At 46.6% G+C, this 144,179-nt stretch overlaps 4 protein-coding genes across 7 annotated transcripts in view; 2 read left to right on the plus strand and 2 right to left on the minus strand.

Annotated features, from left to right (window-relative positions):
* Positions 1-30,371: 30,371 nt before the first annotated feature.
* SLC52A3 (solute carrier family 52 member 3) lies at positions 30,372-88,596 on the minus strand. Of its 3 annotated transcripts, XM_040331700.1 has the most exons (5): positions 46,981-47,135; positions 46,870-46,899; positions 41,071-42,448; positions 37,826-37,949; positions 30,372-30,653 (listed from the first exon to the last, which is right to left on the minus strand). In XM_040331700.1, the coding sequence occupies exons 3-5, from the start codon at positions 42,096-42,098 to the stop codon at positions 30,441-30,443; spliced, it is 1,365 nt and encodes a 454-aa protein (XP_040187634.1). In that variant the 5' UTR covers positions 42,099-42,448; positions 46,870-46,899; positions 46,981-47,135; the 3' UTR covers positions 30,372-30,440. The 3 variants fall into 3 exon arrangements, with proteins under 3 accessions (XP_040187634.1, XP_040187632.1, XP_040187631.1); XM_040331698.1 differs by lacking the exons at positions 46,870-46,899; positions 46,981-47,135 and adding an exon at positions 88,393-88,596; XM_040331697.1 differs by lacking the exon at positions 46,870-46,899.
* On the minus strand, positions 58,814-64,788 carry LOC120919503 (actin-binding Rho-activating protein-like). Its single transcript, XM_040331701.1, has 2 exons — positions 64,204-64,788; positions 58,814-59,321 (listed from the first exon to the last, which is right to left on the minus strand). Exons 1-2 carry the CDS (start codon positions 64,312-64,314, stop codon positions 58,884-58,886), a joined length of 549 nt encoding a protein of 182 aa, XP_040187635.1. The 5' UTR covers positions 64,315-64,788; the 3' UTR covers positions 58,814-58,883.
* Positions 88,597-93,715: 5,119 nt separating the features above from the next.
* FAM110A (family with sequence similarity 110 member A) lies at positions 93,716-97,698 on the plus strand. 2 transcript variants are annotated; one of them, XM_040329720.1, is made up of 2 exons: positions 93,716-93,865; positions 95,677-97,698. In XM_040329720.1, the coding sequence occupies exon 2, from the start codon at positions 95,751-95,753 to the stop codon at positions 96,741-96,743; it is 993 nt and encodes a 330-aa protein (XP_040185654.1). In that variant the 5' UTR covers positions 93,716-93,865; positions 95,677-95,750; the 3' UTR covers positions 96,744-97,698. The 2 variants fall into 2 exon arrangements, with proteins under 2 accessions (XP_040185654.1, XP_040185653.1); XM_040329719.1 differs by having other exon boundaries at positions 93,716-93,844.
* A 38,689-nt stretch (positions 97,699-136,387) lies between these two features.
* The window catches only part of PSMF1 (proteasome inhibitor subunit 1), a 16,641-nt gene continuing 8,849 nt past the window's right edge, over positions 136,388-144,179 (plus strand). Inside the window, exons 1-3 of the mRNA XM_040331836.1 lie at positions 136,388-136,568; positions 142,875-143,021; positions 143,758-143,840. Of these exons, the coding sequence (XP_040187770.1) occupies positions 136,434-136,568; positions 142,875-143,021; positions 143,758-143,840 (365 nt within the window). The 5' untranslated portion in view covers positions 136,388-136,433. The remainder of the gene's footprint in view (positions 136,569-142,874; positions 143,022-143,757; positions 143,841-144,179) is intronic.

Below are 144,179 nucleotides of genomic sequence, written 5' to 3' on the forward strand. Positions count from 1 at the left end.
TGGACATTATTTACTCCCAATGGCCCTAGTCTGCCCCCCCTAAAGTCTGAAGCACCGTAAACTGGCCCTTTGTTTAGAAAGTTTGGAGACCCCTGGTATAGGCTCTTCCTGTAAAAAAAAAAGACCAGTCGCTGCTGCTCTCTTTCCATGGGCTGGGTGGCAGGTCTTGACTCCACCCCTCCTGTAGTTTTCAACAGGCAGCTAGTAGTGGGTGGGACCTGCTAAGTCCCTCCCACAAGTCTACTTTCTGCACAGGCTATGTAGAACCCAGTGATGACATCGCTGCTACATTTACAAGGCAATGCAAAGGCATTTGCTGAACACAGAGTGGATTTTCATCCTTAAATATAAATAGGATTTTCCAGAGCCCAGCATTAAATATGAATGACAACATTAGTATTGTTCTGGAATATATCTGCTGACATCTGGGCAGGCCGTGTCCCAGAAGCTGCACCTGCTTGCTGATCTTCTGTGTCCTGCATGCATTTGCTCGCTGGAGTCGAGAGGGTGAGCAGCGTGAAAGCAAGTGGCATACATGCACACGGCGCAGTGCAAAAATTCTCATTCCAGTTCAGTTTTTTCCTTTCGCCGTTGCCATTTTTTGTATCAAGAGACATGAAAGTTCTTCTCCCGGGTTGGTCTCTGTCTGTCTCATTGAGTTACATTTTATTCAGGTTATTTGATCATTAAAGCAACATGTTGGCTCGGCATCCCCTATCTCTAACCGGGATCAAAAGGATTGGTGAGGCTGGTGTCAAGGGAGCCCACAGTATTTATCTCTCGAGCGCAAGCAGCTGTACACCGTGTAATGATCTCACAGCTTTACTCAGAACTGTCTTTTCATTTTCACCTTTTACTTTCTAGCCTACTCCAAACATTTTAGATTATTTTTTGCCCTTGACAGCTATTTTAGTAGCTTACCGTTTTGGTAAAAATTAAAGCATTGGAAGACGGGCCAGGAAATAAAAACAACATTATTTTCCATATTCCTTTTTCCATTAACCTCCCTGGCGGTATGATTATTTCAGATTTTAGGTGCTGAAAGCGGTACCATTATTTTGCATGGAAATTTGGCGTTTTATATTGTAGGCCTGCAATTCTTGGGAATAACTCACTTAAATCTGTCCAAACAAGAAACACAAAATCATAAATTATAATACAATAAATACATATAAATAATTACAACAAATAATATAATAATAAAAATTATTACTTTTCTAGCTAGATTCACGTAGGGCGGCGTATGTTTGAGCCGGCGTAGCGTATCGTATTTACGCTACGCCGCCGTAAGTTCGAGAGGCAGGTGCTGTATTCACAAAGCACTTGCGTCCTAAGTTACGGCGGCGTAGCGTAAATGTGCCGGCCTAAACGCGCCTAATTCAAATTGTGAAGAGGTGGGCGTGTTTTATGCAAATGAATCGTGACCCGACGTGATTGACGTTTTTTACGCATGCGCCGTCCGTGGACATATCCCAGTGCGCATGCTCCAAATTACGCCGCAAAGACTTATTGGTTTCGACGTGAACGTAAATTACGCCCAGCCCCATTCACGGACGACTTACGCAAACAACGTAAATATTTAAAAATTCGACGCGGGACCGACGTCCATACTTAACATTGGCTAGGCCAGCTTTTTGTTGGACTAACTTTACGACTGAAAACGCCTTACGTAAACGGCGTATCTTTAATGCGACGGGCAAGCGTACGTTCGTGAATAGGCGTAAATCAGCGTTCACGCCCCTAGCGGCCGGCGTAAATAGTCAGCTAAGATATGACGGCGCAGGCCCGACGTGACCCGACGGGATTGACATTTTTATCGAACGGCGCATGCGCTGTCCGTGGACATCACCCAGTGTGCATTGCTCCAAAGTACGCCGCAAGGACTTATTGGTTTCGACGTGAACGTAAATTACATCCAGCCCCATTCACGGACGACTTATGCAAACAACGTAAAATTTTCAAAATTCGACGCGGGACCGACGTCCATACTTAACATTGGCTAGGCCAGCTTTTTGTTGGACTAACTTTACGCCTGAAAACGCCTTACGTAAACGGCGTATCTTTACTGCGACGGGCAAGCGTACGTTCGTGAATAGGCGTAAATCAGCGTTCACGCCCCTAGCGGCCGGCGTAAATAGTCAGCTAAGATACGACGGCGCAGGCCCGACGTGACCCGACGTGATTGACGTTTTTAACGAACGGCGCATGCGCCGTCCGTGGACATGTCCCAGTGTGCATTGCTCCAAAGTACGCCGCAAGGACTTATTGATTTCGACGTGAACGTAAATTACATCCAGCCCCATTCACGGACGACTTACGCAAACGGCGTAAAATTTTAAAAATTCGACGCGGGAACGACGTCCATACTTAACATTGGCTAGGCCAGCTTTTTGGTGGAATAACTTTACGCCTGAAAACGGCTTACATAAACGGCGTATCTTTACTGCGACGGGCAATCGTACGTTCGTGAATAGGCGCATCTCGTTGATTTGCGCATTCTAGGCGTAAATCAGCGTTCACGCCCCTAGCGGCCGGCGGAACTAGACAGCTAAGATACGACGGCGCAGGCCGTCGTATCTTAGCTACATTTAAGTGTATCTCAATTTGAGAATACACTTAAAGATACGACGGCTTAGATTCAGAGTTACGCCGGCTTAACTCTTTCTGAATCTAGCTAATTTACTAAGCTCTGAAGCAACTGCTCTTGCAAAGTGCACAATCTATTTGCCTTTAGTAAATCAGTACTTTAGTAAATCAAACCCTCTGCTTCTTCTTGTTGCAAAGGCCGAGCAAAGGCACCTTTATATGAGTATGTCAGTCAAGTATTCAGTTACTTCCTTTAGGCAAAGTATGTAAAAAGACTTATCTGCTGATTAGTAATGATTTAATTAGATGCTCATTTTACAACATCCATTTTATTAATTTTTTTTTTTTAGTCAGCCCGTAGTTCTTTATTAATAACCATCTACAATTGTCTATCCTAAGCTTGTATTTCCTACCAAGAACAATCCTTAGAGGGACTCGATGAAAGTCGTAGATTCTGGTTATAAAAAAATCTGAACACATTTAGCAATGTGCGAGAAATCATACAGAACAGGCAAATATTAATATCAAGACATCTAGTTTTGTTTTAGGAGGCGTCCAGGTTGGGTTTTAGATATTGCATGTTGTTTTCTTGCTCTTCGTTTAGCAGCTTTCGCCTTTTGTTGACAAGTTAGAATTTTACTTGTGTTGCTGAGCTGACAGATGTGCTGATCACAGAGATCAATGATCCTGCAGCATACAACCTGTGGTGTAAGCATCACTTCCAACATAAAACATGGGCTGAACACATTGCTTCCAAAGCACATTACAGAGTCACACTGAGAGCGTGTACCAGACACCAATCAAAGTGCAATACTGTATGTATAGTACGTTCACAATACAACACAAGCACAGGAACTGAGTGTAGTGCCTACTGACTGCAAACGTATGGGGGGGGGGGGGGAGAGATTTACTAAAACTGGAGCATACTGAATCTGGTGCAGCTCTGCATAGATACCAGTCAGCTTCCAGGTTTTATTATCAAAGCTTAACCTCCCTGGCGGTATGATTATTTCAGAAAAAAGGTGCTGAAAGCGGTACCATTATTTGCAAGGAAATTTGGCGTTTTATACTGTAGACCTGTAATTCTTAGGAATAACTCACTTAAATATGTCCAAACAAGAGTCTAGTAGGCATCCCGGGTATGAAATTTTTTTAAAAACAAAATTATAAATTATAATATAATAAATAATTATAACAAGTAATAATATAATTATAATAAAAATTATTCAATAATGTAATCAACTCAAAATCACTGAAATTTTCTCAGTTGCAGAATTGTCGCTGTCATTACTTTTATTTTTTTATGACAAATTTCCCCACAAATCGCTATCGCACAATTCTACAAGTGATTATAATTTATTATCGCTGTTTTCTAGCTGCTCTAAAACCATTTTTGACATAAAGGGACACTTTTGGTTGCTATGGACAATCTACAGTTTCCAGGCAGAAAGAACAGTTTTTATTATATAAAAGTGCATGTAGGACACTGGGCAGACCACTAGGGACAAGGGGGGTGTGTATTTTTTACATACAGTACTGTAATCTATAAGATTACAGTATACTGTATGTATAGTGTTTGTTTACGTTTTTGAATTTGGCGCCGTTCTCCGTCCCCGTGCGTCGTAACGTCGCAGGGAACGGAGATCGGCGGCACACAGAGGCCTTGTGTGAATCGAGTGAGGTCCCGCTCGCTCACACAGGGCGGTGGCATCGCTGGATCCAGGGACAAGGTAAGTAAACCAAGCCTGTGAATTCTGCGAGGCGAGCCCGAGTCTGACTCGGGGTTACCGATTGCAGCAGAAAAATTTAACCCCGAGTCAGACTCGGGAACACCGCCAGGAGGGTTAATTGAACAAGCTGGAGTTAGAAGTTGATTGGCTCCCATACAGAGCTGCGCCCGATTCTGAGTGCTTCGGTTTTAGTAAATCTCACCCCGTAGAATAGATAATTTGCTAATTTGGGTTCAAGTGAATTCTGATTGGCTGTTTGCACTTTCTATTATTTCTTGCAATATTTTTTTATTTTTATTATTTATAATTAAAGGGGTTGTAAAGGTTCTTTTTTTATTTTCTAAATAGGTTCCTTTAACCACTTAAGACCCGGACCAAAATGCAGGTAAAGGACCTGGCCAGTTTTTGCGATTCGGCGCTGTGTTGCTTTAACTGACAATTGCGCGGTCGTGCGACGTGGCTCCCAAACAATATTGGCGTCCTTTTTTCCCCACAAATAGAGCTTTCTTTTGGTGGTATTTGATCACCTCTTTTATTTTTTGCGCTATAAACAAAAATAGAGCGACAATTTTGAAAAAAAATGAGCTATACATATGTTCCACGTATATACTTTGTATATTATATATTGTTTTTCATATATTGCGCATAGCTAATCCTGTGTATTCTGTTTTGTTCAGCTAAAAACTTTTTCGCTTGGATTTTGCTTTCCCCTGAAGAAGCGAAAATCGCGAAACATGTTGGGAATATGCGATCTCCACACGCTGTAAACCAGAACTATGTATTTTAATGACCACCATTATCTATTAAATTAATTGAATTTTATTTCATCCATATTTAATAAAAATAATTTGTATTTTCATAAAAATATTGGCCCAGATCCACAAAGATCTGCCTATCTTTAGGCAGGCGTAGCGTATCTCAGATACACTACGCCGCCGTAACTTACAGCGTACTTTCCGTATCCAGAAAGAATTTGCGCCGTAAGTTACGGCGGCGTAGTGTAAATGTGTCGGCGCAAGGGCGCGCAATTCAAATGACTAACATGTGGGCGTATTTTATGTTAATTCAACTAGCTAGCGGCCAGCGTAAATATGCACCTAAGATCCGACGGCGTACTAAGACGGATGTCAATCGGATCGAGCCCACATTCAGTCGTATCTTGTTTTGTAGATACAAAACAAAGATACGACGAGGCATCGTAGAACTTACACGGCGTATCAATAGATGCGCCGGCGTAAGTTCTTTGTAGATCTGGGCCATTCTCTTTCTCATCACTACCGCCATATCCTGTGCACCGCAAAATATCCCCCTTTTCCCTTATCGTTTTTTCCTCTTTTATAAAAGTACTCACACAATGCATAAACATAGTGCATGTGTATGAATCTATCTATGGTGATAGAGGGGTGACAGGAGAGAGGGGGCGGCTCTCCTGCGCCCTTTATGGACGCACCGCCACTGCCTATTAGCGCCGGAAGTGACTGTGTTTTTTTGTAACTCAACCCTTATGTCTGGTGGAATTTGTCCTCGTTCAGCCAATAGAGCGTTTGTGAGGTCAGGAATGGATGTTGGACAACCTGGCTTGCAATAAAACATATAACATACATAATAAACCTTACTGCGCCGATGATAAATGACTGCCTACCGGTGGGTACTTAGTTCTGATTTGCGTCTATAAAGGGATTCATAATGTAATGAGATCGAGAAACACAGCCCTGGAATACAAACATCTCAACTAAACAGGTTCACATGGCCTTTAGATTAATGGAATTTGTCCAACAGCTTATCAATACTACATCCAGCAAGTGTTGGGGGGGGGGGGGGGTGTATAGACTATGCTTGGAGCATCCTATTGGCTATATTGATGTTGTGGCATGCCTCGTCCTCCTATACATACACCGTTCATAGCGGGCCTTGACCATTGCACATTTGTTTTTTGCCATTGCCGTGTTGCCATAAGATGTAATCGTGTTACAGGAGCTGGGCGCAGAGCGTAACCCTCTCAATTATACTGATGAGGAGAAAGCTCATTGTTTGCCCCTTCAACAAACAACGAGTCAAGGATCAAATTAACTTTTGCACACTTCATTATGGGATCCCCCCTCACCTCCCCCCCCCCCCCCCGTCCCCCGTCCTCGCCATCACCCTTAGGGCAAAGCTGTCTATGCAGGCTGAATCAAGATTTCTGGTTATTGGGCAATTAATCTCAACACTTTACAAGCCAACTGGCCTTTGTGCTCTTCTGAATGGGGAAATCATTTGGTGGAAGAGCAGGCAGCCTCGGCTCAGGGTCTGTTAAACCTGATAAGGAGGAAGACGTGAAAAGCCATTCAGTGGCCGAGCACAGACCTGCTTTTGTGATGATATCACAGAGACATGGGCCATTCGTTCTTCCTCTCAATTTTTTTTTTTTTGTCTCACACTCAGATTCCTCACCCCATGCGCTGCCTGCATCCATCTGTTTGCACCAGACAACCCCCCAGAGATGTCAGGGAAGAAGGGGGGTCGCAGGTCCTCCAGGGCTCTATTGTTTAAAAACGTTTTCTTTCATTTTGTTACCCCAAACCTATTTTTTTTTCTTTTTTCTTTGTAACTTTACATTTTTGTTTTATGGGGCTGGTTTTAGTGATTACAGTGTTGGCTTTGTGGCTAGTAGTTAGTATTTAGAGCCAGAATGATAATGTGACATTGAATGGGGGTCACCTTGCTCCAGGCAATTTAGGAATGGCTCAAGGTTAGACCATGGCCAGCAAGACATTGGGGGGTTGATTTATCACACACAAGACAAATAAAAAATAAATAAATACATAAAAACAGCATTTTTGCTTGCACATGATTGGATGATGGAAGTCAGCAAAGCTTCCCATTTGCTAAGCTCTGGAGCAACTGCACTTTGTAGAATGCAACTGCACTTGCAGAGTGCACAGTCTATTTGCCTGGCGTATCAGTAGATACGCCGTCGTAAGTCCGAATCTGCGCCTTTTGTAAATTTAAGCGTATTCTGGAAACCAGATACGCTTAAATTAGGCTAAGATACGAGCGGCGTAAGTCTCCTACGCCGTCGTATCTTAGGGTGCATATTTACGCTGGCCGCTAGGAGGTGCTTCCGTTGAGTTCGGCGTAGATTATGCAAATGACTAGATACGCCGATTCACGAACGTACGTGCGCCCGTCGCAATTAGTTACGCCGTTTACGTTAGAGATACGCCGGCGTAAAGATAAAGCTGGTCTCTTGGTGGCGCATCCAATGCAAAGTATGGACGTCGGAGCAAGCGTATCTTTTTACGTCGTTTGCGTAAGTCGTACACGAATAGGGCTGTGCGTAAATTATGTTCACGTCACAGGCATTGAGCCGACGTATCTTTGGGCGTAAATACGACGTGATACTGAGCATGCACCTTTCGTTCGGCCATGCATCTACATGGGGTCAAGCCTCATTTAAATACAACACGCCCCCTACAGCCTACTTTGAATTACGTCGTTTGCGTAAGTCGTACTCGAATAGGGCTGTGCGTAAATTACGTTCACGTCACAGGCATTGAGCCGACGTATCTTTGGGCGTAAATACGACGTGATACTGAGCATGCGTGCGCATGCGCCGTTCGTTCGGCCATGCATCTACATGGGGTCAAGCCTCATTTAAATACAACACGCCCCCTACAGCCTACTTTCAACTCTCTAAGTTGCAGTGGCATAGCGTAAATACGGTACGCTACGCCCGTGCAACGTAGATCGGCCGTACGTGAATCTAGGCCTTAGTCAGTAAGTTAAAGTGATATTAACCACTTTGCGCAAATAGCCGTACCCGTACATGGATACTTTGATGACAAATACCGTTGTTATGGCAGCAGTATTTTCAGGAACGGCGTGGATTGCTCTGTAAGATAAAAGTGGTCTCTGCAGCGGATTCACCGCAAAATCACTTTTATCGGTGGCGGGAGAGGGCCCCTACCCTCCCGCCACGCTTCGGTCGTCTCCGACGCTTACCGGATACGTCAATAGCGGAGGAGACTATCACGTCCACTCCCCTCACTGCCTGGATGTCGAGTGAGGGAAAGATGGCCCCCGCTTGGCTCCATAGCATTGGAGGGCAGAAGCATCAAGCGTCAATGCTCTTAAAGGGGATTATTATTTTTTTTTTTTTATTACATTTAATATATTTAATTTTCTATTGCATGTTTAGTGTAAATTTGATATCTGAGGTTTTTTTGACCCCAGATCTTACATTTAAGAGGACCTGTCATGCTTTTTTCTATTACATAATAGAACTGTATACAGTACTTGTCTCTCTGAGGCGGCGTAGCGTAAATACGATGCGCTACGCCGCCTTAAAGATGCGGCGCCCTACCTGAATCTAGCTAATAGTCTTTAGTCTGGTGTCCCACACATAATCCAATTGTGAGCCGAGTAGATCTAAAATGATTTTTTACTACAGTATAATCTACCAGTTATCGGGGAGTTTGGTTCTAAATCATGGGTATCTGTTGCCACAACAGTCTTCCATTTATTCACCCAAAGAAGTGATATTTCACGTACAGGAGGAAACTAGTGGGCTGGAGATTCAATCGACTTTTCAAATCTCTTTGGAACTTCTCCTGTTAATGTCTCCTTAGTATGATGGGGGACTGCAGGAGAGGAGGATCGGGGCTGCTCTGTGCCAAACCATTACACAGAGAAAATAAGTCTACCATGTTTGTTATTTAAAAAACATTAAATGTGATCCTTTTGCATTTACTTTAAAGCGGGGGTTCACCGGAAAAAAAAAAATTAACATTAGATTGAGGCTTATTACGGGAAGCAGAATCGGGTGTTTTTTTACAAATCAATGCCGTACTTACCGTTTTAGAGATAGAGGTTCTCCGCCGCTTCCGGGTATGGTCTTCGGGACTGGGCGTTCCTATTTGATTGACAGCCTTCCGACGGTCGCATACAGCGCATCACGAGTTGCCCAACGTCGGTGCGGCTCTATACGGCGCCAGCGCACCGACGTTCGGCTACTTTCGGAAACTCGTGACGCGCTGTATGCGACGGTCGGAAGCCTGTCAATCAAATAGGAACGCCCAGTCCTGCAGTCCATACCCGGAAAGGGCGGGAGAACATCTATCTCTAAAACGGTAAGTACGGCATTGATTTAAAAAAAAAACACCCGATTCTGCCTCCAGTAATTAGCCTCAATCTAATGTTAATAATAGATTTTTTGGGTGAACCTCCACTTTAACTGTGGCTAAGAAAAAGCTGTTTTTTTTTTTTTAATCCAAAAACTGCAGCAGAGGAAGTGAGACACAACAGCCTGGAAGGGAGGGGTTGCCGTGTTGGCTTCTAGAAACCTTAAAAAATCTATAAATATAGAGGAGAAGATACAGTACAGCTACAACACCTGAAATGTGCGTTTTGGATGAACGGACCCTATAGATTAATTTCTACCTATTAATCTGAAGTAGAAAAACAAGTGATAACTGACAACCTCTAGGTAGGAGGAGGGGATTGTGACAACTGGCAGAGTAAGATTTTTATTTTTCCCCTTTTTTCCCTTTTTCCAATACACATGTAAAGAGGCTCCTGGGATGCCGCACAGTCCCAGCATGGTGACAGAGAATAGAATAGTTTAAGAAGACATTGATTTTCTTGCTTACTTGGAACACTCAGCTTAGCATTACTCGCCAAAAGCCCAATAATCAATGGATTAACAAGTATCACTATCTGGCTCCAGGGACGGTAATCAGACCCTCTGCTGCAGAGGATGTATGGAGGGGAATATATATTGTTACAGTGTAAAAACCTGTTAAGGAAGCCCTGATTCATCAAATGCCGAGCTTGAGTGTCTGCAAATATATGCACGCTGAATGTGCAAGTTTTCTGAAAGGTTACATCGCACAAAGTTAGTTCCATAAGAAATACTCGGATTTAATTAAAATCACGCTGTTCTTAAAAAGAAGAGCTGGGGAAAAACTAAATACAACCAGCTGACGCTTCAAAGCTAAGCTGCAGGCTGATATATATATATATATATATATAAAAATACACTATTTAATGCGGCTGTGTTTTCTTTTAAATATAATTAAAGCTGAACTCCAGCTAAATAATTAAAGGGGTTGTAATGGATTTCCCCCCCCCCCCCTAAAAAGCTTCCTTTACCTTAGTGCAGTCCTCCTTCACTTACCTCATCCTTCCATTTTGCTTATAAATGTCCTTATTTCTTCTGAGAAATCCTCACTTCCTGTTCTTCTGTCTGTAACTCCACACAGTAATGCGAGGCTTTCTCCCTGGTGTGGAGAAAGCCTCTTGAGAGGGGAGGGGGCGAGCAGGAGTGTCAGGACGCTCTCTACTTTGCAGATAGAGAAAAGATCTGTGTGTTCCCCCCTCTGTCTCCCACTTCTTCTTTCTCCCTTCTCCCTCTCTCCCCTTCTCTCTTTCCCCCCCTCTCTCCCCCTCTTCCTCTTTCTCCGCTCTCTCTCCTCCCTCTTTTTCCCTCTCTCTCTCCCTCCCCCTCTTCCTCCGCTCTCTCTCCCCCTCTTCCTCCGCTCTCTCTCCCCCTCCCTCTCTCTCCCCCTCTTCCTCTTTCCCCCTCTCTCCCCCTCTTCCTCTTTCTCCGGTCTCTGTCTCCCTCCCTCTCTCTCTCTCTCTTTTCCCCCCTTCTCTCCCTCCCCCTCTTTCTCTTTCTCCGCTCTCTCCGATCCCCTCCCTCTCTCTCCCCCCTCTTTCTCTGCTCTCTTTCTCCCCCTCTCACTCTATCTCCCCTCTTCCTCCGCTCTCTCCCTCTCCCCCTCTTTCTCCGCTCCCTTCCCCTCCCTCTCTCTCCCCCTCCCTCTCTCTCTCCCCCCTCTTCCTCTTTCTCTGCTCTCTCTCTCCCCTCCCTCTCTCCCCCCTCTTCCTCTTTATCCGCTCTCTCTCTCCCCTCCCTCTCTCTCTCCCCCTCCCTCTCTCTCTCCCCCCTCTTCCTCTTTCTCTGCTCTCTCTCTCCCCTCCCTCTCTCCCCCCTCTTCCTCTTTATCCGCTCTCTCTCCCCCCTCCCTCTCTCTCTCCCCCTCCCTCTCTCTCTCCCTCCTCCTCTTCCTCTTACTCCGCTCTCTCTCTCCCCCCTCTCCCTCTTTCCCACCTTCTCTCCCTCCCTCTCTCTCTCCCTGTGCAGCTCGTTTTGCACAGAGTGGCCCTGAACTGCGTTTACTGGGATCCTCCTACGGCTCTCTTGGCTCCTCCCCGCCTCAGATAAACCCCTCTGGGAAGCTCTCTCCCAAGAGGGTTACCTTGCGGGCGCGCTCCCGTGTCCAGCATTCGGCGTCCATAGCTGCAAAGTGCAGGACTCGGCCCGGCGCCCTCATCATTGGATTTAATCGACAGCAGCGGAAGCCAACTGCTATCAATCTATCCAATGAAGAGCCGAGAACCCCGGGCAAAGATCCAGCGCATTTGTGACGAGGGACTTTGGGCTCAGGTAAGTGAAACGGGGGGGCTGGGGGGGCCAGTAACCGTCAGATGTTTTTTCATCTTAACCCCTTAAGGACTGGCGCACGACTATTTACGCCGGCAGAACGGCACGGCTGGGCATATGGACGTACAGGTACATCCCCGATAAGATGCCCAGCCGCGGGTCGCGAGCGCACCGCCGACGGCGCACTCGCGACCCGGTCCTGTCCTCCGTGACCGCGCCCGTGGGACCAGCGGACCCGATCGCCGCCGGTGTCCCGCGATCGGGTCACAGAGAGGAACAACGGGGAGAGGTAAGTGTAAACAAACCTCTCCACGTGCTTCCTTGTGTAGCTGTCACTGATCGTCTGTTCCCTGTGTTAGGGAACGACGATCAGTGACGTCACACGCACAGCCACCCCCCCCCCCCCCCACAGTATGGACTGTTGCAAAAACGACTTCATGTCAGAAAAAGGACATCCTGTCTGCAACAGTGAACTATTTAACCACTTAACGACCGCCGCATGTACATATACGTCCACAGAATGCCACGTACAGGGCGATGGGCGTACATCCCTGCCTTTCCGCGGGTCGGGGGTCCGATCGGGACCCCCCCGGTACATGCGGCGGTCGGTTCTTCCGTGGAAGCGATCCGGGATGAGGGGGCGGCTATTCGTTTCTAGCCGCCCCCTCGCAATCGCTCCCCGGAGCTGAAGAACGGGGAGAGCCGTATGTAAACACGGCTTCCCCGTGCTTCACTGTGGCGGCTGCATCGATCGAGTGATCCCTTTTATAGGGAGACTCGATCGATGACGTCAGTCCTACAGCCACACCCCCCTACAGTTGTAAACACACACTAGGTGAACCCTAACTCCTACAGCGCCCCCTGTGGTTAACTCCCAAACTGCAACTGTCATTTTCACAATAAACAATGCAATTTAAATGCATTTTTTGCTGTGAAAATGACAATGGTCCCAAAAATGTGTCAAAATTGTCCGAAGTGTCCGCCATAATGTCGCAGTCACGAAAAAAATCGCTGATCGCTGCCATTAGTAGTAAAAAATAATAAAAATGCAATTAAACTATCCCCTATTTTGTAAACGCTATACATTTTGCGCAAACCAATCAATAAACGCTTATTGCTAAACTGAGGGAAAAAAATAAAATGTTATATATGTTTTTGGGGGATATTTATTATAGCAAAAAGTAAAAAATATTGCATTTTTTTCAAAATTGGCGCTTTATTTTTGTTTATAGCGCAAATAATAAAAACCGCAGAGGTGATCAAATACCACCAAAAGAAAGCTCTATTTGTAGGAAAAAAAGGACACCAATTTTGTTTGGGAGCCACGTCGCACGAGCGCGCAATTGTCAGTTAAAGCGACGCAGTGCCGAATCACAAAAACTGGCCTGGGCATTTAGCTGCCTAAAGGTCCGGGGCTTAAGTGGTTAAATGGCTTTATATACACAGAAGGTATACCTCTGAGATAAATGCCATGCAGCCATCTCTGCAGTGCATGTAGATGTGAAGCGGCTGCAGGAGATCAGCAGCACTGAGATGCAGCAAAGAGAAAAAACATATTTTTGTTAAGTGCAATTGTAATGCGCAGCGATTAAACAAACGTCTCATTCATTGAGGGTTTACATCTGCTTGAATAAAAACACGGCTCAGCTGACACTTTTCTAAATGTATTTTAGTGTTTTGAAAACAGCGTCCCTTCCCCCCATTAGGATTGGTAGATCCCGGCAATACCTCAGCCCCAGGCACTCGTCTTTGACCTTGGACGCGGTTAATTGCTGCACATCTTGTCCTTTCCTCGTAACGCTGGGCACTCTGATATACTGACTGAATTGCATTATGTTTCCTCTTTTACAGAACTATTCAAGATAAAACCAAATCCAGTCATAGAAATGCTCCAGGGGTAGCTATTGATAGTGGGAAACATGGGGAGTGCACATTACAGCACACAGTATGTGATATTAGGTAAGGTTACAGCACGAGTTTTCCTGCACAGGGGACCTAGAATCCAATATACGTTCTCATGCCAAGTAATGTGAACGTGTAACACTTCCAGGTGTTTTCTAGATTCCAGTACTCCCCCTCACAATACTTTTATCGGATTTCTCTCCAGAAGAATGGCATCATCTTTGTTCAGGCATCATTCAGATTCACCATCTACATCATAGCTCAGAGATGACACAGCCATGAACATCCCGGTGCCTGTGCAGTTCTTGGCTGTGTTCACAAATGCATGACACAAGGTTACATCGTGATCACTGGGGAGAAAATGAGACCTAGGACATGCTTCCACTTGCCTGCAGCAGACTGGTTGAATCGTCTCTGCCTGGGATTGAAGCTGAAGGATTACTTTTTTTTTTTTATTAAAACTAGTACTGTTGCTGCACACTGTGACATGTCTACACATGTTGCATCTAGAATTGTAAACATAGGCATGATCACAGGGTGTGCCAGATATGCCTGGGCATACCCAAAGCTGGGGCTTGACCAACCTATCCATTAAGATCTACCCATTATTTCATGGGCAGGTGACGGGTAGACTGCAGATCTTCAGTGTCAACACCATAAATTAAAAATAATATTGTAAAAAATAAACAACAACTTCTGACACCATCCACCGCTCTACTGACAGCAATCTCTGCTCTACTGACATCCATCACAACTGACACCATCCTCTGCCTTACTGACACTGTCCTCTGTGCTACTGACTGACACCATCCAATGTCCTCCTGACACCGTCCTCTGCCCTACTGACTGACACCATCCAATGTCCTCCTGACACCGTCCTCTGCCCTACTGACTGACACCATCCTCTGCCCTACTGACTGACACCATCCAATGTCCTCCTGACACCGTCCTCTGCCCTACTGACTGACACCATCCAATGTCCTCCTGACACCGTCCTCTGCCCTACTGACTGACACCATCCAATGTCCTCCTGACACCGTCCTCTGCCCTACTGACTGACACCATCCAATGTCCTCCTGACACTGTCCTCTGTGCTACTGACTGACACCATCCAATGTCCCCCTGACACCGTCCTCTGCCCTACTGACTGACACCATCCAATGTCCTCCTGACACCGTCCTCTGCCCTACTGACTGACACCATCCAATGTCCTCCTGACACCGTCCTCTGCCCTACTGACTGACACCATCCAATGTCCTCCTGACACTGTCCTCTGCCCTACTGACTGACACCATCCAATGTCCTCCTGACACTGTCCTCTGCCCTACTGACTGACACCATCCAATGTCCTCCTGACACCGTCCTCTGCCCTACTGACTGACACCATCCAATGTCCTCCTGACACCGTCCTCTGCCCTACTGACTGACACCATCCAATGTCCTCCTGACACTGTCCTCTGTGCTACTGACTGACACCATCCAATGTCCTCCTGACACCGTCCTCTGCCCTACTGACTGACACCATCCAATGTCCTCCTGACACCGTCCTCTGCCCTACTGACTGACACCATCCAATGTCCTCCTGACACCGTCCTCTGCCCTACTGACTGACACCATCCAATGTCCTCCTGACACCATCCCTTGCCCTACTTACTAATACCATTCAATGTCCTCCTGACACCATCCTCTGCCCTACTGACATTGTTCTCTGCCCTACTGACGTGCTGCGTCCGGAAACATAGCACTTAAGCAGTGAAGGCTCAGGATGCATAGAAACAACAAGATGCTTGCGGGATGACGTAGCCAGTGCGACTCCTTCCCCCCTATATGTGTTACATCGAATGACTTCTTCAGTAAGGGGTCCAGGGGTACCTGTAGCTACCCAGGATATCTCAAAAACCTGCACGGTTTAGGTGATGTCCCCTGCATGTGCTGATGTCATGCGGCACATGCGCACTGGGGCAAACTGAAGCAATGGCACGTATGCTTCAGTCCGTGTGCCGTTAACGGCGGCTCCCGGGCGCATTGCGCTGGAGCTGCGATACCCAGAAGTAACCCCTGGGAGAGATGTCGCCGGCTGGAGGGGGAGACGAGGACTGCTGCGGGGGCTTCGATCTGACGTAAGTAATGCATAATGAGCTAGTATGCTATGCGTGCTAGCTCATTATGCCTTTGTCTAGCAGGGTTATTTTTGTTTTGTTTTTTAGGGTTTACAACCACTTTAAAGTTTATGCGTGTGTAAAGGCAGGCGTCCCAATACTTTTGGTAATATATGGCCAGATTCAGGTAGGGCAGCGTAACTTTGTGCGGGCGTAGCGTATGGTATTTACGCTACGCCGCCGCAAGTTAGAGAGGCAAGTGCTGTATTCACGTCCTAAGTTACGGCGGCGTATCGTAAATGTGCCGGCGTAAGCGCGCCTAATTCAAATGAGAAAGAGGTGGGCATGTTTTAGGGAAATTAAGCATGACCCCACGTAAATGACGTTTTGAACGAACGGCGCATGCGCCGTCCGTGGACATATCCCAGTGCGCATGCGACGGATAGAATGCTTAAGATACGTCCAACACTGCCTACGACGTGAACGTAACTTACGCACAGCCCTATTCGCGTACGACTTACGCAAACGACATAAAAAGAAACGCTTGTTCCGACGTCCATACCTTGCATGGGCTGCGCCACCTAGGGAGCAGCCTTTATCTTTACGCCGGCGTATGTCTTGCGTAAACGGCGTAACTAATTGCGACGGGCGCACGTACGTTCGTGAATCGGCGTATCTTGCTCATTTGCATATTCGACGCGGAAAACAACGGAAGCGCCACCTAGCGGCCAGCGTAAATATGCACCCTAAGATACGACGGCGTAGGAGAATTACGCCGCTCGTATCTTAGCCTAATTTAAGCGTATCTGGTTTCCAGAATACACTTAAATTTACGACGGCGTAGATTCCGAGTTACGACGGCGTATCTACTGATACGCCGGCGTAACTGTCTCTGAATCTAGCTAAGTATCACGGGGCAGCATGAAATAAGTCCCACTTTGTGCTGCCACATGTCTGCGTACGGCAAGGATAAGGGGTAACCCTACGTTCTTTCAGTTCTCTGGGTCAGAATAATACAATAATTTGTGATGAGAACTGTGAACATAATAGTTATAAAAAAGTAATCCATCCCTTATTTAATATTTTATTATTCATTTTGCAATTTCCGCCTCGTGCAGTAGTAGGGCATTGCACAGAACGATTGTAAAAGATATGAGAACAAATTGTACAGAAACCAGTCTGCCAGGTTGCGTCGATGTGTGTCAGGCATACAAAAGATCATTCAAGAGTTGAATCTTTACCTAATGGACAACGGGGATTTTTTTTGTCCGGGGATAGCTGGTACAAATTAACATTTAGGTTTGGGGGAACTGGTTTCCCACCAGTGTTTTCCACTGATATCACCCGCCGCATAATCTGTTCCGTACCGTGTAGCCGCTACCGTAGCGTCGCAGCCCCTTCTGTTCTGTCACTCTCAGATAAGAGATAAAGATCTTCTATTTCAAGACCGGCAGATATTTAAGAGGACATCTTCTGCTACAAATCAAGAAGCAGCCTGCTGGGACCGGTGAGGAAATAAATTCAAGCTCAGCTTTCAAGGTTCAGTCAAATCCTTTTTTCGACCCGTGCTAAACCCAGAGCTGCTCCTTCTTTTTTTTTTTTTATTATTATTATATTTGAAGCCTGTGAATATTTGCAGTTGTTAGTTAATTTCCACCTTCTAGGAGAGCCATCTTACTGGAGAGAGCGGTTATTAACACAGCCTGCTGCGTCAGCAGACTCCACGCTCTCTAGGAAGCTGACTCAATGCACAATATTGAGGTGTTGCATATGATGAGGAGCTGGGGGGATTGGCGGTCCGCTCAGTAATTTCGTATTAAATCCCGCAAATTCTCTAACAATGGCAGTTGCTTTATTATTTATGTGCTGATTTATACTTTTCAAAACGGCCAATTGGCTTCATCCTGTGTTGACGCATTGGTGCAATGGGAAGGAGCCATTAGCAAGCAGTTGTTGAAACAAGCAGTCGATGAAAAAAATAACTTCTTGCAAGATGGTCTGATAAAAACGGATTGCTACTTTTACAACAAATATACAAGTAAAACCTTGGATTGCAAGCATAATTTCTTTTCGGAAGCATGCTTGTAATCCAAAGCACTTGTATAACTTTATTATTCACAATTTATATAGCGCCAACAGTTTACGCAGCGTTTTACAATGTAGAGGGAGGACAGCACACAAACAGTACAATTCAATACAGGAGTATTGAATTCAATACATCAGTGTATACATCAGTGTATCAGTTAATTATGCATTTTCATTTTTTGACTAGCTGACCCAGTTTGATGTGGTCCGCCCTCAGTTTGGTGGTATTTTGGTTTGATAGGCATGTTTGGTTCCACTTTTGTTTTTCCAGTGCTCTTTTTTGCCAGACCAACTATAGGTAGGGGCGGGTTTAGGTTATCACCTGCCCCCGATCTATTGATTAGCACGCCTGTGCTCCTTTTTAGGAGACTTTAAAATTCAAAGTTAGTAGGGTTATCCCGATACCGATACTAGTATCGGTATCGGGACCGATACCAAGCATTTGCCCGAGTACTTGTACTCGGGCAAATGCTCCCGATGCTTCACCCGATACTTGTACTGTCAGCAGTGATCAGTGCATGGGGAAGTTACAAGTTCCTCTTCTCTCTCTCCCCCCGCGCGCGGCTTTCAGCTGCTTTAAAATCAGCGGTGATCGGTGCTTGTAACTCCCCCACACACGATCACCACTGACTGTCCTGTGTCCTCCTCCAGCCCCCCTCCGTTTTGCTGCAGTCTCCCTCCCTTCGTGTCCCCCGCCGTGTTTCTCTCTCCCTCCGTGTATTCCGCCGTGTATCCCACCGTGTATTCCGCCGTGTATCCCACCGTGTATTCCTCCATGTATTCCGCCGTGTATCCCGCCGTGTATTCCCGCCGTGTATTCCTCCGTGTCCCCCTCGTATTTCTCTCTCCTTCCGTGCTCCTCCTCCACCCCCTCGATCTGTCAGGATGGAGAGCGGAGGTAAGAGCCGGTAAAAAAGTGATATCGGGACAACCCTAATAGTTAGGACTGCAGCACACGGAGTGACGTTGGCCTGCAGCTTACTACAGGTATTTGCAAATACATGCAACTAAACCTCTGTTTTTAATGCATACAGATAGACAGATTAATTTGGTTTAGTGCTTTTTTGGTTGGTAACTTTGAGCCTGGCTATTATGGAAACATTTTTTATATTCTATATATATATATTTAATCGCATACTGCTAAAAACGCATCTCATTTAAAGTCCCAAAACCTCCCCCCCCCCCCTTTTATCCATTTACAGGGATGGAGGCCTGTGGTAGTTCCTATCATATGCCTCATCTAAAGTCCCAACCCTATCCCCCCTTTTTTGACAATACATCAGTGTTTACCTGCCGAGAAACCCGAGCGTGTGTATACTTACCTCTCCATAGAAACCCGCGCATGCTCGAAACGACTTTGACGCATGCGCTGTAGCTTCCAAGGCATAGGTAGGGTGAAGCAAGATGGCGGCCAAGGCATCGAATGTGACGAGCTCATGCTCGTCGTAGTTGATGACGTCACGCGTTCGGTCCATTCAAAAGAACGGCGTGTGTGTATACACTGGGCCGGCAAGAGAATCTTGACAGGAATCTCATCAGGAAAAACAACGTCTTTTTTCCTGACGAGAATCCGGGCCGTGTGTACAGGGCTTAACACTAAAAGCTGAAAGTTGGAGGCCCAGAGCAAAGACATATAGCTAGATTCAGGTAGGGCGGCGCATCTTTCAGGCGGGGTAGCGTATCGTATTTATGCTACGCCGCCGTAAGTCAGAGAGGCAAGTGCTGTATTCACAAAGCACTTGCCTCCTAAGTTACGGCAGCGTAGCGTAAATGGGGCCGTGTAAGCGCGCCTAATTCAAATGAGGATGAGCGGGGCGTGTTTTATGTAAATGATTGGTGACCCGACGTGATTGACGTTTTTTACGAACGGCGCATGCGCCGTCCGTGGACATATACCAGTGTGCATTGCTCCAAAGTACGCCGCAAGGACGTATTGGTTTCGACGTGAACGTAAATTACGTCCAGCCCCATTCACGGACGACTTACGCAAACAACGTAAAAAATTTCAAATTTCGACGCGGGAACGACGGCCATACTTAACATTGACTAGGCCAGCTATTTGTTCGACTAACTTCACGCCGGAAAAAGCCGTACGTAAACGACGTAAAAAAAAATGCGTCGGGCGCTTGTACGTTTCTGAATCGGCGTATCTAGTCATTTGCATATTCTACGCCAAACTCAACGGAAGCGCCACCTAGCGGCCAGCGTAAATATTGCACCCTAAGATACAACGGCGTAGGAGACTTACGCTTAAATTTAGGACGGCGTAGATTCAGAGTTACGTCGGCGTAGATTCAGAGTTACGTCGGCGTATCTACTGATACGCCGGCGTAAAGCTATCTGAATCCAGCTAATAGTAACAGGTGGAGTCAAAACAATTGATCATCACTGGTCTTCAGAACCTTTGCATAATTTTGTGCAGCAAGTTGTGACTGGGCACAGGTCAGGAGACAGTCCGAGGCACAGAGTTCATTTAGGTTCCCAGACATTGGTCGTCCTTAGTCCAGGTTAGGAGGCGGGGATGAATGACAGCAGCCCAGGAACAGATGGGAAAGCAATGGCCTGTCCACCCCTCCAGGCTGAAGCAGGAGCTCATGAGAACATTCGATGACCAGGTGGTGCCAGCCCAGCCCCCCCCCCCCCCCCTGACCAGCTGCAACTCAGGATCCATCTGACAGGCCAAGGCAAGGAAGAGGCATTGTCACACAGCACTTTGCATCTCAATGCAGCCTGCTGCACTGCTACAGAAGAGCAAAATGAGCATTTTATTGTCCTTGAGTTCATTATCCGGGGGCCATTACAATAGAAAGGAGGAAGGGCAGCTCTCTGGTGGCTGGTGGAGGGGACAGAGGGTGCTAAATGACTCTTTATTCTCCTGTTATTTTCACATTACCTCTGTATGTCCCTCACCTAACCTGGGAACTTCCCTTTTTTATTTGCAAAATTAAACAATGTGGCCAAGTTCATGGAGAAATATCGGAGGTCAGTGGTGTCAGTCAAACACAAGGCAACATCGTTCCATTAAAAAAGCCTGGCCGTATTGGTGAAATGAAATTGCATAGTTGCAGGTTCAAGACTGAATAAGTGAACAAACACACAACACCATAAATAAATTCAGTCGAAGGAGACATTTGTATTTATATGCACAGTTGCCAGCTGTCCCTGATTTCCAAGGGCAGTCCCAGATGTCCCTTTAAATTTTTTGTCCCTGGAAATTTGGTTATTAAAACCATCAGTACTATTAAATACAGGGCCGGATTCAGATACGAGATACGCCGTCGTATCTCTGAGTGCGGGCCGTCGTATCTATGCGCCTGATTCAGAGAATCAGTTACGCATAGATTTTCCTACGATCCGTCGGGCGTAAGTGTCTTACACCGTCGTATCTTAGGCTGCATATTTACGCTGGCCGCTAGGTGGCGCTTCTGTATAGTTACGCGAGGAATATGCTAATTAGGTATTTACGCCGATTCAGAAACGTACGTCCGGCCGGGGCATTTTTTTACGTTAGGCTTTTTCCGGCGTAAAGTTTCCCTGCTATATGAGTCGTAGCTAATGTTAAAGCGGTGTTTCACCCTAAAAAACAACTTTCTACCATGTCATTCAGCATAGTAGCACGAGCTACAGTATGCCTTTATATTTTTTTTTGGCGCCGTACTCACTGTTTAATCGCGTAGTAAAGTTTCAGACTGGGCATTCCTATGCAGAGGGCTCGTGATTGACGGCCGGCTATGGCGCGTCACGCCTTACGAAAATAGCCGGAGTAGGTCTCGGCGCTATACGGCGCCTGCGCAGAGACATCGGAGCTGACTGCGCAGGCGCCGTGAAGAGCAAACTCCTATTTCGGCTATTTCCGTCAAGCGTGATGCGCCATAGCCGGCCGTCAATCACGAGCCCTCTGAATAGGAACGCCCATTCCCCTGAAACTTTACTACGCGATTAAACAGTGAGTACGGCGCCAGAAAAAAATAGAAAGGCATACTGTAGCTCACGCTACTATGCTGAATGACATGCTAGAAAAAAAAAAAAATTAGGGAGAACCCCTGCTTTAAGTATGGACGTCGTTCATGCGCCGAGCTTTGAAAATTTTGCGTTGTTTGCGTAAGTCGTTTGCGAATAGGGCTTTGCGTAAGTTACGTTCACGGCGAAACCAATGAGGCTTTGCGGCGTAATTTCGAGCATGCGCACTGGGATTCTTTCACGAACAGCATGCGCCGTTCACAAAAAAAACGTAAAATACGCGGGGTCATCTTAAATTTAATTAAAACACGCCCACAACATCCCCATTTGAATTAGGCGGGCTTACGCCGCCACACATAGGTTACGCCGCCGTAACTAAGGGCGCAAGTTCTTTCTGCACACGGAACTTGCGCCCAAAGTTACGGCGGCGTACCGTATCGCAGATATGTTACGCCAGCAGATAGATAGAGAAATCTATCTGAATCCGGCCCACAGTTTTTAACTGTCCCTGTAAACCACTTTTTCATATAATCACCCGGTTTTTGTTTTTTTACATAAGAGTTTAAGAACTTTAAATAACTGTAAATATTAAGCATATTGCAGGGCGTTCTCTTATATCCCCCCAAAAAAATTCACTGTCCTGTTCAGCCAGCAAGGTGTTGTTTTTTATTATTTATGTTTTTTTTTTCAATAAAATATCACCTCAAATAATTAAATGTAAAAAGAAATACAGATATTTTTTCCTGTATAGAATCTTTTGTTGATTATTCAAGCCATTGATCTCCAGTTTACTGTCCTTCAGACTATAGGGGGGCCGGAGTGGCAGGTGGGAGTAGAAAATGTCTCAGGTTTTGTGGTCAGTGGGAGCACAAAATTATATGGCACCTGTGGTCAGCCGAAAGAGGAATTGTGCCCAATCATTGGTATTGATGGAAGGAATAATGCTCCACAGGTGGTACCAGTGGGAGGAACAGGGCCCCATCGTTGGTGTCAGTGGGAGGAACAGTGCCTCATCGGTAGTGTCAGTGGGAGTAGCAGTGCCCCATTGTTGGTGTTAGTGGGAGGAACAGTGCCCCGTTGGTGGTGTAATTGGGAGGAGCAATGTCCCATTGGTAGTGTCAGTGGGAGAGGCAGTGCCTTACCAGTAATATCAGTGGGAGGAGCAGTGCCTTACCGGTAATATCAGTGGGAGGAGCAGTGACTCATCATGGGTGTAAGTGGGGGAGAAGTGCCCCATCACTGTTGTTAGTGGGAGGAGCAGAGCCCCGTCAGTGGGGGGAATAGTGAATGAATGAATGACTTGTATAGCGCTACTCATGCGAACTGAATCGCCTCTGGGCGCTTTTTCCAGCCAGAGTCTGCTTGGCTGGTGCGGTCATTTTACCCCGTAGGATCGTGACAGTGCTCCATTGTTGGTGTCAGTGGGAGGAGCAATGTCTCATTGGTAGTGTCAGTGGGAGGAGCAGGACCCCATCTTTGGTGTCAGTGAAGGGGAATAGTGCTCCATTGTTGGTGTCAGTGGGAGGAGCAATGTTTTATCGGTAGTGTCAGTGGGAGGAGCAGGACCCCATTATTGGTGTCAGTGGGTGCAATAGTGCCCCATCATTGGTGTCAGTAGGGGAAATCGTGCCCCATCGTTGGTGTCAGTGGGAGGAGCAATGTCCCATCGGTAGTGTCAGTAAGTGGAGCAGGGCCCCATGTTTGGTGTTAGTGGGGGCAATATTGCTCCATCATTGGTGTCAAGGGAAGAAGCAGTGAGTGCACTATCATTGTGTCAGTGGGAGGAATAGCGCCCCATCATTGGTGTCAGTTGGGGGATTAGTGCCCCTATGTTTGTATCAGTGAAAGGAGCAGTGCCCCACCAGTGGTGTCAGTGGGAGGAGCAGTGCCCCACCGGTGGTGTCAGTGGGAAGAGCAGTGCCCCATCATTGGTGCCAGTGGGAGGAATAGTGCCCCATCGGTGGTATCAGTGTGAGGAAGAATGACTCGTATCAGTTGAAGGAATTGTCCCTCATATCAGTGGGTGGAGCAGTGCCCCATCATTGGTGTCAGTGGGAGGAGCAGTGCCCCATTGGTGGGAGGAAGAATGTCTTGTATCAGTTGGAGGAATTGTCCCTCATATCAGTGGGTGGAGCAGTGCCCCACCGGTGGTGTCAGTGGGAGGAGCAGTGCCCCATCATTGGTGTCAGTGGGAGGAGCAGTGCCCCATTGGTGGGAGGAAGAATGTCTTGTATCAGTTGGAGGAATTGTCCCTCATATCAGTGGGTGGAGCAGTGCCCCACCGGTGGTGTCAGTGGGAGGAGCAGTGCCCCATCATTGGTGTCAGTGGGAGGAGCAGTGCCCCATTGGTGGTATCAGTGGGAGGAAGAATGTCTCGTATCAGTTGGAGGAATTGTCCCTCATATCAGTGGGTGGAGCAGTGCCCCAAAGGGCAAAATAGGAGCACTCAAAGGGCCGCATTCGGCCCCCAGACCACAGTTTTGAGACATGACTGATTTATTGAGGAGTCCTATTTGGGCCGACTGACCTCATGGTCCTGGAAGCAGCTGCCCCCTCTGCACTCCCTGCAATTACACTTCATGGGACTGTAGCGCACCCTGCGTCTTCAACACCGAACTCTTGGTAACTAGCTTATGTTTAGCACTTGATGGGCACAGTACTGGCTGATGTTGCAGTGTGGTGCTCTTAGATAGCAAATCAGGGGAAAGATTCTTTCATTTAAAGCTATGAAGGGACAGAAGCGGAGTGCTCTTCTACTCCCCAGTGGTAATATTATCTGTGCAGTGTTTGCCTTCAGAAAGCCCTGCGAGCCTGGAACCAGCAACCCGGAGAGGCATTTAATTATTGAGCTGATAATTGTCATGGAACGCTGCATATCGCCTCTCCACAGCTTGTAATTGATAAACAGAGTCCTGCAGCTGGCGCTTCTATATATTCTGATTAAGAACAAGGTACAGACCCCCTCATCGTCTTCCCCCCCCCAGCTTTGATCCCATTTCTGAGACAGGGCACCTCATCTACGGGAGTCTCAGCTGTATCTTTGCATCATGACGGCTAGGATTCACTCTCTCCGGAGGATTACAAATGTTTTTTGCCAGCCCTGTGAGGGTTAACGTCTGTTCGCCAGCTACTTAATGAGAAAACGACACACAGAGCAGATGAGGCACAAAGACAGTTTATTTATGACTATTTGGCACAAGACGCAGAGGTGAAGGTTGATCTGTGGTGACAATGCCGCTGGCGATGTTGTATTGTGCTTGCCATAATATCCAATATAAAATGATTACCTCGACCGGGAATGCCAAGGGTATTGTGCGGTTAAACGCACTCACTTTGTTGCTTTATGCATAGTGTAAAGCCATCTGATTTTGAAGGGTTCTTGCTGCTGCAAAAAAAAACTGTACAAAGGCATCTCTTGCTGCCGTTTTGCAGTCTCTAATTTCTGTGTGCAGCTTTCCGCCAACACAGGGTCAAGGAAACTTCAGAAAACTGAAGTGCATAAACAAAGCGGGATGCACCATGTTATTTCTCTTTACAATGTTTTGCCATATTTTTATGGTGCTATTGTTGAGTGTTCAAGGGGTGCCATGTGAATACATCATTTTTTGGACCTCTTTATGCACTCTGAGGCCCCGTACACACGACCGAGAAACTCAACGAGTTCCTTGTGAAGCCGCCGAGGATCTCAGCGAGCCAAGTTTCCTCGTTGACTAACGAGGAAATAGAGAACATGTTCTCTATTTGGCCCGACGAGATCCTCGTCGGTTTCCTCTGCCGAAAGTGTACACACGGCCGGGTTTCTCGGCAGAATACGGCTCCCATCGAGTTTCTGGCTGAATTCTGCCGAGAAACTCGGTGGTGTGTACGGGGCCTGAGTCAAGCTGTTGGCATTGTGTGTATCAGTAGACTCCAGGGTTCCTTTAGACTTTTGAGGAGACCTGCATGGCCATTTGGATATAGCAACTCCTGTCATATGGCGTCAGCATTACCATAAACATGCTTGTAAAGTACACAGAGGGAATGGTAAATAGTAAATACATATGTAGCGGCCTGCTACTTTCTAGCCGGCGCTGCTTTCAATTTAGAGGGTAGTCTGAGGCTGAGTACTCACGAGCAGACATGTCCGATGAAACCGGTCCGCGGACCGTTTTCATCGGACATGTCTGCCCGGGGACTTCTGTTCGATGGCTGTACACACCATCGAACAGAGGTCCGCGCGTAAACAATACGCGGGGCGTGTCCGCGGTGTCGCCGCGTCGATGACGCGGTGTCACCGCGACAATGACGCGGCGACGTGGGCGGCCTGCCTTTAAAATGCTTCCACGCATGCGTCGAAGTCATTCGACGCATGCGAGGGATGGCGGGCAGCAGGACATGTATGGTTGGTCTGTACAGACGACCATACATGTCCGGGCGGACAGGTTTCCAGCGGACTGTTTTAAAGCAAGTCCAGGAAACAGTTGTCCGCTGGAAACCTGTCCGATCCGCCCGAAAATGGTCCGCTCGGGCCTACACACGGCCAAACATTTCTGCTGAAACTGGTCTGCGGACCAGTTTCAGCAGACATGTTTGGTCGTGAGTACGGGGCCTGAGAGTTAGTTGACTCTGACTGTATGATTTTTCACTAAATTTGGGCCTCTGTTCCAGCCATGGCTGTACTGTGAGTGACCACTATTGTTGTCTGGGGTGTTATCTTCCCAGGCCGAGGGTGGCAGCAGTCAGGTCAAGGCGTTTTGGGTGTTTCCCCTTCAGCAGCCAATCAGAGAAAGTTGATCGTCCCGCTGTGCATGCTGGGGAGGAGTACTTAAGAGACAGACGTCATTAGTTTGGGGTCGTTGACGATTCTGGTCTGTGAACTTAGAACTCACAGGCGACCATCATTCATCCTTTAAGTAATGATGTGTCCTTCGATGAAGTTCAAGGCCTCTCCTGATGGCCACCCCCCATGTGTGGCCCTCCTGGCCGGGGGTGCGTGTTCAAGTGTTCCTGGCTCCGGGACCACGTTGGTCCGGGGTTGTGATCTACTAAGTAGGCCCCGTAGTCAGGTAGGTGAGTGTAATGGTCAGGTAGGTGAGTGTAATGGTCAGATAGGTGAATGGAATGGTCAGGTAGGTGAGTGTAATGGTCAGGTAGGTGAGTGTAATGGTCTGGTAGGTGAGTGTAATGGTCTGGTAGGTGAGTGTAATGGTCAGGTAGGTGAGTGTAATGGTCAGGTAGGTGAGTGTAATGGTCTGGTTAGTGAGTATAATGGTCAGTGTATGTTGCACAGTGCATTCTGAACACAATGCATTCCTGATCCCTGCAGTCTGAGCGAATCTGGCAGAATCGTACATTTCTAGTCCCTTAGGGCGTTTATTTAGAGAGGGATGATCAGTCCCATCCTCTGTACACACCTGCTGGTAGGTATAATTCTGTGTTGGCACTTTGCAAGAAATAAATTGCTCTTGTGTCGCGGTTTGGGCACTCGGGCTCAAAAAGGTTCGCCATGACTGGCCTAGATTAAGGCCTCCATGGCTTAGGAGATATTTGCAATGTCCCCGAACGAAGGCCTCGTCTGCAAATGCGTTGACTTGAAAGGGCACGCTGTGCCGTTTCAAGCTGGGGTCATGCTGTGACAGGCGGCTCCCATGCGACTCCGGCCTGAAGAATGGTCGCTCGCTGCCAGCGAGGAAGACGGGGACATTGCGGGCTTTTCCTGCAGGTAAGTGTCACATAATGGGCTACTATGCGGTGCATATGCCGCAAAAAAGCAGCTTTAACTATACGCCGGAAAAAGCCGACTAGAGACGACGTAAGAGAATGCGACGGCTGCGCGTATGTTCGTGGATCGTCGGAAATAGCTCATTTCACGACGTGAACGCCACCCAACGGACGCCGAAGTATTGCATCTTAGATCCGAAAGGCATACGAGGACGTATACCTGTCGGATCGAACCCAGATGCCGTCGTATCTTGGTTTGAGGATTCAAACTAAAGATACAACGCGGGTAATTTGAAAGTACGCCGGCGTATCAGTAGATATGCCGGCGTACTCATTCTGTGGATCTGGCCCCATGTTCTCTTTTCCTCCGATGGAATTCCGATGTGAGTTTGGTCGGGCAAAAGCCAGATCGTGTGTACAGGGCATTAAATTCCCTTTTTAGGCTTTCCTTTTTGTATTTTTTATCTGGCGATCCAGAAAGCAAGTCTTGTTCTTCACAAGCTCCAACAGAATGTATCAGTTTACATGGATGAGACATACCACTTAACACTGGCAGGGGTGATTAAAATGAACAGCTTTTATTTATTCATACAAAACTTTTATCCCAAAAGGAAAACAATAACAAAGTTTGCTGTAACTGATTATAATGTGTGAGCTGGAGTTTGGCTTCAATCTGTTAATACATTTAACACTGCAGAGGTCGCCGGATCAAATCCAGATCCTGAACCTATCCAAATTAACCTTGGAAACAGTGGCAGCTCGTGGTTTTTTGTTTGGGGGGGGGCGAACAACCACCCCCACTCCACGGCACCTCAAAGCTCAAAGACACTCTGGCCCAGATTCTCAAAGGGCTTACGACGGCGCAAGGCAATGTACGCCGTCGTAAGTCCTAATCTGGGCCGTCGTATCTATGCGACTGATTCTTAGAATCAGTTACGCATAGATATCCATTAGATCCGACAGGCGTAAGGCTCTTACGCTGTCGGATCTTAAATGCAATTTTTTTTTTTTTGTCGCTAGGTGTCGCCTCCGTCGTTTTCCCCGTCGAGTATGCAAATTAGCAAAATACGCGAATTCCCGAACGTACGCGCGGTCGACGCAGTGAAGTTACAACGTTTACGTTAGATTTGCGACGCGTAAAGTTGCCCCTGCTATATGAGGGGCAACCAATGTTAAGTATGGCCGTCGTTCCCGCGTCAAAATTTTAAAATGTACGTTGTTTGCGTAAGTCGTCCGTGAATAGGGCTGGACGCCATTTACGTTCACGTCGAAACCAATGACGTCCTTGCGACGTCATTTAGTGCAATGCACGTCGGGAAATTTTAGGGACGGCGCATGCGCATTACGTTCGGCGCGGGAACGCGCTTAATTTAAATGCTATACGCCCCCTACCCGCCTAATTTGAATTAGGCGGGCTTGCGCCGGGTGATTTACGCTACGTCGCCGCAACTTTACAGGCAAGTGCTTTGTGAATAAAGCACTTGCCTGTAAAACTTGCGGCGGCGTAATGTAAATGACATACGTTACGCCGCCGCAGTTTTACGCCCATCTACGAGAATCTGGGCCTCTCTGTCTGCTGGTCTGTCCACTTACCCCATCTAGGGGGCAGGGATCGGGCAGTGGCGGACATACAGGGATCAGAGCATCGCCCCCCCCCCTACTCTCTGTCTGCTGGTCTGTCCACTTACCCCATCTAGGGGGCAGGGATCGGGCAGTGGCGGACATACAGGGATCAGAGCATCGCCCCCCCCCCCCCTACTCTCTGTCTGCTGGTCTGTCCACTTACCTCATCTAGGGGGCGGGGATAGGGCAGCGGCGGACATCAATGAGCGGCAGGGATCAGAGGATCGCTGGGCATTGGGTAGCGGCTCCTGTGTCTTCTCCTCCGTCCTCCTCGCTTCCACAGTGCGTCTACTCCCCTCCTCCTACGCATCCAAAAGGAATGCCTGTTCTTTCAGCCAATCGGGTGACGGGTATCAGACGTGCTTCCCGATTGGCCAGGAGGAGGATCAGTGCTGCAACAGCGAATATTCATTCGCTGTTGTAACACCTGGATGGGCCCATAGCGCAATGCTCTGCGCCAAGAGCTCACCCTATTTTGAAGCCTGCTTCAACAAAAAAAAACACCCCCGCCGCTGTAATTCATGCGCCCAGCTTCCTAAATATGTCCGGACGCATGAATAGGGGGTGGCGGTGGCGATGGATAGAGCATCGCATAGCTTGAAGGTGGAGGGAGTGGCGGCCGTGGATAGAGGGGGCGGTGCTCGAGTGTCCCTAAAGTACTTTCACTCTCATGGCCCCAAAAAAGTATTGTGAGTGGCAATAGATGAGTAAAGCAGCTTGCGTAGTCATGCAACACCTTTCATTTTAGTAAGCAGGGATTAATTGTTGAAAGAGGTGACCAGGATGTTGTTACTCTATACTTCTAAGATATAGTTCAAGTATTTTTTCTCCCTCAAATGTAGAATACTTAGGAGCATCTTGTTCAAAACTGAGGAATACGAAAAACTGTGCACGCCTAATTTAGTAAGAGACGTCACAGCATCGCAAGATTTCAAAACCGGAAGTGACGCAATGCTTATCTTCGTTGCCATCACAACGAGGCGGGCACTTCCGCCGCCGCCACCAGTTGTGATGGCAACGTCAGAAGTTTGCGTCATTGCGAGCACATGCGCGAGAACGGGCGGTGCATGCTGGTCGCTCAGCTGCACCGGATCCCGGAAGATAGTGCTTGTGGGCTTCACATGCCCACAAGCAATATGGCCAAGACAGAAGAATAAAAGTTATTTTTTGCTTACATATCGTAAATCGAGCGGCGATATATATAACTGTTATGATCGTAAGATATTCATTATAAAAATATATATACAGTTGGAACTCCGCTTTAACTGTGCTTTTCATGTAGAGGTATTTATGTCTGTATGTTTAGTGTCAAGTCATTTATCAAAATTCTTAGCTAGGACAGTTCGTATTGCAAAGATCCGCAGATTTGAAAAACCCGTACACATTGACCATTGGGAACATGACAAGCGCCCCAATCATGGATCCCAACTGCACCACCGCTCCGCACCAAAGGAGGGCACTGTGACCCTGGCTGCGTAGAATTATCCCAATCATTACTTTGACGTAACTCAGCGTACCGATAAAGAGAACCCAAGAGATGACCTGATGGGAAAAATATGTCAGTATAATTGTAATAATTACTTACTATGATATTAATTAACTGCCAGCATTAAAGAATGGCACAAAAATAAACATCACTAGCAAATAGATAAAAAAAAATAGATTTCTGCCCCTACATTGGCACCAGTTTGTAAAAGCATAACACATGTAGTATTTTCATTACTGTGCTTTTTTTTTCTACTATTAGCCCTGGTTCACACTCCAGGGACTTCTCATGCAACTTGCTGGGGCGTGCGACACAGAAAGTTGCATGACAAGTCAAAACACATTAATTTCAATGGGTGCCACTTTATTTGCTACGTCTTAAGTTGCAGTGCCAAAATAAAATTGTTTCTTCAATACTTTTCTGCGTCTTCCTTGTGACACGAGTCTATAGACTGCAACGTTCTAATCACGAAAGTTGTGAAGTAGTTGTTTCTTTGTCTCATCTTTGCGACTTTGGCTGCACTTCACCGGGTTTTGTAAGTTCAATAATATGTGTCACGCTCTGTATTGTTATGATTTGCCAAAGTCGCAAAACATCAAAGTCACATGAAAGTTGCATCAAGTCGCAATAAAAAGTGGCACTGGAAGTCCCATGACTTTGGGGGTCTTAAAATAATTCTAAAGGTAAAAAAAAAAAAACACTCTGTACAGCAGCCCCCCCCCCCCCAATACTTACCTGAGCCCCAACACCATCCAGCTTGGCTCTCCGGGGATTCTCTTGGAAATTCGAAAATCCCAAAATAAAAAATAAAATCCGAAAGTAACAAAGAAAATCCAAAAATGAGAAAAGACGAAAATCCAAAGTAATAACTAGCTAACTAAGAATAACTAACTATTAAATTATAGGTATTGGAATTTTCTTTCAAGTTTGGCTATTAGTGAACGTAACGAATACGAATTTATCCAAAGTTACGAATTATCCGAAATAACGAATGCTGCATCTAAACAAATGGAACAGAATGAATTATTAATAATAATAATAATATTTTTTTATTATTATTATTGTTATTTATTAATATTAATTAGTTACGTTCCATACGTTTAGATACGGCATTCGTTATTTTGCATAATTAGTAACTTCGGATAAATTACATTCACTAACAGCCAAATTGGAAAGTAAATTCCACTACCTATAATTTTATAGTTAGTTAGGTTATTATTCGTTAGTTATTATTTCAGATTTCGGGTTTTAGAATTTTTTAATTTTTGTTCTTATTTTTGGATCTTTGTTCTTTTGAATCTTAGTTCTCATTTTCGGATTTTCTCCGCTTTCAGTAGTTACTCAGGTTGCAGTACTGCTGTTCATGATTATGGCCCAGCCTGTTATCCTATGGCCTCTGTCACACGGAGCGGACCGTTTTTGTGTCATCCGTAATCCCCGCTGAGCTGTCGGCGGATAGGGCGGTCCCCGCACACAGTGCAGAGACCGCCCTGTCTCTCCTCCGCTCTCCCCTATGGGGAATCGGAATGTCCGTCTTCATCCGATCCGTTCCGCCGGACGGAAGAAAAATAGGGTTTTCTTCCGTCCGAAAAACCGGATCCTGACGGACGCGGATAGTTGCGGACATTAGCGGATGCATCATCTGCTAACAGAAGCGATCCCCTAGGGATGCATTACAAGTCCGTAAACTGACTTGTAATAAACGGACGAACGGTCTGTACGTCTGAAAGGGGCCTATATGTTAGGGTTGCACTGATATCACTTTTTTAAGACCGAGTACAAGTACCGATACTTTTTTTCAAGTACTCACCGATACTTTATTTTAATGTCGTGTGGCAGTGGCACTAATGTGCAGCACTGATGGGCACTGGTAGGTGGCACTGATGAGGCATGGAATGTGTTGTTTTCTTTTTTTGTTTGTTTTTTACTTTTTTTATATATATAATTTTATATTTTTGTGCTATTTTTTTTTACAATGCTTTCTACTTTTTTTGGGGGGGGGGGGGTGTTAGTGTTTTTTAATTTTTTTTTTTTTTACAATTTAACTGAACTTTTTATTACGGTTATTTATTTTATTTTTAGCCCTGTTTGGGGGGGGGGCTTTGATGAGATATCAGGGGACCCGGGGAGGAGAAGCACAGAGGGGGACCCGCAGGAGAAGGACACAGGGAGCACAGAAGGGGACCCAAAGGAGGTCACAGAGGGCGACCCACTGGAGAAGGACACGAGGAGCACAGAGGGGGACCTGAACGAGGACACAGAAGGGGACCCGGAGGAGAAGGACACAGGGAGCACAGAGGATGATCCGGAGGAGGACAAAGGGGGGGGCCCGAAAGAGGACAAAGAGGGGGACCCAGGGGAGGACGCAGAGGGGGACCCAGGGGAGGACGCAGAGGGGGACCCAGGGGAGGAAGCAGAGGGGGACCTGGAGGAGGACAAAGAGGGGGACACTGAGAAGGACACAGAGGGGGACCCGGAGGAGCACACAGGCATCACAAAGGGGGACAGCTGGGGGTTATTGGTGCGGTGGTGGGGGCAGTTACAAGCACCGATCTCCCTGACAGCCGCGGGAGGGAGAGGAGGAGAAGCTATATAGGATGATCGGTGCTTGTAACTGCACCCACTGCCACACGATCATCTCTGAGGCTGCCCAGGTATCGGGTCAAGCATCAGAGCATTTTTAGGAGTGCAAGTACAACCCTACTATGTGTCCATGCTCACATAGGCTTTTATCAGCAGTTTTTTGGTAGGGGCGTTCTCTGGCTGGGAAAAAACAAACAAAAAAACAGTGTTTGTAGAGGAGTTTTCAGCTGTAAAAAAAACAGAAAAACGTGTCTATTCAGCTTTTGTGGGAGTATAGTTTTGCTATAAAAAAAAAAAAGCAAACGCTACTGCAAAAATTTTTACATTCACATTCTACAGCTACAACTTTCTACAGCTAACGCTACTGGTGTTTTTATAACCTCCAGTGTGCATGAGGCCTTATAGCTAATGCCTCGTACACACCCTCGGGATTTCCGATGGGAAAATGTCAGTCGGGAATCCCGACGGGAAATAAGAGAGCTGGTGCTCTCTTTTTTTGCCCGGGGGATTTTGGCAGTTTTCCCGTCGGAAAAACTGCGAGGGAGCATACAAACGGCCGGGATTCCCAGCCAAAAGCTCTCCTCGCAGTTTTCCTGACATAAAAACCCGGACGTGTGTACGACGCATATAAGTGGAAGTATTATGTTAGTCCTTCCTAGTATTACTTTCACTAATGCTGCAATCAATTCCATACTGCAGGAAAGTGAAGTTACTTGCTTTAAATTGGGGACAAAAAAAAAGAGGAACACAGCGCCACCTTGTGACAGCCTAAGACATCTGCAACTCAGTAAATGTGGAAGGACATTTTCTTTAAAAAAAATCATTCTTCAACAAGTGCATAAGGAAAGTACACGGGCTGTAGACTCAGTAGCAAGTGAATAGCTGTTGGCTTTCTGGGGAAATGTTTTGCCATTGTGCTGCTTTGACTTGCTTCTGAGTTGTTTACATTTTAAGTATAACTAGCTGAATACCCGGCGTTGCCCGGTCTTCCTATCTTAGGCCCCGTACACACGACAGAGGAACTCGACGTGCTTGGCACGTCGAGTTCCTCGTCGAGTTTTGGGATGAAGCCGCCGAGGAGCTCGGCGGGCCGGCTTCTCCCATAGGAGAACGAGGACAACGAGAAAATAGAGAACATGTTCTCTATTTTCTCGTCGAGTTCCTCGGCGGCTCCATCGAGCCAAAACTGTACAGACGACAGAGATTCTCGGCAGAATCCGGGTTTTGACCGAGTTTCTCGGTGAATTCTGCCGAGAATCTCTGTCGTGTGTACGAGGCCTCAACCTTTTGGGGAGGAAAATCATAGTAATATAAATATCCCCATCTTTTTGTTCCATTGATTTGCATGGGACTTTAAACAAAAACCCCGTCCCTCACAAATGGGGGTAGCTAATGGATAAATTAACTATCCTATAGTTTAAGTGGACATGTAAGTAACATGTGACCAAGTGTTATCGAAATATGTACAGCTGTTTGGAAGTTATGAAGTAACATGTATTTCCCATAGAGTTCAATGGGACTTTAAAGGAAAACCCCGACCATGGCAAATGGGGGTGGGTAAGGGTTAAACCACCTATCCTATGTTTGTTGCTGACATATAAGTAACATGTGTGCCAAGTTTCATGTTAATATCTTTAGCCGTTTGGACGTGATGCTGGAACATACATACATACATACATACATACATACATACATACACACACAGACACGTTGAGTTTTATATATATAGATTATAATTCTGAGTTGTTTACATTTTAAGTATAATTATAATTCTGAGTTGTTTACATTTTAAGTATAATTCCAGTCAAATTCTAACTAAAGCCTGGTACACAGATTATCGGACGACTAATCATCCATTTGTTGTTGCATGCCAGTCTCATATCGAAAGTGAGGTTGCTCAATTTATGAAAATTCTCGTACAACAGAACACAACTTCGGAAGTGAAAATCTGACATTTTTATAGCCTGCACCCTCAGGTTTTGTTGCTCAAATAGTTGGAATCACCTGTTGAAAGCACTATACTAACACTAAGATGATCAGCCGATCGTTTGCCATACAAAATGTTACTTCCCATTTTCTTATCGTGTGTACGGACCATTAGCCTAAACCTACTCCCACCCCCATTCTAAGACTACACTAACTACCCTGTGAGAGGAAAGATGTCTATACTTACTCAGAGGCCGCTCTGGTCTAGTCACATGATCAGGTCCCAGCGCCAGCTTCAGTGTAGAGCAGGGGTCTCCAAACTTTTCAAACAAAGGGCCACTTTATTGCTCTTTAGACTTTAGGAGGGCCGGATTGGGGCCAGCAAGGGAAGAAAATGTCATGGGCCCAGCATCAGTGAGCACAAATATGGCCTCAGGGTTGGTGGTCAATAGGAAGAGAAGTATTCCTCCTATTAGTAGGAGGAATAGTATCCCATCATTGGTATCAGTGGATAATATAGTGCCCCATTGTTGGTGTCAGTGGGAGGAATAGTGCCTCATGTCAGTGGGAGGAATTGTGCCCCAAGGGCCGGATAAAGGCTATCAAAGGGCCACATCTGGCCCTCGGGCCGCAGTTTGGAGACCCCTGGTGTAGAGAATAGGCAACAATAACAGCTGCAGGTCCTGGGCGACAATGTCAATTATAGGCTTACTATGGGGCATTTGTTGTTGGCTGTCCCTCCTCTACACTGAAGCCAGTGCTGAAACGCGATCATGTGACCAGAGCAGAGCAGCTTCAGAATAGGTAAGTAAAGAAGACATCTTTTCTTTCACAGGGTAGTTAGAATAGTCTTAGAATAGGGTGGGAGTTAGGTTTGGGCTTAGTTGGAATTTGACTGGACTTCCACTTTAAATTGTAAGCTTCATCAAGTTGGTCTTGAGTTGCATTGAGCTGGCTTTTCAGTGCTTCTAGTTGGCTTTGCATTAAACTTGACTTGTATGAGAAGAAAAACTGTTCAGGTATAAGCATGTGCCTGTCTACTAAAGCCTTTACAGAGTATTCTGTGTTCAGGCAGATTGGTTTATGCCCTGTAATTTATCTCAGTTCTCCTGAGCTTTCTGGAGAAGGAGAAAAAAAAGGGGGGGAAAGACAAAAAGAAAGAAAGAGAAAGGGAGAGAGAGAAAAAGATAAAGAATGAATTAGCAAAAGAAAGTAAGAAATAATTAGTTTGAGAAAGCTCTAGAAAAAGAGTGAAAGAGAAAAAGCTTGAGTGAGAGAGACAGAAAAGGCTTGAGAGAAAAAAAAATAGAGGGGGGGGACACACAAAAAAGCAAGGAAAGAATTAAAGAAGAGAAAAAGCTCTAGAAAAAGAGTGAAAGAAATGCTAGAGCGAGAAAGAAGGAAACAGCTAGAGAGAGAAAGGACAACGGAAAAAAAAGAAAAAGAAACTTAGAGTTAACGAAAGAAAAACATAGCAAGAGAAATTAGAGCAAGAAATAAATAAATAAAGAGAAAAAGAAAGAGAGAGACAGAGAAGTAAGAAAGAATTATAGAGAACAAGCTCTAGAAAAAGAGTGAAAGAGAAAAAGCTAGAGAGAAATGAATGAAAAAGCTAGGGAGAGAGAGGGAGAAACAAGAAAGAGAGAGAAAAAGCGAGAGAGAAACGAAAGAATTAAAGAAGAGAAAGAAAGAGAAAAAGCTCTAGAAAAAGAGTGAAAGAAATGTTAGAGCGAGAAAGGAGGAAAAAGCTAGAGAGAGAGAGGGAAACGAAAAAGAAAGAGTTAGAGGGAACGAAAGAAAAAAAATAGAGAGAGAAATTAGAGCAAGAAATAAATAATTAAAGAGAAAAAGAAAGAGAGACACAGAGAAGTAAGAAATAATTAGAGAGAGAAAAAGAACAAGCTCTAGAAAAAGAGTGAAAGAAAAAGCTAGAGAGAAATTAAAGAAAAAGCTAGAGAGAGAGAGAGAGAAACAAGAAAGAGAGAAAAAAGCTTGAGAGAAATGAAAGGAAAAAAGAAGGAAAAGAAAGGCTTAACAAGACAAAGAAAGTAAGAAAGGATTAGAAAGAGAGAGAAAAAGCTATGGAAAAAGTTAGAGAAAGAGAGAGGTGGAAAAAGCTTGAGAGAAAGAAAGAAAGAAGCTAGGGAGAAAGAGAGAGAGAAAAAGTGAGAGAGGGAGGATGAAAGAGAGAGGGAGGAGAGAGAGGGAGGGGGAGGAGAGAGAGAGGGAGGGAGAGGGGAGGAGAGAGGGAGAGGAGAGAGGGAGGGGGAGGAGAGGGAGGGGGAGAGGGGAGGAGGAGGGAGGGAGAGAGGGGAGGGGGAGGAGAGAGGGAGGGGGAGGAGAGAGAGGGAGAGGAGGGGGAGATGAGAGGGAGAGAGAAAGGGAGAGGAGAGAGGGAGGGAGGAGGAGAGAGAAAGGGAGGGGGAGGAGAGAGAGATGAGGGGGAGGAGAGAGAGATGAGGGGGAGGAGAGAGAGAGAAGGGGGAGAGAGAGGGGGGAGGAGAGAGAGAGGGGAAGGGGAGGAGAGAGAGGGAAGGGGGAGAGAGAGAAAAAAGAAGGAAAGAAAGAATGGATTTGTGTTTTTTGCCAGGACACCTGAAATATATAAACAAAGCTATAAGATAAAAAAAAAATTAAAAACTGTTTACTGTTGGAGACGCTCAGGTTTTTCTTTTGGAAAGTCATACAATAAATAAGAAGTGTAACCTTTTGTACTTACAATAAGGGCAACACCCCAGTTAGTACTTTGTAGAATGGGGCACGGACTCATCACTGCCGTCATCATGTTGTAAGCCCCAAATCCTGTCCCGAGCACCGACCAGAACACCAGACTGACAAGAGACCTGAAGGAAAAACATACAACTAATTTCAGGGTAATGTTAGTGAGCAGTACATCAGGCCTATCTTCTAGTAAGGTTTCTAAATGTTTGCCATTTTTTCTTCCTCTGCAATGCCAAGTGAACTGCAGCTGGTACAGGGGACACAATATTCTAATGTTACAGTGCCTTGCGAAAGTATTCGGCCCCCTTGAACTTTGCGACCTTTTGCCACATTTCAGACTTCAAACATAAAGATATAAAACTGTAATTTTTTTTGAAGAATCAACAACAAGTGAGACACAATCATGAAGTGGAACGAAATTTATTGGATATTTCAAACTTTTTTAACAAATAAAAAAGTGAAAAATTGGGCGTGCAAAATGATTCAGCCCCTTTACTTTTAGTGCAGCAAACTCTCTCCAGAAGTTCAGTGAGGATCTCTGAATGATCCAATGTTGACCTAAATGACTAATGATGATAAATAGAATCCACCTGTGTGTAATCAAGTCTCCGTAGAAATGCACCTGCACTGTGATAGTCTCAGAGGTCCGTTTAAAGCGCAGAGAGCATCATGAAGAACAAGGAACACACCAGGCAGGTCCGAGATACTGTTGTGGAGAAGTTTAAAGCCGGATTTGGATACAAAAAGATTTCCCAAGCTTTAAACATCCCAATGAGCACTGTGCAAGCGATAATATTGAAATGGAAGGAGTATCAGACCACTGCAAATCTACGAAGACCTGGCCGTCCCTCTAAACTTTCAGCTCATACAAGGAGAAGACTGATCAGAGATGCAGCCAAGAGGCCCATGATCACTCTGGATGAACTGCAGAGATCTACAGCTGAGGTGGGAGACTCTGTCCATAGGACAACAATCAGTCCCTGTATACTGCACAAATCTGGCCTTTATGGAAGAGTGGCAAGAAGAAAGCCATTTCTTAAAGATATCCATAAAAAGTGTCGTTTAAAGTTTGCCACAAGCCACCTGGGAGACACACCAAACATGTGGAAGAGGGTGCTCTGGTCAGATGAAACCAAAATCTAACATTTTGGCAACAATGCAAAACGTTATGTTTGGCGTAAAAGCAACACAGCTCATCACCCTGAACACACCATCCCCACTGTGAAACATGGTGGTGGCAGCATCATGGTTTGGGCCTGCTTTTCTTCAGCAGGGACAGGGAAGATGGTTAAAATTGATGGGAAGATGGATGGAGCCAAATACAGGACCATTCTAGAAGAAAACCTGATGGAGTCTGCAAAAGACCTGAGACTGAGACAGAGATTTGTCTTCCAACAAGACAATGATCCAAAACATAAAGCAAAATCTACAATGGAATGGTTCGCAAATAAACATATCCAGGTGTTAGAATGGCCAAGTCAAAGTCCAGAACTGAATCCAATCGAGAATCTGTGGAAAGAACTGAAAACTGCTGTTCACAAATGCTCTCCATCCAACCTCACTGAGCTTGTGCGGTTTTGCAAGGAGGAAGGGGCAAAAATTTCAGTCTCTCGATGTGCAAAACTGAGACACACCCCAAGCGACTTACAGCTGTAATCGCAGCAAAAGGTGGCGCTACAAAATATTAACTTAAGGGGGCTGAATAATTTTGCACGCCCAATTTTATTTGTTAAAAAAGTTTGAAATATCCAATAAATTTGGTTCCACTTCATGATTGTGTCCCACTTGTTGATTCTTCAAAAAAAAATCCAGTTTTATATCTTTAGGTTTGAGCCCTGGTTCACACTGGGTACGATTTGGAACGATTTGAGATGCGATTTGAAGAGCTGAGAGAAGTATTATTTTTGTTCACGATGGCCATGTGTAATTTTTCTTGGGAAGGGAACTTCTGCTCTTTGGCTTTACATTCTAATTATAGTTCTTGTATGACAGATGCTCTTTAGCCTTAAAAGAAAAAAAGAATAACTCAGCCCCTGTAATGCAGTGGAAGCGTTCTATAATTTTTACCATGTCAGCTGTTCTGTCAGTCAAAATAATAGAATAGAATAATATAGTAGATGGGTTGGGCAGAGGATAGTGACAGGTTGTAGAAAGGGTCTCATTTGCATATTAGCTGCACGCCCATTATTGTATAAGTAGTTGTATTCAGTAAATCCAAAGCTGAACATATCTGTAATCTGATTGTATATATTCTCCTTTAGCTCCACCAATAGTTACGGTATATAGTTTTTTTTTTTTTTTCTTTTTTCTAATACAGTTGCAAGAAAATGAGAGAAGGGGTCACTGTAATGAGAGAAGGGGTGTCACTGTACTGAGAAGGGGGGGGGTCACTGTACTGAGAAGGGGGGGGGTCACTGTACTGAGAGAAGGGGGGGGTTCACTGTACTGAGAGGAGCAGGGGGGGTCACTGTACTGAGAGCAGGGGGGGTCACTGTACTGAGAACAGGGGGGGTCACTGTACTGAGAGGAGGGGGGGTCACTGTACTGAGAGGTGGGGGGGGTCACTGTACTGAGAGGAGGGGGGGTCACTGTACTGAGAGGAGGGGGGGTGTCTGCACCGAGGGGGTACTATAGTTGGTGGGGGGGGGGACATGTGGATATTACAGTGGGGGGAGATTTTTGTTTTTTTGCTGATCCAAAAAATGATCCGATCCGTGACTCCTGATCCGAGGAACGATCCGAACCGTGAGTTTTTTGATCCGTTGCACCCCTACTTAGGAGGTTCAACCAGTTATTAACCACTTGCCGCCCGCCCTATAACAAAAAGACGTCGGCAAAGTGGTTTCAATATCCTGACTGGACGTCATATGACGTCCTCAGTATATTGAGCCGCTGCGCGCCCCCGGGGGCGCCCATCACGGCGATCGTTGTTGCAGGGTGTCAGTCTGACACCCCGCAGCACCGATCTAGGTAAAGATTCTCCGTCGGAGACTCTTTACTGCGTGATCAGCCGTGTCCAATCACGGCTGATCACAATGTAAACAGGAAAAGCCGGTTTGAATTTGATTTGGATTTCCCTTCTGTTTACTTTCCATCTTGTTAATTAATAAAATAAAATAAATGATTAACACTTATATATCTGAAATCATTCTTCATTTACAGCATTTTTTCACACCTGCCTAAAATGTTTGCACAGTGCTATGTATTATATGTTTGCTTTAATATAAAAACATTAACACTCACCTGCTAGGTAAGAACATGGCAATCAAGCAAGCTAGAGGATTTGCCATGGATCCCAGGGCTGCTGCCAGATGGTATGCCAGATTACCATATGGCATGCATGAGTATGTCTGTATGGAAGGAAGGACTCCATTGGTGAGGGCATTCACCCATCCAGTGAGGAAGTATATAAGTGCATAATGGCCATATGAGTACACCACTTTGTTTGCTTCAGACTCTGGAGTGTTCTCATTGCTGGCGCCTCCACCTGTCCCGCTCACCTCTGAAGGCCTTGTGTCATTCGATATGTCCGTTGATGAGTAGGAATTCAGGGTGTTTGTACTTTTGAGCAAGTCATTATCGGGGTCTTCCTTTTCGGAACGCCTACTTAGAAAGAAAAAAGCTACGAGACAGAAGACCATCATGATGAACAAAAGAAAAATGAAGACCTGAACGGAGAAGTTTGCCGGGAGATATTGAGTCTGTATATAGTGATCCGTTTCTGTGGTGTTTAACCATCCTTGTGTTCCATTCTCAGTGTGTGTCACATTAATGCACTTTATCATTCCCACGCCTTGGATCAAGGATAAAAGACCTGGGATAAGCCCGCTAAGCCCCTCACCGATAAAGTATGTTGTTATATACTTAGGTTGCAGTTGCATCATGAACGGCAGAAAGGTTACAGATGAAGTGCAATCTACTAAAGATAGGAAAAAGGTCAAGACCAGGAATCCTGTGCTGTGCAAATGGCCTCCTATCCAGGTGGTTTCCTTCCAGAAAAAAGCCATAAGGAATAATGCCACGATTCCCAAAATGATTATGGTGTATATGACCCAAACTTCCTTTAGCCTCCCAGGCTTCCACTTGTGCATTATGGTAACAAACAAAGGCCCAATGTTGGCCATTTGGATTATTATGGTGAGGTAAGATGGTAAGTACCAACCTTCTGGCAGTTCATTGACGATGAGTGGAAGTTCAACCCATAAGCCGTTGATGGCCACCCATGCACCAGTCCCAAAGATACAAGCCAATAGGTGAAGAACCAAAGCCATCTTTTACCACTACACCTTGCCTTTGGCCCCCCCGTCAAATAATTGATGGCAGTCAACAAGCTGCTTTTAGATTGAGCAGCTCAGTGAAGGTTACTTGTTTATTGTGCCTCTTCTTCTCGAAAGACCACCATTCCTCACAGTTCAAATGAAAAACAGTTGTCCACCACTCGTTGGCACTCAGAACATTTCAATATCACACAGTATTGTTGAGCATGTGATCACTGTTGGCGTGTCTTTAGTTTTATGCTTTGTTAGCAGTTATCAAAAAGCAGAAAAATAATTTTCTTTCTTCACCAATATAATTTCCTTTGTTTGCTTGCAGTTCTTACATTTCATATTTTCATAGAGTACTGTAAAATGAACCGTATAAATATTAGCATTTCACTACCAGGACAAAGTATTTATATATAACATCAGTCTAGCAAGTCCAGTGTGGAAGGAGTCATGGATTAAGTAGGGACAATGGGCCAGATCCACAGAAACAGTACGCCGGAGTATCTGCTGATACTCCGGCGTACTTTCAAATTTGCCGCGTCGTATCTTAATTTGTAATTCACAAACAAGATACGATGGCATTTGGCTAAGATCCGACAGGCGTACGGCTTCGTACGCCTTCGGATCTTAGGCTACAATTCTAGGCCGGCCGCTAGGTGGCGATTCCATTGCGGTCGGCGTAGAATATGCAAATGACTCGTTTCGCCGATTCACGAACGTCCGATTTACCCGTCGCTGTAAATTTACGTTGTTTCCGTAGCGATACGCGTCGTAAAGTTAAGGCTGCCCTCTAGGTGGTCAAGCCAATGTTAAGTATGGCCGCCGTTCCCGCGTCGAAATTTTAAATTTCATGTCGTTTGCGTAAGTCGTCCGTGAATGGCGCTAGACGCCATTTACGTTAACGTCGAAACCAATGACATCCTTGCGACGTCATTTAGCGCAATGCACGTCGGGAAATTTTAGGGACGGCGCATGCGCAGTACGTTCGGCGCGGGAACGCGCCTAATTTAAATGGTCCCCGCCCCATTTGAATTAGGCGGGCTTGCGCCGGACGGCTTTACGCTACGCCGCCGCAAGTTTACAGGCAAGTGCTTTGTGAATCAAGCACTTACGCTGAAAACTTGCGGCGGTGTAACGTAAACGGGATACGTTACGCCGCGGCGCAGGTACCTGAATCTGGCCCAATGGGTCAAACACTTTACATGGCAAGTCAGCTTGTCGATCTTGCAAAGGAGAATCTTTAGTACAGCCAGGAATAATTACTGCATTCCTTGCGTTGTAGTGGTCTCCTAGGGAGGGCTATAGTTACTTTTCAGATCCTAAAGCCATGTACACACGATCGGTTTGTCCGATGAAAAAAGACACCGGTGTAAAAAAATAGAACATGTTTTAAATTTTTCCTGTGGATAAAAAAACGATAGGAAATTCTGATCGTCTGTGTGGAACTCCATCCGCGGAAAATCCACGCATGCTCATAATCAAGTCGACGCATGCTCGGAAGCATTGAACTTCATTTTTTTTTCGGCTCGTAGTAATGTTTTACGTTACCGTCGGAATTTAGTCTGATGGTGTGTAGGCAAGACTGATGAAAGTCAGCTTCATTGGATATCGGGACGAAAAAATCCATCGGATTAGATTCCATCAGATATCCGATCGTGCGTACAGGGCATAACTTTTCTACAGATTGTATTATAACTTATCTCTAACTTACCAAAGTCCACTCTGCCATTAGCTCTCTATATGTCTTCACTTTTTTATTTTCTTTAAGCTTTATGATCGTCATTAAAAACTCTAAGAATTTCATCATACTTCATAAAACACTTGAGTTTATTGTGAGCCTGTCATTTGCCTACTCAGCGTAAATGGAAAGGAGTACTAAGCGTGTCATGAATTTCTATATAAGAGATGGTAGCCCTACAATCTGAAATACCGTTACCTTGCGCATTTGACCTCCGGAACATTTACCCCCCTTCATGACCAGGCCATTTTTTTTTTTTTGCAATATGGCACTGTCTAGTTTACACTTGCTTCAAAAGGCTTCAGACACGCTTTGTTAAAGCTCTCTAAACGCCAGTCAAAGCTCCTGTCACTAAATTAAATGGTTAGCTTACAGTCCTGTTTACACCTGCTTTTGCTTGGTGCTTCGATGAGGCTTCGGTGGAGCTTCAGTGGGGCTTCGGTGAGGCTTCAGTGGGGCTTCAAGTAAGCTTTGCCACTTCTTTGGAGGCTTTGAAGAGGTTTTGAAGCACCACTGAAGCTAAGTATCTATTTTGAAGCAAAGCCAAAGCAAAAGCAAGGTGTAAACAGGACTGTAAGCTAACCATTTTTTTTAGTCACAGAATGAGCCCTAACTGACAATTGCGCAGTCATGCTACACTGTACCCAAATGGAATTTTTATCATTTTTGTTAACACAAATAGAGCTTTCTTTTTGTGGTATTTAATCACTACTGGGATTCATATTTTTGCTGAACAAACCAAAAAAAGACAGAAAGTAAAAAGAAAACTAAAAACATTTTCATAGTTTGATATAAAAATTTGCAAAAAGTGGTATTTTTTTGCCTTCATTGATGTACGCTGATGAAGCTGCACTGATGTGCACAGAAAACGCAGCACTGATGAAGTGGCACTGGCGGGCTCCGATGAGGCTGCACTAATGGGCACTGATAGGTGTCACTGAAGGGCACTGATAGGCAGCACTGAAGGGCACTGATAGGTGGCACTGGTAGGTGACACTGATTGGCAGCACTAAAAGGTGGCACTGATGATGAGGCACTGATAGGTGGCACTGATAGGTGTCACCGTTGGGCATTGGTAGGTGAACTGGTGGGCACTGATAGGTGTCACCGTTGGGCATTGGTAGGTGAACTGGTGGGCACTGCTTAGCAGTGCTGATATGCACTGGTAGGTGGTACTGGTGGACACTGCTGAGCAGCAGTGGGTCTGGAGTGTGCGGGAGCTATAAGCGTGAGGGAAAAACAGAGGCCGATTACCGGCTCTGTTTACATCACATGGTCAGCTGTCAATGACTGACAGCTGATCACGGCCCCTTACTCCGATCTGTGATCAGCTGAGTCTCATGGACTCGCTGATCACAGAGCGAGCCGCACACACCACAGGGGGCACGCAGGCATCACATGCGCAGGGGTTTAGGCCCGCAATGTCTCTCGGCTATAGTGTGGGTGGGAAGAGGTTAAATCAGTCTGTATTTGCAGTAAAGCATGATTGTTATACTCATTGTGGAACCTAAGGGGTTAATCCTCTGCATTGTGTAAGGCTGTTTGATCCTGTCATCTCTGATCCTCCCCTTTTTCCACTTTCCCCAATCTATTTGTTGATAGAAGCTTCTATCAGTGTCTGGTTAAAGCTTGTAGGAGGAGTTTTCATTCTCCCCTGATTGTCCTATGAGGCTGCAGGATCTCTGATCCTCTGTCTGGACAGTGCTGATTGGCCCTGTGCTGATCATATACAAGCTCCCAAAAACAACTCTAGCAATACACACCAAACTGAGCATGTGCAGAGTGCCCCCAAATCACAAGTATGCAATATGAAAAGAAGTAGCAAAACACAAGCATCGTATAGCACTTCAAAGCAGAATGTAAAGTTCAAATTCAAAGTATTTAATGAGCAACCATGGTTGGTAAAACATTATCATATATTGGTAAATTATTGGCGTCATGCTAACTTCTCTTAACTGAAAAAAAGTGAAAAGCTTATCCATTCACTTTAATAATAAGATAAACAGATAAGATTTATTGTCATTGTAGAAAACAAATTCACAATGAAATGACATTTCTACTCCACACATTACTCATACACAGGCCCGGACTGGCCATAGGGCATACGTCTCTGTAATGTAGGGGGGGGTCTGTATGGGCTGTATTGTAGAGGGGGTCTGTAATGTAGGGGGGGTCTGCATTGTAGAGGGGGTGTGTAATGTAGGGGGTCTGCATTGTAGAGGGGGGTCTGTAATGTAGGGGGGTCTGTACTGTAGGGAGAGGTTCTGTACTGTAGGGAGGGGGTCTGCACTGTAGGGAGGGGGTCTGCACTGTAGGGAGGTCTGTGTAACATGCAGGGGGTCCAGAACTGTTAGGGGGGTGTCTGTGTAACAAACTGTGGGGGGCTGTGTAAAGGGGTCCATAGGTGCGGTGCTATATAATGTAAAGGGGTCCAGAGGTGCAGGGTGCTGTGTAATGTAAAAGGGTCCAGAGGTGCGGTGCTATATAATGTAAAGGGGTCCAGAGGTGCAGGGTGCTGTGTAATGTAAAAGGGTCCAGAGGTGCGGTGCTGTGTAATGTAAAGGGGTCCAGAGGTGCAGGGTGATGTGTAATGTAAAGGGGCCCAGAGGTGCAGGGTGCTGTGTAATGTAAAAGGGTCCAGAGGTGTGGTGCTATGTAATGTAAAGGGGTCCAGAGGTGCGGTGCTATGTAATGTAAAGGGGTCCAGAGGTGCAGGGTGCTGTGTAATGTAAAGGGGTCCAGGGTGCTGTGTAATGTAAAGGGGTCCAGGGTGCTGTGTAATGTAAAGGGGTCTAGAGTGCTGTGTAATGTAAAGGGGTCTAGGGTGCTGTGTAATGTTAAGGGGTCCAGAGGTGCAGGGTGCTGTGTAATGTAAAGGGGTCCAGAGGTACAAGGTGCTGGAACCCCACATCCCATCATTAACCGCTGTCGCGCATATTAAGAACAAAACAAAGCAATAACATAACAGTTTTTTGCCGGGATATGGATGTTCAGTAGCGTCACTTTCATTAGTTCTTCTGTACATACAGTGAGCTGTACCTGACTTGTGATCTCGATCATGCTGCTACTCTAAAACAAAGAGTCAATTGTCAGTCTCTGTGGAATGTGAAAGAAAATGTGAATCAAATATCTTAGAGCTTGCGTACTCACGTTGGTGAACCTTGCGGGGAAAAAAACAAGCCATCACCTTTGCCTGCCATTTATCATAGAAGATACCCATAATCTGTACCAGTCCACGGTTCCTCGTGTGTGAACAGTTCGGGCTTCACGCTGAAAGTTTGCGCAATTACTGCTAAGGCAGTTTATAGCCCCGCCCACTGATACTCGAAATACCTGGTTAATCTTTACACAAACCAATGTTTAGTGTGTCCATGCCAGCCCATTGTTATGTAGTACCTCCTCTTAAAGAGATCAGATTCGTTACTTGCCCATTGACGCATGTTACTCGTTTATACCTCTCTCTGTCCACATCGCCCATCGCCAATTCAGATGCCAGTTCAATCCTGAGGTTATTGCCTACCTAGCTGTTTTGTTCTTTTATTTTTTTTTTTGCATTTTTACTGCCCCGAATGTTGCTTCTGCCCCCTTGAGCACTGGGATTTGGGATGCTACGTCCACCTGGTGCCTTATCACTGCCCTACATGTAATCATTGTGCTATTGGTTTACTATGTTGTTGTTTCTTTTTTATTTCTGTGTTTGCTTTTGTTTTGTTTTTCTGTGCTTTTATTTTCTATGATATTTTTCTATGTATACAGCTGTATATGTGTTGATTCTACAGTACTTTTTTTCATTATACTGTACAAACTCCAATAAAAAAAAAAGAAAATTGCTCAGATGCTTAGAATTTGACCTATTTTTGGGCAAATACCAAAAAGCCATGTATGTTTGTGCCCAAATTTTTTTGTTTTTTAAAGCTGCTGAAATCACAAAATACGATCAGTTATAATATTTACCGATTTTCTTTGCAGTGAAAGAGTAGCTACTATTCGTATAGGGACCTGAAGTGTATCGAAACCCAAAACCCCAAAATGTAATATGTTGCAGCTTACTAGTACTGGGCGTGGTTGTTGCATTCTTTTCCTTGTTTCAAGCTTCTTTTGCTTGATTTTGACTTATACTGCAAAAAAAAAAAAAACATTTTCTGTCCTTGAGAGACTACTTCAGTCCTCCACTGTATCTATAGAGGAAGCCATGGTTGTCTCCCTATGCTGCTGCTAGTTTACCCACTTAATGAACGCAATACAGTAAAACCTTGGTTTGAGAGTAACTTGGTTTAAGAGCGTTTTGCAAGACAAGCAAAATTGTTAAATACATTTTGACTTGATATACAAGCGATGTCTTGATATAAGAGTAGTGTCATGTCACAACCGAGTATAAAAGAGAAGAGAGGCGCCTTTAAGGCCGCGTACACACGGTCGTTCCAAACCGATGAGAATGGTCCGACGGGCCAGGCGCCAGGTCACAATTTCTTGTCGCAGTTGCGACCTGGCGCCCGGATTTTGTCGAGGCCTGGACTATAAACTGAAGGACTTATGAATAAATGGTTGTGGAACGAATCATTTGAGTTTCCATTATTTCTTATGGGAAATTTGATTTGATATAAGAGTGCTTTGGATTACAAGCATGCTTCCAAAACAAATTATGCTCACAATCCAAGGTTTTTACTGTGCATACATATACCTTGCGGTTTGCAAGTGGTTAACCAGGGTTATGAAGACGCTAAGCATGGCGAAACAGATGTCGGAGCGGAAGATCCATCATTTCTGGGTCCCATTTGATACCCCACACAGGCTTTACTATCCAGAGTGAGACGTGGATTGCACGCCACCACTAGAGGATTAGACGTATCTGCACACACTGTTTACACCTAGTGTCAGGCCAGGCAATCTGTTTTACTACTGCTTTTAAACTTCTATTAAAAATACTACACTATGAGACTTTTAACTTATGTCTCACATCCTAGCTTCACCCTGAGGGGTCATTGGAGTGGAAGGGTGCTCACAGTGGAATCAATTTGGTATTCCAAATGTGCATTTTGACCATCCAGTAAAAAGGGGTCAAACACCTTTGGTGAGTTGCCACCTTCACATTTTAATAAAAATGAAAGGCAAAACATTTGTGTATAGATATAAAAAACGAAAAAAAATAAAAATACCTTTTTTCCCTTTTTTATAAGTGATCACATTCATCCTTCTGTTCTCAACTGCATAAGAGCTGGGGAAGGAGAAGCAGCAGTATGTTGAGCTTCCCAGTGAATAGCTGTGCATAGCTGTGAATAGCTGTGCATACCGCGCTGGACCCTCAGAGCTCCATTGCGGAGCCGAGGGCTCCTGCTTGCATGCGCCGGAGTGACATCATCGCAGCTCCAGCCACTCATACAGCTTAAAGGGGTTGTAAAGGTACAATTTTTATTTCCTAAATAGGTTCCTTTACCTTAGTGCAGTCCTCCTTCACTTACCTCATCCTTCCATTTTGCTTTTAAATGTTCTTATTTCTTCTGAGAAATCCTCACTTCCTGTTCTTCTGTCTGTAACTCCACACAGTAATGCAAGGCTTTCTTCCTGGTGTGGAGTGTCGTGCTCGCCCCCTTGGACCTCAGGAGAGTCAGGATGCTCTCTACGTTGCAGATAGAGAAAGGAGCTGTGTGTTAGTGGGCGTCCTGACTCTCCTGTAGTCCAAGGGAGGGGGTGAGCATGACACTCCACACCAGGGAGAAAGCCTTGCATTAATGTGTGGAGTTACAGACAGAAGAACAGGAAGTGAGGATTTCTCAGAAGAAATAAGGACATTTAAAAGCAAAATGGAAGGATGAGGTAAGTGAAGGAGGACTGCACTAAGGTAAAGGAAGATATTTAGGAAAAAAAATTGTACCTTTACAACCCCTTTAAGAGCAAACCCAGAAGGAAGATCGGGGTCAGCTGTGATAGCACGCTGCTGGAGGGCTTTGTTCTAAGGTAAGTATTTCATAATGGATGTGATGCAATTGCCTTACAGCGTTTTTTTTTTTTTTTTTTTTACTGCCATGGTTTACAAACGCTTTAACCACTTGCTGCCTGCCCACCGTCAAATGACGGAGGGACGGTGCAGCTCTCCTTATGGCTGGACGTCATATAACGGCGCACCCGAACGGCTGCTCCCACCTGCCCACGGCGTGGCTACCGCGGCTCTTTAATCATTTGATCGGCTGTGTCCAATTACAGCCGGTCACATGTGACAGTGTGTGGCGAGGAGAGCCGATCAGCGGCATCTCCTCATAGGGGAGAACAGGGCATGTCATCAATGACACAAATCAGTGCCCATTACTGGTGCCAGTCAGGTGAGAAAGCCGCCGCTCCAGGTGAGCACCTCCAGGTAATCACTGTCTGTTCAGGAACCAAATAGGTGCTGGCAATGCACAGGACATGCGGATAGAGGAATAGATGGACAGCCGCACTCCAAAAAGTCTTAAAAAAGACGTGCTCTTTATTAATGGGAAAAATGCACAGCATACAATCAGCATACAGTGGGTAAAATAACTGACGCGTTTCGCATTGACTTTCAATGCTTAATCATAGCTGATGATAGCTATGATTAAGCTGATCATAGCTATGATTAAGCTTTGAAAGTCAATGCGAAACGCGTCAGTAATTTTCCCCACTGTATGCTGATTGTATGCTGTGCATTTTTCCCATTAATAAAGAGCACGTCTTTTTTAAGACTTTTTGGAGTGCGGCTGTCCATCTATTCCTCTATCCACTGGTGCCAGTCAGGGCTGCTTTTTAGTACCCATCAGTGCCTGCCCATCAATTCCCATCAGTGCCGCCCATCAGTGCCGCCCATCAGTGCTGCCTATCAGAGCCCACCAGCGCTGCCTATCAGTGCCGCCTATCAGTGCTCATCAGTGCTGCATATCAGCGCCACCTATCGGTGACCCATCAGTGCGGCATAATAGTGCCGCCTCATCAGTTCCACCTAATCAGTGCCCATAAGTGCCACCTCATCAGTGCCGCCTCCTCAGCACACATCAGTGAAGAAGAAAAATTACTTATTTACAAAATGTATTGACAAAAATCTTTTTATCAAATTTTTTGTTTCTTTTTCTTCTTTTTTTTTTGTCAAAAATAAAAAACCCAGCAGTGATTAAATACCACCAAAAGAAAGCTCTATTTATGTGAAGAAAATTATAAAGAATTCATATGTGTACAGTGTTGCATAAAGGCGCAACTGTCATTCAAAGTGCAACAGCGCTGAAAGCTGAAAAATGGCCTGGGCAGGAAGGGGGTGAAAGTATTTGGTATTGAGGTGGTTAAGCTACACCAGTGACCTACATTAGGCAATCTGACTTTTATTACAAGTGGACAAAACTTTTTGGAAAAGCAAAGTAACTTGTCAAGGACTTTTTAAGCGAGAGATTAAACCGAGTCAGTGATTGGCCTAGTTCTTTGTATCTTTGATAAGGGTGTAACAATTGTGCTGTGTTGTGTCATTCGGTTCAGTAAGAGGAAGATAAAATCTCCCTTATGACCTAGATAGAGATATTCTGTCACTGCGCACCACAGGGAGGTTCACGCCGCTGTACATCAAACAGTATCACAATGTTCCAGGCTTTGAAAGAGAACTTCACGGACTGACAGCACTCATCATGTGCAGAGGCGGATGGACAAATTTAGCTAACCAATAACCTACAAAAATTGGACGTACATTGGCTTTCAATCTGAGCACTTAGGATGATAAGGGGGCTCAACTCCAGTTTTACCTTCAGTCTTCCACCGTTGTACAGGCTTCTCTCCTCTACTGAAATTTATTGAAACCACTTCAATTCTTGCTGCCAAGGCATCCAGCCTCATCTAGCTCTTTCTTCCAGAGGCTGACTGTCCCTGGCCCGTCCCTTTAATTTTTGGGGTTAAAAGAGAAGTGTGTGTAAGGGGGAGTAAGCGGATGTTTGTTTCCGTCCTCGTTGGGCGCCAAGCAAGGGTCACATGAGAGGCTCTTCTGGGCTACATTGGAGACCTTAAAAAATGTCACTTTACTACACATGGGGTACCTTTACTTCATGCCATCTTCATCAATGCCCTGGGAAAAGGCTGAGGCTGCTGAGGGGGAATACCCAACCTTAAAGCGGACCTCTATTCTTGGAGATGAACGTAGATGTACACTGATACTGCAACTGTTCTCCAGCTAACTTTCTGTCTCCCGTGACAATGTACATCTAGGCCCGGATTCACAACGGAGTTACGACGGCGTATCTCCGGATACACCGTCGTAACTCTGAGTTGCGGGGTCGTATCTATGCGACTGATTCATAGAATCAGTTACGCATAGATTTCCCTAAGATCCAACCGGCGTAAGTCTCTTACGCCGTCGTATCTTAGGCTGCATATTTACGCTGGCCGCTAGGTGGTGCTTCCGTATATTTCCGCGAGGAATATGCAAATTAGGTAGTTCCGCCGATTCAGAAACGTACGTCCGCCCCGGCGCATTTTTTTACGTTGTTTACATTAGGCTTTTTCCGGCGAAAAGTTACCCCTGCTATATGAGGCGTATCCTATGTTAAGTATGGACGTCGTTCCCGCCTCGAATTTTGAAAATTTTACGTCGTTTGCATAAGTCGTTCGCGAATAGGGCTGGACGTAATTTACGTTCACGTCGAAAGCAATGACGATTTGCGGCGTAATTTCGAGCATGCGCACTGGGATTCTTTCACGAACGGCGCATGCGCCGTTCGTAAAAAAAACGTCAAATACGTGGGGTCACAATTAATTTTAATAAAACACGCCCACATCATCCACATTTGAATTAGGCGGGCTTACGCCGGACCACATACGTTATGCCGCTGTAACTTAGCGCGCAAGTTCTTTCTGAATACGGAGCTTGCGCCCTAATTTACGGCGGCGTTACGTATCGGAGATACGTTACACCCCGCCGATAGATACACCAATGTATCTGAATCTAGCCCTAACTCTGTAATCTCCATTTAGGCAGGACATGCCAAGCTCTGTCCTCATCCTGTCCAGTGCTTTCCACTACTATTTCCCAGTAGAAGAGTGTTCCCCACCATGCACTCTGCGTGGACTCCACACGTGCACTTAACTTGACTCTTGAACCTCCATACCTCTGTACAGGATCGGAACATCTATGGTGCAATCCACTCTCGTTGCTCTGGGAGAGGAGTGCCTACAATATCTCCCTCTCTGCTATAGGCCACTTCACTCAAATACGTACACTTTAGAAGCTACCGATAGGCTGCTTGTTGACTTCCGTTACTCTAGGCAACCATGTGTCTTCACATTGTTCCACACCAATGTCTTCATACCCCAATGTGTTAAGACCCACTTGGTGAATCATGTGTGTGCTTGGTTACTTGCAATACCCCTCTTTAGTAACTTCAGACTAGGCAAGGCCAACATTTCAATATTTTACTTAGAAAAGTGCAAAATGATCATCTCAAAGTCCAACATACAAAAACAGGGTTTTTTATATGTCCCTATTCCTAACTACAGGCTTATGTTGCCCCGGCATACCTGCAAAGGTTAAGTCCAAGTGATTACAGTCCTTCAGAGGCATTGCCATGTAGATGTAAGTCCTTCAGAGGCATACTCCAGTGTTGGTGTCTTGGGTCGAACCCCAGATTCCAATTACTTTACATCCTGATTGTTATGGAAAATCTCCCTCTGCTCCTCATGGGTATCATTCTCCGCCTCTCTCCCTTACGGGCCCTGGATACATCTTTCTCTCTCTCTTGTGCTCTCCATGAACTCTGTCCCCCGGACGGAACTCTTCCCAACTACCTCTGGGGGGCCAACTCTGGGCCTCTCTCGGGGGGCAAATTTCTATACCGGACCACTGTCCTATATTTATATACCACAGGATTAGTGGGCCAGACCCAAAACAGAACCCACCATAAGACCAAAGAACCAGAAAAAGCATTAATTCCCACCTTCTCGGCCAGGACAGCACCTATCTAACTATTTCAACCCACTTACTTGTGGGATTTCAAAATAAAAGACAAACATACTCACCTAGGTTAATGCAGCATCCAATGCGGAATCAACCCACTTACTTGTGGGATTTCAAAATAAAAGACAAACATACTCACCTAGGTTAATGCAGCATCCAATGCGGAATCTGGCCCCCCCCCCCCCCCCCACTGCCTTTGCACTCAGAACTGAGCAATCAAAAACAGCTGGTCGCTCAGTTCTTGGTCTTTAGTGAGCAGATAGTTGATGACTTCAGACACCGTCTGTTTGCTCTGGCCCTCCAGCGCCTTTACTGGAGCACCAGGCTGTGGAGGGGGGCTGGCCCAGGCTCTCGGCAGGTATCTAGGTGGATCCTGACGGTACAGTTAGAATCCCTCTAGAGCCTGGACTGGCTGAGCGACATCAGCCGACAGTGGACTTTTGCCCGCTGTTGGCTGGATCTGGGTAACAGGAGTGCAGAACTAAGTTATGACCCACAGGAGAAGTAGTGCCAAAAGAGCTTTAGCAACACTTCTCTTGTAAGTATATATACTTGATTAGGATAATAATAAAAAAAAATGTTGTGTCACCTTACGAGCCAACAATTGGAGCTATAATTGGCCAAAACCAAGGTTTTCCACAACAAAAACTATCCTTTTCACCTTTCCTTGCTGAAAAGCCCTGTTGTTACAAAGCTCAATAGCTCAAGCTCAGATTTTCACACTGTCAGGAGTGGGCTCAGCCCTTCCTTCTCTGAGCTGGCCGCAATTGCCAGCTCCTATCTCTCCACAGTTACTCACCTGTTGATGATCCTGTTTGTCAGTCCTGCCTACTTAAGCCTTCCAGTTCAGATGATCTCTGCCTTCACCTTGGTCAACATCACGGAGACTTTCTCCTGCGTTCCTGTTGAAGACTTTGCTTGGCTGACATCCCTTCTGGCTCACGATCCTGCTTGCTGTTCCACCACGTATATCTCTGGCTCTCTGACATTTGGCCTGGCTCACTTTCCGATCTGGTTCCTGACCTTTGGCTATGTTTTGACTACGCTTACTCTCTTTATCTTTTTATTATTATTAAACAAGTGTTATTTAACTGTACTTCTGTCTCGGTCTGATTCATGGTTTCTGACAAACACCCAGATGATAGATTAGAGCTGTCCCTCCCCTCTCTTTTCCCTTCCTCTCCTACCTGCTCTGATCAATGCTAGCTGCGCATGTTCGGGTCAGATTACCTGCTGACAGGCAGGGGGACGTTTATGACAGAAGAGACCTCTAGGGTCTCTTCTGTTATAAAAAGCCTGCCTGTCAATGGATTTTTTACATTTATGATGACTTAACTACCACTTTCAGGGGTTAATCCTCTGTATTGTGTAAAATGACTGTTTGATCATCCACCTTATTTTACTGTCCCCCAATCCATCTGCTGATAGAACAGAGCCTCGGGGGCACTCTGCACATGCTCAGTTTGGTGTGTATTGCTATAGAGTTGTTGTTTTTTTTGAGAGAGTGCATGTGATCAGACTGTCCAGACCATGGGTATTCAAACTACGGCCCTCCAGTTGTTCAGGAACTACCATTCCCATCATGCCTAGTCATGTCTGTGAATGTCAGAGTTTTACAATGCCTCATGGGACGTGAAGTTCTGCAACAGCTGGAGGGCCAGAGTTTGAGGATCCCTGGTCCAGACAGATGGTCAGGGGTAATGCAGCCTCATAGGAGAGCCAGAGGAGAATAAAAACTCCTACAAGCTTTAACCAGACACTAATAGAAGTCACAAGACTGCTCTAACTGCTGATGAGAAAAAGTATTTAGCAGTTTATATTTACTAAAATAACTGCATTCCTGTGTACTGTGGGAGACCAGCTATAGGCAATGCAGAGTCCTGGGTTTAGTAACACTTTAAAGGGAAACAAGAAAGTAGGGAAGTAAGGTGACAAGCTGTGAATATGTACTTCCGTCTCCTGTGTTTTCAATTAGGAGGCAGCTGCTAGGGTATAGAACTGTCAGAGGTCCTAATCGGAGGCATCATCACTTCTGTGCTGTGTACATTACATGGTATACAATGATCAGCATATCATGAGTCACCGTGGAGTTTGTCCAGCCACATGACTTCATACCATCAACAGTTCAGCGAGTTCTTAAATCCTGAGGCATGATTATACATACTCTACATTGCCAAAAGTATTGGGACACCTGCCTGTACACGCACATGAAATTTAATGGAATCCCAGTTTTAGTCTGTAGGATTCAATATTGAGTTGGTCCCGCCCTTTGCAGCTATAACAGCTTCAATTCTTCAGGGAAGGCCGTCCACAAGGTTTACAGAAAACAGAATACTTTATTAATCCCAAGGGAAATTAACAAAGACAACACAAGATCACAACAACAACTGAACAAGATACAAAAACACAACAAAATTACCAACAACAGCCATTAGCAATAAATAAACTAAATTAAAACAACACTACAAATAAAACATCAATACAATTAAAATACGACTTAGAATAAATAGCACAGATTAAAGGGGTGTTCCAGTCAGTTTTCATGTTCCTTAAAATTCAGCAGCTACAAAAACAGACACTCACCTGCTCCATGGCGCTGGCCGGGGCTCTGCTCCTCTCCCCCCCCCCCCCCCCCCCCTCTCCGGCCGGCGTCTTCATTCCAAGTGTGGGCACCCGGCCGTGTCAGCTTTCGGCTTCACGGCTGGGCACCCACTGCGCATGCGCGAGCGTCACTGCGCATGTGCCAGCGGCGCCGTGCCATGCAATTGGACAGGCGATCGCCTGGGACCTGTCACGTGTCCCAGGTGATCGCCTACAGGGAGGGGCTGCAGAAAGGCGATTAGGCTAATTCGCCTCAGCAGCCTCTCAGCGGAAGGAGGAAGTGGGACAGGAAGTCCCACTCCTCCTGAAGCCCCCACTCCCCCCCTTAAAAAAATTACATGCCAAATGTGGCATGTAAGGGGGCGAGGAGTGGATTAAGCGGAAGTTCCACTTTTGGGTGGAACTCCGCTTTAAAATAACAGACAATCAAACTACCAAATACAGTGGAACCTCGGATTACGAGCATAATCCGTTCCAGGAGAATGCTCATAATCCAAAGTACTTGCTAATTAAAGCGAGTTTCCCCATTGAAGTCAATGGAAACAAAAATAATTTTTTCCGCATTGACTTCAATGGCATGCAATACCGCATGCGGCCAGAGGTGGGGGGAGGCGCCGGAGAGCCTCAGAAATGGCCGGAAAGGCCCGAGGACAGTTCGGCATACCTCGGAATGACTCCCTTTCCGATGTTTGCCAAGGTCAGCCGAGCTGTCCTCAGGCCTTTCCGTGCATTTCCGAACGGCGCCGTTCAGCTCTGGCACCCCCCAACCTCTGGCCAAACGCGGTACTGCACACTGCTTTGGCCTGAATCCTGCTCGTTTCGCAAGACAACACTCGCAAACCGTGTTAGGATATTTTAAAATACAGTGCTTGTATTGCGAAGCTCTCGTTAACCACGTTACTCGCAATCCGAGGTAGCACTGTACAAATAATTCACCACTTTCTCTAAACACCACCCCAAATAATAACCAACACAATACCAACATACTATAAAAACAACACAAAATCCTGATCATAAACCAGAATTAGACCTTCACCTCCAGCCCTCACCGAAAATAATTATATATCTTGATGGCCACAGGCAAAAACGATTTCCTGTGTCGCTCTGTGGTGCATCGTGGGTGTAACAATTTGTCACTGATGGTACTCCGCAGACTGACCAGAGTATTGTGGAGTGGGTGGGAGGAGTTGCCCAAGATTGAACGTAACATTTTCCTCTCCAACTCTGTTGTAAAATACACCAATTTCAATCCAATAACATCACTGCCCATTGCGAATCAGTTTGTTGAGTCTGTTGGTGTCGGACACCCTAAGCCTGCTTTCTCAGCATGCCCCCGCATACAGGAGAGCGCTGGCCACCACAGACTCAAAAAACATCTTCAGCATCGTCCAGCCGATGTTAACCACTTAAGGACCGCCTCCTGCACATATACGTCGGCAGAATGGCACGGCTGGGCACATCCACGTACAGGTACGTCCTGTACTAGTACCCGGCCGTGGGTCGCGGGCTCTATTTGTGGGGAAAAGGGACATCCATTCTATCTGGGTACAAGTCGCACGACTGCGCATTTGTCAGTTAAAGTAACGCAGTGCTGTATCGCAAAAAATGGCCCGGTCAGGAAGGGGGGGAACCTTGCGGTTACTGTGTCAACTATTATTTTTATCACTCAACATAATGGTTGCTTGCGAAATGGTGCATATGTTATGTATACATTTTTACATGTGGATGGCCATGGGGACTTACCTGGCCATCCACATGTTGGGTGCTTCCCTGGTGGTCCTAAGCGGCATCCTGGTGGTCCAGTGTGGGCATCCGAAGAGGGGCTGCGCTGATAAACAATCGGCGCAAACCCCCCTTGGCAGGAGAGCCGCCGATCTGTCAGACGCGAGTGAGGAAGAGCCGATCAACGTCTCTTCCTGTTTACATCGTGATCAGCCATGATTGGACACGGCTGATCACGTGGTAAAGAGCCTCCGCCGGAGGCTCGTTACTGAGATCGGTGTTGCGGTGTGTCATATGGGCGCGCTGCGGCTGTTATCCTGCAGGACGTTAATAGACGTCCAGTCAGCATAATACAACCACTTCCCGGACGTCAATATGCTATTGACCGGGCGGGAAGTGGTTAAGCAGAATCAGCTTGCTCAGCCGGGGGGGGGGGGGGGGGTTGTCAGTTAAAGCGACGCAGTGCCGTATCGCAACAAAAAGTGGCCTGGTCATTAAGGGGGTAAATCCTTTCCTTACAGTCCTTAAGTTGTTAAAAAAACGCTGGTGTGCATGGAGCTTTAAATAGTCCCTAGACTTTGTTGTTATGAATACGATAGGGACATTTTATGGGCTGGTGAAACTACGAATGTTGCCAGGACTCCCTGACCTTTGAAGCTGCAAATAACCTACTACACCATATGGTGTGAGTAAAGTACTCTCCCAATAAACCTGAAATCTCCATCATGGCAGAAAATATAGATAAATAATTTATTTGACAATCTATATATATATTGGTCAAACGTTTGTACGTTTATTCAAGGAGAGTTATAATGACACTGTCATGGACTCCCTGCCACAGCATCTCTCCTTCAAAGTCCAGGTGTCCGTGTTTTCGAGCTCTCAGGAGGATGCCAACTACTTTGTCCGAGATGCGCACATAACTGTCAAACAACCTCCCAAATGTCACTCTAATCTTTCCGTCTCGGCCTTGAACTCCCACCTCCTTAATGATGAAGCACATTTCCTCGATCTCCTTGTGTATATGCTGTAACGCTCTCTTTCCCCTGGCTTCTGTCTTGCTGCCTTCCTCCGGTCTGCCATAACCTTCATCGCCCTTCTGAAGTCGGACCCCCATGGCATGCTGGTAATCAAATTCGTCACTGAATGGATTGAGCCTCTGTTTCTCCACGTGTTCTTCAGACCGGCTCTGCCATTCCTTCCGCAGGTCAGATATGGTTACAATTTTGATCTGTGAGAAGAGAACAGTTGTATGAATAAAAACAGCATAGCAAAAAACTTTTTACCATACATACCGTGACCTGGATTTGATCACAGACCACCTCACATGCCTTCAAAAAGCTTGTTTGTATTTTTTAAAGTGGAGTTGCGGCCGAAATGTGACTTTTAAGATAAAAATACCCCTAGAATACTCATGTAAACTATGCTCAGTTTTCCATCTGTGCAGCATTGCTTTCTTATATTGTGACGTTTTTGCACAGCGCGTCCATCTCCAGTGTGGGCATCTGAAGCCACAGTGCCCTTCTTCCGGGATTTCGTGCATGCTGGCTAACCAGCATGCCCCTGCCGATCTTGCCCATTTCAGTGCAGTGCAATCTTGGTCAGCTTGCCATGCCAAGCTGACCAAGATTTTCAATAGACACCAATGTTAAATGTTACTGGAGACATGCCATGCCAAGCTGACCAAAAATTTCATAGACGCCAATGTTAAATGTTACTGGAGCCAAGGCCATGGCAAGCTGACCAAGAATTTCCATAGACGCCAATGTTAAATGTTACTGGAGCCGCACCATGCCAAGCTGACCAAGAATTTCCATAGATGCCAATGTTAAATGTTACTGGAGCCGCGCCATGCCAAGCTGACCAAGAGTTTCCTTAGACGCCAATGTTAAATGTTACTAGAGCCACGCCATGGCAAGCTGACCAAGAATTTCCATAGACGCCAAAGTTTAAATGTTACTAGAGCCACGCCATGGCAAGCTGATCAAGAATTTCCATAGACGCCAAAGTTTAAATGTTACTAGAGCCACGCCATGGCAAGCTGACCAAGAATTTTCCATAGACGCCAACGTTAAATGTTACTAGAGCCACACCATGGCAAGCTGACCAAGAATTTCCATAGACGCCAATGTTAAATGTTACTGGAGCCGCGCCATGGCAAGCTGACCAAGAATTTCCATAGACGCCAATGTTAAATGTTACTGGAGCCGCGCCATGGCAAGCTGACCAAGAATTTCCATAGACGCCAATGTTAAATGTTACTAGAGCAGTGCCATGCCAAACAAGATCTCCCAGAAGCCAATGCAAAACCGGAAATGATGTCTGTGGCCACGGCCCACTAGAGGAGGAAGTGAAATTGGATATAGGCATAAATCAGGTAAGTGAACAGAAAAAAATTGCCAATTCATTTTAAGGATGCACATTAGTGCTGCATGGTGAGGAGTGAAAAATGTGGGTGGAACTCCGCTTTAAAGGAATGGCTTAAAAAGGGCGTGTTTCATCCACTGCTTGACCAATAAACTAGAATATCTCAGATGTAGAATATCTAGAAATAGCGCATGTAAAGCACTTGAAAACTGCCATTCTCTGCAATGAGTGCTTTCCCACCCAAGTGGTGCGCTTGCGGGATGTTAGAAAAAGTCCTTCAACCAGCATCTTTGGGGTGGGTTGGGAGCGCTGTAAACAGCGCACCTAAAACGCCCTACCCATAAGAATGAATGGGCAGCAATTCTGAAAAGCGCTTTGGAAACTTGCAACACAGGAGTTTTTAACCCCCTCTTTGGGGTTAAAAGTGCCCCGTTAGCGGCTGAAAAGTGCTGCTTAAACAGCGCTAAAACGCCACTGAAACGAGCAGTGCTTTAGCGCTAATGTGGCTGTGGCCCCAGTGTGAAAGGGGTCTAAAAGTCAGCAGCTACAGTATTTGTAGCTGCTGACTTTTATTTTTTTTCCCATGCTGGACCACCTTTTCTAATAAGGCTGGGTAACGATTGCTTGGGGTGAAAGACATTTTTTGACCAGTAGATTCTTGTTCCCCTTGGATAGGAGCAGCATAGGGGTGTATGTTCAGCACCACAAATCAACATGCCTGTCTGTATGCATATCAATGAAAAGAAAGATCACGTTATACTCAGTGTCCGTTTTGGTGTCAAATTTTGTTTCAGTCATGGTCTTTTGACTAAAATGCCATTTTAGTTTTATCTGTATTTTTGTCATCTGAATTGCTTTAGTATTAGACATATTTTAGTTGACTAAAATCTCCAGTACATTTTAGTCAACAAAGGGGTCAATTCCCTAAGCTTTACCGCATGTGGTAAGAGTATCATGTTACTCATTTGCATAAATGATTGTAAATGTAGGTAAATAACGTCCAATTCATAAAAAATAAAAAAAATGTGGTGAATAACAGAAAAAAATATATCCTTGGTATTTATCGCAAAAATTTGTTAGGTCCAATTCACAAACAAAAGAGGAACTAAAAAAAAAGTGCAATATTTAACACCACCCTTCTGGTGGCGGTAACCAGTGCGGTACCAGAGAGAGGGGCCTATTCAAAACCTTAGGGGCATTTCACCCACCAAGAGCCTAATTCAATTCACAGTAGACCCAGAGGGGTCTAATTCCACCAACAAAACACCCACAGGAAGAGATACTATTCCACCCGCAAAACACTCACAGGAAGAGGTACTTTCCCACCCACAAAACACTCACTGGAATAGGTACTATTCCACTCACAAAACACTCACAGGAAGAGGTACTATTCCACCCACAAAACACTCACAGGAAGAGGTACTATTCCACCCACAAAACACTCACAGGAAGAGGTACTTTCCCACCCACAAAACACTCACTGGAATAGGTACTATTCCACTCACAAAACACTCACAGGAAGAGGTACTATTCCACCCACAAAACACTCACAGGAAGAGGTACTATTCCACCCACAAAACACTCACAGGAAGAGGTACTATTCCACCCACAAAACACTCACAGGAAGAGGTACTATTCCACCCACAAAACACTCACAGGAAGAGGTACTATTCCACTCACAAAACACTCACAGGAAGAGGTACTATTCCACCCACAAAACACTCACAGGAAGAGGTACTATTCCACCCACAAAACACTCACTGGAAGAGGTACTATTCCACCCACAGAAAGGGGTCAGAAAAGGGTATTTTTTCACCCACAGAGGACCCACACAAAGTGGCCACTGTAATATTTTTGGTTATATACACCATTTTGACAAGTTAAACTTGGATAGGAACATGAAAAATTAATAAAAATGTTTTAAAAAATGTATAAAAAAAATATAGTCAAGTTTTCTTTAGGAACATAGGAAGCAGCACAGAATTGGACCAAAAACATAGAACAATCTGATAAAGAGCACTTCCAATAGCTCTAGTAGGCCATACATTTACAAAAGAAAATAATTCTTATGAATGTAAGTCATGATGGATTTAGTAAAGAAATACAAGAGAGCTTAACAGCTATTTTCAGGCAACAGATCCACAAGAAAAAGACAACAGCTTAGATTACCAAGCATCAAGATTCAAGAGACATTTGAGAAGGTAGTTCAAATTTCAAAGCCTCCAAACACAGATTACTGTAAAAAATGTTAGATTAAAAAAAAAATGTTTTATCCAAGAGAAAAATAACAAACATGTTAAAACAAAAAATGTTATAAAGAAATGACCCTTAACCGACACGTGTGTTAAATTACCGCATGAAAAAAAATGGTGGTTACCGAGCAATGGAAAAAGTAACGCATTTGTTATTTAATGCTGAATTAAACGTCCACAACTAATTTACGGCTTGTGTTATTTTACCGCATTTTAATAGCCGTTATTTAACTCTAAAACCGCGTACACACTGTTGGAATTGTTCGATGAGAGCTTGTTGGAAATTCCGACCGTGTATAGGCTCCAACAAAAATTTGAGAGCTGGTTCTCAAATTTTCCGACAACAAAAGTTGTTGTCGGAAATTCCGAGTGCATGTACACAATTCCGAAGCACAAAATTCCACGCATGCTCGGAATCAAGCAGAAGAGCCGCACTGGCTATCGAACTTAATTTTTCTCGGCTCGACGTACGCACGTTGCACATCACCGCGTTCTTGACATTCGCAATTTCCGACAACATTTGTGTGACAGTGTGTACGCAAGACAAGTTTGAGCCAACATCCGTTGGGGAAAAAAATCCACGGTTTTGTCGCAATGTCCGATTGTGTGTACGTTGCATTCAGAGGCGGCTCTTTAATTAGGCAACTTTGGTGGTCGCCTATGGCCTCACACTCACAGGGGCCTCATGGCAGCCTAACATATTCAATGCATTACCCCAGTTTTGAGGGACAGAAGACCTTAACACTGCTGTGCTCAGGCAGCGTCCCTAACAACCAGTGAATATCGGTGACACCACCCCTTTTGACGTCAATGACCCAGCATGCCCTCAGTCAATGTCGTCACAAGGGTGTGGGTTCACCAGGTGACATCACCGGGTGGCCCTCGCCCCTTAGTTATTATAGAGCAGGATCTAGGGGCCAGCTTGTTAAAGGGGGGTTTGAGATTCCGATAAACCGCCTGCCTGCAGACCCCCGCAACCACCAGCCAGGGTTGTGGGGAAGAGGCTCTTGTCCTTGAATTATTTTTCCCATCATGGGTTTAAGTGGGGGCCCCATGTCAAGTTTTGCCTAAGGCCTCACAAAGCCTAGACCCGCCTCTGGTTGCATTAGTGAATTGACCCCTGAAATCTATTGGGTTTAGTTCAATTCAGTGGTGGCATGCTCCTAAGGGGTGCAGGGGTCCTTGCACCCGGCCCTTAATCTCAATGCAGGGCACTGGACGCATGGATTTCAATATGGGTATTTTTTCTTAAGCACATGATTAGAGCCTGAGGCTTTAATTGGCTTAGAAACGGGTGGGCTCGGGGCGCAGAGCCCGCCCAGTTGTGTGACATTAGTGAATTAATATCCGCTAATGTCTTCCTGCTTCTCCTCCCAGGCCAATCAGGAAGCGGGTCGTGTGTAATCCGACAGACTTATATAACATAGAAAATAATACATTTTCAGCATTTTATCTTATAAATATGATTTTGCATACAAGTTCAGGACTCCTTACCTTAGAGAGAAGAGCCTTCCTTCGTTCCTCGGCTGAAGTCTGACAATCAACATGGTCCTTGTTTTCCGACATGTTGTTTCCTTGGTCACTAAGTAGTGAGTAATCTGACATCCAGGTTGGTCAGTAAAGACTGAACACTAAAACATCACCGCTGATCAAGCATGAGAGATGGGCTTACGGAGAACTACAAGATATCGCTGTTGTCTTCGGCTGTTCCCTGTTTTTTCCTTCAGCTTTCTTCACAGCATGACCAAAGTGACCCTAATGTACTATATCCTCTCTTTGTATGAGAATGTAGGGGTCTTACATTTTAAGGAACATCGCATCCAGATAAATCCCAAGAGCTAGGAAGCCAAGAAGGCTAAAAAGTTTTTCTTGTAAAAAAAAGAAGGCTACAAAAGTTATATTTCACACTTTAGCATTTTCTGTGGAAGCTCCATGTGCTCTGGTCCCGTAAAACCCTTTGGTTGGATTCTTAGACTGACTGGCTACTGAATTCTGTATATTTGTCTACCCTGGTCCCTTTATTGGCTTCATTGAGCAGTGTCCGTCTGTGGTGTCCTCTCTATATAGGAGAGAACCGATCCCTGTGGCATGAAAGGAATCCATGTGCTGTCATTCTAAACTTACAGAGTAACAGATGGGACATGAAAAAAAGGCTTACTTTACAGAGGTGCTAAGACCTTGCATCATACTAATCATGTGTTTCCTTTATAATTAATGAGGAATGTACACGTTGGTGTTTAATGTAAATCCATCACCAACTCTTAAGCCCTTCTCATAAGGACACAGCCTTTGTTGTGGACATCTTTTTTAGTGTACAGCATTTTGTATCTGAACTGTTTACATTGTTATTGCTCAGAGGTTTGATTTACCAAGGTCAAACACCATTCTAATATGTCCGTCAATATTTCCCCTTCAACTTGGCTAACTGAAACATGCCTTTTTTGAGTTTGTATGTACAGTCAGGGCCACCATCAGGGGGGTACAGGAATTACACCTGTAAGGGGCCGAACACCTCCCCCCCACCCCGTTTTTTTTTTTTTATTTGACCCCCCCACCTTTAGAAACTCGCGGCAGGAAAAAAAATTTGTCTGACTGTAGCAACTTGCGGCAGGAGAGAGAAGAGAAGACTTGACTTGACTTTTTTTTGTTCATCAGCACCAGCCCCCGCCCCCCGTCCCGCTTATCATCTGGCGGCAGGAGAGAGAAGAGAACACATGACATTTTCGTTACCACAACCCCCCCCCCCCCCAGTTCTCTGATCCAGGGGGCCCTGCCTGATTTGTGATGGCTGCCCTGTTTTGGGGGGGTATTTTTTCATTTGGTTTATTAGCCAGCTAACGACCACCCTATAGCAGATTTACTGCGATGGGGCGGCCATTCTGTGTAGAACCACGTGTATATATATATATATATATATATATACAGTATATATATATACGTGATTCTGCACTTCCGGGTAGCCGCCGACGCGCCACTTCTTCTCTGATTGGTTACAGCAGAAGCCTATGGATGTCTGCCGGCACCTGCTGATCGGCTAGGAGAGAGACAGGAGACTAGGAGAGAAACAGGACGGAGCAGGGAATATATATATATATATAAACCAAAGCTCACAGCCCTTCCCCAAGCTCTCGGCGCTTATGGAAACAGATAAACAATTAAAAATACACAAATATAACCAAACCATGCGAGAAGTAATATGCAGATCTATAATGCACCTCCCTCGCATATATATATATGCGAAGCACGGAATAAAAACCAGCACATCCCTTAGTGAAAGCACAACACTGTGTACACAGAAACACTGGTTAGACACACATTTATGCATGCATATTTTTAACACTGATTACTGTATTAGTCTCACTGGTTCCCACAAAGTGTCAGATTGTCCCAGCCGCAATATTGCAGTCCTGCTATAAGTAGCTAATCGCCGCCATTACTAGTATAAAAAAAATCCAGTATTAAAACCATAGTTTGTAGACCCTATAGCTTTTGCACAAACCAATCAATATACGTTTATTGGGATGTTTTACCATAAATATGTAGCAGAATACATATTGGTCTAAATTTATAAAGAGATTAGAATTTTTTCAATTTTTTATTTTTAAAGAAGAATGGACAAAAATGTCCCTCTCTAGATGTGCAGAGCTGTTAGAGACATCCTCAAAAAGACTTGCAGCTGTAATTGTAGTGAAGGGTGATTCTACAAAGTATTGACTCCCTCCACTTCACAATTACCGTATTTATCGGCGTATAACGCGCACTTTTTTCCTCTTAAAATCAGGTGGGTGTGCCGATCCCTGCTTTCTCTGAGCGCCGCCGACAATGACCGAGCTGAGCCGAGTGTACTGCGCATTCGGCTAGGCTCGGCCACGGTCGGCTCCGCCCGCAGGACCGCGAGAGAAGCCGACATAGACCGAGCCGAGTGCACTGCGCACTCGGCTAGGCTCGGCCACACATTTGGCTCCACCCGCAGGACCACGAGAGAAGCCGACATAGACCGAGCCGAGTGTACTGCGCACTCGGCTAGGCTCAGCCACGCTCGGCTCCGCCCGCAGGACCGCGAGAGAAGCTGACATAGGCCGAGCCTAGTGTACTGCGCACTCGGCTAGGCTCTGCCACGCTCGGCTCCGCCCGCAGGACCGCGAGAGAAGCCGACATAGACCGAGCCGAGTGCACTGCGCACTCGGCCACGCTCGGCTCCGCCCGCAGGACCGCGAGAGAAGCCGACATAGGCCGAGCCGAGTGTACTGCGCACTCAGCTAGGCTCGACTCCACCCGCAGGACACAGGAAGTCCGGCAAGACAGCAGATGGACACCTCCAAAGACGCAGATGGACACCCACAAGGCTGGATGGGCTGCAGACGGACGCCGGACAAGGCCGCCGATGGAAATGTAAGTTTTTTTTTTCCCTTAAACTTCCCTTCTAGGTTTGGGGTGCGCGTTATACGCCGGCGCGCGGTATACGCAGATAAATACGGTATGTGCCACTTTGTGTTGGTCTATCAATAAAATAAAATAAAATTTTGGTTGTAACATGACAACATGTGGAACATTTCAAGGGGTATGAATACTTTTTCTGTACACTGTACCTCTATAGTGGCTCATGTCACCCCTCTGTTCTAGCGCTGTGACGTCTATCACAATCTTCAGCATCTGACACTTCCGCGAGTGTCAGATGCCGCGTGTTGTGGTTCCATCCTCTAAACCGTATTTCACTGCTGTGTACTGTAGTTTAAAGAATACTACCGCAAACAAAAAATGGGGAGAAAAAATAAACACACAACCAATCCGCGTTTTTTTTTTGTTTTTTTTCCAGACAAAACAAGGATTCAGACCGCCTTGTTTGAGCACCTGCTGCACTTTTTTATTTTTTATTTGCTGTTACATAAATCTTCCCAAATCAGGTTCAGAGAGCGCAGAGCGATGTGTTTGATCTGCAGCTGTCACAACAGAGGCAGGCGTGGCGGGTCACCCTCTGACGGACACCTCGCGACAATCTGCAGTCCCTGTCTGTAAAAGGGCAGGAAAATCTCCTGTGCAAGGATGGCAGCCACCTGCTCAGACCGCGTGTGCCCCTATCTCTGTACAGGGTTAATTGACTGACACTGTCCTCTTCCCCTCTATATATAAAACAGAAAATATGTACTGCAGCCTGAGGGTCTCTGCTCCGCTTAAAAGAAATACAGAACAAGTAGGAAACTATATCGGTTCTGTTACAGAATCAGTACCTGATCATATTTTATAAGCATAAAATCCATTGTATTTCAGTTTTCTGTAAAAGACTGCTTGTTTTATATATTTTTTATATATATATATATATATATATATATATATATATATATATATATATATATATATATATATATATATATATTTATTTATTTTTTCTCTGCTGCTAGAGCAATTTTGTTTAAAGGGGTTGTAAAGGTTCCTAAATATCTTCCTTTACCTTAGTGCCGTCCTCCTTCACTTACCTCATCCTTCCATTTTGCTTTTAAATGTCCTTATTTCTTCTGAGAAATCCTCACTTCCTGTTCTTCTGTCTGTAACTCCACACAGTAATGTGAGGCTTTCTCCCTGGTGTGGAGTGTCGTGCTCGCCCTCTCCCTCTCCCTTGGACTACAGGAGAGCCGGGACGCTCTCTACGTTGCAGATAGAGAAAGGAGCTATGTTAGTGAATTTTGAGGCGTGACAATTTTGAAGCGTGACATGTCGGGTATCAATTTACTCGGCGTAACATTATCCTTCACAATATAAAAAAAAATTGGGATAACTTTACTGTTGTCTTATTTTTTAATTAAAAAAAGTGTATTTTTCCCCAAAAAAGTGCGCTTGTAAGACCGCTGCGCAAATACAGTGTGACAGAAGTTATTGCAACAATCGCCATTTTATTCTCTAGGGTGCTAGAATAAAATAAGATATATAATGTTTGGGGGTTCTAATTAGAGGGAAGGAGATGGCAGTGAAAACAGTGAAAAAACACATTAGAACTGCTGTTTTACTTGTAATGCCAATGGCCACCACCAGATGGCGCCAGGTCACAGAAGGAAGATTGGGCCTTCACAAAGCCACGGCCTCAATTACCGGCCGTTGCGGGCCCGCCGCGATCGCGCTGTGGGGGCACACAGAGACACAGGATCCTGTGCCTCCGTGCGCCCCTACCTCCCCCGCCGCGCGATCGCAGCGGGCCCGCGACGGCCGGGAATTTGAGGCCGCGGCCTCAATTACCGGCGGGGTACGGGCGCCAGGTCACAATTTCTTGTCGCAATTGCGACTGGACACCCGGATTTTGTCGAGCCCTGCTTTACAACCCCTTTAACTTGTCCATAAATAATATGTTGGTATAAATAGTTCAATCTCAGTGTTTGCTGATGATACAAAACTATGCAGGGCAATACCTTTACAATAATATAAATAAAGCAGCTTTACGAGAAGACCTAGTTAAAATAGAGGGGTGAGCAGATGAGGTTTAATATTAAAGAATATGAACAGTAATGCACTTGAGAGCTAAAAATATGAATGCAAGTCACCTGCTAGGGGGAGAACTACTGGGGTGATCAAGGCTAGAAAAAGATTTGGGGGTCCTAGAAGATGACAGACAGTATGCAATCAATCCCAAGCTGCAACAAGCAAGGCCAGCAAATGATTAGAATGCATTAAAAGGGGTAGTTACTCAAGAGATACGACTATAATTCTACCACTTTACAAAACTCTGGTTCAGTCACATCTTGAGTATGCCATTTAGTTCTGGTCACCAGTCCTCAGGAAGCATGTAGCTGAATTGGAGAGAGTCCCCAGAGAAGGGTAGCAAAGTTAATAAGGGGGCTGGAGGACCTCAGTTATGGGGGCTAGAGGACCTCAGTTATGAGAAATGACTATTGTCACAGTGTGAAATTCTGCCAGCATGTAAATGGGCATAAAAGTGACACCAGATTCACAAAACTGCAGTTTGAGAAGCTCTGGCAGGTTGATTGTGAACAGATTTGGTAGTTCTGGATCAGGGCCAAGAGCTTGAAAATTCCAAAGAGTATTGGACGGGACGGAACCTTCAGTCTGGGGTCCAGGTTTTGCTAATTATCAGCATGTTAGTGGATTTGTGGATGAGTCTCTTTATCTTCTCAGATGGTAAAGCTGCCCATTCCTCTTGGCACAAAGCCTCCAGTTGCTGTAAATTCTTGGGCTGTCTCGCATGAACGGCATGTTTTGAGATCTCCCTTAGAGTGGCTCAATGATATTGAGGTCAGGAGACTGAGATGGCCACTCCAGAACCTTCACTTTATTCTGCTGTAGCCAATGTGAGGTGGACTTGGCCTTGTGTTTTGGATCATTGTCATGTTGGAATGTCCAACTACGTCCCATGCGCAGCTTCCTGGCTGATGAATGCAAATGTTCCTCCAGTATTTTGGTTTTTTTTTTTTTTGGCTGTAAGAGCATATACTTGTAAACTCCTGAAAAAGTCATAGGGCCAGATTCACGAACAATTACGGCGGCGTAATGTATCCCCTTTACGTTACTCCGCCGCAAGTTTTCATCGTAAGTGCTTGATTCACAAAGCACTTGCCTGTAAACTTGCGGCGGCGTAGCGTAAATCCGTCCGGCGCAAGCCCGCCTAATTCAAATGGGGCGTGTATCATTTAAATTTGGCGCGTTCCCGCGCCAAACGTACTGTGCATGCTCCTTTTTGAAATTTCCCGCCGTGCTTTGCGCGAAATGACGTCGCACGGACGTAATTTTTTGAACGGCGACGTGCGTTATGTCCTTTCGTATTCCCGGACGTCTTACGAAAAAAAAAATTTTTAAATTCGACGCGGGAACGATGGCCATACTTTAACATGGCTGGTCTAAATCTAAGCCATGAAATAGCAGGCTTAAGTTTGCGACGGGAAAAACCGACTAGCGACGACGTAAGAGAATGCGACGAGCGCGCGTACCTTCGTGGATCGCCGTAAACAGCTAATTTGCATACCCGACGCAGAAAACGACGCAAACTCCACCCAGCGGTCGCCGAAGTATTGCATCCTAAGATACGAAGCCGTACGCCTGTCGGATCTTAGCCAAAAGCCGTCGTATCTTTGTTTGTGAATTACAAATAAAGATACGACGCGGCAAATTTGAAAGTACGCCGGAGTATCAGCAGATACTCCGGCATACTTTTTCTGTGAATCTGGCCCATAGTGTGCATGGACACATTGGGCCAGATTCACGTAGCGCAGCAGGTCTATAGATCCGCTCGTTCTACGTGAATTAAGATCCGCTCCCGCAAGTTTAGGAGGCAAGTGGCTAATTCACAAACCACTTACCTCCAAACTTGCGACGGCGGATCCTAAATCCCCCGGCGGAATTCAAATTCCGCGGCTAGGGGAGTGTACTATTTAAATCAGGCGCGTTCCCGCGCCGATTTAAATGCGCAGGCGCCGTCCGCGAAATTTCCCCACGTGCATTGCTCCCACTGACATCGCTAGGACGTCAGTGGTTGCGACGCTTACGTAAACGACGTCCGTCCGTATTCGAGAACGACTTACGCAAACGACGTTAAAAAATTCAAATTCGACGCGGGAACGCCGGCTATACTTAACATTGGCTGCGCCTGATAAAAGAAAGGGTAAGTATACGACGGGTACGCCGCTACGGAAACGTCGTAAGAAGACTGCGTCGGGTCCGCGTACGTTCGTGAATTTGCGTATCTCGCTGATTTACATATTATTTCTTGTAAATCAGCGGGAACGCCCCCGGCGCCATTTTTAAATTTAAAAATAGATCCGACAGTGTAACACAGTGTAACACTGTCGGATCTTAGCCCTATCTATGCGTAACTGATTCTATGAATCAGGCGCATAGATAGGACCAGTTTACGTCAGAGATACGATGGTGTATCTGTAGATTCACCGTCGTATCTCTTTTTTGAATCTGGCCCATTGACTAACATGGAGGGTGAGTTTCCAGGCAGGAAAAGTGAGCTCAAAAAAGCTCAAAAGCCTGTAGGAGCCGCGTCTTTGAGCTGTAGTGTGCAAGGTAGGCAGTACCAGCTCTTGTACAGTAGGTGGTGCTGTGATGCTGTGCATAGGGAATACTAAAATATGGTTACCCTTATATTCTTAAATAGCACTCCTACAGACTGATATTGGGTACTGCACCTGGGATTTTATTATTTATTTATTACAGGTATTTACAGTATATGCTATAGAGCCATATTCCTGTCAAGAAGCTTACAATCTAAGGTCCCTGTCTCATATGCATAAATACATGCATACAGGCAAGCATACTCATACTAGGGCAATTAAAAAAAGGGACAATTAACCTACCAACCGGTCTTTGGAGTGTACAAAAAAAAAACACAAAGGGAGAACATGCAAACTCCATGCAGATAACGTCACTATTGCTGAATTATGTGTGAGTGGAAGAACTGTTCAACCACTTCCCGCAAACCGCCGTAGCTGTACGTCGGTACTTTGACGTAGAATTCCGGGGTTATGGCAGCAGATAGCTGGTATTTTCTAAAGCGGTCCTCTTTAAGATAAAAGTGATCTCTGCGGTGGATTCAACGCAAGATCGCTTTTATCGGTGGTGGAAGAGGTGCCCACCCCCCTCCCGCCGTGTTCTGGTCATCCCCGCCCCTTAACGGCGGAGGTGATACGATCCTTTCCCCTCAGAGGCTGTGAGTCGAGTGAGGGAATGAAGGCCCCCACTCGACTCAATGACGTTGGATGACGGAAGTGACGTCAAACGTCACTTCCGCCCAACAGCCTTAAAAGGGAATTTTTTTTTATTGAAAAAATAATAATTTTCTTTTTATTATTGTATTTAAGTGTAAATATGAGATGAGAGGTCTTTTTGACCCCCAGATCTCACATTAAAGAGGACCTGTCATGATTTTTATTTTATTACAAGGGATGTTTACATTCCTTGTAATAGGAATAAAAGTGACCCAATTTTTTTTTTAAAGGGACAGTGTAAAAATAAAAAGTAAAATACTAATTTTTTTTTTTAAAGCTCCCTGTCCCTCCATGCTCATGCGCATAACGGCGCATACGTAAGTCATGCTCGCATATGTAAACGGTGTCCAAGCCACACATGTGAGGTATCTATCCTCTTTAAGATAGAAGTGGTCTCCGCTGCAGATTTGCCCCAAGATTACTTTTATCAGCGGGGTAAGAGGTGCCCTCTCCCCTCCAGCTGCGTTCCGGTCATCCCTGTCGCTTGCCGGAGCCACCGGTAACCACACTTGTAAGGTATCGCTGGGATCGTTAGTCTCAATTCACATCTAGGCGACAAAACGCCCGACGCCGGACGCTTGTGCCGCTAGAGGGGGAAATTCCCATTGCTGTCTATGGAGATGGTTCACATCTCATAGACGCCGTACGCCTGTCGCCTGAAAAAAAGTCCCGGACCCTTTTTTTCAGGTGACATTGGCGTTCACCCATTGACAGCAATGGGAAGAATTTGAAAAAAAAAAAAAGATACACTATCCGCGGCAAAATACGCCGCGTACGCGGCGTTGCTTGTCGCGGAGATGTGAATGGAGCCTTAGAGCGAGAGCAATAATTTTTGCAAAAGACCTCCTTTGTAACTCAAAACTGGTAACCTGTAGACATTTTTAAACGCCGCCTATGGAGATTTTTAAGGGGAAAAGTTTGTCGCCATTCCACGAGCGGCCGCAATTTTGAAGCCATGTTGGGTATCAATTTACTCGGCATAACATTATCTTTCACAATATAGAAAAAACAATTGGGCTAACTTTACTGTTTTCTTATTTTGTTTCCAACAATATTGTGGAAGTCCACTGTGCAAATACGGTGTGACCTAAAGTATTGCAACGATCGCCGTTTTATTCTCTAGGGCGTCTGAAAAAATATATAAATATATATATATATTGTTTGGGGGTTCTAAGTAATTTTCTAGCAAACAAATTGATTTTAACTTGTAAACAACAAGTTTGAAAAATAGACCCGGTCCTTTAAGTGGTTAAATGTCCCTTTCAAAGGCTTTTATCTGTACAGCTTGTGAAATGCATACTGCTCTTTCAGTATGATTAATCTACTGTACGTGTAAGCGTGTTTTGTTATTTTTATATGAATTCACCAGCAGGTTGCAGAGTCAGCATTTTGCGAGACGTTTTGCAATAATTGTCCTATAGAAAGTTCCCTGAGTGCATTTAGAAGGTATAGAGCCGCATCTTGTCCTTGGAGGGTGATAGCTGTGGGTCTGTTCATGTCTGGAGGGCAGAATTTCAATGTGAATATTTATCAAAGCTGACACCTCCCTCCCTTGGTACATGAGCTGGATCTGATTAAATATCCTTTCTTTTCATTATTTTTTTTTCTAAGGCTGTACCACTAACACAAAGAGGGGGGGGGGGGGGGAGGTGCGCCAAAGTCAAACTCTATAGAAACCTCAGACACAAAGATAATTAACTTTTTATGGAAGGAGAATTTCATTTCCAAGTTTAATGGGGTGTGGGTGAGGAATAGAATGGGATGACGAATTCCCCAGGGGTGATGGAGCCTGGGTATTAGTAGACAAGGGGGTGGGGGGGTGGGCACGTGTTGCCAGTATTTTGCGGTGATCAGCCTCCTCCAATTATACAGAGCAGCTGTTACCCTGAAAATGCAAAGCAGCAAGCCTGCCCGGCCCCCTGCATGCAGCGGCAGATGCTGAACACACTCTGCCAGGGACAATGTGATATAATGACTCTCCTACTGTGATGGGGGGCAGCCGCGGGCACTGCACCGTTCAGCAAAAAAATAACACCTTGTGCATTTCCCAGCTGTAACCTGGAAAGAATCCTTCCTTCTTTCCAGTTATTTTTTATCTTCACTATGGGCAGGAGGATTTTAAAATTTTCCTCCATGCTAGTGAAATCCTTCGTTCTGTGCCAGGGACAGTCATGTGTTTGGCCTGGAGAGTCGTCTGCCTTGCTGACTCAGTCTATGTGTGCAAGCGTAGCAGAGTATAGGGAGGAGCGCCCTGGGTGTAATCTAGCTAAGCAAACTGCCAAGCTGGCTCGCAGAATTTGGCTGCTTCTTCCAGCATATAAGAAACTCTGGAGCAGAGTTTCAGCATGCCAGGCAGGGGAAGATGAAAAGGGGTAGAGCGTCGCAACCTGTTGGGCCTCATGCACATTGGGCATTTAGCCCCGGTGCAGGAGACACTGGTGAAAAGCAGGGGTTCCATGAAGACTCACTGCTGGCATAATTTAATACTCAATAAGGGGCTGACAGCTGCTGCGGCTGGACGGTGCACCGAGTGGTCTTTGAAAACCAAGCTCAGCAGAGCGATCCCCGCTGAGCAAGTTGAGGTCCACGGGGCGGATCATCACGGATCCGTCCCGTCACATGTGAAAGGGCCCTAAGGCCTCATGCACACTGCAGCTTGAAAAAGGCTCAGTACAGCATATTTTTTTGCTGAGCTAAAACACAGCCCATTTATTGTAATGGGCCTATCTATGTACACAGGCTCAGGAAAAAAAAAAGCTGTACTGAGCTTTTTCAAGCTGCAGTGTGCAAGAGGCCTAATGTTTTTTTTTTTTTCTGAATCATACCTACCTAGGTGGATGCTGCATCTGTTCCTCAGCGCCTTGCAGAGTGCCCAAGCAGAGAGCGGCTAACTGCTCCCTCCTTGCTCATTGGAGTACTGGACCGTGGAGGGGGCTGCCGGATCAGGCTCTCAGCGCCTCGTTGAGAGGCTGAGCCGGGTGTCGGCCCAGAGATCTGGCGGACCCCGACTTCGTGGTTATAATGACACGGTGCCTGGAGTGACTTCTGTGATGTCAGCAGAGTGCGGACTTCAGCCCGCTCTCTGCTGAAAACAGGTCACGGGCGTGCAAAACAAACTGCACTCCTCTGATCCATGGGAGAAGTCCAGCGAAACGAGCTTTGGCTGTACTTCTCCTTTAACCACTTATCTACCAGCCGCCGTCAATTGACGGCGGCATAGTAGCTCAGTTGTTCTGACAGGACGTCATATGACGCCCTCGTCTTTTAAAGCCGCTAGGGGGCGCGCGCCGCGTTACTGGGAATCGGCGGCGGCGATGAGCTGTCTTTATTACAGGAAGGGGCGGAGACAAGACCAGTCCACCTGCACAAGGAGAGAGAGCAACAGCGAGCTGTCTTTATTACAGGAAGGGGCGGAGACAAGACCAGTCCCCCTGCACAAGGAGAGAGAGCAGCAGTAACCAGTCTTTATTACAGGAAGGGGCAGAGACAAGACCAGTCCACCTGCACAAGGAGAGCGAGCAACAGTGAGCTGTCTTTATTACAGGAAGGGGCGGAGACAAGACCAGTCCCCCTGCACAAGGAGAGAGAGCAGCAGTAACCAGTCTTTATTACAGGAAGGGGCAGAGACAAGACCAGTCCACCTGCACAAGGAGAGCGAGCAACAGTGAGCTGTCTTTATTACAGGAAGGGGCGGAGACAAGACCAGTCCCCCTGCACAAGGAGAGAGAGTAGCAGTGACCAGTCTTTATTACAGAAAGGGGCGGAGACAAGACCAGTCCCCCTGCACAAGGAGAGAGAGCAGCAGTGACCAGTCTTTATTACAGGAAGGGGCGGAGACAAGACCAGTCCACCTGCACAAGGAGAGAGAGCAGCAGTGACCAGTCTTTATTACAGGAAGGGGCGGAGACAAGACCAGTCCACCTGCACAAGGAGAGAGAGCAGCAGTGACCAGTCTTTATCACAGGAGGATCCTGCACAGAGGGAAAGTCTCACAATGGATTCCTGCACAGATCTGGAGGAAATATACAAAGCACACCAAGATTCTAAGAAATCCACACATATGACTCTTGTATATAGACATAGATATTTGCTGATCACACTTCAAATGTTTGTTTTGAATTGCAACATATTAGACTCAATAAGTGACAGTCAGATGAGTCTGTTATGGTGCCATTTCTTTCATTTCTTTTTTTACCTGTGCTGTGTTATCTGCTATGAAAAATTTCCCCACACGCAATGTCTGAGTCAGAAACACTTTGTGACAAAACAAAACCCCATGGGAATAGACAGATAAGGTAAACAATGCGATTGAGTCAGACACAAAGATACACAAGATGGTGATTCTATGGCTCTCGCACCTGAACAAGGTTTTTAAAGTCTAGATTTTATTTTATGTGCTTGTTTTAAATCCTATATTTTCTATATTTTTGTTTGATGTTTATTCCTGGATATGTTAACCACTTAAGACCCGGGCCTTTATGCAGGACCTGGCCAGTTTTTGCGATTCGGCACTGTGTCGCTTTAACTGACAATTGCGCGGTCGTGCGATGTGGCTTCCAAACAAAATCGGCGTCCTTTTTTTCCCACAAATAGAGCTTACTTTTGGTGGTATTTGATCACCTCTGCAGTTTTTATTTTTTGCGCTATAAACAAAAATAGAGCGGCAATTTAGAAAAAAAAATTAATGGGCTAGATTCACGTACCTCGGCACATAGTTTTGCCGGCGTAGCGTATCGAATATACGCTACGCTGACGGCACGCAGAGAGCCCAGAGCAGTATTCACAAAGCACTCGCCCCATACGTTGCGGCGGCGTATCGTAATATGGTCGGCGTAAGCCCGCCTAATTCAAAGTAGGCAGGTAGTGGGCGTGCTACATTTAAATTAACCATGACCCCATGTAAATGAAGGGCCGATGAAGAGTCGGATGGAGGCCAAATTCAGACGTATCTAGTTAAGAGACTAGGGCGCATAGATACGACGGCGCATTTGTTCACTTACGCTGCGTATCTGTAGATACGCCACCATAAGTGTTCTGTGAATCTAGCCCAATATTTTTTACTTTTTGCTATAATAAATATCCCCAAAAAAGATATAAAAAAATGTTTTTTTTCCCTCGGTTTAGGCCGATACGTATTCTTCTACCTATTTTTGGTAAAAAAAATCGCAATGAGCGTTTATCAATTGGTTTGCGCAAAATGTATAGCGTTTCCAAAATAGGAGATCGTTTTATTGCATTTTTATTAATATTTTTTTTTTACTACTAATGGCGTGACCGCAACATTATGGCGGACACATCGGACAATTTTGACACATTTTTGGGACCATTGTCATTTTCACAGCAACAAATGCTATAAAAATGCATTGTTTACTGTGAAAATGACAATTGCAGTTTGGGAGTTAACCACTAGGGGGGCGCTGAAGGGGTTAAGTGTGACCTCATGTGTGTTTCTAACTGTAGGGGGGGCGGGGCTGGACGTGTGATGTCATTGATCATGTTTCCCTATATCAGGGAACACACGATTAATGACAGCGCCACAAGGAAGAACAGGGAAGGTGTGTTTACACTCACCTCTCCCCGTTCTTCAGCTCCGGAGGGCCGGTTGCGGGACACCGGAGGCGATCGGGTCCTGCGGTCACGGAGCTTTGGACCGGGTCGCCTGCATGCGCCGGCGATGCGTGCGCGCCACCCCACGGCTGAGCTTAAAGGGCCAAGTACAGGTACGTGGATGTGCCGACGTATATCGGCGTGAAGGGGTCCTTAAGTGGTTAACAGATATTACCACCCATTATAATAGCTTTGGAAGTATTTGTTTATTTATTGCTTATCATGTTTGCACATTGTATCCTAGAAAGCAGTATATCTGTAACAGTGCCAGGCAGTGCATAGACTGAATCTGAGCCATACTGTAGGGCCAAAAGTGTGTGGATACCTGACCGCCACACCTATCCGAGCTTGTTGGACATCCCTTTTCCATACCATGGGCATTAGAGAGGATCTTTGGCCTAAAAAAGAAAATGAAATGCCAGCAGCTACAAATACTGTAGCTGCTGACTTTAATTAGATATGCACTTACCAGTCCAGGGATCCAACACTGTCCTCACCTGGGCCGGTCTAGTGTGGGAAGCCCGCTGTGACCTCCTGTGGCTTCATAGCTGGCTCCCTACTGTGCATGAGCGAATCACGCTGCGAGTGATTTATGAATGGATCTGCAGCCTCCAGGGACTTATAATGTGTCCTAGGAGGATGCAGGCTGGAGGAGGGGGCCAAAGCTCCACTCAGATCACCCAGAATAAGTGGATCAGTCAGAATTGGTACTAATAGAGTAATGGGCCAATAGGAATGTGTGGCGCGGGAGGTTGCAGCTAGAGATTTGCCCATAAAAGCAGGCAAGCTACAAACTCTACTTTTAGCGTGCTGGACCTTTGACTCTCAGATTATTTTACATATATGACAGGGTCTCTTTAGGATGGGTCCAATTCGCATGACAGGAGATTGTGACCCTTACTCTCAATGGAGCCGGTTCACACATCCCTGTGGCAGCTGCAGAGCGAAATGCACACTGGTCCTGTACGTCTTTGGCTCCTTTCAGGTCTGAATCCAGACAAAATTCGGGCCTAATTCGTCCCTGAAACGGAAAACAGCAACGCACCGGACCCCCCCCCCATCCGTTTCAAGCGTGAATCCAGCCTTAAACACAATGGGCCAGATTCAGAGAGAGATACGACGGTGTATCTCCTGATACACCGTCGTATCTCAGAGTTAGGCCGGTCGTATCTATGCGCCTGATTCATAGAATCAGTTACGCATAGATATGCCTAAGATCCGACAGGTGTAACTGTGTTACACCGTCGGATCTTAACTGCAATTTAAAAATGGCCGCGGGGGGCGTTCTCGCTGATTTACGCTGAGAAATATGTAAATCAGCAAGATACGCCAATTCACGAACGTACGTGGGCCCGACGCAGTGTTGTTACGACGTTTACGTAAGCGTTTTCCCGGTGTAAAGATAAGCATGCCCCCTAGGTGGCGTATCCTATGTTAAGTATAGCCGTCGTTCCCGCGACGATTTGTTTTTTTTTACATCGTTTGCGTACGCCGATTCTCAAACGTGCTCGACACAAGTTACGCTCACGCCGAAACCAATGACGTCCTAGTGACGTCATTGGGAGCAATGCACGCCGGGAAAATTCGCGGACAGCGCATGCGCATTTTTTTTTTTACAGTAAACGTTTTTTATTTTTGAAGAGGCGCATGCGCATTTAAATCGGTGCAGGGACGCGCCTGATTTAAATAGTACACTCCCCCTAGCCGCGGAATTTGAATTCCGCCGGGGGATTTACGATCCGCCGCCGCAAGTTTGGAGGTAAGTGTTTTGTGAATTACCCACTTGCCTCTCAAACTTGCGGCGGCGGATCTTAAATCACATAGGTCACGCGGATCTAAAGATCCGCTGATCTATGTAAATCTAGCCCACTGTATTCAGAAATGTCAGCAATAACCTTGAGAATCAGCCTCTATAAATTATAAATAGTACACCAACAGCAGCTTGTTAAAATTAGAAAGAAAAAGGTAGCAACACAACTTTGTGATGTTTTATGTCTCCCAACTGTGTTATTATTTACATGATTATTTTCATGATCAGGACAAGCCCAGTACTAGATGTACATCGTGGCTGTGCTGACGATAAATTTGGCCATGTTGGCATTATCAACACACCAACCTATAATTTTCATTAATTAAAACGGAAATCATTTTCAGGGTGTTTTTAGCACAAAGCAACTGTAGGACGGGCGTGCGTAGGGTAGGGCTGGGTCACCCAAAGCCTCTTATATTTAATTTGGCTTTTATGTCTATAAAAAAACTAGAATATTGCTTTAGAATATAGGATTGGGTTAGTGCTTGGTCTGCTCCCAGGTCCAACCCTGCTTACTACAGCAAATCTTTTTATGATAAAATCAAGAATTTGGTCCTGGTTACAAAGGGCCAGATTCACAGAAGAAGTACGCCGGAGTATCTACGTCTACGTTCAAAAAATGACGTTGGTGCGACGTCATTTCGCGCAAAGCACGGCAGGAAATTTCAAAACGGACCATGCGCAGTACGTTCGGCGCGGGAACGCGCCTAATTTAAATGATCCACGCCCCCTACCCGATCATTTGAATTAGGCGGGCTTGCGCCAGAGGGATTTACGATACGCCGCCGCAACTTTACAGGCAAGTGCTTTGTGAATCAAGCACTTGCCCGTAAAACTTGAGGCGGTGTAACGTAAATGCGATACGTTACGCCGCCGTTAATGTACCTGAATCTGGCCCAAAGAGCCTAAGAAAAGAGAAAAATGGAAGTAACTCCAGAAAATAGTTTTCTTTTTTTCTTTTTTTTTTTTAGCAGATAACCGTCAAAGCTCAATTTCATTATTTCTTATTTTAAATGTCCCTAAGGTGTTGTTATAAAAAATTAGCTAAGGCTGCAATACTCACCTTTCATTCAGAGCTGTCCCCATGCAGTACCTTATTTCCACCATAAGATGTCCTCAGTCTCCCAAGTTGAATGATGCCCGGCGTCACTCAATTCTAAAGGCTAACCAAATAAATAAAACATATAAGGCTAGATTCAGCAACGATTTACACCGGCGTATCCATAGATACGCCGCGTAAATTCAAAGCTGCGCCGGCGTATCCAATGTTAAGTATGGACGTCGTTCCCGCTTCGAAATTTGAATTTTTTGCGTTGTTTGCGTAAGTCGTTCGCGAATAGGGCTGGACGTAATTTACGTTCAAGTCGAAACCAATGACGTCCTTGCGACGTCATTTGGAGCAATGCACACTGGGATATGTACACGGACGGCGCATGCGCCGTTCGTAAAACACGTCAATCACGTCAGGTCATCACATATTAGCATAAAACACGCCCCCCTTCCACATTTGAATTACGCGGGCCCCATTTACGCTACACTGCCGCAACTTACGGAGCAAGTGCTTTGTGAATACTGCACTTGCTCCTGTAAGTTGCGGCAGCGTAGCGTAAATACGATACGCTGCGCCGCCGTAAGAAGGGGCGCAGCTACCTGAATCTAGCCCATATTTTTTATGTATTGGTGGGACACTGATACATTAGACTCGTTAGGTTGTATTACCACAGGATGGAACTGTGGATTTACTGATTAGTAAAACAAGTCAACTGTGATAGCTCTCATATTTGTATCCTGCCAGCTCTCCGTGGTGTAAATGGTATCTAAATCATAAATTCACAAAAAATACAACCATGACTATTCCTACAGCACAACAAAACGATGAATAACTTGCGTCCTCTATAGGTTTCTGTGCTCCTTTGTTGATCATCACGCACACAGGCTTTGATACCCCCTTTCATGCTTTGGCCCAGAAATAATTGAAAGTGGCAGGCAGAATTGATTCTTCGTTCCGACAGACCTATATCCCACCAACACACAGTGGTAGCCTGGAGAATGTCAGAATGCTATCTTCAGCACAGGCCGAGTGGTACACAGTCATTAGATGTACTCTTGCCATCATGTACAGTGCGCAAAGGTCTTATGCCCGTACACACGATCGGATTTCCCATCGGAATAAACTCAGATGGGTTTTTCCGAGGGAATTCCGCTCAAGCTGTCTTGCATACACACGGACACACCAAATTCCAACCGTCGAAAACGCAGTGACGTACAACACTACGACGAGCCTATAATAATGAAGTTAAATGCTTCTAAACATGCGTCGAATTTTTCCGAGCATGCATGTTTTTTTTCCCGTCGGAAATCCATACAGACGAACGGACTTTCCTATAGAATTTTTTTCCGTCTGAAAAAAAGAGAACATGTTCTCTTTCTAAGTCCGTCGTAATTTCCAACGGAAAAAAACCGATAGGGCATACACACGGTCAGAGGCCCGGATTCAGATACAATAGTGTATCTCTCGGCGGGCGTAACGTATCTCAGATACGTTACGCCGCCGTAAATTAGGGCGCAAGCTCCGTATTCAGAAAGAACTTGCGCCCTAAGTTACGGCGGCGTAACGTATGTGGTCCGGCGTAAGCCCGCCTAATTCAAATGTGGATGATGTGGGCGTGTTTTATTTAAATTAATGGTGACCCCTGCGCCGTTCGTGAAAGAATCCCAGTGCGCATGCTCGAAATTACGCCGCAAATCGTCAATGCTTTAGACGTGAATGTAACTCACGTACAGCCGTATTCGCGAACGACTTACGCAAACGACGTAAAATTTTCAAAATTCGACGCGGGAACGACGTCCATACTTAACATTGGTACGCCTCATATAGCAGGGGTAACTTTACGCAAACGACGTAGAAAAATGCGCCGGGCGAACCTACGTTTCTGAATCGCCGTATCTACCTAATTTGCACAATCCTTGCGTAAATCTACGGAAGCGCCACCTAGCGGCCAGCGTAAATATGTAGCCTAAGATACGACGGTGTAAGACACTTACGCCGGTCGGATCTTAGGGAAATCAATGCGTAACTGATTCTATGAATCAGTCGCATAGATATGACCCCGCAACTCAAGAGTTACGACGGCGTATCCGGAGATACGCCGTCATAACTGCTCTCTGAATCCGGCCCAGAATATCCGATGAAAAAATTCCATCTGGCTTTTTCCATCGGAAATTCTGACCGTGTGTACGAGGTAATTTAGCCCTGGTTCACACTGATACAATTTCTAATGAGTTCAAGAACGCATGGAATCGCATGACAAGTGAAATACCATGAGTTTCTGCAGAGCCCTTTCACATATATGGAGTGGGGCTGCAATGCAATTTTGAAAAGGGTTGAGTTTGGTCCTGTGCAGTGCGATTTTTGTGGTCCATAGACTTTAATGGACACGCATTAAAAATTGCATCTATGCTCTTTTTTGATCAGTTTTACAATGCATTTTACTCTGGTTGTTAGTAGCCGGCACATGCCGACGTCCTAACAACCAGTGACTCGTCCCTGCAATGAGGCATCCCTGCTGACAACAGAATGTAAATAAAAGAGTCGGTATTGAAGAACAAAAAACAGCTTGGGGGTCCCCGACTGACCTATACCAGGCTCTTCGGGTCTGGTATGGGTTTTAAGGGGGACCCCACGCCAAAAAGAACAAAAAAAAATGTTTGGGAGCCTGTGTTTGTGTTTATTTTGCTTTTCCAATTTTTTTGGGGAATGAGTGTAGTCCTACTCATTCACGTGGGAGGGGGGGGGAAATATCTAGTAGCCCACCTTTTTTTAATGCCGAGTTCCTCCCAAAAATTAAACTTCCCCTTTTCAGACCCCCCCCCCTCTTCCGGTGGCCCCTTTAGGAGGGAGGGGAGAGCAAATACCTGTGTAATACAGGTATTCTGCTCCCACTTCCGGGAATAGATACCCGAGCCACCCGCGGGTATCTTCGCCACTTCCTTCATCCACACAGGTTCCAGAAGACAGCAGGAACCAGTGAAATTGTGCAGCACGAGTCGCGCATGCGCAGTAGGGAACCAGGAAGCTTCACTTCCTGTTTCCCTTACCAAAGATGGCGGCGGCACCCGAGAGCCGAGCTATAGATCGGCTTCGGGTGTCGACATGGCGGGTGCCCTGGACAGGTAAGTGTCCTTAGTCAGCAGCTGCATTATTTGTAGCTGCTGACTTAAAAAAGATATATTTGGCAGACCTCTGCTTTAAGGGGGCTTCCAGATTCGAATATGCTTAACCCCCCCCCCCCACATCCCCACAACCACAGGGCCAGGGTTCTAGGAAAGAGACCCTTGTCCTCATCAACATGAGAACAAGGGACTTTGCCAAGGGAATCATGTTGAGGGCATGTTATGGTTTAGGAGGGAGGGCTTCTTTCTTGTCCCCCCCTTTTGGCGTGAAGTCCCACTTAAGGACATACCAGACCTGAAGAGTATGAATTGGTGGAGGACCCCCACGCTGTTTTGTTTTTTTCTATGATGGCTCTTTTGTTTACATTCTGCTGTCAGCGGGGAATCCCACTGACAGCAGGGATGATTCCTCATTGTTAGGAAGCCGTAGTGTGTCAGCTCCCTAACAAACGATCATTCATCCCTGTTGCTGACAGCGGGGATCGGTTGCAGTAGTAAACTTGCATCTCAAAATTGAATGTGAACTTCATCAACTCGCAGTACAGCTGCCCCATGAAATGGCGTTGGAAATGGGAATGAAATTGCACCACGTCAGTATGAACCTTGGTTTAGTCACATCAAGGCTGCTGGGTCTTCATTCCTGCCCACAATCTTCTGCTACTGGAAATCTGGCACTCTGTAATTACATGATTATCATGTAATACTGTCCTGTGATAGAGTTGTAATATATAATGTTCTGCAAGGACAGGCAGTCAGGGGAGGCAGCCATGATCATCGAAAAAATCTAAAAAGTTATCGAGCTTCGAGGGTCGGAGATACGGTGCTCCTTGCACAGCCTGTCAGAAGCTACATACAGAGCAGCCCTTTAAATACAAGGTGGCACACTCTGGGCCGGATTCAGATACCTGAGCGTATCTGTCCGGCCGGCGTAACGTATCTTAGATACGTTACGCCGCTGTAACTTTGGGCGCAAGTTCTGTATTCAGAAAGAACTTGCGCCTTTATTTACGGCGGCGTAACGTATATGTTGCGGCGTAAGGCCGCGTAATTCAAATGGGGATGTTGGGGGCGTGTTTTATCTAAATTAAGCTTGACCCCGCGTATATTACGTTTTTTTTGAACGGCGCATGCGCCGTTCGCGAAAACATCCCAGTGCGCATGCTTGAAAATCCGCCGCAAAACGTCATTGCTTTAGACGTGAACGTAACTTACGTACAGCCCTATTCGAGAACGACTTACGCAAACAACGTAAGGACGCGGGAACGGCGTCCATACTTAGCATAGGATACGCCTCATATAGCAGGGGTAACTTTACGCCGGAAAAAGCCTAACGTAAACGACGTAAAAAAATGCGCCGGACGGACGTACGTTTCTGAATCACCGTATCTACCTAATTAGCATATTCTTTGCGTAAATCTATGGAAGCGCCACCTAGCGGCCACCGTAAATATGCAGCCTAAGATACGACGGTGTAAGACACTTACGCCGGTCGGATCTTAGGGACATCTATGCGTAACTGATTCTATGAATCAGTCACATAGATACGACCACGCACACTCAGAGTTACGACAGCGTATCCGGAGATAGGCCGTTGTAACTGCTATGTGAATCCGGGCCTCTGTTTGCAGCAGACGGAGAGGATGAGTTCACGGTGCCTCTCCTCACTTCTTGTCAGAGGCACTGAGCTCAATGGACACCTTGGAGTCTTGGACCAATGGTAACGTACCATTGGAACAAGCTGTCCAATAAAAATGCTGCAGTGGAGGCATGCCTCTCACTGCAATGTCATAGAAGGGGCATGTGTCTAAAAGAGCCATTTCTACGCAAATGCTACAAAGTATCCCGCTTACAATACGCCAAACATCACAGAGACAAGCCTCCAACCTTCTGGCACAAAATCATTTGGAGTGATGAGACCAAAAGTTAGCTTTTTTGGCCACAACCATAAACGTCACATTTTAAGTGGAGTCAACAAGGCCTACGCTATGATAAAAGGTCCACCATTCCTACTGTGAAACACGTAGGTGGATCGCTGATGTTTTGGGGATGTGTGAGCTACAAAGTCACAGGAAATTTGGCCAAAATTGTTGGCAAGCAGAATTCAGTATGTTATCAAAAGGCTCGATATGACTTTCAAACCCATTATGCTTCTCCCCCCTGTGGGGACTACTATACTGGTGCTATGTTGGTCGTATATTGTTTGTATTTTTTAACCCTGTACCCCCCTGTGTCTTTATTGATACTGTACCCAATAAAAATGTTTCTTTTTTTATTATCTACTTGTTTCCTTGTACACTGTATACCTATGCTACTAGTACTGCGATAGTCCAACAATGGCCCACAACTCCCCCCTAGTTGGCTCTTTGGTTTGGGGACCTCGGAGCCAATACCCTATTTATCTAGACTCTGGATGATGGTACGCCCCCTTTAAATGTTTATTTATCTATTTATACCCTCAGAGGTTACATATCATCAAAAAATACCGGAGGAACATTTGCATTCATCAGCCAGGAAGCTGCGCATGGGACGTACTTGGACATTCCAACATGACAATGAACCAAAACACAAGACCAAGTCCACCTGTCATTGGCTACAGCAGAATAAAGTGAAGGTTCTGGAGTGGCCATCTCAGTCTCCTGACCTCAATATCATTGAGCCCCTCTGGAGAGATCTCAAACGTGCCGTTCATGCGAGACAGACCAAGTTTTTACAGGAACTGGAGGATTTTGCCAAGAGGAATGGGCAGCTTTACCACCTGAGAAGATAAAGAGCCTCATCCACAAATACCACAAAACACTTCCAGCTGTCATTGATGTTAGAGGAGCAATACACGGTATTAAGAACTGGGGTATGTAAACTTTTGATCAGGGTCTTTTGGGTAGTTTCTGTTGTCATTATGATTTAAAAAGAGTAAACACATTTGATTGATAATAAATGGCTTCAGCCAAACACTAATCATGAGTGAGAGATCATTCATATTCTCTGAAAAATTGAAAATAAGTCATAAATTCTATGTAAACTTATGAGCACAACTGTATATATGACTAAAACAAGGTAAGTATAGATCTTTTTTACACACGGTAGGCAGGATGGGGGGGGGGGGGAGACATTTTTATGAATAATTAGCGTAGGCTTGAATTCAACTTTAACAGCAGAGCTCAGTCTGGGAAAGAAAGAAGCAGCACAAGGAGGCAGTCAGTGGTGCTGCAGTTCAAGGATCATGCTGATAGCACAAGAGAGCAGAGGGCCAGATTCTCCAAGAATGGGCGTTGGCGTAGTGTAAGCCATTTACACAACGCCACCGCAACTTACTGGAGCAAGTGCCGTATTCCTCAAGCACTTGCTCCGTAATTTGCGGCGGCGTAGTGTAAATGGCCCGGCGTATGGCCGCGTAATTCAAAGGGAGCAGCTTGTATTCAAGTTAAGCGCGCCCCTGCGCCGATCGAACTGCGCATGCACCGGGAGGAAAAAAAGCCCAGTGCGCATGCTCCAGCTCACGACGGAAAACGTCAATGACGCCGACGTGAGCGTCATTGACCTAAAGTCGTATTCGTGAACGACTTAGGAAAATGACGGAAAAAGCCGACGCAGACCCGACGCCATACTTAACATGGCATACGGCGGACTGGCGTAAGGTTACCCCTCATATAGTAGGGGTAACCTTACGCTTACGGAAACGACGACGACGCGGCGCAAATTCGTTCGGGAATCGGGGTATAGGGCTCATTTGCATAGTCAAATGAGACCTGAACGTAAACGCCACCTAGCGGCGGGAATTTCGAATTACGCCGGTGTATCTGTAGATACACCGGCGTAATTCTTTTGAGAATCTGGCCCTATGTGACCAATGGGTGGGTTGGTCAGTCTGTTATTCTTTTTTTTGCTGTCTTATTACACAAGTTTTTGTGGTCAGTGTGGCCCTAACTGACCAAGATGGCTGACCATGTGCTAACGCCAGTCTTAGTGCTAGTTCACTACAGATCTTGTTTTGTTCAAAGCAACAGAGATAGCATCAATGTTTTCATTTGTGTTCACAGAACGGCATCTTCTATTTTAAGTTACCTATTGCTTTTTTTTTTGTTATTCCAAAACGTGAAAAAAACGAATTTTATCTTTCCTATCAGATGGGGGATTGAGCTGATGTCTGCTACAAGTCTTGACAGAGAGAAGTGCGTGAGTAGCAGCGCTGGGGACTGTCTGTCCAACCTGTGAGATGACTCAAGGTGATATACAGTAGGTGGTGTGATATACACATTACCCCGGCAGCTGTCTGTACCCATAATAACACATTGCCATAATAAGGGCACCCAATAGATTTGATGGAAAAAAAAAACTGCGTCACTGAACAAGAAAGTAGGATACAGCTAACCTTATTCTAACCTTAATGGAGCGTGCTGAGACTTGTGGTCGGGGTTGCAAGGGATGACGATATAAGATTTCCAATACTTCCTCCTGAGTGGTGAGGTGGAGCTCTTGCCGCCGTGCTCCTGAGTCAGTCAGCCCTACCCTAAAACGGAGCCAGAACCCAAATCCTCCCAAAAGCTGCCCAGTCTGGACTGGCATGTCTGGGCCTGAGCTACACCCACAACGCTAGCTAAGCTGCCACCTGAGCTTTTTAAAGATATAGATGGCAGGACAAAGGTCACACACGGGTAGCCATATAGTCTGTACCACCGGGTTCAGTGTTTTTCCTGCCGCACACTTGTAGCCTCAAAACCCGATACCTTTGTTGGTATTGTAGTATGGCAGCAAGATAACTATATCGATTTTATTCATAACCTATAAAATGTCAAAAAAAGGCGCTGCAAAACAATAATGCTAAAAAAATGGATCAACCCAGGGTTTGACAAATTTGCTTGGAATCTAGGAGCCAGCTAAAAAAGTTAGGAGCCAGAAAACGCGCCCCGTCCCAAAGAGCTTGCGCGCAGAAGCGAACACATACGTGAGCAGCGACCGCATATGTAAACGGTGTTCAAACCACACATGTGAGGTATCGCCGCAATTGGTAGAGCGAGAGCAATAATTCTAGCCCTAGACCTCCTCTGTAACTCAAAACATGCAACCTGTAGATTTTTTTAAACGTCGCCTATGAAGATTTTAAAGGGTAAAAGTTTGTCGGCATTCCACGAGCGGACGCAATTTTGAAGCGTGACATGTTGGGTATCAATTTACTCGGCGTAACATTATCTTTCATAATATTAAAAAAAGATGTGGATAACTTTACTGTTGTCTTATTTTTTTATTAAAAAGTGTAATTTTTTCCCAAAAAAGTGCGCTTGTAAGACCACTGCGTAAATACGGCGTGACAAAAAGTATTGCAACGATTGCCATTTTATTCTCTAGGGTGTTAGGATAAAAAAAATATATAATGTTTGGGGGTTCTAATTAGAGGGAAGGAGATGGCAGTGAAAATAGTGAAAAATGACATTAGAATTGCTGTTTAACTTGTAATGCTTAACTTGTAATACCAACGGCCACCACCAGATGGTCCACCTTCCAAGCCAAGTCGCCAGGACACCATTGCGACCTGTCGCCCGGGATTTGTCGAGCCCTGGATTAACCACTTGAGGACCGGCCCATGTAGATATACATCGGAAGAATGGCACGGACAGGCTTAATCACGTACCTGTACGTGGCCCTTTAAATGCCTGTCGTGTGGTCGCGAGTGCTCCGCCGGCGGTGCGCTCGCGACCCTGCCGCCTTCCCCGTGAGTCGTACCGCGGGTCCCGCGGACTCGATCGCCACGGGGATCCCCGCGATCGTCTCACTGAGGTATGGAGCGGGGAGATGCTTGTGTAAACAAGCATCTCCCGCTCTGACTAGTAACAATGACACTGATCTCGGCTCCGTGTACACAGAGCCGAGATCAGTGTCATGTGACACACAGCCCATCCCCCCTACAGTAAGAAACGCTATGCAGGGAACACTTAACCCCTACAGTGCCACCTAGTGGTTAACCCATTCACTGCCAGTGTAATTTTCACAGTAATCAGTTCATTTTTTATAGCACTGACCGCTGTGAAAATGACAATGGTCCCAAAAATGTGTCCGACGTGTCCGCCATAATGTCGCAGTCACAAAAAAAATCACTGATCGCCGCCATTTCTAGTAAAAAAATATATATATTTTTTTTTTTTTATAAAATTGCCATAAAACTATGCCCTATTTTGTAAACGCTATAACTTTTGCGCAAACCAATCAATAAATGCTTATTGCAATTTTTTTCACCAAAAATATGTAATATTTAGAAGAATACGTATCGGCCTAAACTGAGGAAATTTTTTTTTATATATATATTTTTGGGGAATATTTATTATAGCAAAAAGTTAAAAATATTGTTTTTTTTTTCAAAATTGTCGCTCTATTTTCGTTTATAGCGCAAAAAATTAAAACCGCAGAGGTGATCAAATACCACCAGAAGAAAGCTCTATTTGTGGGACAAAAAGGACGTCAATTTTGTTTGGGGGGCCACAACGCACGATTGTCAGTTAAAGCGACGCAGTGCCCAATCGCAAAAAGTGGCCTGGTCTTTGACCACCCAAATGGTCCGGGGCTGAAGTGGTTAATAAGAGTGTCCATATACATTTTCCCTATTTAGGAGAAGCTACACAAAGAAAAGTCAAAATACAGAAAAGAAAGAATTGTGCAAAGTTATAATCCTCTTCATAAATGTTCAGAAAGCGATCAGAGCTAACCACTGATTACTGTATTAATGTCACTGGCAGGGAAGGGGTTAACACTAGGGGGGCGATCAAGGGGTTAACTGTGTTACCTAGGTGTGTTTCTAACTGTGGGGGGATGGGACTGCCTGGGGGAGGAGACATAACTTTGTTACTACTTAGTAGGAACACACAATCTGTCACTACTCCCCTGACAGAACCGGGATTTGTGTGTTTACACACACAGATCCCCGCTCTCATTCTGTCAGGAGCAAGCGCAGGTGCCTGGCGGTCATCGCGCCTGCCGGGCACGAGCCTCGGCTCCGGGGACACGCTGCGGGCACGCGTGCGCCTGCTATAGCGTCTCAAAGAGCCAGCATATAGCTATGGCGATTTGCGCAGCTGGGCCAACCTGCGCAGTATAACTCCGGCGGCTGATTGGCAAGCGGTTAAAGAAGATCTTCACTCTAGGAAGAAACAAATTAAACGTCAGCAGCTACAAATATAACTAATTGACCTCCGGAAGATTTAGCCCCCTTTATGACATACCTATGCGTTTTTCATTGTATTTGCAGATTTGCAGAAATGCGCTACCGTCCATTTAACATTATTTCCTATGGATCACATCTATGCCATTTCCACCGGTGCGTTTTTTTAGAAAGGTACAGGGGCTTTTTTTTACATGTAGCAAGGTGCGTTTTTGCCTCCAAAGACTTGCATGGTGTGTTTTTTTTTGTTATGACAACACACACCTCCCCCTAGCAACATTGACCCCTTTCACACTGAGGTGCTTTGCAGGCGCTATAACGCTAAAAATAGCGCCCTGAAAGAGCCGCTGCTGTCTCTCCAGTGTGAAAGCCCCCCGAGGGCTTTCACACTGGAGCAGTGCGATAGCAGGACGGTAAAAAAAGTCCTGCTAGCCGCATCTTTGGAGCGGTGAAGGAGTAGTGTGTACACGCTTCTCCACCCGATCCTGCCCATTGAAATGAATGGGCACCACGGTTATACCGCCAGCAAAGAGTGGGTGGTTGTAACCCTTTTTCGGTCGCGAGCAGGGTTTAAAAGTGCCCCGCTAGTGGGCGAATAGAGCTGCAAAATTGACAGTAAAGCGCCGCTATTTTTAACTTTACCGCCAACGCGCCCACCGCCCCAGTGCGAAAGGGGCCTTAAGGGGTTTTCTATGCTGGGAAGTGGGGCGGGGCTTATGGCCAAGTGACCGTGGTGATTGGCTGTCATGATGGTCACATGATCGGAAAAGTCCCGATCGCAACTTCCTGTGAGCCGCGGGGAGCACACAAAGTGCGCGCTCTCGGCACAGCACCGTCGGCGCTATTGCACGCAAATATGCAGCTACTCGGTGCCACGTCCCACATATTTACATGCGCTCAACAACAATAGGTTAATACATCCCAAAAGTGCAAAATGTATTTAAAATGCATAAAAAAAAACACATATGAAAAAAAAACCGCAAAGGGTGCTGCAAAAATGCATCAAGAGCACATGCATAGATGTGAATCTGGCCTTTTATTTTAGGCTGCATTCACACCTGAGCGTTTTGTCGCCTGAAGCGCGACGCTCAAATACGCTAGAGGGGAAAAAATACATTATACATTATACCCTATGGAGATGGTTCACATCTGCACGCCGATACGCCTGACGCCGAACGACTGAAGCTCAAACAAGACCCTTTTTTGTTGCGCGTATCGGGCGGTTTGGGCGTATTTGAACGTTTCTATTTCCCATAGAAAGTAATGGAAACGCACGATTCAATCGACTAGCGCGACAACGAGCGTTTGCTACGGGCGTTTTGTCGCTTTAATCAATAGAACATTTCACCCAGGCAGAAGATAAAAAAAATCTACCAACATAGCAACAAGTGATGAAAAGATGATAATTTTTCCTATTGGCTAAAATAAAAAACGTCGAAGTACAAAAACTTCAGACGACGCTGTATGCAAACGCGCAAAATAAGCATGAATACGCACGACAAAACGCCGGAAAAAAACGACCGAACAACCTACGCTCAGGTGTGAATGCAGCCTAAGGCTCCATTCACATCTAGGCGTTTTCACGCCAGACGCCCGCCGCTATTGCAGCCTGCAATACGCTGGAGGGGTGATTTTACATTGTCGGCTATGGAGATGGTTCATATCTCCACGCCGAACGCGGAAACACCTGAAGCTCAAAACAAGTCCCGGACCCTTTTTTCCGGGCGTCTTCGGCATTCGGGCATAGCCGACAGTGTAAAATCACCCCTCCAGCAAAAAAAAAGGCTGAAAAACGACGCGTTTTGTCGCCGCAAATCGCGGGACAAAACGCCTATTTAATGTCGCCGCAAATCGCCGACGCAAAGGTGTGAATGCAGCCTTAGCGCTTTGCGGCGTTTTTACCGCGATTTGCCGCGACAAAACGCGGCATTTTTTACTGCAATTTGCCGCGACAAAACGCAGCGTTTTTTACCGCGATTTTGTACAGGTCTAGGGTCACCAATGTAAAACGCCCAAACGCCCAAATTCGAGCGACAAAAAAGGGTCCAGAACTTGTTTGGGCTTCAGGCGTTCGGCGTCGGGCGTTTTGTAGTGGAGATGTGAACCATCTCCATAGAGAATAATGTATTTTTTCCCCTCTATCGTTTTGGGGCGTCGCGCTTCAGGTGACAAAACGCTCAGGTGTGAATACAGCCTAAAATGCATAAAAAAAACGCATATGAAAAAAAAAAACGCAAAGGGTGCTGCAAAAATGCATCAAGCGCACATGCATAGATGTGAACCTGGCCTTTTATTTTAGCGGACAGACCTACGCGCGCCAAGAGACCGCCTGCAGCTTATTGAGCTTTGCGCGATTTCACGCGTTTGTCAAGCGTTTTCCGTGCGGAGAGGGGCGCTTTTGTCCATGCTAGCCAATCAGGAACCTGCGTTCACACGCGGCGTGGAATTTGGTCGGTTACTGTGAGTAACTGCTGCTCCCATTCGGCGGTGTCTAATGAAGAGTTAATTGCTGGAATAGTCATTCCATTACACAAACAGGAAGAGGTGTGCTGGCTCTGGGGGGCGGAGTTATACTTAAGGCCAGGTGATCAGGAGCAAGTCCATGTAGACACAGTGAGGATTGTGGCAGCACCTTGACCCCCCCCCTCTGTGTGTTGCCGGTTACTGACCTGGATGTGACATTGGGTAAGGATCTTTGGATTTTAGGTAATACCTGGCAGGGGGGGGTGAGGTCCTTGTAATCTCAGGTGACATTCCTGCCCCAATTGTGCTCAGTCTGCATGTTCCTGAACACACAGGCTTATTCCAGGAAGGGGGGTGGCGGTGTTATCCTTTGTTTTTATTGTAATCCTGTAGCCCATTATATGGAATAAGCAGCACTTTCTCCTCCCCCCCCCCCCCTGCTTTCTTGTCGGAGTGTCAGCTCTGATGGACAGGTCATTGTGATTGGGGGGTAATTGGATTGCCTGTAACCCCCCCCCCCCTTCTTTATTTCCAGCTATCTTACAATAGGAGGAGGGGTGTAGAAGCTGCTGCTACACCATCCCCCATTCTCGGGGGGGGGGAGGCTTTTTGTAATTTGGGTCACTAGTTGCCCTGGAGATGCTTGGCTGCCCACCCAATATTGGTGACATGCGGTCATGTGACCGCCGGTAATGTCACCCGGGAAAATCCACAGGCAGAGTGCATGTATGTGCCATTTTTATAACACGAAGACCCCTGACTGTACGATTACACGGTATGCACCTTGACAGTGGGAGTGTCTTTGGATTGCATACTGTATATCCTTTAAGGGTTTAGGTTTTGCGTGTATATGCTTATATGCTTTGGGGGGGGGGGGGGGGTTAGGTTTTACGTGTATATGCATTTGGGGGGGTTTAGGTTTTGTGTACATGCATGGGGGGGTTAGGTTTTACACGTATATGCATTTGGTTGTTTAGGTTTTGCGCGTATATGCATATGAGGCGTTTAGGTTTTATGCGTATATGCATGGGGGGAAGGGGTAGGTTTTACGTGTATATGCATTTGGGGGGGTTTAGGTTTTGTGTACATGCATAGGGGGGGGGGGGGTTAGGTTTTGCATGTATATGCTTTGGGGGGGGTTAGGTTTTACAGGTATATGCATTTGGGGGGGTTTAGGTTTTGTGTACATGCATAGGAGGGGGGGTTAGGTTTTGCACGTATATGCATTTGGTCGTTTAGGTTTTGCGCGTATATGCATATGAGGGGGTTTAGGTTTTACGTGTTTGTGTGTGGGGGGGGGGGTAGGTTTTGCACGTATGCATTGGGGGGTTCAGGTTTGGGTACTGTACATGCATCAGGGGCCTATGTTTGCACGTGTACACTAAATGTTTAGGGCTCTTTACACGCCAAATTTTGTAAACCTTGCGAGGCGCACTACTTATAAAAATTCTATTGACCATAGGGATCATGTCTTGTAGAAACACTCGGATCCCATTTTACGGGATGGTAACCGTTCGGGAAATGCACAATGGGTACGGGTTTAAATCTTGCTCCCATCTAAAGAAGATGACGAGGGACTACAAGTGCCAGCTTGCGCACATTTATAGACGTGTGTCCAACAGACTCCGTACTAATTGGAGGAATTAATCTAATCTCTTTGTAACTTTCATTCTTTTCTGTCCCAGAACGGGGACTAAATGGAAATTTCCAGGCATTTAGTTGCAGATCCAGGGACAGATGTCCAGGGAAAGGAGGAGGAGGGGGGGGGGGATTTTCTCAGAGAGACGGTGATGCTGGTTAGTTATCCTGATGCCAGCAACTGCCATTGAGGGTGGGTGGGAGCTTGATGTTTTTTGAAGAGGTGACTGGGAAAGGATTGGGAGAGAGCAGCCGGAGGGGGGAGGAGAACAGTCCACTTAGTGTAAAGGGAGATCCCGCCTCTAGCTGTGTGTGATCCTGTGGCTTTGTGTGTTTGCGATGCTGTCAGACCGGCACGCACTTGTAAGCCGGTACCAGTAAGTTGATCTTTTTTTTTTTCTCTTTGCGTTGCACAGGGAGGTGACAGGAGGCCCAGGAGATGTGAAGAGCGCTTGTCATCGCAGCGAGGCGTCCACTGCAGGAGGTGACCATGTCTGTCGGCACATTGCAATCGGCTGGGATGGGGGCCCCGCTCACTTCGGTGATGCCCTTTCGCATACTGAACAAAGGCCCCGAATACTTTCGGCGTCAGGGGGAGAACGGAGCGCGGAAGCCCAGCGCGGTGGAGAGGCTGGAAGCTGACAAGGCAAAGTACGTGAAGAGCAAGCAAGTGGCCAGTACGAAGCAGGAGCCCATCAGGCCGGTACTGTCCAGGCAGCCGCTTTTCTCTCCAGGTGTGCGGAGGGTGCTGCTTACTCCGAGTCGCAGGTGCTCCCCCACTTCACCTCGCGGGGAGAACAGAGCTCCCAAAAGTTCCTTGAATCTGGAAATACTGAACAATCTGATCAATATCTGCGACAGCCCACTGACCTCTCCACGGGCGGACAAGGCTCCATGGCAGGAACCGGAGAAGATGCAGATTTCGTCCACCCCAAGCACCCCGGTCAGCCATCGGACTCCCAACACGATGGCGGTGCGCAGAGTGGACGTTCGACCAGGTGACGTAGTACCCCGCATTCAGTGTCCAGATATCCTTGTTAGCGCATCGGTTGAGTCCCCCTCAAATTCATGCCTGCCTGTTGACAGCCCCCTCTGTTCACCCGCCGGCACCCCGAACGACCCGGGCAAAAAACAGACCCTCCTGCACCGTTCCAAGTCGGACTTGAGCGACCGCTACTCTCGAGCCAGCGCCAACCTCGAACGTTTCTTCAATTACTGCGGACTGGACCCCGGCGAGGTTTCTAATATCGGAGCGGAGCACTTTGTCCGCGCCAGCTCCGACATCGTGTCCCTTAAGATCCACAGCGTCAGCGCTGAGAGTTCCGAGTACGCCCTGTCTCAGGTCAGCGTGGCTACCGCCGAGGAGACGCCGGCTTCCACGCGCATTCCGTACGGGATCTCCATCATCGAGCGCAACGCCAGGGTCATAAAATGGCTGTATGGACTGCGTCAAGTCAGAGAGGCCCAGAAGTTGTCCACGTAGTGGGTCATGTATGAACTCCTGTGGACGGTATCTGTCAGGACTGAAGAGCCGGGCTCTCCTTGTTACATGGTACGACCCCCTCTGTTTGGGAGGATTTGGAAAGTTTGTTTCATAGTGTTAGAATTGTACTTTTTATTTTTTAATATTCACCCTGAATTGGGACTCGGGATTTGCACGAGGAGTTGACCATTCAACAGACCTTTTTATCTATTCGATCAGCCATCTAAGGCCAGCACCTAGGGCATGGCATGTCTTCCTCAACAACAATGCTCAGAGGATTTCTACACATCTATAGAATGTGCACAGGAGCCTATAGGGAATCTTCATCTAGAACACTCAGCCGGTGCAGCCATTCTCAGACGGGGAATCTAGCACTTTACTGTAGGAAAATTTAACGGGAGGGTGCAAATGCCTGGTGTATTACCAAACGGTGAACTGAAAAGCCAAATTCATACTTACAATACTTCCTTTGTTCCCCTCTTGTATCACGTCCATAACCAATCCAGTGCTGAAGTGTCACCCGAACCAATAAACTGGCAAGTGCACCCCTTTCCTCTGAGGGAGGGGGTGTGTCCCCCGAAACACGACAGCTTGCTGCAATCGTGGTGCACTGGATGGGATGACACTTTGCCAGCACTTGATCTTGGTGTGTGTTTGTGTGTGTTTGTGTGTGTTTGTGTGTGTTTGTTTGTTTTCCACCCTCTTATCACGCCCATAACAGATCCAGTGCTGGTGAAGTTTATCCCCCCCCCCATCGAGTGCACAAAGATTTCATCAAGCTGACACGTTTCAGGGAACAAACCCCCTTCATCAGAGCTATCTTTGGCTCTGAGGAAGGGGGGGGGGTTCGTCACCTGAAACATGTCGGCTTGCCATAATCGTGGTGCAATTGGATCGGGTGGCACTTCACCAGCACTGGATCTGTTATCGCTGTTATGAGAGGGGGGAAAAACGTGGGGGGGGGGGGGGGAACAAGATCAAGTGCTAGTTTAGTGCCACCCGATCCCAATTGCACAATGATTGTGGCAAGCTGACACGTTTCAGGGAACAAACCCCCCCTTCCTCACAGCCATCATCGGCTCTGAGGAAGGGGGGTTCGTCCCCTGAAACATGTCGGCTTGCCACAATCATGGTGCAATAGGATCGGGTGACACTTTACCAGCACTGGATCTGTTATCCAATATTTGCATTTTTTTTTTTTTTTTTTCTCTTGTGAGTATGAAGTTGGATTTTATATCTATTTTTGTTGTTGTAAATCTCTTGGTAATGCACTAGGCGCCCTCCTCCTCTTTGCTTTTCCTATAGCATGTCTTCCATCTGCAATGACAATAACCCTCCGTAGCATCGTTTTTGCCAAATGTATCTTGCAGACATTTCCCAGCTTGCTGGATGTTTTTTTTTTAACCAACTGTTTTGCTCTTTTTATTTTATGTTTTAATCATAACAAAAATCCACTCTGCTTTCATGTTGGCATGCACAGGAAAACATGTTGGAGGTTGTTGTTGTGTACACACAGCGCAAGCCAGCACTTGAACTGCATGCAGCTGTGGCACTGTACCCGCAGCTCTGATCCTCCCTCGCTCTGTTTTGCTAGAGAAGTGGAATTTCTTCTGCCCTGCTAACCAGTCTTAAAGCAGGATGGATGTATTGTACACAAGGCTGTGTGGGCTCAGTGCATAGACATAAGACTTATGAACAATCCTACTCCCTTTTTTATTTAATTTTAACAAAAAAATCATTCCAAAAAAAAAAACATCCTAATGTTTATCTAGAACTTGCCAATTCCATGACTGTTATATAGGTAGCCTTAGCAGGAGGCAGTCTGCCACTCGCCAGACAGTTGCCTCCTTCTGTTGAATCGTGTAATTCATGGATCTTCAAACTACAGCCCTCCAGTTGTTCAGGAACTACAATTCCCATCATGCCTAGTCATGCCTGTGAATGTCAGTGTGTTACAATGCCTCATGGGATGTGTAGTTCCGCAACAGCTGGAGGGCCGTAGTTTGAGGATCCCTGGTGTAATTTATGCAGTACAGATATGTATTTGTAACCTGCAGCTCTCACTCTGGAGGGACTACATGTCCCAGCATGCCCTTCAGCATGCTAGAGTGGTTCCTTAACAGCTGGAAGACTGCATATGTGTGCCACACGCCCTCTGCAGATGCACATCTACCCCGTGTGTGCTCCATACAGCTTAGCTATGCCTTAATGCTGACTTACTTGAATGAAGCGTCTTCCAGCCCTGAGGCTGTTGCAGGGTGCCTGACTTTTTATTTCCAGAACAATAACTGAGCCCTTAAAGTGTGCAGTGTTACCCGAATGGCACAACCTGTTTTATTAAAAAGCACAATAAACCTTTTTTTGTAGCTTGTGTCGCTGTGCGGATGTGAGCTTAATGCATGCAGGTAATATGTTTCATGTCATGGTTGCAAATGTCCTTCGATTACTTCTTTATCCTACTCCAGCAAGGGGCTTGTTAAAGCGGAGATTCACCCAAATAACATTTATATCAGACCAGCTTCTTTATACTTCTAACATGTATCGCCTACTTCGACCCTGCGCAATGTATCAATGCAATGTATATATACACCAGCTAAGGCGGGTAAAAGCAGGGTTCTACCACCCCCAAACCTTACGTGTTAAAGCGGAAGGTTCACCCAAATAACATTTATATCAGACCAACTTCTTTATATTACCAGCATGTACAGTCCGCATTTTTTATATTTTTAGGCTGTACATACCGTATAATCTAGATTTGCAATCCGGCTTCCGGGTACTTCTCCCCGCGGGAGTAGGCGTTTCTATGCTGAGGAGGAATCTCATCTGGGAGGTCGCCCAGATGATTGACGTTGTTTCAGAAAAAGTTCTCCCCGGCAGGTAAGGCCCCGCCCTCCGTATTGCGTAGGTACCTCACGAGTCACGGCGTTTCCGAAAGAAGCCGAACATGCAGAGCTGCGAGTCGGCTCTATACGGCACCGACTAGGAGCCGTGTAGAGCTGACTGCGCAGGTGCCGTATAGAGCTTCTGCATGTTCGGCTTCTTTCAGAAACGCTGTGACTCGTGACGTGCCTACGCAATACGGGGGGGCGGGGCCTTATCCCCGGGGAGAACTTTTTCTGAAACGACGTCGATCATCTGGGCGACCTCCCAGATGAGATTCCTCCTCAGCATAAAAACGCCTACTCCCGCGGGGAGAAGTACCCGGAAGCCGGATTGCAAATATAGATTAGAAGGTATGTACAGCCTAAAAAAAATCTAAAAAAAAATTACGGACTGTACATGCTGGTAATATAAAGAATTTGGTCTTATATAAATGTTATTTGGGTGAACCTCCACTTTAACATGTAAGGTTTGGGGGTGGTAGAACCCTGCTTTTGAGCTGTGCTTTTACCCGCCTTAGTGTGTGTGTGTGTGTGTGTGTGTGTGTGTGTGTGTGTGTGTGTGTGTGTGTGTGTGTGTGTGTGTGTGTGTGTGTGTGTGTGTGTGTGTGTGTGTGTGTGTGTGTGTGTGTGTGTGTGTACATTGATGCATTGCGTCGGCGCAGGGTCGAAGTAGGCGCTACAATGCCTCCTTGGCTCCTGTCCAATGCGTTCTGAAGAGCCATCCACACACAGATTGCTTTTCAGAAATCAAAGCCCATGTGGAAGCGCCTTAAAAGTTTGTAATGGCAGAATTGTTGCATGCGCTTCCCTGTCATGTGATCATTGGCTGAATTATCGCTGCTCCTACCAACTAATCTAGCTAAACTCTGCCAGATCACTTACCTCATCCTTCGATTTCTGCTTTTAAATGTCCTTATTTCTTCTGAGAAATCCTCACTTCCTGTTCTTCTGTCTGTAACTCCACACAGTAATGCAAGGCTTTCTCCTTGGTGTGGAGTGTCGTGCTCGCCCCCCTCCCTTGGACTACAGGAGAGTCGGGACGCACACTAACGCAGCTCCTGACTCTCCTGTAGTCCAGGGGAGAGGGCGAGCACGACACTCCACACCAGGGAGAAAGCCTCGCATTACCGTGTGGAGTTAGACAGAAGAACAGGAAGTGAGGATTTCTCAGAAGAAATAAGGACATTTAAAAGAAAAATGGAAGGATGAGGTAAGTGAAGGAGGACTGCACTAAGGTAAAGGAAGATATTTAGGAAAAAAAAATTTGTACCTTTTACAGGCCCTTTAAGTTTGCAATGTCAAAGTTTTTGCGTGGGTTTCCCTGTCATGTGATCACTGGTTGGTTGGTTGGAACGGCGATCCTTTCAGCCAATCTAAACAGTGAAGAGCGGCCTCTGCCTACGACTCTCTCTGCCAGATCATGTCCCCCTACATGTTTTGCCTCACCCACTGGGTCTTGGTCATATGGGACCCTGTGTCTAAGTCCTGGTTGGCAGGGCGAAACACGCCAGTGGGGCATAGTCTGGCCAAGACTTGCAGGTTGGGGGGGGTCGCTCTACACTGTTTATCTACATGGGCTGGTTGGAGTAGCGGCAATCCTCTCACCTACACTTGGCTGCTCTCTGGGTTGGTATCAGGGCATGCCAGCATCCTGTTTTCTGGGATCCAAGGATACGTTCTTGCCTCTGCTTTGAGCTGCGCAACGTATATAATTTTCTAGGTCACTGTGATTGGCTGTCAATAATCATGTGGTTGGGGGCTTGCCCCACCAGATGCAGGCCAGGAGCTGTCAAAAAACAGCATGGTCGGTGACTAAGCATGTTCCCCGTGCAAACGAGATGCCTGCTTTATGCATATGTAGAAGCTCAGCTTTTTAAAGTAGAACAATAGGCAAAATTTGGGTTATAACCGCTGTCACCGATTATTGTATATGTGTTCTAAAAAAGTCTGCCATCTGTGTCCCATCGGGAAGACTTCCCTTCACTTCCTGTCCCATAGTCAAACAGGAAGTGTGAGGAAATCCTTGCAAATTAAGGAAACTCTGGTCATCGGAACTAGTGTCCCAACTGGAAGATTTAAACTATTACTTTTCTGGGGACAACTCCAAAATGCTGGGATTTTATTTTACATGATAAACAGGACAAATAAAGAGCGACTCTTCTAAATGGTGGCACCGACAGCAATAAACGCTGACAGAGGTTCTAATCCCTCTCCACTCCATCCAAAACAATAACGTTAAAGCGGAGCTCCACCCTAAAGTGGAACTCCCGCTGATCGGGACCCTCCCCCCCCCCCCCTCCGGTGTCACATTTGACACCTTTCAGGGGGGAGGGGGTACAGATACCTAAAGACAGGTATTTGCACCCACTTCTGGCCACACAGTCTCGGGCAGACTGCGGGCATGACGTCACCTCCCTAACGTCCACCCCCCCCCCCCTCCATTGTGTTCTGGGAACACTCGGCTCCCAGTACACAGCGGCAGCCAATCGGCAGGCGTAGCGCGACTCACGCATGCGCCGTAGGGAACCGGGCAGTGAAGCCGGAGCGCTTCACTTCCTGGTTCCCTCACCGAGGGGGGGCAGCAGAGTGAGGAGAGATCGCTTGTCCTCTGCTGCGGACGGCGCTGGACTCCAGGACAGGTAAGTGTCCTAATATTAAAAGTCAGCAGCTGCAGTATTTGTAGCTGCTGACTTTTAATATTTTTTTTTCAGCGGAGCTCCGCTTTAAGTTTAGTTATACTTTAAGGCTGCTTTTAACACTAAAGCGCTAAAAAAAAGCGCCTGCAAAGCGCCTCTCCTTTTCATGGCAATGTGAAAGCCTGAGCGCTTTCACACTGGAGCGCTGCACTGTCAGGACAGTAAAAAAAAAAAAGTCCTTCTAGCGCAAGGATCCCCAAACTACGGCCCTCCAGCTGTTGCGGAACTACACATCCCATGAGGCATTGCAAGACTCTGACATTCACAGACATGACTAGGCATGATGGGAATTGTAGTTCCTGAACAACTGGAGGGCCGTAGTTTGAAGACCACTGTTCTAGCTGCATCTTTGCAGCGCTGTAGGAGCGGTGCATCCACCACTCCTAAAGCGCCCCTGCCCATTGAAATTTTAACCCTTTTTCAGCTGCTAGCGGGGGTTAAAAGTGCGCCGCCAGCGACCGAATATCGCAGCAAAAAAACGACGCTAAAAATAGCAGCGCTTTACCGACGCCCTCCCGCCTCAGTGTGAAAGTGGCCTTAAGCCAGTGTTTCTCAATTCCAGTCCTCAGGCCCCCCCAACAGGTCAGGTTTTCAGGATTTCCCTCAGATGAAAAGGCTGTGGTGATACCTAAGGCAGTGAAACTGATCAAATCACCTGTGCAAAATAATGGAAATCCTGAAAACATGACCTGTTGGGGGGGCCTGAGGACTGGAATTGAGAAACACTGCCTTAAGCCAACCACCGTGCTGACAATTCTATACAGTCAGACTTGAGGGGTTATTGTTGGCATAGTCTCCCAATTGAGATCTGAATACTCCTCTTCCAACAATGCCTTCATCTGCTATTCTCTCCAGAAAGACGGCACCATCCTTGTTTAGGCATCTACCACGGCCGGCATCTACTTCTTGAAGTGATATACCAGCTCCAAGGTGAGGCAGTCCTGTCAATCCCGGCGCCTGTGCAACAAATCAATGTTTGATCAGATCCGCCCCCTGCTGCAGCCTTTCACCTTGCTCTCGCCTGCAAAGGTACAATGTACAGTCTGATCACTGGGTCAGGGGAGACTGACGTAAGACTTTCTAATCTGATTGCAGCGGCCTAGCCAGAAATCACCGATTGGATCTCAAGACTGGCTTTTCAATGCAGAAAATTGATCCTGTTGCTGTATATCGTGACGCGACACAATCGGGGTCGATTTGCAAATGACAAATAGACTGTGGGCTAGATTCAGATAGCCCTGCGTAATGTTGTGCGGGCGTAACGTATATTCCGATACATTGCGCCGCCGTAAATTAGGGCGCAAGCTCCGTATTCAGAAAGAACTTGCGCCCTAAGTTACGGCGGCGTAACGTATGTGCTCCGGCGTAAGCCCGCCTAATTCAAATTTGGATGATGTGGGCGTGTTTTATTTAAATTTAGTGTGACCCCACGTATTTGACGTTCTTTTACGAACGCCGTTCGTAAAAGAATCCCAGTGCGCATGCTCGAAATTCCGCCACAAATCGTCAATGCTTTAGACGTGAACGTAAATTACGTCCAGCCCTATTCGCGAACGACTTACGCAAACGACGTAAACATTTCAAAATTCGACGCGGGAACGACGTCCATACTTAACATTGCGTACGCCTCATATAGCAGGAGCAACCTTACGCCGGAAAAAGCCTAACGTAAACGACGTAAAAAAAATGCGCCGGGTGTACGTACGTTTGTGAATCGGCGTATCTAACTAATTAGCATATTCCTTGCGTAAATCGAGCGGCCAGCGTAAATATGCAGCCTAAGATACGACGGCGTAAGACACTTACGCCGGTCGGATCTTAGGGAAATCTATGCGTAACTGATTGTATGAATCGGGCGCATAGATACGACGCCGCAACTCAGAGATACCACGGCGTATCTGGAGATACGCCGTCGTATCTCGTAGATGAATCTAGCCCTGTGTGTACTTTGCAAGTGCCGTAGCTCCAAATCTTCGTAAATGATCAGAATTTCTCTGCTGACTTCCTTCATCCAATCATGTGCAAGCAAAAATTGTGTTTTTTGTTTGTGTTGTGTTTTTTTTTTTCCTTTTTCCTTTGCATGTGATTGGGTATTCTTTGCAAAGTGCAGCTTTCCCTCATTCACTAAGGCTGCATTCACACCTGAACGCGGCGTATTGTCCCGCGATTTGCCGCGACAAATTGCAGCGTTTTGTCCCGCGATTTGCCGCGACAAAACGCAACGTTTTTTACCGCTGGAGGGGTGATTACACATTGTCGGCTATGGCCGAACGCCTGAAAAAAAGGGTCAGGGACTTGTTTTGAGCTTCAGGCGTACGGCGTTTCGGCGTGGAGATGTGAACCATCTCCATAGCCGACAATGTTAAATCACCCCTCCAGCATATTTCAGGCTGCAATAGCGTCGCGCTACAGGCGACAATACGCCTAGGCGTGAATGGAGCCTAAGCGCTGGAGTGGCTGCACTTTGCAACGCGCATGATGGCTTTAGTAAATGAACCCAATATAGCCAAATATTAATCGGTGAAAAGAGAATCATTCATTTTAGAAATGTTCTGGCACAGATGGTAATTTTGGTTTTAAACCCGCAGTCCTTCCCAGGGGCCGATCTGCCCATGCTGGGATTGTCCCTGAAAACTAGGAGCTGTTGGCGGCTCCAGGACACCGTCCATCCAATTAATCACGTGCGATCTCATTCATCCGAATGTCTGAGGGTGGGGGATTGGCTGCAGTGGTCTCTCGCCTCATAGCAACCCATTGAGTTCAAACTGCACTGAGCATTACCAGCTGGAGGATGCATGTGGGACAATAGAGATTGTCCTTGCATCAGACAGATATGAATGATAGGGGTCCGTGTACAATTGTTCTGTAAAGGAGATTGCAGTCAGCACATCCTATATTTTCACGCTCTGAGCGGACTCCGGTGAAGTGACACTGATCTAGCGCCTGTTTTTTCCTACATAATTTCCTGGATAGATAACGAACCTCCTTTTGTTTCTTATCAGAGCGAATTTTAAATTTAATAGTGAGCTGAAGGCCCCTTTCACACTGGGGCAGGAGGCGCTAAAAATAGCGGAGCTATAACCGTCGGATTTGCCGTGGGATTCGGCCGCTAGCGGTGCGGTATTAACCCCCGCTAGCGGGCGATAAAGGGTTAATACCGCCCGCGAGTAGGATTTAAGCCTCTGTTGTGTGCAGTACCGCATTTGGGCAGAGGTGGGGGGGGGCGCCGGTGACACTGAGCCATTCGCATGCACTCAGGAAACACTCGGAAATGCTCTGTTCCCGAGTGCTTCCGAATCTCTCCTAGGGTTTCCGAGTCCATCCGAGCTGTTTCCAAGTCTCTTCGGGGCCCCCTCCACCCCTGGCCAAATGTGGTACTGCATATAATAGAAGTCAACGTGGAACGAATTATCTTCGTTTCCATTGACTTCTATGGGGAAACTCGCTTTCATATGCGAGTGCTTTGGATTACAAGCATTCTCCTGGAACGGATTGCGCTTGTAATCCAAGGTTCCACTGTAGTGTGAGTATGGGGGTCTAAGGCTGGCCATACACTATGCAATTTATTCAATTTCCTTTTAGATTTACCTTCAACTATGTAGTGCAAGGGCACGTCCGATTGCATACACATTGAAAATGTTTAGGTGTGACCTCATATTATATGGTTTTGGTAAATCGAAAGGAAAATTGTATCATGTATGACCAGCCTTAGGGCTACACAACATTCCTCTCTACACATAGGTGTGCGCAGCCTATTGCATTAGGGTGTGCACCCCAAAGCTCACACACACATGAACACCACCTGCTGTTACAGGGAGGAGGCTCTTATAGTAGGAGACAGTTAATTGGGAGCATATTACCTTACACCCTAAACACGGGGGTAATGGGTTCCTAAATTTGAACCTAGCCTTTATTATGATGGGGCATTTACACTGGCCACTGGCACCCCCAATCACCCAACTGGTGCCACCCATGGATAATGCTAATGTACATGGGGTAATTAGGGTGTGCCCAGGCACACCCTGTGCGCACGCCTATGCCTCTACATAACATGGAGGGGAGGGGTTCTTTGGTTTACAGAGAGAACTGGGAACATAGCTAACTGATAACAGTGCAACAGAGGCAGAAAGCATGTAAAGGTGTCAGTGTGCTGGATTTCTGGCAGGATCAACAGGTTTTTGACAAAAAAAAATGGAACTACAAGTCCCATGATGCATTGCAAGCCGCTGACAGTTACAAGCTTGACTCCCAAAGGCAGAGGCATGATGGGACGTGTAGTTTCGCAGCAGCTGGAGGGCCACAGGTTGAACACCCATGATTTAGGACAGTGGTCTCCAAACTGCGGCCTGGGGGCCAGATGCGGCCCTTTGCATGCTTTTATGTGGCCCTTGGGGCACTATTTCATTCGCTGATACCAACAATAGGGCTTAATTCCCCCCCAACTAATGCCTATGAGGGGGTACAATTCCTACCGCTGACACCAATGATGGAACACAATTCCTTGCAACGACGCCAACAATGGAGCCTAATAACATCAACGATGGGGTACAGTTCCTCCCACTGACACCAATAATGGGGCACCATTACTCCCAGTGCATCAAACATTGGGGCATTATTTTTCCCCCAACTAATGCTGGGACATTTTCTACTCCCAATGGCCACAGTCCGGCCCCCCTAAAGGCTGAAGGACAGTAAACCGGCCCTTTGCTTAGAAAATTTGGAGACCCCTGATTTAGGAGATGAAGAAAAAAGAGCTAATAAGACAAGTTTATTGGGGATTACATATTATTAGTTCATTTTCAATACAAGAGGGTTAAGAGGGCGCTGCTTATAAGAGCTTACAATCTAATACACTTTAAACCTGCAGCCCCCCCCCCCCCCCCCAGCGATCCACCATATGTTCTTTGGCTGCGGATCCTGTAGGAGGGTCATGTTGCCCTTTACACAGAGTTGGATTTCGCTTGTCTTCATCTAAAATTGTTGGGTTAGTATTGCTATTATCCATAATTCATGTGTGCATGACGGCATTCCCTGTGCGGTTGTATACATAAGACAGAATGACGTCTTCTGTTACCACACATGCAATATGTACAAGCCAGTCTTACCATGTGGTTGAGGTAATGTGCATTAGCTGTGTCACTGCCCTTTACCTGGGACAAGGAGCAATTATATGCAGGTAACCACAGTAGGCAGCCAGCGGCCTGCATTTTACAGCAGTCAGGACATTTAAAGAAGAACCCTGGGCAAATATTTTATTTATTTTTACCCATGCAGTGGGCTGTGCCTGTACTGCATGGGTTAACTGCTCATTTTTGTCTAGAAGTGAGGAGGGCGGAGGTTTAATTACCTAATCTGATGATCCTCCGATCGCAAGACCGGTCCCCGGCGATCCTGCCCCCCCCCCCAAGCGCTAGCGGTCTTGTGCATGGACTGCTCCTGACGTCATCATGCCCAAAGATCAGCTCTGGATGGGAGGGCAACAGAAACAGTCCACCGCTGGATGTGGGGAAGCGCTGTTTACGGAAGGGTCGGGTAAGTACAGCTTTTCCTTGCGCCCCTGGACAAACCAAGCAGTGGTTGTAAACCAATATAAAAGAAAAACCCTGCAAGACAAAGGCATACTAGCTCATCATTAAATACTTACCTGAGATCAAAGCTGTTGCAGCGGTCCCCGCACCTCAATGTGACCGGCGACATGTCTCCCGGAGTTATTTCCCAGTTGGCGGGCTTCGAAAAACTGATTGGCCCGAGCATGCTCGCGGGAGTCCTGTTTATTCTTATCGAATCTTGGTGTGCTTTGTGAATTTCCTCCAAATCTGTGCAGTAATCCAGTTTGAAACTTTTAGCTAGATTCAGTAACATTGCCGCAACTTTGCGGCGGCGTAGCTTAAGGAATTTAAGCTACGCTGCCGTAAGTTAGCAAGGCAAGTACATGATTCACAATATACTTGCCTGCTAAGTTACGGCGGCGTAGCCTAAAGCGGCGGGTGTAAGGGCGCCTAATTCAAATGTGTTTCAGGAGGGCGTGTTTTATGTTAATAGTGCTTGACCTTATGTTTTTTACGTTTTTTTTCGAACTGTGCATGCGCCGGGCTCCTACATTTCCCAGTGTGCATTTCGGCTAAGTACGCCGCACGGGCCTATTGATTTCGACGTGGACGTAAACTACGTAAATCCCAATTCACGGACGACTTACGCAAACTACGTAAAAATATCGATGCGGGAACGGCGGCCATACTTAACATTACTATTCCATGTAGGGCTAAGCTCTAACTTTAGGCGGCCTATCTCTAACGTAAACGGCGTAAAAGTACTGCGTTGGCCAGGCGTACGTTCGTGAATCGGCGTATCTACTCATTTACATATTCTACGCCGACCGCAATGGAAGTGCCACCTAGCGGCCATCCGAAATATTGCAATCTAAGATAGGACGGCGCAAGCCGTCCTATCTTAGATATGTTTAAGCGTATCTCTGTTTGAGCATACGGTTAAACATAGGTCGGCGTAGATTCTGAGTTAGGTCGGCTTATCTACTGATACGCCGGCCTAACTCTTACTGAATCTACCTATTTGTCTTTGTGCAGGAGTTTCCTGTAATAAAGACCATTCACTGCTGCTCTCTGTCCTTGTGCAGGGTGTCTTGTCTCCTCTGACGGCTGATGTCACTCTCTTTACAGTCCACTCAGATGCCTGGATTGGCAGCTGTCTCGACCTCTCAGTGAGCCACTGAGAGCTTGAGCCAGACGCTCCCGCCCCCTCCACAGCCCAGCACTCCAGTGAGCCCTGGAGGGGGCAGAGCAGAGAGCCGGTGACTGATGGTTCTCAGTCTTAGAGCTGGCAGCGTACAGAAATTTGGAATAAACTGTTAGCGCAAACACTGGTACTACCGAACACTTAAAAAGGGGCAATGTATATGTTTAGAAAACAGTGGCAGTTTTATAGTCCATATAGTGGTACAAAATGACCAGTCCTAAAAAGGAAGGAGATGGAAAGATGATGGGCGGCAGCTGTCCTCAGAGAAAAGCCAACTCTGTTAGGGGAAGACAAGGAAAAAAAAAAAGGGGAAATTCTAATACAGAAATGTTGGCTTACTAAAAAGTCTGTCCAAGTACAGTATAGTATACACTCAATACTTGGTCGGGGCTCCTTTTGCATGAATTACGGCATCAATGCGGCGTGGCATGGAGGTGATCAGCCTGTGGCACTGCCGAGGTGTTATGGAAGTCCAGGTTGCTTTGATAGAGGCCTTCACCTTGTCTGCATTGTTGGGTCTGCTGCCTCTCATCTTCCTCTTGACAATTCCCCACAGATTCTCTATGGGGTTTAGGTCAGGTGAGTTTGCTGACCAATCAAGCACAGCGATACTATGATCATTAACCAGGTATTGGTACTTCTAACCCCACTCTTCTAGTAGAAGTGCTTTATGGTTATGTCCCTGTTGATCATCCCACTGAATTAACTGGAAATGAGAAATCTTTCCATATGGTGTAGAGACCACAATAATAAAAAGATCTCTCCAAAACGTTAAAAATAACTCCAACTAAAAATATCAAGATAAACATAAATAGCCCGTTAAAGTATAAAATAACAAAACCCAACATTTGCTGCAACATTTGCCTTCATTCCAACGATTTTGCTATGTGTCCATGGTCAAATGGTTATCATCAATCAAATTCACCATCCTGGACCCTTCCCAGTGACTGGACAGTGAAAGGAGAAGCAGCACTGGTGTCTTGTCTCTCTGCCACGCTGCTCTCTCCACCTATCAGAATGCTTCTTGTCAGCAGCATATGAGCCAAATGGCTTCTTGCACTGCTTCTTCCTCTCACACTTCAGCCCTGCTGTACAGAGAGTACAAGGAAGCTGATGATACCTGGTCACATGCATGTAATGACACTTCTTAAAGTGGAACTTCCCTCAAACAGTAAAGTCCTGCTGGTTTGCTCTCGCCCCCAATTGTAACCAATTGTAACTGAGTTATAGGTTTTTGCTTCTTTTTGGGGGGGGGGGGGTGCATATAGATATTTCGTTTTTATTCGTTATTGGTATCCTCTCCCATACCTCCCAACATTTTGAGATAAGAATAAGAGACAGCTATGTAGGCATAGGCAGTGCCGATCCTGACCTCCCTGGGGGCCTAAGCAAAATGACATGTCACATTAATGTTGATAATCGGGGGGGGGTGCTGCTGACAGTGACATGTCACATTAAAGTTGATAATCGGGGGGGGGGGGGTGCTGCTGACAGTGACATGTCACATTGAAGTTGGGAAGCGGGGGTAGGGGGTGACATCGGTGACTATCGGAAATTACATCTTACATTAAGGCCAGGTTTACACCTATGCGAATTGAGTGTGGCTTAAACCGCATCCAATTCGCAGAACATTTTAAAAAACATTGTTTTCAATGAGGCTGGTTCACATATGTGCGATGCATTCGCACTGCGCATTGCCGCCAAACCGTGTGCGTCTTTTAGGCATTGCGGTGCGGCTCAGGTGCGAATTCAAGCCTATTATCTTCTATGGGTACGCAGCTGATTCGCAGATGTGTTCATTTCTCTTCAGTATTTGTCTCATTCAGCTCAATACACTTCTCCCCCACTCTCCTCTCACCCGTAACTTCTCCCAGGTCTCCAAATTTGCATCTAAAACGTTGCTAATCTGCTGAACACTTCTCTTATCTCTCTGCAGAGATAAGAGAGTTGAAATTCGCACCACACTAGTGTGATTCCGGCCTAAAGTGAGAAGAGGAGGGTGCTGACTGCTTACCTCTTCTCCCATGCAGCCAGCGAGTTTAGAAGCGGGGTAAGGGGCCTAAAATGACTTCTTACCAGGAGGGGCCTGTAGTCATTTGGAGGGGCCTCCGCAGCTTTGCGGGGCCCTAAGCGGCTTGCATAGTGAGCCTATAGGGCGGACCAGCCCTGGGCATAGGACACGCCCACCCTGCCACACCCCCTTAAGGGATAATGACCAATAAAAAAAGGTTCATTAACGACTATTCCTTTATATCAGCTTTTACATTTTACAAATGCAGCGATTTAGAAATCAGATGAAAGGTTTAGCGCTGGGAAACACTTTTTGAATGATAAAAAGTGCATTTTATATACAACTCTATAGATCAGACCAAAATGAGGAGGAAAGAGGGACATCAAGGGGACAGTCCCTCGAAATCGGGGACAGTCGGGAGCTATTCCCTCTCCCATTTCCACCATCCTTGTCTAGGCAAGAATTGCATCCCTTGCCTTGTCCCCTTCAGCCAGAAAATGTAGTGCATGGTGGACGGGTCTGCTGCCAGTGCTACTGAGATTTGCTGGGAGGCGTGCGATCAGGGAGGCGATGCTGTGCGCCTTGAAAAGGGATAGGTAGTGCGCAGTTCATGCAGGGAACACATCCAGTCCTGCAGTGCAGGGTTAACACTGGTTGCTGCGTCAGGGCAGAGTTTGGCCCAACATTAATAGGCCGGGCCGGGGACAATGCTTCTCTCATTAGCAGGCTGTGTGTGGGTTTGCAGAATTCCCAATGAACCTTTTGTCTTTATTTTCTGCTCCCAAAACTGTTTGGCGTTTTCAAAGAGCTTTTTAGCAAGGAAAATAATGAGAGCGGTTGGTGTCTGATTTCACCCCCTCTCCTCCTGTGCCTGTATTATCCTGCATTGTGGGATTGTTGTTAGTAGCACAGATTTCTCCGACAACGCTACTTCAAGGGGATTTCTAAAGCCCACTGACCCCCCCCCCCCCCCCCCCCCTTCCCAGCAAAGAGCTGACCACATTGTCTGTACGCTGTCTTAATGGTAATCAATAACCCAGCTTTCAGCCCCAGGGATATGTCATTGTAAAATATGTTATAATAGTAAATAAAAAAACAAAACATAATTTTCGAATGTATATGTAGCAAACGCCAAATGGTGACCTCTAGGGTTAAGGGGAGCTGACACCCGTCTTTGTGGAGTGGGTTACAAGGCAAGATAGGTGTAATGCAAGATGGAGTGATGGGCAACAGACACTTTTTGAATGCAAAAGAGATATATTTTCTCTTAACAGAACTGTTAAGGCGGCATGACTTCGGGGGCGACTCGGCAAGGCATCCTGAAGACAACTTCAGAGGCGACTTGCAAATTGACTTCTGTATAGAAGTCAATGCAAGTCGCCCCCGAAGTCGTACAAGAACCTTTTTCTAAGTCGGAGCGACTTGCGTCGCTCCTATTAGAACGGTTCTATTGAATAGAATGGGACGCGACTTGTCAGCCAGCTTAGTCGCCTGACGAGTCGCCCCAGTGTGAACCGGCTCTTAGGGCCAGGACACCCTTAACCACTTCCCGCCCGGCCTATAGCCGATTTACGTCCGGGAAGTGGTTCTGAAATCCTGACAGGACGTTCCAGAACGTCCTGCAGGATTTCATGCCGCGCGCGCCCGTGGGGGCGCGCAGGGCGGCGATCGGTGATGCAGGGTGTGAGTCTGACACCCTGCATCTCCGATCTCGGTAAAGAGCCTCCGGCGGAGACTCTTTACCACGTGATCAGCTGTGTCCAATCACGGCTGATCACGATGTAAACAGGAAAATAAATAATGATTTTATTAGGCCCAACTGTGGGCTGATTAATGGAAGATTACGAGCCCATTAGTAGGGGAAGGGGAGGTAGAAAAATTAACGAAAGCAGGCCATACACGGTAGAATTTCGAACAAATTTTCTTTTCAGAATCAGAAAGTTAGTTTTTTTTTGTGATCCAGTGACGCCACCATTGATTTTCGAAATTTGGCCGACCAAACCTTCATGTTGCCGGGAATATTCGTTTCTCTCCGGGAATATTCTTTTCTTGCACATGCACATTTTTTTTTCTATTACATTTCTCGCACGATCCTCCCATCATTGATCAGAAAATAGTTCGTTTTTCAAAAAATTTCCAACATGTCGGATTTCTCAAATTTGTTTGCCGCACGAAAATCGGCTGTTGCTGCGGCCCACTAACGGTGCGAAATTCGTACGAAAATTCTTTGATACGATTTTCAAAAGAAAATTCTTTTGAAATTCGAACCGTGTATGGCCGCCTTAAGGGGTCCATCGCTCAGGGAGTCCTACCTGTCCCGGGCACCCCTAATGACACAGACACCCCCCCCCCCAGCTCTGTCCCTTCCTACATTAATCATGCAGATGGAGAGACAGTGAGCAGCTCTGAACAGAGGGCAATCACCTGCTGGTTTACTTACGTTAGCTTCAACAGCTCTCTACTCAGCACTGCTCACTGTCTCTCTCTCCCCTGCGATACTGTCTCTCTCTCCCCTGCGATACTGTCTCTCTCTCCCCTGCGATACTGTCTCTCTATCCCCTGTGATACTGTCTCTCTCTCCCCTGCGATACTGTCTCTCTCTCCCCTGTGATACTGTCTCTCTCTCCCCTGCGATACTGTCTCTCTCTCCCCTGTTATACTGTCTCTCTCTCCCCTGCTTACCCTGCTGGATGCTCCAGATGTAGAAAACCAAATTTGGCGCCGCCGTGCTGTAAACAGAGCATCATTTCCCATACGGCCAATCAGCACACCACAGAGGCACAGCACCTACCACTCCGCTGCCCGCCAATCGCGCACAAACAAGCCTAGAAAAAAATACTTTTCCCCGCCCACCCCCACATCGAGGCAGGGAGACAGACAGTTCCACCAGCCAACCAGGCGGAAGGGCGTAAAAAAAAACAGAACGGAGCAGGAGCCCAAGTGAAGTGCCGTGCCGCCGCGGTGCCGCCGGGGCTTTAGTGCGGGAGGCGGCCGCAGCCGTAGGACGGGTTTTATTTTTTTCCGAGCAGGGAGCTTTTTTTTGGTGCCCCCCCAGGGCTGGTGCTGGCGCCGTAAGGTAAGTGCCCATGTTGCCTTGCACTAGTGCCGGCCCTGGCCGCAAGCCTGGTGGAAGTCATGTTGGGGGGTGTATTTTTATGCACTTCTGTTAACATACCATCAGATTGCACTGCTGCAAACCTCTGCATACCGTTCAATGACTGATAACAATAGCTTGTGCTGACCCATACAATTACAATAAGTTATAAAGTCATATCAATTGTCTCTCTTGCCTCGGAGGCATTGAAGTGTTTGCTTTTCACCCACCAGAACACAAGACGTGGTTGCTCGGAAGTTGCCCATTCAGCAGGTCCCTTTGTATGCGGTGTAATAACAGACACAGACAATGGTTGCTCTGTGGCACAGCTGATCCGGGGTGAGCGTTTGGAGATTTTCTTGTTTTGTGAGATGAGCGTCGCTGTTCTCGAAAGACCAGGTGCTCATAACTCTCATCAGTCATGTGATTTATCAATCGGCTTCTTTTGCTTTTAGCTTTCTAATCTGAGGACTTTGTCCCTAGAGATGGGACATGCCTTTCTGTCAGGACCATAGATACCGGACCCAAGGGGATTTCCCAGCTGATTATAGACACAACAAACGGTGTTCTTTTCTACCGAAAAGACCTTATCAGGCAGCACAATCAGGGCCGCCATCAGGAATTATGGGGCCCCTTATACAGCTTCAGGCATGGGCCCCCTGGAGTAGAGAACCGGAGGGGGGGGGGGCGGGGTGCTGCCGCCTGAAATTGAGAAGCGGGGAGGCTGCCACGAATTGAGAAGCGGGGGGGGGGGGGGGCCTTTACAAAAAAATAAGAAATAAAGAAAAATATATATAAAAAAGGGGGGTAGCCATCTGGGGACCTCTGGCTGGGCCCTTTAATAAAAAGAAAAATATATATATATAAAAAATATATATTTGAATGTATTTATTTTTAAAAAGGGGGGTTGCCATCTGGGGACCTCTGGGCCCTTTAAAAAATACATATATATATATATATATATATACACACACACACTTTTTTTTTTTTTTTTAGAAAAATAAATTACAAAAAAAGGGGGGTTGCCATCCGGGACCTCTGGGCCCTTTAATAAAAAAAAAGAAACCTCTGGGCCCTTTAATAAAAAAAAAAATATATGAAAAAAATAAAAATAAACATTTATAAAAAAAAGGGGGGGGTTGCCATCCTGGGCCCTGGGGACCTCTGGGCCCTTTAATAAAAAATAAATAAAAAAAGGGGGTTTGCCACATGGGGCCCTGGGGACCTCTGAGCCATTAATATATTTATATATAAAAGAAATAAAATAATATAAAAAATAAATAAAAACATTTTATAAAAAAAAAGGGGGGTCGCCATCCGGGGCCCTCTGGGCCCTTTAATAATAATAATAATAATATTAATGATAGTATATATATATATATATATAAAAAATAAAAGAAATAAAAAAAAAAAAATAATTTTTATAAAAAAGGAGGGTTGTCATCCAGGGCCCTGGGGATCTCCAGGCCCCTGGGGACCTCCGGACCCCTAAAAAAAAAAAAATTGGCCCTTTAATAAAAAATAAAATACAAATATATATATATGTATTCAGAAAGCTAGATACGCCGACATTAGCCTAAGATACGACTGCCATAAGTCTCTTACGCCGTCGTATCTTAGGGTGCATTCTCACGCTGGCCGCTAGTTTTCAGCGTAGAGTATGCAAATTACCTACTTACGCCGATTCACAAACGTACGTGCGCCCGGCGGTAGTTTTTTACGTCGTTTGTGTAAGTCGTTTTTGTTGTAACGTTGCTCCTGCTATTAGGAGGCGCAGCCAATGTTAAGTATTGACGTTGTTCCCGCGTCGAAATTTGAAAATATTACGTCGTTTGCGTAACTCGTCCGTGAATGGGGCTGGACGCCATTTACGTTCACGTCGAAACCAATGACGTTGTTGCGACGTCATTTAGCGCAATGCACGTCGGAAAATTTTAGGGACGGCGCATTGTGCAGTACGTTCGGCGCGGGAACGCGCCTAATTTAAATGATCCACGCCCCCTACCCGGATCATTTGAATTAGGCGGGCTTGCGCCGGGGGATTTACGCTACGCCGCCGCAACTTTACAGGCAAGTGCTTTGTGAATCAAGCACTTGCCCGTAAAACTTGCGGCGGCGTAACGTAAATGTCATACGTTACGCCGCCGCAGATTTGCCCGATTCTACGTGAATCTGGGCCACTGTTTTTGCTATTTGTACCCTAGAGGTATTTACCGCATTAATAGATTGCACTGTTGTTTATTGGCTATAATCGCATTTTGACTTAACTGTACTCACTCTGTGAAGGATATAATTTTTGTAATTTCCACATCACTAATTTGCACAGCCCGTGATTGATTTATTAGTACGTTACTGTTATTCCATATTCCATATTTTTTTCATTAATATATGTGTAGCACTTGACCCACTACCTTTTTGAAACTTTTTTAGCGCCCCCACCCACTTTTTCATTGCTGTCAGTGTGCCCATCAATTGCCGCTACTGTGCCCATCAATTGCTGCCAGTGTGCCCATAAATTTCTGCCAGTGTGCCCATCAATTGCCGCTACTGTGCCCATCAACTGCTGCCAGTGCGCCCATCAACTGCTGCTACTGTGCCTATCAAATGCTGCCAGTGTGCCCATCAATTGCCGCTACTGTGCCCACCAATTGCTTCCAGTGTGCCCATCAATTGCCGTTACTGTGCCCATCAATTTTCGCTACTGTGCCCATCGAATGCTGCCAGTGTGCATCCCCCACCCACCGGGCACTTACCTTGTTGCGGTGGGGCAGCGGGTCCTCGATGTCTTCTCCCGTCCCCTCTTCCAGTCCTCTGCTGGGATTGGACGCCTCATAGGCGGCGTCCAATCACAGTGCCTGTCGTTTCCAATCAGGTGACAGGTAACAGACCCGAGCACCTTATTGGCAGTTCAGTGTCAGGAAAGCAAATATTAATTTGCTTTCCTAACACAACGCTGAGTGAACAGCGAGCGCCCAGCATGGCGCCCGCTGTTCACCTTTTTGGATGCCCTGTGGCTCTAATTAGGTACTTCCAAAAAATTACCGCGCCGCTGTAATTCAGATGCCCAAAAAGCGGTCAGGCACCTGAATAGGGGGTGGCAGCGGCAACCATAGATAGATTCATCCAATGCATGAATCCATCTATGGTGATAGAGAGGTGGCAGGAGAGAGTGGGCGGCACACATGCGCCCCTTATGGACGCACCGCCACTGATTTGGGATCATTGTCTGGCTGAAATGTCCTCCCTAGTTTCATCATCCTGGTAGATGGCAGCAGATTTTTTTTTTAAATGGTGACGCGTTCAATACTTATTTTACCCGCTGTCTCTAAACAGATTCCTACATTTACGCTATAAAATACGGATGGACAAATCTCCTTCTGCAGATATTGGGCCAGATTCACAAAGAGATACGACGGTGTATCTCCTGATACGCCGTCGTATCTCGGAGTTCTGCCGGTCGTATCTATGCGACTGATTCAGAGAATCAGGTTACGCATAGATATTCCTAAGATCCGACAGGTGTAAGTGTCTTACACCGTCGGATCTTAGGCTGCAATTCCAGGCCGGCCGCTAGGTGGCGTTTCGTTTACTCAACGAATATGGAAATGAGGATTTCCGCCGATTCAGAAACGAACGACCGCCCGGCGCATTTTTACGTAGTTTGCGTTCGGCTTTTTCCGGCGTATAGTTACCCCTGGGTCTATGAGGCGCAGCCAATGTTAAGTATGGCCGTCGTTCCCGCGTCAAATTTTGAAATTTTGCGTACGTCGATTCAGAAAACAGCTGGACGTAAGTTATGCTCACGACGAAACCAATGACGTCATTTGGAGCAATGCAAGCCAGGATTTTTTAGGGACGGCGCATGCGCAGTTCGTTAGGCGCGGGGACACGCTTTATTTAAATGAAACACGCCCCCTACCTGCCGAATTTGAATTCCGCCGGGTGATTTACGCTACGCCGCCGCAACTTTACAGGCAAGTGCTTTGTGAATAAAGCACTTGCCTGAAAAACTTGCGGCGGTTCAACGTAAATCAAATACGTTACGCCCGCCCAAAAATACGCCCATCTACGTGAATCTGGCCCATTGTATTTTGAATGCCAGACCAGGCGGCTGTCAAAACGCAATGCCCAGAAGAAGCTGTCTTGTGCAGTTAAATTGTTGCATGAAACAGTTCAGTTTGCCTTCCTAGACCCGGTGTTGGGAGCGTGCTTAGAGCATGACGAATCCACACACCAAGCCCCACCTGTTAGCATTTTTGTGAACCCAGTCAGAAGCTTTGTAGTTTGTGTCATCACCAGAATAAATACATAAAACGCATAGCGCAGTGCCCCCCTCCATACTACACAGCATTCTCTCTAGTGCCAGTCAGACCTGTGGGCTTTATATATTGGTGCAAAGGGAAAGGACACGCAGTTAGGCCCCTTTCACACCTTTTTTTTACGTAGGAAATGTATGACTTTCTTGCAAGTTACCAGCAGCGGTGTACATTCTTACCTTTTCAGGTTATGACACTTCCCTCTGCTTTTTAAAGCGGTTAAAAAAACATTAAAAGCCAGCAGCTACACATACTGCAGCTGCTGGCTTTTAATAAATAGACACTTACCTGTCCTGGAGTGCAGAGATGTCGGTACCCACGGCTGATGTTTCCATCAGCTGTCGGGTGCTCCTCCGCCATTGCGGGTGCGGGAACCCGGCAGTGTAGCCTTTCGGCTTCACGCCAGGAACCCTACTGTGTCCATGCCTCACTGTGCCCATGCCTCACTGTGCCCATGCCTCACTGTGCCCATGCCTAGGGTTGCCACCTCATCCCTTTAAAACAGAACACATATTAATTTCACATGTTCTGGGGCTAATTGAATGCAGATAAGGCAACAAGTGAGTTTAATTACCACATTAATCAGCCACAGAACATGTGTAATTAATATGTGTTCTGTTTTAAAGGGATGAGGTGGCAACCCTACCCATGCCTCACTGTGCCCATGCCTCACTGTGTCCATGTGCATGCCCCACTGTGTCCATGCCTCACTGTGTCCATGTGCATGCCTCACTGTGTCCATGTGCATGCCTCACTGTGTCCATGCCTCACTGTGTCCATGCCTCACTGTGTCCATGCTTCACTGTGTCCATGCCTCACTGTGTCCATGCTTCACTGTGTCCATGCCTCACTGTGTCCATGCTTCACTGTGTCCATGCCTCACTGTGTCCATGCTTCACTGTGTCCATGCCTCACTGTGTCCATGACTAGACTTACGTTTAACAGGGGAGTCTATGGAAGGGGTGCCCGGGTTTGAAAAATCGGTGCTCCCCGGCTGCAGGTCCCCCAGACAGCAAACTTTGCACACTTGTAGAGGAGAACTGGGGCTACATGTGTGCCTATGCCCGGCCAGTACCGGGTCCCCAAAGTTACCATAAAAATGACCGTTTAACATGGGAGTCTATGAAAGGGGTGCCCGACTTTGAAAAATCGGTGCTCCCTGGCCGTAAGTCCCCCGGACAACAAACTTTGCACACTTGTAGAGGAAGAGTGAGGCTACATGTGTGCCGGCCGGTACCGCGTCCCCAAAGTCCGGGAGATTAAGCGCAAAAAGGTGACTCAAGTATAAGCCGAGGGGGGCATATGCTCGAGTATATACGGTATGCGTTTTTACCGCGATTTTGCCTCAGAGCAGTGTGAAAGGGCCCTAAAGAGCTCCTACAATGAAGAGGTGCAAATGGGCCATAACCCTCTTGTCTTGCAGATCAGTCCTTATAAAAACCTAACTGAAACAGTGGGGGGTTATTTACGAAAGGCAAATCCACTTTGCACTACAAGTGCAAAGTGCACTTAAAATTACACTGAAAGTGCAGTCCCTGTGGATCAGAGGGGGACATGCAAGGAAAATAAAAACCAGCATTTTATTTTGCACATGATTGGATGATAAAATCAGGAGAGCTTCCCCTCGTTTCAAATCTACCCCTCAGATTTACAGCGACTGCACTTCCAAGTGCATTTTCAGTGCAATTTCAAGTGCACTTTGCACTTGTAGGCCCAGATTCACGTAGATCGGCGCATTTTTACGGCGTCGTAGCGTACCGTATTTACGCTACGCCGCCTTAAGTCAGAGAGGCAAGTGCTGTATTCACAAAGGAATTGCCTCCTAAGTTACGGCGGCGTAGCGTAAATGGGGCCGGCGTAAGCGCGCCTAATTCAAATGAGGATGAGGGGGGCGTGTTTTACGTAAATGACTGGTGACCCGACGTGATTGGCGTTTTTTACGAACGGCGCATGCGCCGTTCGTGTACATATCCCAGTGTGCATTGCTCCAAAGTACGCCGCAAGGACGTATTGGTTTCGACGTGAACGTAAATTACGTCCAGCCCCATTCACGGACGACTTACCCAAACAACGTAAAATTTTTAACTTTCGACGCGGGAATGACGGCCATACTTAACATTGGCTAGGCCACCTAGGGGGCAGCTTTATCTTTACGCCGGCGTACCTCTTACGGAAACGGCGTATCTTTACTGCGACTGGCAAGCGTACGTTCGTGAATCGGCGTATCTAGTCATTTACATATTCTACGGCAAACTCAACGGAAGCGCGGCCAGCGGAAAAATTGCACCCTAAGATACGACGGCGCAGGCTAGGTTTAAGTGTATCTCAGTTTGAGAATACACTTAAACTTACGACGGCGCAGATTCCGAGTTACGACGGCGTATCTACTGATACGCCGGCGTAACTCTGTGTGAATCCAGCCCGTAGTTTACACTTGTAGTGCAAAGTGGATTTGCCTTTCGTAAATAACCCCCCAGTATGTTTGTGATTCAAACTTCTCGGATACAAAGGCATCCTGGACCCTCGGTGGTACCTAACTGTACCCCACAGATAACCCCAGACGTTGGTCTCGCGCTCACCAACCGGGCAGACTTTGCATTTTTTGAATTTGTGGCGCACTGAACACTTCCTGTTGAAAGAGCTTTTCGGAGCGCAGTCTGGAAATACTTAATCCTAGCTCGGATGAATGCCCATCGGGGCGGCGGGAATGCAGCTCCAAGGGAAGGATCAGGTTGCATCCTGGGAGAGAGGTCGGTTTGTTTAGGAGCAATGGCTGGGGAGTTATTATATGGAAAGGGAAGCAGGTCGGGCGAGCGGGGTTAATGTAATGAGAGAGAGTGAACCAGTCGGCTATTATTAAAGCAATTAGGCCCGAAGCTTCCTAGAGGCTAGAAAAGGAGTTGAACCTGTTTCCTTTGTCACGTCCTCCTTCATATATATACGTTCTGCTATTTCTGTGTGTTATCTGTACCCTGCAGCCATAATCATAAGCTGCAATTATGTAAAGTTTAACCCCCCCCCCCAATCCTTCCTAATCGACATGCAAATTAAAATTTTAACAAAAGATTTCCGTTTTCACTACCTATCTCATATTAGACCCAGTGATGTCATCACTGGGTCTCTGTGCTTCCTATGTACTGCAGGCAGGTCCTTGTGGGAGGGGCTAGCATAGTAGCTTCCTGAAAACATCACATCAGCCCCCCTCAGCACTCCTCTGTAGACCCCCCCCCCCCCAGGTCTGATACAAGCAGTGGGCTGGCTCATAGGAGGAGTTATGCAAATATCAACATTTCCGTGTTGGGTGGACGTCTGTTTGTACAGTATCTCACAAAAGTAAGTACACCCCCTCTCATTATCTTTTCATGTGACAACCAGTGGCGGCTGGTGCTTAACATTTTTGGGGAGGCGCAAACGGAAAAAAATATATTGCAGCCTCACTGTGCCCATCAAATGCAGCCACTGTGCCATCAATTATCACCACTGTGCCATGCCATCAAACGCAGTCACTATGCCATCAATTCACACCACTGTGCCATGCCATCAAACACAGCCACTGTGCCATCAATTGTCACCACTGTGCCATGCTATCAAACGCAGCCACTGTGCCCCTCAATTGTCGCCACTGTGCCAATTGTCGCCACTATGCCAGTTGTCACCACTGTGCCCTTTGATTGTCGCCACTGTGCCCATTGTCACCACTGTGCCCATTGATGCCACTGTGCCCATTGATGCCACTGTGCCCTTTGTCACCACTGTGCCCATTGATGCCACTGTGCCCTTTGTCGCCTCTGTGCCCTGTAAAATGCACTTACCTTACTCCTTCCACGTCCCTCGATGTCTTCTCCCGCCTTGGTGACGCTTCAGCCAATCAGGTTACCGACAATCCAGAATCAGGGAACCTGATTGGCTGAGACGGCCGTCAGTCTTATCCAAGCAACGCACCCCCCGTACGTTCCGAGGATAAGACATCCGGGAGCCGAGGGCTGTACTCGGAAAGCCTATCATAGTCGCTGGCTCTGATAGGCACTTCCGCACAGCCAACCAGCTGCCGTTATTTAGGGAGCCGGCGCTCAAGTTCCGGCCATCTCTGAATAGAACAGCGGCAGCTGGTAACAATAACATAGATTTGTGCAATGCAATGAATCTATGTTATTAGACTCAGTGGCGGGCGAGAGCCAGAGGGGGCGGCGCTGCAGCGCCCTCTATGGACGAACCGCCACTGGTGACAACACTGAAGAAATGACACTTTGCTACAATGTTGTGTAGTGAGTGTACAGCTTGTATAACAGTGTACATTTGCTGTCCCCTCAAAATAACTCAACACACAGCCATCAATGTGTAAACCGCTGGCAACAAAAGTGAAAATGTCCAAATTGGGCCCAATTAGCCATTTTCCCTCCCTGGTGTCACGTGACTCATTATTGTTACAAGGTCTCCATGTGTGAATGAGGAGCAGATTTGGTGTTATCGCTCTCACTCTCTCATACTGGTCACTGGGAATTCTCATGGCAAAGAACTCTCTGAGGATCTGAAATTGTATTTTTAAATGCAGTCAGTATCTGAATCTAAATTTGGCCTGATATCGCCCTCTTGGTGTCCCCTATACGGCCGAGCTCAGACTGGGGGAAGGAAAACAACACAAGGAGCCAATTAGTTGTGCTGCAGTGCAATGAGTATGCTGATAGGAGGAGAGAGCAGCGTGACAGAGAGATAGGCCCAGATTCTCGTAGATGGTCGTAATAAAGCGGCGGCGTAACGTATCTCCTTTACGTTACGCCGCCGCAAGTTTTACGGGCAAGTGCTTGATTCACAAAGCACTTGCCTGTAAAGTTGCGGCGGCGTGGCGTAAATCCTCCGGCGCAAGCCCGCCTAATTCAAATGATCCGGGTAGGGGGCGTGGATCATTTAAATTAGGCGCGTTCCCGTGCCGACCGTACTGCGCATGCGCCGTCCCTAAAATTTCCCGACGTGCATTGCGCTAAATGACGTGGCAAGGACTTCATTGGTTTCGACGTTAACGTAAATGGCGTCCAGCGCCATTCACAGACGACTTACGCAAACAACGTAAATTTTTAAATTTCGACGCGGGAACGACGGCCATACTTAACATTGGTTGCCGATCATATAGCAGGGGCAACTTTACACGTCGCAAAAGATACGGAAACGTCGTAACTTCACTGCATCGACCGCGCGTACGTTCGGGAATTTCGCTTAAATTGCTAATTTGCATGGACGACGGGGAAAACGACGGAGGCGACACCTAGCGGCGGAAAAAAAAAATTGCATTCAAGATCCGACAGCGTAAAAGCCTTACGCCTGTCGGATCTAATGGGTATCTATGCGTAACTGATTCTAAGAATCAGTCGCATAGATACGACGGCCCAGATTAGGACTTACGACGGCGCAAATGGCGTTGCGCCGTCGTAAGCCCTTTGAGAATCTGGGCCACAATCTCCTTTATTTGCTGCTTATCCTTTCACTGTCCGGTCTCAGGCTGGGGGAGGAACAAGAGCTGTAGTTCTTACCTAACGGCAGCAGAGAAAAATGTGGTCTCCTGTCATGCCAGAGAGGCTGAGCTGTGTAAATCTCAGGACTGGATGGACCAAAATACTAATTTTATTTCATCTGTGGATTTAGCTATTTGCCTGGAGTTCAGCTTTGGGGCATTTGATTTTGTTAGCGTGATACCCCCCGTGATACCCCCCCCCCTGTAAGCAGTTGGCTGCTTACAGGGGGGGGGGGGGGGGATACTTGCTAGCTGGCCTAAAAATGCAGGAAATATAAATCTGGCTTTAGTGACAGTTCTTTGCCCATCTCCCAATCCTTCCCCCGGGTTGTCCCGCTCTGTCACACACAATTGGCCGAACAGTTCCACCGTTGTCACCTTCAGGAAACGTGTCCTGACAAATGCCCCGCGGTTATCACCGGAGGCCATGGAGTCAGGAAGAGGCTATAAAAAGTTGCAAGATATCAGCAGCGCTGAGATTAAAAAAAGGGATAAAAACAAGTATTATGTTTCAATGGCAATTGTTGCATTAGTAAAGTAAATGTCATCCAGTCAGGGTTTTTATCTACTAAAAAGTGGTTGTAAACCTTCCCATATTATACCCAGCCAGGTGATACACAGAGAAGGAACAAATCCTCCTACACACACTATGGCCCAGATTCTGAAAGGATTTACGACGGCGCAGCGCCATGTACGCCGGCGAAAGTCCTAATCTGACCCGTCGTATCTATGCGTCTGATTCTTAGAGTCAGTTACGCATAGATATCCATTAGATCCAACAGGCGTAAGTCTCTTACGCCGTCGGATCTTAACTGCATTTTTTTGTTGACCGCTAGGTGGCGCTTCCGTCGAATTCCGCGTCGAGTATGCAAATTAGCTAGATACGCGAATTCCCGAACGTACGCCCGGCCGACGCAGTACAGTTACGCCGTTTACGTTAGGCTTTTCCTGGCGTATAGTTATCCCTGCTATATGAGGCGTATCCTATGTTAAGTATGGACGTCGGGCCAGCAATGAATTTTCCGTCGATTACGTTGTTTGCGTAAGTCGTTCGCGAATAGGGCTGTGCGTAATTTACGTTCACATCGAAAGCATTGGCTTTTTGCGGGTTAATTTGGAGCATGCGCACTGGGTTACGTTCACGGACGGCGCATGCGCCGTTCAAAAAAAACATCATTTACGTTGGGTCACGACGTATTAACATAAAACACGCCCCCATCACATCCATTTGAATTGCGCGCCCTTACTCTGCCAAAGTTACACTACGTCGCCGTAACTTACGGCGCAAATTCTTTCAGGATAAGAAAAATATGCTGTAAGTTACGGCGGCGTAGTGTATCAGAGATACGCTACGCCGGCCGCAACAATGCGCCACACTACGTGGATCTGGCCCTTAGTCTGTAGGGTTCAATATTGAGTTGGCCCTCCCTTTGCAGCTATAGCAGCTTCAACTCTTCTGGGAAAGCCGTCCACAAGGTTTGGGAGTGTGTCTTTTAATAAAGATTTAATTGTGTAAAAAAAAAAAAGAGGAGTGGTATGCTGACGCCTTAAGGCTGCATTCACACCTGAGCGTAGCGTCTTTGAGTGCTTTTCCGGCGTTTCTTTGCGTGTTTTTATGACTGATTTTGCCACATTTTTGTGTTACTTATTCATTTATTTTTTTCATTAGGGTAATGCCGCGTACACACAACGTTTTTTTCCTGACGAGATTCTGGCCCGTGTGTGCGAGGCCTAAAGATATTCTCTTGTTACACTGATGTTAGCAACATTTCAGGTCAAACTATCTTTGGTGTCTCTTAACTGTGGCCCCTGTTTAGGTGAACCTCCATAGGTTCATCCTTTGTCCTGAGGGGCGGTCAGCTCTTCATCTTGCCCGTCCGGAAACAATTCGACGCATTCTCGGAAGCATTGAACTTCATTTTCTCGGCTCGTCGTAGTGTTTTACGTCACCGCGTTCTTGGCGGTGGAAAGTTCAGAGAACTTTTGGGTGACCGTGTGTATGCAAGCCAAGCTTGAGCGGAATTCCGTCGGAAAAAAACATCCTGGGTTTTTCCGATGGAAAATCCGATCGTGTGTACGGGGCATAATTTTGTAATAAAATATAAACTTTTTATACTATTTGGTGTTCTTCTTGTCACCCTCAAAGTCCCGTCTCTCCAAGGGGGTTGTTCTTTTTTTGTTGATACTTTTGGGATGTGGTGACCATGGGTGTGCGCAGCCCATTGCATTAGGGTGTGCGCCCCAAAGCTCAAACAAACATGATTTTCTCTGTAGCCTCAGCTGCACTGGACAGTGAATGAATCGGAAATGCCATGTGCTGAGCGGCTTCCTGTTCATTCACAAACTGAAGCATAGTAAACACAGTTATTAGAAAAGGAAGGGGCTGGTAAATGACATATTGATTGGCCATTTCCCCACCCTCAATCCTGAAACATGTGGGGGAGCAACATGGGGTAAAGCCAGAGCAGTAGGGGGAACCGCACAGAGTGATTAGGGTGTGCACAGGCACACCCTCTGCGCACGTCTATGGTGGTGACAGAACGCCTGGTTCTGTGGATAGTGGAATCCTTTTTTTTTTTTCAAACGTGTTGGTTGCCTTATGTTTTATTCCCGTCTTTCCAAGGGGTTGTTCTTTTGTGCCAACACGTTTTGAGGGCCAAAAAATCCCCTTCATCAGAGTCTTAGCGGTTATCAAAATGTCTACTGAGCTCAGAGCAAACAGTCACTTATCAGCCTAAAAAATGCCCGTTGGCATGACCTGTCAGATCAGTGGATCGCCAAGGCTGGTGTGAATTGTCTGTCCGATGTCTAATGTTCCCCCCTGAAATAGGTGGCACCAGGATTTTCTTGTTTGTTCTGCACCATTCTGCTAATTATGTACCGTGTTTCCCCGAAAATAAGACCTACCCCGATAATAAGACCTAGTATGATTCTTGGGGAGGGCTGCAATATAAGCCCTACCCCGAAAATAAGCCCTAGGAAAATTAGTTTAACTTTTTTATTAATCCATTTTGCAGAATGATTGCAGCGGCTCCCCCTCTCCTCTCTCCTCCCGTCCGATGCCCGCAGCCCCCCCCTCAGCACATGGAGCGGGCAGACGCCAGTGGGACACTGGCTCCCCCCTCCTCCACTCTCCTCCCGCCCGATGCCCGCAGCCCCTACCAACTCAGAGTACAGAGCAGGCAGACGCCAGCAGGACACCGGCTCCCCCCTCCTCTGCTCTCCTCCCGCCCGCGGCCCCCTCCCCAGTATACGGAGCAGGCAGATGCCAGAAGGACGCCGGCTCCCCCCTCCTCTGCTCTCCTCCCGCGGCCCCCTCCCCAGTATACGGAGCAGGCTCATGCCAGAAGGATGCCGGCTCCCCCCTCCTCTGCTCTCCTCCCGCAGCCCCCTCCCCAGTGCACGGAGCCGGCAGATGCCAGAAGGACGGCGGCTCCCCCCTCCTCTGCTCTCCTCCCGCGGCCCCCTCCCCAGTGCACGGAGCAGGCTGACTCCAGCATGACACCAGCTCCCCCCTCCTCTGCTCTCCTCCCGCCCGATGCCCGCGGCCCCCACATGCACGGAGCAGGCCGACGCCAGCGGGGATCCTGGAGCAGAGAAGAGCCCAGGCAGACCATGCGACATCCAGGAAAGTCAGGGAAGCTGAAAGAAAGGTACCCACTTTAGGATCATTGTACATACCATATTTAAATAAGACACCCCTGAAAATAAGCCCTAGTGTGTTTTAGGTTGCCAAAATTAATATAAGACCCGGGCTTATTTTCGGGGAAACACGGTATGCGGTGGTGAAGCGGGTACATATGATCAGAAGTTGCACAATACTGCGCAGATCAGTTTATATGTTTATTACTCTTTTTTGGAGGCTTTACTGTTTTCATCCAGCAGTTTTCCATTCCACAGGGGAAAGTGCCTTCAGCAGATGATTCACGATGTATTCAGAGAAGGGGATTGGTTGGGACTTTAGATGATTCACGATGTATTCAGAGAAGGGGATTGGTTGGGACTTTAGATGATTCACGGTGATGGGCACTTTGGGAAGTCATCACTTGTGTAGATTACTCTACAACAAACAGAAGGGCCTGTTGAGGCAGGCATGGTACAAAGGAAAAGAGGGCATTGGGTAAAGCGGAAGCTTCATAATAGTCTGAGGAAACAGAGCTGATAATACAGTTATCACTGTGACAATTTGAAGATAAAACGATCTTACTCAGCGTTCAGCATGGGGTAGGGACAGCGTGTGTCTCATCCTGACCAGATGTACTTCCATCCTGTCACTTCCTACTGAAAAAAGAGCAAATCAACAATACAGGTCAGATCAACCAGGAGACCTGACCCTAATGGACTGGCTTACTCGTAATCTACTACACATACAACTGTTATTTCCTGACTGTTATTTATTAAGTGTACACATCTAATAAACTATAACAGGAAAAGGCAATCCAAGAGGGTGACCTCAAAAAGGAGAAAGCGGTACAATAAAAACCTTGGATTGTGAGCGGGGCTCAAATCCTGCGGGAACGCGTGGGAACGGAGTCCCTGCACTTTTTTCACAGCAGGAACTCAGTTCCCTTTGCAGGACTAGAGCAGCCGAGGCGCCCGAGCCAATCCTTCACTAAGTGGCGATGCCCAGCTCGAGTCACTGTCAGGCGAACCTTAGTAATCCTTTATGTTACTGGCCGCTTCCTGTATATGGATTCATCGGGTAGTGTGCGGGTATTCCGTCACTTCCTCGATGCCGCAATGTCTCCTGGGAGCTTTTGTCATTGTTACCAGGAGACATTGCGGAGGTCTGCCGCGAGTTATCGCCGGATTTCTTTCTAAATCCCGCGATAACTCGCGGCAGACCTCCGCAATGTCTCCTGGGAACAATGACTAAAGCTCCCAGAAGACATTGCGGCATTGAGGAAGTGACGGAATACCCGCACACTACCCGATGAATCCATATACAGGAAGCGGGCAGTAAGTAGCATAAAGGATTACTAAGGTACAGTGGATCGAAAAAAAAACAAACATGCGGTTTAGTAATTATGCATATGAGCCAATCATTTTTTTTTTTGGTGGGGGAGTGGATCTTGGGTGGGAGTTCCCACAATTTTTTCCCCAGGACTTAACCCCTGATTGTGAGCATAATTTGTTACAGAAACATGCTTGTAATCCAAAGCACTTGTATATCAAAGCAAATTTTCCCATAAGAAATAATGGAAACTCAAATGATTCGTTCCACAACCATTTATTCATAGGTCCTTCAGTTTATAGTCCATATAAAAAGATTATAGCAATGTGATAGGTTGTGTAACCATAAAATGTCCATCTACAAATGGAAGCCTCCACAAGGGGATTAGAAGCAATATCCATCAGAAGCTACAGAGTATAAAAGAGAAGAGAGGCGCCTCTAAGGCCGGGTACACACGGACAAACATGTATGGTGAAAGCGGTCCGTCGGACCGTTTTCACCATACATGTCTGCCAGAGGGCTTCTGTACGATGGTTGTACACACCATCGTACAGAAGTCCGCGCGTAAACAATACGCGGGGCGTGTCCGCGGTGTCGCCGCGTCGATGACGCGGTGTCGCCGCGACAATGACGCGGCGACGTGGGCGGCCCGCCTTTAAAATGCTTCCACGCATGCGTCGAAGTCATTCGACGCATGCGAGGGACGGCGGGCGCCTGGACATGTACGGTAGGTCTGTACTGACGACCGTACATGTCCGAGCGGGCTGAATTCCAGCGGACTGTTTTAAAACAAGTCCAGGAATATTTGTCTGCTGGGAAAAGGCCCGGCGGGCAAATGTTTGCTGGAATTCGGCCCGCTCGCGCCCACACACGACCAAACATGTCTGCTGAAACTGGCCTGCGGGCCAGTTTCAGCAGACATGTTTGCTCGTGAGTATGGGGCCTAAGTGTAGCAATATGGTTACCGTATTTATCGGGGTATTGCGCGCTCCGGCGTATAGCGCGCACCCCTAAAGTGGACCCGCATTCCTGTGGAAAAAAGATTTTTGTACTTACAGTTTTGGTGTCTTGCGCGGCGTCCATCGGCGGCCTCGTCGAGTCCGGCGTCCGTCTGCAGGTTCGGGTGTCCTATTCGTAGGGTCCGGCGTCCTTCTGCGGCGTCCTCCCCGCTCGATCCCCGCTGAGTTTGAATACTGCGCCGGCATATACCGAGCGCAGTACACTCGTGTATAGTCGGGCAGGCTCGGCTACTCTCGCGCTCACGTCCTGTACTTCCAGGACGTGAGCGCGAGAGGAGCCGAGCCTGCCCGACTATACACGAGTGTACTGCGCTCGGTATATGCCGGCGCAGTATTCAAACTCGGCGGGGATCGAGCGGGTATCGGCGTATATCGCGCACCCACGATTTTGCCCTGATTTTCAGGGCAAAAAGTGCGCGGTATACGCCGATAAATACGGTACATTTAATGAAGGTACAACATTTAGCAACTCACATGGTTGAGGATTAAAAGAGGCACATCTAAGTATGCTGGGATCTGGGGTAAAGCTGTCCACATAGACCGTCCTCCTCACCGCCGGCTCTCGCGCTGTCAGTCTGCAATCGTGACCGGGAAGACTACCCTGCAGTAGAGCGGTCTGAAAGCGAGGCTTGAAGCGCTCGTGGAGTGCAGCGTGGAAGGGATGACATCGATGATGGTCTATGTGGACAGCTTTACCTCGGATGCCTGCATACTTAGATGTGCCTCTTTTAATCATCAACCATGTGAGTTGCTTGCTGACTGCCTAACGACGATATATGATGGCAGAATGGCACGGCTGTGCAAAGCAATGTACCTGTATGTTGCTTTAGATTTGCTCCATGACTGTGTCCGCAGGAGTCACGGACTCGATGTCTGCCGGTTTTCTGCGATCGTGTCACGAATGGGAAGATGCCTATGTAAACAAGGCATTTCCCTGTTCTGCCTAGTGATAGGACAGTGATCTACTGCTCCCTGTCATCGGCAGCAGTATTCAGTATCATGTCACTTGTAGCCCAACCTCCCCACAGTTAGAATCACCCCCTAGGACACACTTAAACCCTTCCCCGCCCCCTAGTGTTTAAACCCTTCCTGTCAGTGTCATTTACACAGTAATCAGTGCATTTTTATAGCACTGATCACTGTATAAATGACAATGGTCCCAAAATAGTGTCAAAAGTGTCCAATGCGTCCGCCATAATGTCGCAGTCACGGTAAAAATCTCTGATCGCCGCCATTACTGATAACATTTTTTTTTTTAAATGCCATAAAACTATCCCCTATTTTGTAAACGCTATAACTTTTGCGCAAACCAATCAATTAACGCTTATTTACCAAAAATATGTAGAAGAATACGTATCGGCCTGAACTGAGAAAGATTTTTTTTTTTGTATATATTTTGGGGGGGATATTTATTATCCCCCCAAAATTGTATTTTTTCAAAATTGTCGCTCTTTTTTTGTTTATAGCGCAAAAAATAAAAACCGCAAAGGTGATCAAATACAGGTGATCAAATACCACAAAAAAAATCTGTGGGAAAAAAAGAACCGCAAATTTTGTTTTGGGTACAACATCGCACGACCGTGCAATTGTCAGTTAAAGCGACACAGTGCTGAATCGCAAAAAGTGCTCCGGTCAGGAAGGGGGTAAATTCTTCCGGGGCTGCAGTGGTTAAGTGTAACCATATTGGTACACTTAGGCCTCGTACACACGACCGAACATGTCTGCTGAAACTGGTCCGCGGACATGTTCGGTCGTGTGTGCCGCCGACCGGACAATTTTCCGGCGGATCGGACAGGTTTCCAGCAGACAAATGTTTCAAAGCATGCTAAGAAACATATCCGCTGGAAGCCTGTCCGTCGGACATGTTCGGTCGTCTGTACAGACTCACCGGACATGTCCGCTCGGCCGAAAGCCCTCGCATGCGTGGAAGCATTGACCTTCCAGGGTCGCGATCGTCGCGGCGACGGCGCAGCCACGTCACCGCGTATCCTGTCCGCAGGGATTTCGGTTTGATGGTGTGTACACCCATCAGACAGAAATCTCCGAGCGGACATGTCCGATGAAAACGGTCCGCGGACCGTTTTCATCGGACATGTCCCCTCGTGTGTACAAGGCCTTAGAGGTGCCTCTCTTCTCTTTCTTTTTATTTATTTTTGCCATGTGTGTTCCATAGGGGAGATTTCCCTTCACTTCCTGTCCCATAGCCAAAACAGGAAGTGAGAGGAAATCCTCCAAAGTGAGGAAATCCTGGGGTGCCACCAGAAATATTGCCCCCCCATGGGAAGATTTCCCTTCTAATACTGTTGTGGTGTCAACCCAAAATTTGGCATTTTCTTTCACTTTCTCTTTCGGTGATGCCGGTAAATAGAACAAATAGAGAGGGTGGATCTCCATAAAAATAGACAGGGGTTCTAATCCCTCTCCACACTATCCAAAAGAAAAAAAAAATAAGGTTACATACTGTAGACAGTGACACAGCTGTTTAGCAAATGAGCAGTTGGTGAAACCACTTCACTATTTCCTTTCCTGCATAAAAAGAGTAATTATGTACTAAACTGTTTGTGAATAGAATGAAGAAGGACTAGAGCCCCTATCATTTTCTACTGATGTCCTAGGCCATGTTAGAGAAATTTCCCCTCACTTCCTTTCCCAGAGACAACCTTTATATCAGTGAAATTAAAATCTCTAATAGAAACACACAAAGAAGAAAAAAATGTTATTTATTTTTTATCCCTGGGCCCCCGTCACTCGAGTCTTTGGTGTTTAGGTGCGGATGGAAGGTACAGGCCCTCCATCCAGCCCCAATGCAGGCTGCCTGTAAAACTAAGAGGCTGACAGCTGCTGCGGCTGGACGGTGCACTGGATGGTACTAATATTTAGGGCAGTATGTGCCCAGGGATGAACGCCCGGATCACAGACTGCTTGCGTTTCAGGCATCTGCCCCTGGGCTTATACTGCCCTAAATATTAGTGCTGCTTGGTGCACCGTCCAGCCGCAGCAACTGTCAGCCTCACATAGACTTTTCTGGGATTTCAGCAGTGGGGCTTGGTGGTGTGTCTGTAACTTCCACCCGTACCTAAACACCAGAGCTAAACCTGTCCACTGCCAGGTGGCTGGAGTTTTTCTATAAACCCCTGGCTTGCATGCTGGAGCTCTTCTATAAACCCCTGGCTTGCATGCTGGAGCTCTTCTATAAACCCCTGGCTTGCATGCTGGAGTTCTTCTATAAACCCCTGGCTTGCATACTGGAGTTCTTCTATAAACCCCCGGCTTGCATGCTGGAGCTCTTCTATAAACCCCCGGCTTGTATGCTGGAGCTCTTCTATAAACCCCTGGCTTGCATGCTGGAGTTCTTCTATAAACCCCTGGCTTGCATGCTGGAGCTCTTCTATAAACCCCCTGGCTTGCATGCTGGAGTTCTTCTATAAACCCCTGGCTTGCATGCTGGAGTTCTTCTATAAACCCCTGGCTTGTATGCTGGAGTTCTTCTATAAACCCCTGGCTTGTATGCTGGAGTTCTTCTATAAACCCCCGGCTTGTATGCTGGAGCTCTTCTATAAACCCCCGGCTTGTATGCTGGAGTTCTTCTATAAACCCCTGGCTTGCATGCTGGAGTTCTTCTATAAACCCCTGGCTTGCATGCTGGAGCTCTTCTATAAACCCCTGGCTTGCATGCTGGAGTTCTTCTATAAAACCCCTGGCTTGTATGCTGGAGTTCTTCTATAAACCCCCGGCTTGTATGCTGGAGCTCTTCTATAAACCCCCGGCTTGTATGCTGGAGTTCTTCTATAAACCCCTGGCTTGCATGCTGAAGTTCTTCTATAAACCCCTGGCTTGCATGCTGGAGTTCTTCTATAAACCCCTGGCTTGCATGCTGGAGTTCTTCTATAAACCCCTGGCTTGCATGCTGCACCTTTTCTTTAAACCCCTGGCTTGCATGCTGAAGTTCTTCTATAAACCCCTGGCTTGCATGCTGAAGTTCTTCTATAAACCCCTGGCTTGCATGCTGGAGTTCTTCTATAAACCCCTGGCTTGTATGCTGGAGCTCTTCTATAAACCCCTGGCTTGCATGCTGGAGTTCTTCCTTAAACCCCTGGCTTGTATGCTGGAGCTCTTCTATAAACCCCTGGCTTGCATGCTGGAGTTCTTCTATAAACCCCCGGCTTGTATGCTGGAGCTCTTCTATAAACCCCTGGCTTGTATGCTGGAGTTCTTCTATAAACCCCCGGCTTGCATGCTGGAGTTCTTCTATAAACCCCTGGCCTCCATGCTGGAGTTCTTCTATAAACCCCCGGCTTGTATGCTGGAGCTCTTCTATAAACCCCTGGCTTGTATGCTGGAGCTCTTCTATAAACCCCTGGCTTGTATGCTGAAGTTCTTCTATAAACCCCTGGCCTCCATGCTGGAGTTCTTCTATAAACCCCTGGCTTGTATGCTGGAGTTCTTCTATAAACCCCCGGCTTGCATACTGGAGTTCTTCTATAAACCCCTGGCTTGTATGCTGGAGTTCTTCTATAAACCCCCGGCTTGCATGCTAGAGTTCTTCTATAAACCCCTGGCTTGCATACTGGAGTTCTTCTATAAACCCCCGGCTTGCATGCTGGAGCTCTTCTATAAACCCCTGGCTTGCATGCTGGAGCTCTTCTATAAACCCCTGGCTTGCATGCTGGAGTTCTTCTATAAACCCCTGGCTTGCATGCTGGAGCTCTTCTATAAAGCCCTGGCTTGCATGCTGGAGTTCTTCCTTAAACCCCTGGCTTCCATGCTGGAGTTCTTCTATAAAGCCCTGGCTTGCATGCTGGAGCTCTTCTATAAAGCCCTGGCTTGCATGCTGGAGTTCTTCTATAAACCCCTGGCTTGCATGCTGGGGTTCTTCTATAAACCCCTGGCTTGCATGCTGGAGCTCTTCTATAAACCCCTGGCTTGCATGCTGGAGTTCTTCTATAAACCCCTGGCTTGTATGCTGGAGTTCTTCTATAAACCCCTGGCTTGCATGCTGGAGTTCTTCTATAAACCCCTGGCATGCATGCTGGAGCTCTTCTATAAACCCCTGGCTTGCATGCTGGAGTTCTTCTATAAACCCCTGGCTTGTATGCTGGAGTTCTTCTATAAACCCCTGGCTTGTATGCTGGAGCTCTTCTATAAACCCCTGGCTTGTATGCTGGAGCTCTTCTATAAACCCCTGGCTTGCATGCTGGAGTTCTTCTATAAACCCCTGGCTTGTATGCTGGAGTTCTTCTATAAACCCCTGGCTTGCATGCTGGAGTTCTTCCTTAAACCCCCGGCTTGCATGCTGGAGTTCTCCTATAAACCCCTGGCTTGTATGCTGGAGTTCTTCTATAAACCCCTGGCTTGCATGCTGGAGTTCTTCTATAAACCCCTGGCTTGCATGCTGGAGTTCTTCCTTAAACCCCCGGCTTGCATGCTGGAGTTCTCCTATAAACCCCTGGCTTGTATGCTGGAGTTCTTCTATAAACCCCCGGCTTGCATGCTGGAGTTCTTCTATAAACCCCTGGCTTGCATGCTGGAGTTCTTCTATAAACCCCTGGCATGCATGCTGGAGTTCTTCTATAAACCCCTGGCATGCATGCTGGAGTTCTTCTATAAACCCCCGGCTTGCATGCTGGAGTTCTTCTATAAACCCCTGGCTTGTATGATGGAGTTCTTCTATAAACCCCTGGCATGCATGCTGGAGTTCTTCTATAAACCCCTGGCATGCATGCTGGAGTTCTTCTATAAACCCCTGGCATGTATGATGGAGTTCTTCTATAAACCCCCGGCTTGCATGCTGGAGCTCTTCTATAAACCCCTGGCTTGCATGCTGGAGTTCTTCTATAAACCCCTGGCTTGCATGCTGGAGTTCTTCTATAAACCCCCGGCTTGTATGCTGGAGTTCTTCTATAAACCCCTGGCTTGCATGCTGGAGTTCTTCCTTAAACCCCTGGCTTGTATGCTGGAGTTCTTCTATAAACCCCCGGCTTGCATGCTGGAGTTCTTCTATAAACCCCCGGCTTGTATGCTGGAGTTCTTCTATAAACCCCTGGCATGCATGCTGGAGTTCTTCTATAAACCCCTGGCATGCATGCTGGAGTTCTTCTATAAACCCCTGGCATGTATGATGGAGTTCTTCTATAAACCCCTGGCTTGTATGCTGGAGTTCTTCTATAAACCCCTGGCATGTATGATGGAGTTCTTCTATAAACCCCCGGCTTGCATGCTGGAGTTCTTCTATAAACCCCCGGCTTGCATGCTGGAGTTCTTCTATAAACCCCTGGCTTGCATGCTTAAAGTTTTTGGAGGCGGAGCGTCCTCTGAGTTCTGTCCGCAGACGTGCTGCGATCTCTGTCGCCACCTAGTGTCCAACCTAAGGAATTACACTAAAACAAATCTTTCCCTTCTGTTTCGTTGGTGCGGGAGCTGTCGGTGATCCCGGAAGTGCTGGATTCACCATAAACAAACATGGCGTCGCCGGGCTTGGAGCTGCTCTATGTTCTGGCGTCTCCGGAGATCAGCCAGCCTCAGGACCCCCTGGTCTGCTTCATCCACTGGGAACTGATCAGCCAAGGCCTCCGCTGTCTGGGGAAAGGAGAGAAGGTAACACAAGCCATTTCCTGTGTGATCAGAGCTGTCCAGGGTAGTGCAGGGCTGGAGGCTCATCATATAATGTCCATAGGGGGGAAGACTGGGATCATTGTTAAATAATTTATATGTATCTTTATGAAGATTGCTACATGAAGACTTTGTTACATTGTCACTGAGATAGGAGAATTGTAACTTTCTGTATCCAAAACTGTCCACCTAATAACTCCACAGACCCCTAGATCAATACTCCTACCTGATCACATCCCGTTAGATCAATACTCCTACCTGATCACATCCCCTAGATCAATACTCCTACCTGATCACAGACCCCTAGATCAATACTCCTACCTGATCACAGACCCCTAGATCAATACTCCTACCTGATCACAGACCCCTAGATCAATACTCCTACCTGATCACAGACCCCTAGATCAATACTCCTACCTGATCACAGACCCCTAGATCAATACTCCTACCTGATCACACCCCCTAGAACAATACTCCTACCTGATCACAGACCCCTAGATCAATACTCCTACCTGATCACACCCCCTAGAACAATACTCCTACCTGATCACAGACCCCTAGATCAATACTCCTACCTGATCACAGACCCCTAGATCAATACTCCTACCTGATCACAGACCCCTAGATCAATACTCCTACCTGATCACAGACCCCTAGATCAATACTCCTACCTGATCACAGACCCCTAGATCAATACTCCTACCTGATCACAGACCCCTAGATCAATACTCCTACCTGATCACAGACCCCTAGATCAATACTCCTACCTGATCACAGACCCCTAGATCAATACTCCTACCTGATCACAGACCCCTAGATCAATACTCCTACCTGATCACAGACCCCTAGATCAATACTCCTACCTGATCACATCCCCTAGATCAATACTCCTACCTGATCACACCCCCTAGATCAATACTCCTCCTACGTGATCACATCTCCCTAGATAAATAATCCTACCTGATCACAGACCCCTAGATCAATGCTCCTTCACCTGATCACATCCCCTTAGATCAATACTCCTCCTACCTGATCACATCCCCTTAGATCAATACTCCTACCTGATCACATCTCCCTAGATAAATAATCCTACCTGATCACACCCCCTAGATCGGTACTCCTTCTTCCAGCTGATCGCAGACCCCTAGATCAGTACTCCTTCTACCTGATCGCAGACCCCTAGATCAGTACTCCTTCTACCTGATTGCAGACCCCTAGATCAGTACTCCTTCTACCTGATCGCAGACCCCTAGATCAGTACTCCTTCTACCTGATCGCAGACCCCTAGATCAGTACTCCTTCTACCTGATCGCAGACCCCTAGATCAGTACTCCTTCTACCTGATCACAGACCCCTAGATCAATACTCCTTCTACCTGATCACAGACCCCTAGATCAATACTCCTTCTACCTGATCACAGACCCCTAGATCAATACTCCTTCTACCTGATCACAGACCCCTAGATCAATACTCCTACCTGATCACACCCCCTTAGATCAATACTCCTACCTGATCACACCCCCTTAGATCAATACTCCTACCTGATCACATCTCCCTAGATCAATACTCCTACCTGATCACACCCCCTTAGATTAATACTCCTACCTGATCACACCCCCTTAGATTAATACTCCTACCTGATCACACCCCCTTAGATCAATACTCCTACCTGATCACACCCCCTTAGATCAATACTCCTACCTGATCACACCCCCTTAGATCAATACTCCTACCTGATCACACCCCCTAGATCAATACTCCTACCTGATCACACCCCCTTAGATCAATACTCCTACCTGATCACACCCCCTTAGATCAATACTCCTACCTGATCACACCCCCTTAGATCAATACTCCTACCTGATCACACCCCCTTAGATCAATACTCCTACCTGATCACACCCCCTTAGATCAATACTCCTACCTGATCACATCCCCTAGATCAATACTCCTACCTGATCACACCCCCTTAGATCAATACTCCTACCTGATCACACCCCCTTAGATCAATACTCCTACCTGATCACACCCCCTTAGATCAATACTCCTACCTGATCACATCCCCTAGATCAATACTCCTACCTGATCACATCCCCTAGATCAATACTTCTACCTGATCACATACCCTAGAGATCAATACTCCTGATCACATCCCCTAGATCAATACTCCTCCTACCTGATCACATCCCCCTTAGATCAATACTCCTCCTACCTGATCACATCCCCTTAGATCAATACTCCTACCTGATCACATCCCCTTAGATCAATACTCTTCCTACCTGATCACATCCCCTTAGATCAATACTCTTCCTACCTGATCACATCCCCTTAGATCAATACTCCTCCTACCTGATCACGCCCCCTAGATCAATACTCCTCCTACCTGATCACATCCCCTTAGATCAATACTCCTCCTACCTGATCACATCCCCTAGATCAATTCTTCTACCTGATCACACCCCCTTAGATCAATACTCTTCCTACCTGATCACATCCCCTTAGATCAATACTCCTCCAACCTGATCGCAGACCCCTAGATCAATAATCCTACCTGATCACACCCCCTAGATCAATACTCCTACCTGATCACACCCCCCCTAGATCAATACTCCTACCTGATCACACCCCCCCTAGATCAATCCTCTTTCTATGCTGGGTGTGTGTTATACAAGTGTCTGGGTTTTAGAATGATCACGGCTCCCCCTCCATTTCTTTTCTATATAGATTTTTAGGACTGTGTTTCCTCCCGCCTCCCATGTATTGCGCCCGTCATTCCTGTTCTTCTTCCAATGATTCATCATCAGTTGTTGTTTCCCATCTCTGACTCCCTCCCGCGTGTCGTCATTCATCGCCCATTAACTTTTATAATGGCTTTTTTTAATTTCGGCTTTATTTTATGGAGTAATTAAAATGACACTAAATGATATCTGTATGCTCCAAAAATAATCCACATGTATCCGCTTTATAATGGCCTTGTAATCTATTTTTAATGTCATTGTGTTACACTGTGTTTTTCTGCCTCCTTGGAACGTCCTCCCTTGAGCTCCCGAACCTCTTTCTTTTTCCCATCACATTTGTTTGAAACAAGCGGTGCAATTTAAAGGGGTTCTATGCCCCCCCCTTTTTTCTTCTTCAAATTAAAATAACAAACATGCCTATACTTTCCTGCTCTGTGCAATCGTTTTGCACAGAGCAGCCCCGATCCTCTTCCTCTGAGGTGCCCCGGCACTCCTGGCCCCTATCCCCTCATCGGGTGCCCCCACGGAGAGCCACTTTCCATGGGGGCATCCTTGCTGGCTCGCTCCCGAGTCCCACTGCTGCGTCCATTGACACATACACGCCCCCCACTCTCATGTCACTACATTTGATTTGCTGCTATCAATCTGTCCAGTGAGGAGAGAGACAGTGGCTGGGAGCTGCTGCTCACGTGCACATCGCTGGATCAGATCGGGTCCAGGTAAGAAAAAAAGGGGGGGGGGGTCTGGAGGAGCTGCAGCACAGAAGGTTTTTCACCTTCATGCACAGAATGTATTAAGGTGAAATACAATGAGGCTTTACAACCACCTTAATTGTGGTCATGTGACAGTACAAATACCATAGTCCAGTGGTCATGAAATGGTGGACTGCGGTAAGGACCCAGACCATCAGCCCACCAGTCTGCAGCGCTAGATCCCAGCTGCTCAGCAACCATTGGATACTAGGACCACTGCCGTCCTAGAAACCAATGACATCACGTGTGTGTGCCCCCGCTTCCCGCAGCAAGCTCCCCCCGACAGGTCCTGCCCCCTGCAGGTCACTTCTTCTCCAGCCACTGCCCCCTTCCTGCCTGTCTACAGGGGCCTATGCATCAGGTACGGGGTACACTGTTCAATTTGAAGGGCTCTACCATTCTATAGGTGCACTATGATGGATCAAAATTGATCTAGAAGACTACTAATGGGGGAACCTGATCTGTGGGGGCACCTGATGTAAGGGGGCACGCTTATGGGGCACTTGATCTAAGGGAGCACTCTTATGGGGGCATCTGATTTAAGGGGGCACTCTTATGGGGGACACCTGACGTAAAGGGGCACTCTTATGGGGGACACCTGACTTAAAGGGGCACTCTTATGGGGCACACCTGATTAAGGGGCACTCTTATGGGGGACACCTGACGTAAAGGGGCACTCTTATGGGGGACACCTGACGTAAAGGGGCACTCTTATGGGGGACACCTGACGTAAAGGGGCACTCTTATGGGGGACACCTGACGTAAAGGGGCACTCTTATGGGGGACACCTGACGTAAAGGGGCACTCTTATGGGGGACACCTGACGTAAAGGGGCACTCTTATGGGGGACACCTGACGTAAAGGGGCACTCTTATGGGGGACACCTGACGTAAAGGGGCACTCTTATGGGGGACACCTCATATAGGGGGGCACTCTTATGGGGGACACCTCATATAGGGGGGCACTCTTATGGGGGACACCTCATATAGGGGGGCACTCTTATGGGGGACACCTCATATAGGGGGGCACTCTTATGGGGGACACCTCATATAGGGGGGCACTCTTATGGGGACACCTCATATAGGGGGGCACTCTTATGGGGACACCTCATATAGGGGGGCACTTATATGGGGACACCTCATATAGGGGGCACTCTTATGGGGGAGACCTGACGTAAAGGGGCACTCTTATGGGGGACACCTCATATAGGGGGGCACTCTTATGGGGACACCTGAAGGGGGCATGCAAGGAAAATTAAAAAAGCATTTTAGCTTGCACATGATTGGATAATAAAATCAGCAGAGCTTCTCCTCATTTCAGATCTTCCCCCTCAGATTTACAGTGACTGCACTTTGCACTTGTAGTTTGCACTTGAAGTGCAAAGTGGTTTTGCCTTTTGTACATTAACCCCCACTGTGTCGGCATTGGGCAGATGGAACATATAAGATTGGTAAGCCTAGGGCAGAGCGCAGGACCCGCCAAATCCATGTGTTCTCGTCGGTGCCGGTTGCCTCTCATCTCCTCTCGTACCTTGGGCCTAGTTTACCTGTGTAGACGTGCATTGAGAGCGGCCATAGACGCCGCCGATAACACCTTGATTATTCTAGATGTCACCACATGCAAAGATGAGGAAATGTAACTCATGCAAATCTTGAGTTACATAAAAGAGAACATAACCTATATTTATATCAGGGAGTGTCCGCATGTTCGGGGAGTTTCTTGTTTGGTGTTGGCCTAATACCTAAAAACCCTGCTATTTACTTCTATTAGCCAGAAAACCTCCTCGGCGCTCCTTTCACTTGTTAATGTGCTCTCAAAAAGTGATAAAAGTATTTTTAAAACTACAGGTTTCATTAAAATAGTACCTGGCGATCCTGCCATAAAGGTCCCTGTTCAGTTATTTCCTGTTATGGGGGAGCCAACTGAACTCTAGTTGTGCAGTTGCCCTGTTGCATGCACTTCTGGGGGGGGGGGGGGACACTACAAGTGGATGTGCTGATGGGCATTACACGGGCATGGTCCACTGTTGCCACTTTCAGGAAGCCAGTCTAGAGCAATGATGTTCAGACCACACTGGATCAAGGCCATGTAGATGGGAAGTGGCACATGGGTTCTCAACCTGTGACAGATTTTTACATACTGTCCCTGGTTTTACTGAGGCTGGCAACCCTGATGGGGGGGCCCCCTAGTGGCATGGGGCGCTCGGGCACTGCCCGTCGTGTGCCCGAATGGTCAGTCCGCCCCTGCTTAAATCCCACTTTCTGATTGGCCGGGAGGAGAATCAGGAAGATAATAGTGAATATTAATTCACTATTGTCACACAAGTGGGTGGGCTTTACTGCGCCCCGAGTCCACCCCTTTTTTTTTCTCAAGCCAATTTGGAACCTCCGGCTCTAATCATGTGCTTAAAAAAAAAAAACATTTATATCCATGCATCCAACGCCCTACATGTAGATTAGGAGGCCGGGTGCATGGATTGGGGGGGGCGCCACTGCCTCTGGCTCATACTTCTTGGAGTGAGGTAGGAGCTGGGGGAAGGAATCGCAGCACACAAAGGGGGTCGCTAGCATCCAACACTCCTGGAAATGTCAGATGCTGAAGATTCTGCCAAAGTTGTAGCTTTTTATCAGAGGTAAGTTTGGTGTCACGCTTGCTGAAGAGGTAAGTATCAAACGTCTGTTGGTAGGCTGCCTATGTAAGAATTGTTTAGACCGGTTTGTATCAATCCTGCAATCTGTTGTGTGTATTAGGAAAGTTTTCATGTGCTGTTGTTTTGTTTCCCCCCCCCCCCCCACCCACAGGCCGGAGCCAATGAGAAAGAATCGGAGCGACTTCCAGATGGCTGGGCCAGCAACAAAGAGCTGTACACCCTGCGCTACGGGAACGACAAGTCAAAGATCCTACTCAAAGTCCTGAGAGTGGATGACACTCTGATAGTCAATGCTATGGTGAGGATACCGTTGTACAGGGCGGTGTACACCATTGTTTTTAGTGTTTCAGATTTTTTATTATTTGTCATTTCACGTCTTTAAATTGGAGTCAACTGGTGGAGTCTGCTGAATGCTGAAAGTCCAGGGGAGGCAGAGACGAGGGGGTGCTGCGGCTGCACAGAGAGGCTCCAGGATCTGTAGCAGGAGTTCTGGTTGCCGAATGCTGAGACAAGGGGGTGCTGCGGCTGCACAGAGAGGGGCTCCAGGATCTGTAGGTGGAGTTCTGGTTGCCGAATGCTGAGACAAGGGAGGCAGAGACAAGGGGGTGCTACGGCTGCACAGAGAGGTTCCAGGATCTGTAGGTGGAGTTCTGGTTGCCGAATGCTGAGACAAGGGAGGCAGAGACAAGGGGGTGCTACGGCTGCACAGAGAGGTTCCAGGATCTGTAGGAGGAGTTCTGGTTGTTGAATGCTGAGACAAGGGAGGCAGAGACAAGGGGGTGCTGCGGCTGCACAGTGAGTGCTTGGGCTCCTTCACATACCAGAAAGTACACAGCATTTTTTAAGGAGGAATTTAGGACACAAGGTACATTTTCAGGGTACTGCTTGGACACCAATAACATTTCAAGGTATTCTCTAATCCAGCTGTCATTCATGTAATGGGGATTGTAAAATAATGCGCAATTGATATATTTTTTTTTTTTTCCTGCAGCAGAACATTGTTAATTAAGCCTTGTTATGTTTGCTACACACAGAACACGCAGACAGAAAAGGTCAGCAATCTGACGCTGAATGTGGGCGACTTCATAGACCCCGCCAACCTGAAAGACTTTCACAAGTCAGTATTCATTATTAGTGTCATTTATTACAGTGTTATGTCATTCATTATAGAGTGTCATTTATTACAGTGTTATTCATTATTAGTACAGTAAAACCTTGGTTTGAGAGTAACTTAGTTTGAGAGCGTTTTGCAAGTCAAGCAAAAAGTTTTAATACATTTTGCCTTGATATACAAGCGATGTCTTGATATAAGAGTAGCGTCACGTCACAACTGAGTATAAAAAAGAAGAGAGGAGCCTCCAACTGTAGCAATATGGTTACATTTATTGAAGGTGCAACTTATTGCTACACTTGGAGGTGCCTCTCTTCTCTTTTATACTCTGTAAAAAAAAATGCT

This window comes from Rana temporaria, chromosome 12 (assembly GCF_905171775.1).
Source record: "Rana temporaria chromosome 12, aRanTem1.1, whole genome shotgun sequence".
NCBI classification, from domain to species: domain Eukaryota; kingdom Metazoa; phylum Chordata; class Amphibia; order Anura; family Ranidae; genus Rana; species Rana temporaria.

Excerpts from the sequence above, each read along its gene's own strand:
- SLC52A3 (XM_040331698.1), bottom strand. The coding sequence starts at position 42,098 with ATGGCTTTGGTTCTTCACCTATTGGCTTGTATCTTTGGGACTGGTGCA. Across the intron at positions 37,950-41,070 it reads GCCATGTTCTTACCTAGCAG|GTCTCTTGTCAGTCTGGTGT; the intron begins GTGAGTGTTAAT and ends TTTTTCCTTCAG. Across the intron at positions 30,654-37,825 it reads ACTGGGGTGTTGCCCTTATT|GTCATCTCTTGGGTTCTCTT; the intron begins GTAAGTACAAAA and ends TTTTCCCATCAG.
- LOC120919503 (XM_040331701.1), bottom strand. The coding sequence starts at position 64,314 with ATGTCAGATTACTCACTACTTAGTGACCAAGGAAACAACATGTCGGAA. Across the intron at positions 59,322-64,203 it reads GGAAGGCTCTTCTCTCTAAG|ATCAAAATTGTAACCATATC; the intron begins GTAAGGAGTCCT and ends CTCTTCTCACAG.
- FAM110A (XM_040329720.1), top strand. The coding sequence starts at position 95,751 with ATGTCTGTCGGCACATTGCAATCGGCTGGGATGGGGGCCCCGCTCACT.